The sequence below is a fragment of the Lichenostomus cassidix genome, chromosome 2 (assembly GCF_008360975.1).
Source record: "Lichenostomus cassidix isolate B80296 chromosome 2, HeHo_3.0, whole genome shotgun sequence".
Taxonomy (NCBI): domain Eukaryota; kingdom Metazoa; phylum Chordata; class Aves; order Passeriformes; family Meliphagidae; genus Lichenostomus; species Lichenostomus cassidix.
Window position 1 is genome coordinate 11,205,462 of NC_139482.1, and position 144,179 is coordinate 11,349,640.

Consider the following 144,179-nt stretch of genomic DNA (forward strand, 5'->3'; position numbering starts at 1 on the left):
CATACTCCAAAGTACATCCCACACTGGGACACAGGGGATGAGATAAGCCACATGGACCTTCTGCTTGGACCTGGATTGGACCTCACATGGACCTGGATGAACAAAGTTGAAGAGAACTGCACCATAACACTCATGAAAGCAATGGGAGGCCTGTGCCAGCCTTCCTAAAACCCCAAGGTTCTAAAGACAAAATACTCTGTGAGGCATTTGGTCTCAGCAGCAAATAGAGAAAATCAACATCAAAGAAACGCTGTCTTCCTGGAAGGGAAATGATCAGCTTAACATAATTGACTGTAAACATTAGACATTGAATATGCTCCCTCTATGCCTGATCCAAACAACCACCCTTCAATTTACTCACAATATGCCATTTATTTTGACATAATGATCCTAATGGTATTGCTCAGACGTATTATAAGAGGACTTTGGTCACTCGCAAAAGCAATCAAACAAATCAATTTTTCTTCATTAGAATTCTAAGGGGATTCAAGGAACTATAATGCAAGTAAAGGAAAAAAAAGGCAAGACACCTGGTATTTAATATGTTCGTAGCACTGGCTCAAACTCTTAAATTCTACATTCCACAGAAGTTTACAACATTATTAATTCTGTAAATAAAAGCAAAACCAATCCGGTTTGGGCTTTTTTCTCTGCTTGGTTCCACAGTTTAAATATGTTACTTAAATTCGCAGCTATGCCTGTCAAAGTATTTCCAAACTCTAGGTTCTCACAAAAGCAATATGTTTGTGTTTTCTTTTTTGCTTGACTTTTTTTTTCAGGAGGTAGGGAGGAGGTTGTGCTACAGAATGTGAGATCAGACGTTTTCTGGTGTTGCTCTGTGCAAAGGATGCATACAAATGCATTTTCCAAAGAATTAAATACATCTTTGCTAACTAATTAAATTTCACAGACAACAAGAAATGTTATTAATTCCCCTCACAGCAAGAAAACAGATCACATTGCATAAAGCACCCAGACTGGCTTCTCGCAAACGGAAATGGTTCTGCCAGTTATTACAGGCAATTTTTTAAAATTCTGTAAGTGAAACATCACATCTTTTTCATCATCCGTTATGATACTGGATCAATGTCATAAAAATATTTTGATGCAAGAATATGAAAATTATACCAATTAACTTCTATACTGAAACTAACAACAGGAGTGAAAAAACTCCAGACATTCTTATCTCCAATTTAAGAAGAAAGGAAGAAAAAGGTGGGAAGTAAGCTGAAAGTAGTGAAAGCAAGGAGAAGAAAAGGAAAATAGATGATAGGAAAACACATGAAAGGAAGAAAAGGAAGGCTGGAGTGGGTAGAAGAACAAGCAGGTGCTAGGAAATGAGGTATTTATTGACTGACCAGGGAGCAGCGTAAGTAAAAATAAATATGCCCTGTTGAAGAAACAATCGTTGCTGTTACACATGACTGTCCCGTCCCGCTGTAAAAGGCGAGCCGCGGAGGATTCTTTTTGATAGATTTCTCGGACGAAAACAAAGCCCAAGGGCGGCAGTACTATATCTGAAAACTGTTTATTGACAAAGAAGGGTAAGTGTTCCTACCGAAAGAAAAGGGAGCAGAGAAGGGAAAAGAAAGACTGAGAGAAAGAGAAAAGCGGTCAGATGGTTACCGCCCAACCCCGGGCGCCCATTCAGCGAGAGCTCAGCACGTGGAGCTGCGAGTCTGCGCGGCTGCGGGGGCGGCTGGGCGCCATTTCCGAGCAGCAGCAGCTGCGTGCGCCTGCCGCGGGCCAAGAGCAGGAGCAAGAACAGGCTGCCGTGTGGCTCCTGCCGTGGGTTAGGCGCCGTTTCCGAACAGCTGCAGCTGCGTGTGCCTGCCATCGGCCCAGAACAAGCTGCTGTGTGGCTCCTGCCGTGGGCTGGGCGCGATTTCCGAGCAGCACCAGCTGCGTATGCCGTCCATCGGGGAAGAACAGGCTGCCGTGTGGCTCCTACCATGGGTTAGGCGCGACTTCCGAGCAGCAGCACCTGCGTGTGCCTTCGTCGGCCAAGAACAGCAACGAGAACAGGCTGCCATGGGGCTCCTGCGGTGGGTTAGGCGCGATTTCCGAGCAGCAGCAGCTGCGTGTGCCGTCCGTCGGGGAAGAACAGGCTGCCGTGTGGCTCCTGCCATGCGTTAGGCGCCATTTCCGAGCAGCAGTAGCTGCGTGCGCCTGCCGTGGGTGAAGAACAGGAACAAGAACAGGCTGCCGTGTGGCTCCTGCCGTGGGTTAGGAGCCGTTTCCGAACAGCTGCAGCTGCGTGTGCTTGCCATCGGCCCAGAACAAGCTGCCGTGTGGCTCCTGCCGTGGGCTGGGCGCGATTTCCGAGCAGCAGTAGCTGCGTGTGCCTGCCGCGGGCGAAGAGCAGGAGCAAGAACAGGCTGCCGTGTAGCTCCTGCCGTGGGTTAGGCGCCGTTTCTGAACAGCTGCAGCTGCGTGTGCCGTCCATCGGCCCAGAACAAGCTGCCGTCTGGCTCCTGCCGTGGGCTGGGCGCGATTTCCGAGCAGCAGCAGCTGCGTATGCCGTCCATCGGGGAACAAGCTGCCGTGTGGCTCCTGCCATGCGTTAGGCGCCATTTCCGAGCAGCAGTAGCTGCGTGTGCCTGCCGCGGGCGAAGAGCAGGAGCAAGAACAGGCTGCCGTGTGCCTCCTGCGGTGGGTTAGGCGTGATTTCCGAGCAGCAGCACCTGCGTGTGCCGTCCATCGGCCAAGAACAGGAACAAGAACAGGTTGCCATGTGGCTCCTGCCGTGGGCTAGGCGCGATTTCCGAGCAGCAGCAGCTGCGTGTGCCTGCCGTCGGCCAAGAACAAGGTGCCGTGTGGCTCCTGCGGTGGGTTAGGCGCGATTTCCGAGCAGCAGCAACTGCGTGTGCCTTCGTCGGCCAAGAACAGGCTGCCATGGGGCTCCTGCCGTGGGTTGGGCGCGATTTCCGAGCAGCAGCAGCTGCGTGTGCCTTCGTCGGCCAAGAACAGGCTGCCATGGGGCTCCTGCGGTGGGTTGGGCGCGATTTCCGAGCAGCAGCAGCTGCGTGTGCCGTCCATCGGGGAAGAAGCTGCCGTGGCTGCGGCTCCGTCGGGCAAACAGCGCAGCACGAGGGTGTCGCGGCCACGGAGCTGCCTCGGGGAAGCGGCGAAGCAGAGAAGGACACGGGCAAACAGGACAGACATCCAAGGGAAGAAGCGGGACCGCCGGGAGAAAAAAGTGAGAGGTGGAGGGCCGGGCGAGCTGACCCTCCGGGCGATCCCCGGCTCCCTCCAAGAAACCCAAAGAAAATGGGGCCAGGGTTGTGTGGCAGTTCGCTGCTTTTGTGTGCTAGGGCTCCTCCATAGCCCGACTTCCCGGGCATTTTGTCCCGGGCATGCGGGGATCTGCCCCTCCAGCAGGGAGGGTCGCTGGCAGCCCGATGGGGGAAGCTTTCCCTGCCCCGATCGCTGCCAGGCGAAGCTTCCCCGGGACAGGGCTCCCAGCACGGCTACAGCCCCGAGAGCAGCTCCTCACCGCATGGGTGAGGCAGAGATAAAAATCAAATTGGTCCGTCTCAATGACACTCTGACAGAATAAAACACCCCCCCCCCAAAAAAAAAAATAAAAAATCAAAGGTAAAGGCTGCTGTTGAAATGCTAATTATTCGGGTGAAATACCTAACTTGATTGCATTCTCTAAGTACTTGTAATCTCTCTCAGAGCCTGCTGGCTGCGTTACTGCACACAAGTAACGATGATCCCACTTTCTGCTCTGGTACCAAAATTGCTTTTCTAGTCTCCTCCGTCCTGCAAGCACAACTTTGTGGATCTGCACTCCCCAGATAGTTAGTGGAAGAGACGAAGATGTGCTGTGCACTCTGGAACACATTCCATTTAGAGGAGCTGTGCTCTCCCTCCACCTCACTGCCCCCCAGATCAGTGTCTCCATTAAGCGTGGGCAATTTTGAATCCTCTTCCAGTCTGAAGACACCACATTGAACGACAAGAGCATTTAAAGGACCAGGGTCATGGCAGGTACCATAAAATCTGCAGTCAGGTATCATTCTGTCCATCTCAGCAATCTATCGCTAATGGCTGCCTGAGGTCTCCACAACCACCTAAGTTATTTTAAGCTTTGCCGGAGCTTCCATTTTCAGGCAAGGCACAAAACTGCAAAGAGAACACGCATTATCTCTGTAGCAAAGAGTGAAATCTATCCTCAAAGGTAAAACAATCCAGCGAGAAATATACATGAAATCCATTGCTTAACAGTACAAATAAAAGCAATATAAATTCTTAAACTTCGGCAAAAACATTTGGTAAGCAGGAAGTTGAGTATTTACAGCGCAATAGAGTTCACCTCTTTCATTCTCATGTATTACAAAACATAAAGACTGCAAATTATAAACCACAGGTTCAATCAGTTTGATTTTAGATAAACTAAAATTCTCCACTATCATGAGAACTCCTGAATATTTGGGGGAACTGCTGCACATACAAATACTTGGGAGGACTGCATTTTTAGTTCATTGTATCAATAACCATGCAACTACATTTATATTACCTTAACTACACTGCTATTCTAACTCTGTAAAATTCTAGTCTTTGCAGAAGGGAACAACCATTGCAAAGTTTGTAAAACATCAGAGCTTACATGTAGGAATGAAGTTACACTTCCCAATTGATTTAATTAGACCGGATCATTACCAATGGTACCATTTTTTGAAATATCATTAATAGCACATAATTTTAAACAGAAAAACATTCCTGTGTCTTTTTGGTTGTTTTTCTTCTACACATAAAAATGATCCCCAAAATCACAAAAAAGGGGAAGAGACTACTGCCTCCTTAAGCAGCCCTAAGTGGCACAAATCATATATATTCTTTATCTCTCCTAGTTCTTTCAGAATTTCCCCCTTGCAGTTATTTCCATCAATTCTGCTAAGGGAAGAAAGAGAGAAAGCTTCAGGCCAAATTATCCATTTGGCCCCAATCCACACAAGCACTTAGTCAATGTTTTCTGTATTCGTGCCTTTTCAGAAACAAGTGGAAAAACACTATTCTAACCAAACTCTGTCAAGGAATATGGTACAACTAACCTTCAGAGAACTCCTTAATATCATCCACTCTTCAACAGAAGTGACCTCCACATAAAATTCCACAGTGCAAACCCTTTATATACATATATGTATACATATAGCCTAACAATTACAGCACATGACTAGAAAGTGATGCTCAGTGAGATAAGTTTTGCCCTAGTACATTGCAGCCTTCCTCTGCAATCTCCCCATCAATCAGGATGTTTTTCTGGATGAGGACACTCCAAAACTCCTGCTGAAGCTATTCCAAGGATTCACTAATTCATAAGTACTGTACAAAGGATAATACTGCCTATAATCAATTAGCTGGGGCATTCATCTAAGAGAAAAGTGCTGCATCTTGGACAATATTCTGAGGTTATTGTTCATACTTTTACACTGAGCATGGAAGTAAAAAAAATATGAGAATTATCCCATAAAGAGAAAGAATTCTCTTTGATATGTCAAAAATCCTCTGCACTACTTAAGAGAAAGCTGCAGAAGTACTACATTCTGAGAATACATGAGTAGTCTATATCCTTTTAATACAGACTATGAACACGTATACATGGCCTTACCCATTTCCCAATGAGACATACACCTTTTCAAGCTCACAGTACAGCAAGTTGCACATTATCCTGTGGTGCCAAATGAGGGCTCACTGGGGAAGTTTTCTAGGTGAGAAATTCTCCCCCAAACCTGGAGAAATAGCTTAGTCAATTGTATGGTTCATTAATTGTATAATTAGCACAGTGTTTCCTTTTATTGAAGCATTAGGCAGCTTTTTTTCCTGTTTCTGAGGATTTTTTAAACCTGTGAGCAATTATGATACATGTATGACTAGCAAGGCTCAATTTTTCCAAAGACAGTATATCTTACATGACATATCTGTCACAGTAACACAAATGTTTTTTGGTCTGCAGTAATTTTGGGTAGTGTTTAGTTCAGTTGTGAATTTTCCTACCCAACAAAACACTAAGAATGCACTTTTCAATTAAGAAGTGGACTCCAGGTCACATCGAACCACAGAAAGATGAATTTTTAGGGGTTTAGAACTTGGTTGGGCTTCTTTTCAAGAAAGAAACTTTGAAAGTTAGGTAACCTAGAAATACATAGCATGTTGTCTGATGGTAGCACTAAGCAGTAAACTTAGGAGCTGGCACCAGAAGGAAAAAAAAAACAATGACACATAATCAACCTGCTGAGCACAAATTAAAGGTTTCACTATGTGTCATTAAAGAAATCACACATGAATTTACCAGAGAAGAAATAACTACTAAGCCTAAAGACCACACTGACATATTTTCCATATAACTACTTATAGAACATTTTCCATAAAACCCTGGAGGCTTCAAAACTACAAGCTGAACAATACCTTTTGGTTTTAAAGCTATGCAACAACATTCCGATTCAAAATGTTTTGGTGAGGAATTAATTTGCTACTGATTTATCATGTTCTACATTTAGATTCCGAGATAAAAACACATGGGAGGAAATAACTTCAACAAACATATGGTTCAATCATTGTCTTTTTTCTTTTAATTAAGAACAGTTACAATTAAGTAAACATAGCAATTAGATTTGTGCTTTTCACTTATAGAAGGCCAGATTCAAGTACCATTAAAAAGTCTTGTAGTTTTATTTCAGTGGGAATTTACTCAATATCTTAAATTTGTACCTAATCTTTCAACTGAAGAATCAGTTACAGCAAATTCAAAGCAATAGCCATTTGACATTCAAGAAAAGGTTGTAGCTCATGTTCAATACATGATTTTCCTTCATGATGAATATGGTGATATTTTATTCCTCAGAAAAAACAATAAAATATCCTCTATAGCTGACATGTAGGACCAAGAAATACTGTAGTATGGGAAGTAGAGGACTACTGTGAAGCAAAGCAGTCAGTTCTCTTGAAGAAATCACTGTCATCATATGCTCAGAAAAGATAGCTCAATTAGTTCCTCCTTTTCATGCTTATCTGTGCATTCCATGACTAGCCTGCATAATTTTAAAATGCCAGAATTTCTGTAAATCCTTACATCTCATATTTTGTTCTCCGCCTGTTTTTTAATACTACTATAAAGTTGAATATGCAGAATTTGTCTGTATGATTCATAAGACGTGAAAAAATGACAGCTGAGCAAAAGAGACTGCTCCCCCAGGCACCTCAGACAAACATGGAAGTGTGGCTCATATATCATAGATGCCACAGAATGCACACCCAGGAAAGGTGGAGATGTAAAAAACTGTTTCAGTTGGCTGGAAATCCATTCATTCAGTTCTGGTATTCATGCAGTAATATTCTCTTTGGGAATAACTTGTTCCTCCCTGTTGAACCTGATTTCAATGGAAAATGCTGTGCTAAATGCAGTACTGGATGCATCTGTGGTATTACAGCCAGGATATGAACTGTTGCATAGTTCAAAGGCAGCACGTGTAACCATGCTGGTGCAGTAAGCGGAGGTGGGCAGCAATCCAGAGTATGTTAAAGGGTCCATCAGGATTTTTTAGGTAGTGATAAGATTCCAACATGGGCAGATAGTCTTGGCCTATATGGCACAGGGAACAAAGAGGCGATGAGAGAAGGATGTACCAGAGCACCTGACATGATCAGTATCAGAGAACAATCAGACCCACCTGTCCTCTCCCTATTCCTTGTAAATTGATTCCATTTAGTAGTACAGTAACAGGACACTTACAGCACCTAATGTAGGTGCAAATGACCTGCTGAGGCTTTATTCAGGTATGCAGTTTCTGTTTATCAGTTTGCATATCTCAAAGAGCCTATTCTCTTAGTGTCAGTGTGATTTATACATGTGTACCTAGCTGCATTAACTATATCCCACAAGGCTGTTTTCCCCAACAATCTTTAACACTTAAGCCAGGCAGTCACTCCTTTTAAGATTATAGGCAATTGTATTGCTGGAAGATATTCAAGTATATCAAGACAGCCTCAGGAACAAACAGTTCCACATCCTTTCCTCTCCTCCCACCTCTACTTTAAAAACCTGATACAGCCAAAACACAATTCTTCCCCAACAGCTCTGCTGATGAACAAGGAGTAGCTGTAAGAAACAATTAAGACAGTGAAATCATTGGGAGATTCCTAGTTACACAAAGGTGAAAAAATACATCACTTACAAGTTTATGGTGCAATTGGAGAACAAAATACTTCAGAAAAATAGGAGCTCATTAGCACTGAGGTTATGTTTGGAAGCAAGAGAGACAAGTCTACTTCCAGACAAAGTGTGAATGCTTTAGCTACAGTGAATAGCCAATTTTTAAAAATGGCTGCACCAAACCAAACACAAGCAATAGCAATTTTCCTCAAAACCCTGCTGAGGTGACAATGGTCACTGGTCCATGATCTTAAAGTAGTCATCATAGTTTCTATTAACAAAAGATCTTCCTAATTTTACAGGTTTTGGATCAAGCCCCAGTCACTTGCAGACCTTAATTTAGCTTTTGCAGAGCTATTTTCCAAGAAACTAATGTGACTTCAACTCAAACCAGAGCCCTTTAAACACAGGGTGACCTTACGGACGTTTACATACTTCTATAACAGAAGTTCACCTTCATTACAATCTATGAGTCAGAGTTCTCTTCAGAAGAATATAGTAAATTCCCTGCAGAGTCATTAATTTTCATGGTATGCAATCTATTTGTCAATGGATCTTTTCTGTTGTCAAATCCCTCTCATTTTAGTCTCGGTGTAGATTTGCAAGTGTGAGCTGCCCACACGCTCAGTATAAATATCCATGTTCAGGTATGGCTTCATTTATCTGTGAGTAATTTTGACTGAACTACTCAAATGACTGTACTTCCACATGTGTCTGTGTGAGAGCTCACAGGATGAGCACGTGCATTTTTTACGATGTGAGTTGTCTGTGATGTGATTAAGATGTTGGATAAAACCAGCAATTAATACAGCAATTAAAATACAAGACTCGAGTCAGCATTTTGATGCAGTTCCTGACTCTCTCCCTGACTTGCTCTATTATTTTGTGCAAGTAACTTGGCCCGATTCTACAAATACTTTTACTTATGCAAAACATTGCAAACAACTGTATACAGGGTAATAAAGCTTTGTTTGCTTTAATTACCAAAACCTGGTGCTGAAACTGTGTCTGTGATTACACACACTGCCGTTTTAGAGAATTATTCTGCCAGCGTGGTGTTACAGTCCAGGGAGTTTAGCAGAACTTTTAAGTACTAGTACTTAGTATTAACCACTCCCCAAGTAAAAGCGTCAGTGCGTGACAGGAGAACAGAAAAGAAGGCAGAAAGACTGCAATTCCTACCTACAGCAGTTCCTCCCAACTGCTTTGCCTCTGTTGCTCTGCTCGATTCTAAGTCGTTAACACTCACAGAAGCAATTTCATTTCCTACTGGCGCCAGTACACGTATTATAACGCTGAGATGGCTCAGCAGGAAGGCACATCTGAGGAAGGATGAGAGGCAAGAAGAGAAAGAACACAGCTCGGGGCCCCTGGGTTTCCCTGCCTGCCCCGCGACACGGACCGTGCCAGACGCCGGCAGCAGCGACTCTCCGTCTGCTCCGCACTAGCCGCGCTCTCTCCGCTCCCTGCCGGAGCCTTCTAGGAGCAGCCGGCCGTGCGAGCGAGGCCGAGCCGCCCCGGAGGCACCGGGCTGCGAGGAACCGACACGCCGGAGGCGGATTCCTCCCTCGAGCCGCCGGCAGAGCCGTGCGGGTGCCCGAAAGCCGCGGGAGAGCCCCCGCTGAAGGGGCTGCCCAGGGGAGCTGCAGGCGCGACGGAGACACGCGGCGTTCCTCAGCCGCTACTGCGGGGAGAATGAGCCAGCTCTAGCCGACACAACTCCCTCCCCCGCGCCGCCGCCGTGCCAAGGCGCCAGCCATGTTCCCGCATCGCCCCCACCTCAGGCGCCAGGGGAAGCGGAGGGGGAAGGGGAAGGCGGGCAGGAAGGCGGCGCCGGGACTGGCACTGCCGCCCCCTCCCACCTGCCCGCGCCCCGCCGGCGCTCCCGCCCCGCCCCGCCCCGCGCTCGCGCCGCCAGCTCGGCCGCTCATTGGCCGCGCCGCCCGCCCGTCAGCGCCGCTCCCGTGGGCGGGGCCGGGCCGCGCTGACAGCGGCGCGGGGCGGGAGCGGCGGCGGGGCAGAGCGGGGGGCGGCGGGGCGAGAGGAGTCTAGCGGCTGCCGCTGTTCTCTCTCCGTTTTTTTTTTCCCCCCCGGGTTTTTTCACACGGTCGGCCCCTCCCCTCAGGTTTTCTGCAGAGCTTTATCTGTCGGTAGCCACACACCTGCACCGGGCTGCTCGAGCTCTTTTCCCGCAGAGGCCAGACGCGAGGTCCAGCGGAGCGGGGGCAGACCCTCGCGGCCAGGGGCTCCCTCAGCGACCGCGCTCCGCCTCGCCCGCCGGTGCCGCTCCCTCAGCGCCATGGATCACCAGCCCAAGTTCTTCGAGAACCTCTCGGGCGCCGGGAAGGCCATCGCGGTGCTGACCAGCGGCGGCGATGCCCAAGGTAGCGGCTCACGCCGTTCACTCCGGGAGCACGGGGAGGACGAGGGGGAGGAGTACACGGGGGAGCTGCGGGCACGGTGGGGATTGGGGCAGCAGCAGGAGAGGGCGAGGGCGGTGTGAGGGGGCCAGGAAGGAAGGGCCTGCCGGCTGGCGGAGCTCCCATGCGGGAGGCCGAGGGAGCAGCGTGGGCTGCCCCAGGGCTGGTGTCGGGAAGCCACGGTGTGGCACATGGAGAGCGTGGGGAGAGGGCTCTGGGAGCGGGACACGGGGGATTGCAGTGGTGCTCGGGTCCCTCTTTCCATGCTGGCCTTCCAGCCGGCTTTCCTACTAAGCGCATTTAAAAGATAAATAATTTTTGCACGGCCTGGGCGCCTGAGGTTCAAACATCCTCTCACCCCTTCCTCCCTCCTTTCCTCGCCACGTTTCCTCTGAGCCACCCTGGGCAAGGGAGAGGGCAGAAACGCTGCAGTAACTTTTACTACCAAGATGTCTCGTCCCCCCCGGAGATGGTGGGGAGAGGAGGGATGGCTGATGGAGCGGGGGAAGAGGAGGTCGTGCCGCCGTGCACGGCGGGTGGGAGGCTTGGCTGCGTTGCTGGGGCTCTGCCAGCCCTCGCCTCATCTGCTTTTCACTTCGTTTTGGCACCAGGAGCACGTTTATGTTCCTGCCCGTGGTTTAGAACGTTCAGATGGTGGTTTACTCTCCCCCCCCGTAGGAGTGTGTTAGAAACGTGTCTCACCTTCTTAAATCTCTTCAGTGTGGAGGAAGTCGTAGCTACTACAGGACAGGGCGAACAAAAGACCTACAGACACTCAGAGGGAAGGGGAAGAAAAGAGGTTTGATCACAACATACCTACTCTAGAATCCGCTTTTTTCTACACTTTAGTTTCCTCTTTGCTACCAGAAAATCATTGGTTCCTTCCCAACTTGGCATATTCTGTGATTCTATGGTAATAGTTCGAAGTTTCAGTTAATTAAGATTTGAAACACGCAATGTTCCCTGCAGTTTGAGAGGACTCTTGCTCTGCATTTGCCAGTAGAGTTGTTCAGTCATAATTGATTTTAGCACCTCCCCTTAATTTACGGTTATTTTATTTTATTTTCCTCGGGAGTGTCTCGAGAGTACTTTCACTTAAAGAAGAAGCGGCACTTTCTCGCGTTTGTGAAGAGAAAGGGGGGTGGGAGCCTCTCCTTCCCTTCTACGTGCCCTCGGTGGTTCAAGGACCAGGCTCTCCCCAGATTTTGCTCGGGGAGATGCCGGGACCAGCCTAGGCTCCCCTCTCCTCTCCCCCTGGCTTCCCGGCGCGTCCATGCGGTGGTAGCTTGCATGGACCAGTGTCTCGGCGCTCCCTCCCTCCCTCCCTCCGCCGGTGTGTACGTGATCCGCTGCGAGTCGCTGCAGATTCCGCCTCTTTGCGTCATCTGGGCTGGGAGAAGCATCCTCCCTCCCCCTGCCCGCAGGAATAACGGGGAGCCCCCGGGTTTACCTAGGATTATCCGAAACTCTAATCGGGATGAAAGGGATTTGTTACCATCGAGGAGGAAAGTGTTGCAGTTCTGGAGAAAAAACAAATCGATGCGTTTAAATGGCTTCCCTTTTGCCTCTCGGTGGGGCTACACTTGTTGAAGTTTTATCCACGGTTTGCTCTCAGTGGCATTAATTCCACCGCTAAATGGTTCTAGGAGGACCTGGGAATCAGAGCATCTCTGTCTTAATGGTCTGGCGGCCAAATCGCAGTTTTAATTTAAAAGTGTGGCAGGGCACTGCCTGAAGCAGCAGTAACGTGCTCAGCAAGAGGCTGAGCCCTGCAACTTGCTTCCGCGTGGCTGGAGATTATATAATGCAGCAGCAGATGCATCTCCTTTTATAAAGTATTAATCTGCACTTGCCACTGTGTGAATTAAGGCATTTAAAGGACTTGCAGAATCCACGGGTAACATCTAGACTTTGCATCTGGCAGATTGCCACAGAAGCATGGATGGTTCCAAAGTAACAACCTGTGAAAGTTGCTGTCTAAGGAGTGGGGTTGTCACAAAGACCAAAAAAATTAATCTGGATGCCCTCCAAGCTGTTTCATTGGCAGCACTGTTGTCCTGACTGAAGAACAAGGAAATAAAATCTCCAGCATTTTCAAACGTGGTCATTTCACGTGAATGACACAATTCAGTGTGTGACCATAACCCTTATTATCTTGGTAACAGCAGAGAGGTGTAAAATGTGCAACCTGAAGTCAGTTTGAAGGTTAGGAGTTAAACAAGGGTCAGAATGAGTCATGCCCTGTCAAGGTCATTTGCCCTCTGTAGGACAGAGTGGAAATGTGTGAGAGAAGTGAAGTCCTGAAGTACGTGCAGAAGGAAATACGCTGCTGTTACTGCTGTTGGAAAATAATCTGTTCAAGCAAAGTGTAGGTGAGGCAAAGCTGCTAACTCAGAAGTAGGCAAAAAAAGTTCTAGTATTAGGAAAAGAGTTCCGGTATTCTGTCTTATTTTGTTTTAGGTTTGTTAGACACTAAAAGTCTTCAGAGTATCTGCAATCCAAACTAAACTCACGAACAATTGAGTAGAAAAAACACCCATTAAACACAAAATCTTAATAGGTGCCAGGATTTAGATTGGACTGTAAATCTGAACACAGAATAAAATATATGTGAAACTATTTTAAAATGAAATTACTGCCTTTGCTGTTACTATAATTTTTAATAATTTAAAAGTAGCATTACGTAAATTACACAAGGCTTTCTATTTATAGGGCATGTTAAGTTTTCAGTTACTTCCCCACATTTGTGCTACTTCCTTGAAAGTCTTTTTTCTTCTTCTACATGTGGAATTTAAAAGACTATAGAATGTATGTATGTTATACTGGAACTGTTATGGTTTACTCACTATTCTTCTGTTCGGTGGATTTAAAGAATCTATCAGTGGTCTGTTTCACAGGAAAAAGGATTTGTATTTAATATTCGTAATATGTATGAGTACTAAACTTGACAGTCTATCACTTTAGCTAGCCAGCTGTTAAATTGTGAACTGAAAACCTAATTTCCATCATAATCACAAGTTACCTTGAGAGGCAAAATGAGTTCTTACAATCAATTCTCAATATTTATGGGTTGGTTCGGTTTCTGGAGCATTTCTACGTTGTATTGGTTGCAACTCAGACAGGTGGTTTAATAAATGGAGTTTAATAAGTCTCGTTTCTCCTTTCACTTTGTGTGACTCTCTGGCCATGGTCTGCTTCAGGTCATAAAGTACACTGGTGAAATTTTGTGTGGGTTGCCAGTGGCTGGCACAAGACAGTTCTGGCCACCGTAGGTCACTTAGGTTCACACAGCCTCCGAACAGTTTATTCCGGGGCCGTGGTAAGTACAGCTCTGCAGCAGGCAGAGTCATCGGAAAGCTACTGACAGAAGGTGATTGTGCACTCTTGGGGAAGGATGTGTTTGTGGCTGCTGAGTCGCTGCCCAGTCGACTGACTCAAGATCATTGTCTTTAAATATAACCATGTTGTTTTTGAGATAAACTCAGAGGTGTTGTGGAGGACAGCATAAATAAAGGATGTAATGATCTGGAATGTCACAGCCCATTCTGTTCAAGAAAGGTGCTACATGTCTCTGTGTTTGAAGCATTCCAGGCTTCTCAGCATTCCAAAGCATATTTAGTAGTGTAGATGTACAACTCTTGTCCTGGTGACATAAATTGGAAGTCTTGTCTTGTCTTCACTTGTTCAAACAAATGAAAAAGCTCAACTGCTTTAGTTAATACTGGGTTTAAAAACAGCCTAAAAACAACCCTATAGCCTTTTGGACTCCAGAGTTTCAGAATACCCACACCATGACAGTAGAAGCAAAGATCTACATGTTTCTGCCCCTGAAGCATTACAGGCTTCTGAGGAACATCATAAGACATATTAAATATGGTAGTGCAAATGTACTGATCTTGTTCTGGTGGCAGAATTTCCATCATAAGCCTCTGAACTAGTACAGAAAAATAAATAACTTTTTTTTTAAAGTCACAAACAAACAAATCAACCCACACTCTTCTTCTGTCATTCAAATTAGAGTTTATTTGTTAACACTAATGTAATTTAAACATAGTAACAAGGAATTTTTAACTTCTAGCCTCCCCAAAAGGCACCTTTTCCAGCTAAGAATAGTGCATGCAAATAGGCACGTATACAAAATACATATATATGTGTCCATAGATGTGATATTATAAATAATACCAGTATGTAAAATTAAGGAATACAGTTATTAATGTATGAGTGTAACTATTTCAATACATTTAATATTTTTGAGAAGCTGCTTCTATAATTAGTGGATTCAGTGACTGAAACTGGTCTCTTAAGATTTTTCCTTTAATTTTTAAGGAGGTGCGTTTCCCATCTAGATGGTACATTGTTGTATATATTTGTGTAATAGAATGTTCTGGTCTAATACACTGTTACTGTTCAGATAAATTGCGTAGTGTTTTCTAGAATAATTACTGTGATGATATGCAATAAAATCTGTAATATAATTAAAAGTAAATGGAACAAACCCAAATAGTTTTTTAATGATTTGTTCGGTTCTTGTTATTTGACTGCTTCTCTTTTGATGATTATAGGCTCTTACATGCTTACTGACATAACCATTTACATATTTGAATAAAATCTTTCTGTTTGGTAATGTTTAGACATTTTCCTTAGTGATTTTTGCTATATATTTTAAGTCTGAATCTCTGTTCAGGGTAGCACTGAAACATATGTGTTAAGTCATTAAGCCTGCATTAAAGCCAATGTTTATCTTTAAAATTGGTGGTACTTAAGTACTTCTTGATGCTTGTCCAAGATGCATAGTTTTGATTTTGCTTTGGAATGGTTTATATTACAGTAACATATTTAAAGGCGTGTGTAGCTGACTAAAGCAAGGCAAACTTGGCTTACACACAGAATCATGTCGAGCCTTCTCCGTTGGAGTGGTGCTTACATACCAGGACCAGGATGTAGGCACAAGAGAGGGATACTCTTGGAGGCAGGGAGTGCCTCTGAAATAATTTAAAGATTTCTGCAGTCCTGTTTGTAACCCTGTTATGAAAACCAACTGCTCCTTTTAAGGGCAATTGAATAGACAATATCAAGAAGGACAATAAATCAGCAATTTCTTAATTAATTTGGATGTTATGTAAAGCCCTGTAAGTTGTCGCATTTTGCTTAATCTTTCCTGAGTCGAAAAGAGCAAAATAAATCTTTCCCTCTTTCCAAGGCTTTAATGCAAAAGCAATTGGTAATTCAGGAAGATTTTAAATATTATATTATTTTTAAAAAATACTGGTTTTACTTCTGGCTTTCTTTTGAAGCTGCTATTCTAATCCTATATGTTTATCAAACTGCATTTATTCAGTACTAAATCCATGGTTAACGTGATAGATCTCATTTTGAGTACTAAGCACGTAATTACATTTCATAGTTATTATGGTAATTCACAAATACTGTTGTAAGACTCCAAATAAGGAAATTTTATTAGACAGTTCTACAGAGGCTTCATGAAATTTTATGTATTTTTTTCTTGAATTATGCAATTTAGACAGTGAAATTGTAGAAGTCTAAAGCTTCAATGTGTTAACTATATTTTATAGGTATCAAATTATAACATCCTTTAGTCTTCAGCCCTTCTGAAATGTAAGCCAGGAGCCTGCCAGTAGACAACCAAGTCCTTTTTCTGTATAAGGAGATAAAATGTACAGCACCAAATAACAATAAAATGTATGTTACATAAACTTAAAAAGCCACAGGGGTGGTACTGGGAAGATGCTTTCTCTCTGTCATCTGTGGGACCTTTTTCCCTTTCATGGAGCAGGCAGATTGTGAATTTTACCCATTTTTTATGCAAGAAACATGGAAGCTGGAAGGTATTCACTAAGAAATCATGTGACTGTATTAAGAATTTGTTACACATGTATATAAAACCCCTCCTCAAACAAGCTAAACCAAACAATGACAACCTCCTCCTCCAAAAAAAACCAAAACAGAACCAAAAAAACCCAAAGCTAAAACAGACTGTTCAAAACAGAACTGCCAAAAAACCTCCCTACCAAGCAACAACAACAAAAAGCCTCCCACACAACATGTGCTTTAATAGAAACAAGCTGTGGGCTTTGGTGAAAGGAGTACCTTGTGCTTGAGTCGTCCTGTTTGTGGAAAATGGCAGCACTGTGATGAACTGTCAGTTTGATAAATTAAAGGTCTTTGTCTCCCAAGGGTGTTAATTTTGTTACGAAAACTGTTTCACTGAGGAGATAACTTTACTCTGTGTAAGCTGATACTTAGCATGCTAACTTTCTTTTCAGTACAGGCTGTCAGATGAGATTGTCTGCTTTTCTTTGGCGTCATCCAGTTTTTTTCTAAAGCTGTGCTTTTAGCTGTCTTGGCATTTAAGAACTTTTTCTGGCTATGCCACAAGGCTGACTCTGGCTGAAAGAATTCTTGCTACACTTTCCTAATACAGAACTTATGTGAAAACACTCGTCATATTTATTTTAAGTGGCATGTACACAAACAACAAAAGCAGCTTTTTGATTTTGGCAAACTTAATTTTTTTGTTTCACATTGAGTAACTTCAGGGACTTTCTAATGTATTCAAAAGTAATAAATCTTTGAGAAAACCTCAGCCTCATTCTTTAGACAGATTGACTTTTACAGCTCAGTATTTTTTTTAATAGTGGTAGATACTGTAGGATTAGATCTTTGTGGCTTGCTGTGTTTATATATTCTAGTTACCAACTTTTTATATCTGCAGAGAGGTGAACACTTAACACCTATGTCGAGCAGCAGAGCTTACCTACTGCTTGGCAATTTTGATACTAAATACATCAGATTTGGAAAATTGGTGCCTAGTACTTTGGATTGTCATGCTTCTTGCATCCCTTTTCTACTGATATGCCAAGACTACCAATGTAGCTTAACTGATTCTCTCTTCATGCTTTGCATAATCTCTTATGTCTGTTTTAGTGGTAGGGAAGCAATTAGTCAATTACTTTTGGAAAATTCCTGAGTAATGGGTAAGGTAATGTGGTATCTGAAGGGATGGGTTATAACAGAAATTCATTTGACCTGTGTAGAGGGACCAGTGGAACTTCCACTGTTGCTCAGGGGGTTAATTGTTTGACCATGGGACTTAAATGGAAGATTTTACAGGAGTGTAATTTGTCAGATGTCTGTGAGCAGGGAATTCCAATTGGAGCTTGCATTTTTGGGACCAAAGTGGTGTTCCGACACTTGTCTGTCAAATGAGTCCGTGTAGCACTTTTTACATTAATTTACTGCTACTTACGTCTTTTTAAATGGACATCTGTCTAGGTCAACTTTGGCTCTGCTCCCCACAAAATACTGTATATACAGCTGTGTTATTTTGGAAGTCCCAGAAAAACTGTTCAAATATAATTTCTCATTTGATGAAGCTGAATTTTAACTTGCTGAATGTTTTGCATTTCAGACAGAAAACTAACCATTATTGCGAAATTAAATTTCTTTCTTGTTCAGTAGCTGTAACTTCTACAATGCAGTTTTGCAGTCAGCAGCAATTTAATCTCTGATTAACACACACACACTGGCATTCACATAATTATTGTAACAAAGAATAGTTTTGAACCCTTCATGCTCATGGTTTGCTTGCACTGTCATTAAGCAAATTTCTCTTTTAATGGATGCTGGTCATTGTCTTTCTTTAGGAATGAATTAATGTTCCCTTTATTTTCAACACACTGAATATTTTTAGTATAAAAAAAATACTGGATGACTATAACAATGTGATTTTGCTTTTTCTTCCCAGGTATGAATGCTGCTGTGCGCGCAGTAGTACGCATGGGAATCTATGTAAATGCCAAAGTCTATTTTATTTATGAGGTTAGTTTTTGTTTTATTCATTCTGTGTTTTGTCTGCTGACCAAACTTGAGTTTTTATAGAAACACAGTGGAGAGCAAATAGTATAAATTTAAAATGTTACAGGTGCCATTCCTTTTCATCGTGTCTTTTATTTGATACTTTTTATTTTTGTGGAAATCTACTTTTTACAAGTTATATTCTAAGAATATGTAATTTAAAAGGAGTTTCTTAAATATATGGAATTCTTTTTATGCCACCAGCAACTTGAAAGTAGAGAAAACCAGAGGTGGTTGTCACCTTGCAGTGAGCTACATATCTGTGCACTTGTTGGATGTTCAGCCCCATTTATTGTGCTTCATAAATATTTTCCTAAACTTTGTTAAAATACTGATTTTTAATCCTTTGAGTCCCCCCACTCCATTTTCCTATAGTGTGATAAAGATGTGTCCTCACTCTTATTTCACAGATTTCACAGCTTTGTTTTGATCAAGAGTACTGTGCCACTGGGGCCATCTTGTCTGGCTTATAGGTAAAAAGTTGTAACTGAAGAAACTCAGCCAACAAACAAAAAAAATCCACATCAAAAACCTGACCATCATTGGTCTGTCCAGATAGCAGAATTTTGTGGTAGCAGCTTGTAACTGTATGTTCAGAAAGATTGTAAATTTCTGTAACAATTATGTGATACAGAAAAAAATATGGGACAAGTTTAATGCCAATGCCAAAGTGATGCCACATGTATTTGTCTTCCTGGAAGACTGTTGGAGTCAGACTTCCTTATAAAGGATGCTTTGAGTTTTTATACAATTGCAGATTAAAGAATACAATAAATACATTGAGTAGGAAGTCATTCTGTTCCCACTGGAATTCCTGTACAGGTCGTTAGTAGTTTGAGGTTATTACAGATCTTAATAAAAAATTGATACGGGGGAAAAGCTTGGTAGGTAGTGTTCCTGGTAAAGTGTAACTTTATTGTTAACTGTTAAAATATTGAGTACTAGAATTCATAGAAGTGCTCAGAAAATGCTTTTTAGTTTTGTGCATTGCAAATACACAGTTTGTCTTTAAAAAGTAGCTATTTATCCTTTTTTCCTTGTCTGCTTGTTCCTATAGTTCATTTACTAATGAGATGCAAAGTATATTGAAATGCAAATAAGCAGAGGACTGTGCTCCAAAATTCTTTCCTACTACAGGGCTACAGCGAGTTGCTCTGAATACTTAGTGTGTGCTAATTACATGGCCAATCTCTGGAATTCCTTCAGTGTTCAGCTGTTTTGCAGGCTTGCTGAAATGGGTCAGATACTTCTGTGGAAGTAAGGAGGGGGTTTTGGCCATCTTTAAGACCAGAACTTGGATTTTAATTTATTTTTAAATTAAGTTTAAGTCAAGAATTGCCATCTTTTGTCACCTTTTAAAAATATTTGGTATCACAGAGCGATAAATTTTGAGAGAAATTGGAGTATTTGTTTTTTTCTGAGCTTAGCAAAATAGCACTATTTAAGACAGCATGTTCCTGTGTTAACTGGTAGAGCTGGCCAGTGTGAAGTCACAGGTATTTCTGAATGAAAAGTGATTTTAAAAAACAAATCTGTGTTGGGAATTTTGAGTTTCTCTTATGTATTGTCCTTCTGTCTTCAGTGTAACAGTAGGGTCTGGGAGGAAAATGCACATTTCACTGTAAGTATGGGCTCTGGAAAAGATACTTACTTCTAGATTAGTCTATTCAGTTCTGTGTTTCGTAAAGTCCCAAATGCAAAGCTTTGTTCTTCTCTGACTCGAGGTTATTGAAATATGAAGTCAGTTTTCTTTCACAATGCCTACAAGTACTTCAGAGAAGCAGGGTTGCAAACATTGAAATGAAATAGCTGTTTAATGTTACTCCTTTGAAATGGGTAACAGATGAAGACAAGTGTAGTGAAGGTAAAAATCTTCTTGTGAGACTTGACACTAATGTTCCCTGTTATAAACCTTTGCGTGATGTATGCAGAGGAGATTTATTTTTGGGTATACTTTAAGTTATTTAATGCTTTTAATGAGATGTTCCTTCTAAATTACAGTTTATTGAATGCAGACTTGAGTATGTTAAGCAAAGAGAATAGTCTATCTTTAGCCTACCTTTAGACATTTTAACACGTAGGTCAGAGTAAAGTGAGGCTTGTATTGAAGTTGCTCGGAAAAAGTGAAAGAAATCCTGAAGTGACAATATCCAAAAGAAGAAAATAGTTTTCTTATTTAGATTGAGAAATTGAGTTAAAGGTCTCAGCCTTTTCAAGCTTACTTGCTGTAGTCATCATACGCTCTATTTCTCCTGTGGCTATGTCTGTCATATGAACTTCTTTTGCACTGCAAAACCATCTGTCTTCTACAGCTGGCCAGAACTAGTTCCATATTCTAAGTAAAAAAGTAACTCTGTTTTCCTAGCTCAATTTTTCTTCATTTTGTGATGACAGATTACTAAGATAAATAAATAAAAAATGGTTATGAATTAGGTCTTAAGTAATTTTCTAGCCTTTTTAAAGTTGGTTTTACTAAAGTCCAAAGAAAGAATCAGTTATATACTGGAATTTATGGGCTATTTGGGCTTCAAGCCTCCAAAGGTAAAAAAAAATAAGCATGTGAAAATGAAAACTGGAAGATAATTTATATAAAACATATGATTAGTTATATATCTTTTTATGGTTTATATAAAACCTGTGAATTTATAAAACAAAATACCCCTTTTGTATCTTAATTCATTGATATTAGCACATTTCAAAATTCTGCTATTAATTGCAGATCTATACAGTTGGACTAGTTCCACAGTTTCATATTTTATAATATATTATTTTAGTCTGTAGTTACCTTTCTTAACTATCATCACATTATTCCTCAAATGTACTCCAGTCTGAATTAAAATTTTAGTACTCCTAGATTAATTTCACTCATGGTATGAAAATCTAGAAGCTGGAAGTATGCATGGAGTACCAAGCTGCTCTAGGTGGCTAGTTTAATTTTTTTTTTTTTCACTAATCAGAAACTATTAAAGTCAGGTTGATTTTTATCTTGTTTTTCCTTTTTAATTAAGAATGGGAAGAAAAAGCGATGCCTCTCATTTATGGCAGCTCATTTTAGAAACTTGAGGTCTTATATATTTATACAAATAACCTGCCCTTTTTCCAGGAGTGAAGCACATAGTTCCCAGTGGATGCGTGCTCTTGCTACTAAGCTATGGAGCTTTTAGATTCTTCATCTTGATTAAGAGTCTTTTTCTCAAGAGGCCAGCATTGGGAGTGCAATGGTACGGCAGTCATGGATTTCTGTGAGGAAAACTTCATGTCTTTTCTGTGGTGGTTCGTGCACTCAGTGACAATAGTATTTCATGTTGTTGAGCAATGGCTAAGAATTCTCAGTAAGTAAATTCACATAACTTTTACAGCCCCAAGTGTCTCGCATGTAAGACATCAGAAGACAGCTTGTTCTTTCTCAAAAGCTTTTGTCTTCAGGGTTTAGACTGAAAGCCACATTTGCTCCTGATACTCTCTCCTGGAGTTGCAGTGTCTGTGAATCTACCCTGTGAACACTAGACCCACAGAGATGTCCTCTTGTTCTTTGACTATTTAGATTTTAGGTAAATGAAGGGCTAAACATAAAATGGAGCTGATCTTCACAGACTGTGCTTGCTGTATTTTTGACAGCTTAATTTTTTCTATTCATGCCCCATAGTTTTACTATCTCAGTGCCCAAGGTGCTATATTTTTATAATCTAAGTAAGAATTTACTTTTTTTAAATGTAAATTGACAGATTCCCACCCTCATACTAAGGCCTGTATTCACATCTGCCAGTGATTTTCAGTAGCCATACAACTATAAAAGTGTTAAACCTTCAGAAATAGATTGTCAAGTTCTTATCAGTGTTTAAATAACTAAAACTATAAATGGAAATAATGATCATTATTAATATTTCAGTTGTAATTAGTAATTTTTTTTCCTTACAGCTTTTCTAGAAAGCTGTTTTAATTCTATAGCTTGTGGCTCTTAATGGTATGGCAAACAGTGTGGAAGTTCTATCTACATTATTAAAAGGTAGCTTACAGATGCTCAGCAAACAACTGAATTAGGAAAAGCTAACATAATAGTTCAAACAGATCATGATTCCAAAGATTCCCTGTCCTTACCTTGTGGTGGGAGGAATTGTTAATACATCCCCAGTTCTTACTTGTCTACGCAGATAGGGACTCCTGACCAAAATGCATGAATTCTTTCTACTTCAAAGAAGCATTATGCAGGAGTGGGTCATAGCTCATCCTTAGCCTAGCTATGAGGTGTTTCAGATCTTACAGACAACTTAAACTCCTATTTTATCTGGTTTTTTTCTGTGTTTCAGATTTGTTAATCTGCAAATTGGGAATTTTAATCCATTAGTCCTGTTTGTGTATATAGTTCCTCTATGTAATAGTTCTTTGGATGCACTTTTGTTTTTCCTCTCAAGTTAAAATGGAAGGTGAATGATTGGAGCACACATGAACTGGATATATTTTTGTCAGCTTGCAGTGCAGCTTAACCCGTAGTCAGTGTTACAAACTGAATTAAGATGCAACATTACACTACTCTTTCAGGATTTACTGCCAGTGGATTTCTGAGTTACTGGAGTTGTCAATAGAAATACTGATAGGAAAAGCTTTCACTCCATTACTGAATGATATAAAGAACGTAGAATTCTATGCTTCAAAAAAAAGCAAACCAGCAAAGCTGTGATGAATGAACTTAGAATTTTACTGGCCTTCATCAGGCTTAATTGTACGCACTGTAATGTTTTTTTCTGACAATTTTTGCACTTTATCTGGCAGAGGTTTCTTTTTTAAGTTGATAGGTAGGTTAAGCATTATTCCTTTCCCACCTTGCTCTAATTTTGAAGAAACTGTAAATAATGTCTTAGCTTCAAGTCATATGTGTATACATTAGCATACAAAAAGGGGCCTGTATGAGGGGCGTACAGGGAAACTGGGGATATACTTCACTAGGAACTGAAGTGATAGGATAAGGAGTAATGAGTTCAAACTGAAAGAGTGGAAATACAGATTAGCTATATGGAGGAAATTCTTTACTGTGGGAGTAGGTGAGTCACTGGAACAGGTTTCTCGGAGAAGATGTGGATGCTCCAACCCTGGCAGTGTTCCAGGCAAGGCTGGATGGGGCATTAAACAGCCTGATCTGGTGGGAGGTGTCCCTGCTGATGGCTGGGGAATTGGAAGTTGATAATCTTTAAGGTCCCTTTCAACCCAAGCCATTCTGTGTGTATACATTAGATAGATATATGTCAAAGTCATCTGGAGAGTGTGCAAAATACTGAAAAGGTCTGTTGGATGGTAGAAATTAGAGACATAGGTAGTTTTCCATCTGGATGTTTTTTGCTGTCACTTGTGCGCATTATATCTGTAAATTAATCAGTCAAGTCTCACTGAGCAGAAGCTTTCATGCTTTCCCCCTGGAATCTGTACTGGAATCCTAGAAAGCCTAATTGAGTAACTTGTACTTTTGCTGTGTTCAGGTTATCTTTATATTCTTATTTTCTCGTGCTGGTGAGGACTCAAAATTTGACATAAAAAGCCAGATAGATATTTTATGAATACTAAGCCACTTAAGGCTTAGTACATTTCCAAGTTACTGCCTACTGAGTAAATTCTGCAAATACTCTGAATCGTGCCAAAGTAAATCTCTACAGTTTATAATGTCAGTTTTGCTGCCTTCTGAACTCCATTCTTTTTCTAGTTCCTGACTTATTATTGAAAACCCTGAAACTAATATACAGTCTTGCCAAAACTGCATAGAGAAAAAATGTTAACTAATTGTTCCTTGGCACGGTGAATATGTACATGTAATCTAAAAATGGAGACATAAACGTTGTTATGGCTATTTTTCTTTAGTAGTTTTTTGTTTCTTTAACATGCTATGTTCTTCCCTATGGATTTAAATAAATATCAAAAAGTTGAATCATCATTCCAGTTTTATTCTGGTGTCTCTGTCAGGCTTTTCCAGACTTAGGACTTGACTCCATTTTCTTTTTTTTCCTTTTTTTTTCTTTTCTTTTTTTTTTTTTAATCAATGTTCACAACATCACGTAATGGAAAAGAAGCTGTAATTGCCATTCTCCTAGTATTTTTGTAGAGAGGTAATAAAGCCAGGCATAAAAAAAACCCTATAGCTGCTTACTGGATAGTTTTCCTTTCTTTCAGATAAGTGTAGTTCTTCTCATTTTACATCATGCAGTGGTTTTAGAGTTAGGGTATTAAGAATTTCCTAAATGCATCACTAAAAATTGTATTTTTTCCTATTAAATTACTTTTATTTATTGCGTGACTGCCTCAAAAAAAAAAAAAAAAGGAAAAAAGGTGGTGTCACCTAATTTCTTCTTTTATGGAAAGAATTTGGTTGTTGCTCTTTATCTTGTTTTGCTTATTACCAGCATTCAGGGGGAAAAATGTACAATGTGTTACAAAGAGATTTCAGAAGTTTGTGGCCTCCAAGTTGAGGTTGCGTTTTTTAGGAACGTATGTTATATATTTCATAATGCATTTCAAAGTTCTTTGTATTTTTTATTTTTTAAACAGAATATTTATTTTTAAAGGAGAAGCACATTACCATTCTAGTTCAATAGCTGTGTAATCTGTGTGAAACCTTATCTTGAAGTCGTTTTTGGAACTGATCCTTTAGGAAGAGGGGGTTTTGCTTTCCCCTCCCCTCCCCCCCCCCCAAAGAAGCAGTGATACGTGATTGAATGTTTTTTCATTTAAATTGATTTTATTCAGTGTGTTTAATTAAAGTTGTATTAAAGTGCACAAAGAGAGTATTACTGTAATGGAAATTCAATGCAGTTTTTAAAATCAGACTTATGAAATACTTTTCCTTTTTCAGGGTTACCAGGGAATGGTTGATGGAGGTGATAATATTGTAGAAGTTTCGTGGGAAAGTGTTTCAAGTATCCTGCAAGTGGTAAGTGCTAAGGGGTGGGAGTAGGACCCAAACCCTCTTTATTCAAACAGAAGAGCCAAACTTCTAGATCCAGGCAACCACTGTAATTATGTATTTGAATTCTGTGATGAATAAGTGACCAGTATCTACCACTTCCAGCAGAGCCTGATTTCCACAGTGTGGATGTCTAACACTTTCTGAAGACCTTGGTGTGGTCTTGAATTTGGTGCCCAGAAATAATCTTGAAAACCTTTGTTCTAGATTTGCAACATCACGTCATTAGCCTCCTGAAGCTGTATTGACAAGTCTATATTTAATAAAAAAGACATTGTAGGGCCAAAACATGAAACAGCTGTGTTTTGTAAGGCACATAATTTCTTACGAAACCCTGTAGGCTTTTTGTGTAAGTGGATTTAGAATTAGAGTAACAGATGTAATTACAGTGCAGTTCTGCAGAGCTCAGATACTGCCGGTGACTTTGTACATTTTTATTACAACATTCTGCAGTGTGGCCATTTGGATCTCCTCAGCTTTTGCTCAGCATGATGATGTTACCTCTTCCAGAGCAGGTGCTATGTTTGGCGAAGGGGCCTTACTGCTTGCCAGGCTTTCTGAAAACTACCTCCAGCTGAAGCATGGGTTTCTTTGGAGATTTTTGTAAAGTTAATGAACATGAAGCCGTTAGCAAAGACAATTTTTTTTTTTTTAAACAAACCAATGCCCTGGAGTACTGTGAGGTATTTCGTCCCGTGTTTGGTTGTTTCTCTTTTCTTTCTCCTCCATGTCTGTCTTGCAGAATCTGTAAATAGGATCATAGAATATATCAAGTTGATAGGGACCCATAAGGATCACTGAGTCCTAAAACTAAACAATATGACCAAGAGCATCATTCAGAGGGATCTTACGATTACAAAAAAATTGAGTTCTCTTGGCTAAGCCACCTAACAGCATAGGCAGGAGCAGGATGTAGGCGTCCTATACACGTGTGTAGCATACACAGTATAAGAAAAAACATCTTTCTGAGCTTTGTTGCTAGTAATTCAACAGACCAGCAGTGAACCTGAGCATATATCTTACAGAATGTGTTTAGTTGTTTTGATGAGAAGGGTTTTTCAGCCCCTTGTATATTTCTGTTTATTCGGAACAAGTAGCACATTGTTTCAAGTGCATAGTTTCTTTTCCACTTACAGCTATGTTTATTCAAAGTATGAAATAACTTAGTTTCAGATACGTTTTTTAGTCATGATTATTTTTAGAGCATCTCTGTGTGTACAGATCTTTTGTCTGGAGAAAGCTGAACTTCTATTCCACTTTTCTCTCCGCTAGCAGCTGTGCAACATAGATGGCAAACTGGCTCGAGAGCTGAAACATCTATTGATAGGGTAAATCGTGTCAGTACAGCCTCTGCAGGTTTGAAGTTCAAATTTAGATGAATGTGACAGATAAACTGCAAGTTAAAGTGAAGGGAATGTTTATGCAAAAGTGATGTAATCATCTCCAGATTTGTTTGCAGGAAAAAAACCAGGTTTTTCAGTCTTAATTGATACTGCTTTTAACTGTGACAATAAATAAGGCAAAAATTTAATTTCTTGAGTGGCTGAACAGCATTAACACAGAAGATGTGTAAATAATGTGTGTCCAGCAAGAGACCCAGCAAAATGCAATGACAGGGCAGTTCAGTTATTTTTAAATATGACCACCACAATTTTGGTAAGAAGCTTTTTAATTAATATTAATAAATGTAACAGATAATCAGTAAAACAGAAAATGTAGCATTCATCTGCTCTATAAGGAATTAAAGGTAGTTATTTCCATAGATCTGTGGAATGACAGTGAATGCTAGTTTTGAATTTCAGGGATATATTTTTTCTATTACTTGTTTATGTATTTCATGGTATTGGGAAAAATACCACACTGAGGCAAATTCATCTAAACACATAACTGCTTAGAATATCACTTTTATTCTCGTATTGTTACATAAAAGTAACAATTAATCTATTTATTATAATAATGCTAAAATAAATCCTGTGTAATTTAACATTTTCCTTCCAGAGTAGCTCTTTGTCAGTCAATTTTGAGTGGCTTTTTTTGTTTTTCTCCTGTGTGTATCTGCTCTTGAACATAAACTCCCACAGGTTTGATAATTTTTTATCGCTAACTTTACTCGCTGTAAAATTAAAAAATATAAAACCACACAGTAATACGCTGGATGATTTAGTCAAACTGCTCTTCCCTTTCCCAGGGAGGCACAGTGATCGGCAGCGCGCGCTGCAAGGCGTTCCGCACGCGGGAGGGCCGCCTGCAGGCTGCCTTCAACCTGGTGCAGAGAAAGATCACCAACCTGTGCGTGATCGGCGGCGACGGCAGCTTGACCGGCGCCAACCTCTTCAGGGAGGAGTGGAGCGGCCTGCTGGAAGAGCTGGCACGGAATGGTGAGTTTGCCTGAGACCCTCTGAACTCCCACTCCACTCTGCAGGGAAGTTACGGAGCCTCGCCATAGCTATGCAAACTGTATCCAGAGGCTGTTTCTGAGGTTCAAAAATCAATTGCATTCGTTCTAGGAAGTCATGTGGTTCTTCATAAAACAGTAGCTTCTGGTTTCCGAACATCCTCTCATGCATATCAAAAAGGTCCAAAAAAGGCCAAATAAGTTACTGGCAACAGTCTGTGTGGCATTTTTTTCCTCTATTATGAGTAATTTTCAGGATCTGAACTTCTTACCTTCTGCTTCAAAAGCCCTATGCCCTCATATCCCAACTGAGGTGGTAATTCCTCTCCTACAACAAGCTACACATTGGTATGTTATTAAATTATGATGCTTTCCTGCCTGTATGTCACTATTTGTTTGAGATCAGAACATTATGTGGCTGTCGATAAAAGTCCGGTCAGCCCAGTAGTTGTCTTTGACAACATCCATGAGAATGCATAGGGAAGAGTAAAAGAGTAAAATAATGTTGTGTTGATGTTATGTGCTACTCATAATACATAAATACTCCGATGGGTTCCATCCATTTCTGTCTTCAGGACTTCCTGAACCAGATGCTGTTAGCAGTCCTTAATGAATTTCTCTTCCATGAACGTATACAGTCTACTTGAAAACGTACAGTTTTGCTGAAAACATTGTGTAGCAAGGAGTTCTGCAGCTTCACTGAATAATGAAGATTGTGAAGAATCTTCTTCTATTTATTTTGATCATACTGGCTTCTAGATCATTTGATGTCCATAGTTTTTGTGTCAGAATAAATGGTGAATGATCAATCATGCTTCCTCTCTGCATGCCGCTTGAGATTTTACAGCTGTCTTATTTTCCCTTCATCATCTCTTTTTCTAGATGGAAGAGTCCTAGTTTGCTTAGTTGTTCCTTGTATGTAAGTTCTATATCTTTGATCATCTTTGTTGCCCTTCTCTGAACCTTTTCCAGTTCTACCCTGTTTTGAGGTGGGGAGGACCACAACTGCACCCAGTATTCAAGATGAGGGCAAACCATGGATCTACACAGTAGTATAATGATCTTTGTTTTGTTCTCTATTCTTTTCCTAATATTTTCTAATATTTTGATTTTTTTTTTTACTGCTATTGAGCATTGAAGCTGATTTATTAATGGAAACAGCATTATTATATTGTGCTGGAAATAAGTGTTATTTTGTTTGTGATATTAGGGTACATTTTTTCATGTGTCTTAGTTTACATTTATCTGCAATGAATTCCATCTGATACTTTACTGCTCACTGTGTCTTGCTAGTCTTCTTCATTTCTTCTCAGACACTCCATATGTTTAGATCCCAAATAATTCAGTTTGATCAGTAAACTTTGGCACTTTGCTGCTCATTCCCTTTTCTAGGTTATTGCTGAGTGTGTTGAACAGCACAGATCCATGTAGAGCTCCATTGGTTACTTCCTAAGATACAAGAATTTGCATTTACTATTGCCCTTGGTCTCATATTTTTTACCCTCTGTTTCACATTATTTACTCTATGAAAAACCTTCTGTCTTATACAGTGACTGCTTAGTTTCCTCAAAATCCTTTGGCAAAAGACTTTGTCAATGGCTTTTTAGAAATCTAAGTAAAATATGTCGAGTAGATAGCCCTTATTTATGTATTAAATCACATTTGGAACTCTAGAAAAGGTTTGTAATGCATGGTATACATTCATAGAAAACATTTTGATTCTTCTTCACAATGTTCTATTTATCTTCATGGACATTAGTTATATTTTTCATTATGGTTGTACTGTTTTTCTGTAATGTAGACATTAAATACACTGATACATAGTTCCTGAATCTCATATTAAAATCTTGGCATTATATTTACTACCATCCCATCCACAGATACTAAGGTAGTTTTAAGTGCTTAAGCAGCTAAGGTGATTCATCCTGGAGAGCCTTTAGAACTCTTGGATGATGCAGCATTTTCATTGATGTCTTGAGAGACACTGCTAAGACTTAGAATAGGAGCTTTTCTGTTCTGTTTGCTTATTAATCATGAAATCAGAGCCTTTCAGTGTTCCAAAAGACAAGTCTTCAAAAGGTGGATGCTGGTTTTTAATTGTTTACATATGCCCATAATCACATCCAGTTTGTATCCTTTTGTTTCTTCATTGCATGTTACACACTGAGACTACAATTTGAATGATACTGTTTTAAGTTGAAACCATCAATTTTAAGGTTGGTTACAAAACTTGGTAATTATTTGATGCTTTGAGATGGACTGAAAAGCTCTTATTTCCTTCCTTACTGTAAGGAGGTCTATGCAGGATTCTTTTGTTTGGATGTCTGATTGGCTTTTGTTTGTGGTTTTGACTAACCTTGTTACCTAAAATATCTAAACATTATTTAATGTTTGGATATGTTTAATTTATAGAAGTAGAGCACCCAAGCAATATGTCAAAAGTGTTTTTTTAAATAGTCTTACAGTTCTTTCTCTGAATACTTTGTTACAGGAAAGATCGATGCAGAGGCCGTTAAGAAATATGCTTACCTTAACATTGTGGGAATGGTTGGATCCATAGACAATGACTTCTGTGGCACTGATATGACCATAGGTACTGACTCAGCTCTGCACAGAATAATTGAAGTTGTGGATGCCATCATGACCACTGCTCAAAGGTAAACTGAGCATATTATAGACACTGATAACAAATACACGGATGTTTATGCTTTTATTTAGTTTATTTTAAATAGAGGTTAGGTAAGTGGAATTTGTAATATTTCTAGAGTGGAAGTAAAAGATTTTTTTGACTGCATCTTTCAAGTGTCTTGGTTTCTTTTTTTCTTAGTTACCACTTTTTCATCATTCCTGTCATGGCAGCACTTGAAGCCTGTGATTATAGAGACTGCATCAGCCTTGGGGCAGACTTGGTTTTTAATGTTTTTAGTTTTTCACAGACATAGTCTGTAAGAGAAGATCCAGGCACACCATGAAGAGTACAAAATAGCATCTGTTTTATATAAGCTTTATTTCAGTAAAAATTAAGCAGTTGAATGATTTTTTTTTTTTAATACAGCTGTATCATTACAGTTCGTAGCTATGGATTTGCATCATTTACATTTCCAGTAAAGGGTCACATCTTCTCTTGTAGCTGCCCATACATATTTTGGAGGAAAGTATTGAAAATGAATTATGCATTGGAAGATACTTAATTTTAAATATATTGTTAATTGTTACTGTAGTTTTGTTTTCCTAATGTTTTTCTAAGGAATTCTGTGTTCAGTAAGCATGGTAAACACAAGCTGTTTCCTGATATTTGGTTCAGTAATTTGTTTTCTTATTTTTACAGCCATCAGAGGACATTTGTTCTGGAGGTTATGGGGCGACACTGTGGGTATGTATTGTCTTCAGCATTTTGTGTCTCATACACATATAATTATGGAAGAAATCTGAACCATAAAATTCTAATCATTTTTTCTCTTTATTAGGTATCTAGCTCTGGTTAGTGCCTTAGCCTGTGGTGCAGATTGGGTATTTATTCCTGAATACCCACCAGAAGAAGGCTGGGAAGATACAATGTGTGTTAAGCTTTCAGAGGTAATGTATTAATGTGTTTGAGATTCCCCAATGTCTTTGCAGATGTTTAATTTAAAGCAGTGATTACAAAACGTGATCAAGACTTTAAGCAAGTCTTTGGTTTTGGTGTCTCATAAAGTTTTGTGTGGTCTTGAGTATTTGTTCTCCTGCACTCCACAATTCTTTTGAGGAATCGTATGACCCAGTCTGGGAGTTGCATAAAATTGTACCTATAAAAGCAATATGTATGCATTTCCTCAGTAATTTGATGTAAGACATGTTACTTCATCAATGAAAAGACATGTATGAAAATAAAAGATGTGAGAACACTTGACATATGAGTGATCAAATACAAGAAATGATTCCTCAAATCCTAGTGCTTAATATGGAGCAATTGATTATAAAATTATGCTGTAAATGCCTTTTGGGGTTTTTTTTAACTACGTGAATGTGCTTTTACTTTTGTTACAGAATCGTGCACGAAAGAAAAGGCTGAATATTATCATTGTAGCTGAAGGAGCTATTGATTGTCACAACAAACCTATAACATCAGAGAAAGTTAAGGATGTAAGTGTCAGCATCCCGATGATACGTGATTTCTGTTCATAAGACTGGGCTTATTGTTAACAGTAACATTTCTGTAGAGTAAATCTGTTCCTGTAAGGTGGCTTATCACACAGTTGTATTTTATGCTTATGCTTCATTATCTAAATTCCACAGTAAAATTAAAGGACAGTGTTTGCAGTGGCAATTAATTAAAACCTGTTCTCCTTGTACAACAACACAGCAGTTCAAAAGCATCTGCTTCATGAGTGCCTTAATTGATAGTTTGAAATCAACCCATATCAGTATTTGTAATCCTATTTTACTTTGTATGTCTTGTAAAATTTTAATACTGGTCTGTCTCACAGTTGACTAATACTGTGTGTTTTGGACAAAGTCTTGTCCAAATGGTTGCTTTGCTAAAAATTTCATTGGTGTAAGAAAACTTTTAAGCTGAAATGTTTCTGCTTTTTTTTTTAAAGGGGTTCTTAAAACAGATTGGGAAATAGTCATTGGTAGAAAGGAGCTATGATACTTTGGCTTTACCTGGGATTTATTTGTCCTCTGACTAGGAAGTTCTGTTTTCCATAGCTGTCAGTTTAGAGAAATGTTTAACTATTCAGAATTGCAATTACTTTAAATAACATTTAGCACCAAGTAGTGTGTGTACACAATGCTAATGTGTATATAAAGTAGTGATAATGATAAACCCTCTGTATTTTGATATTGTGTGCAGCTTGTGGTTCAGCGCCTTGGTTTTGACACCCGAGTAACCATCCTGGGTCATGTGCAAAGAGGTGGAACCCCTTCAGCTTTTGACAGAATTCTTGTAAGTATTCCCAAAATAATTGCTCATGGCACCACATAGTGCAACTGCATTTTGATTCCTTATTTGGGGGTGGGATGGTTCTTTACCTGATTAATTTGACAAATCAAACTGTAATCTCGCATTAACTGAATAGCTCAAAATCAGAGTAGTGAAGCATTTTGTGTAAAGGAATCTATATTAGGATTAAAATGTGAAGCTTAATCGTATGTTTACCCATATTTATGGGTATAAAGAGCCCACAGCATTTTCACCTTACCAAGGAGTAATTGATTTCAGCTTGATTTACAGAGAAATCAGGACCATTTCTGTGATTGGAAGCCTTGTGCTTTTAAGTGTTTGTTTGAACACTGAAAGATTCTCTATTTCCAGGCTAGTCGTATGGGTGTGGAAGCTGTGCTTGCCCTGTTAGAAGCTACTCCATCTACCCCTGCCTGTGTTGTGTCCCTGACTGGAAACCAGGCTGTCCGTCTGCCTCTGATGGAGTGTGTGCAGATGGTGAGGTTCTGGCAAAAAGCCAGTTTGTTACTTATTTACTGCAACAGACTACTATGTAAAATAATTGGCTGTTCTCATTAGGACATTGATGGAATATGTGCAGCACTTTTCCATGTTTGGGAATGAATAATGAAGTTCGTGTATGTTTTCTATGTGTTAACTATTTATTTGCAAACTATCAAGGAACAAGAAATACAAATATTTTTAATTTGTTTTAAAATTTTAAAATTTCATCTCCGATCTTCTGGTTTTATTGTTACAACAAATTCTTCAGATGCTTGCATCCATTTACATGTCATACAAAAGTCAGGTTTCTGCACTAAAACTGCTCTGTTTAAACTGGAAAAAGAAAATGCAGAATGAATAGCAGTGATTTCTTTGTCCCATGAAGGCTTTAGGTATTTGTTTCTATTTTATTCTCCTGTACTCTGTAATTTATCCTGTGAGAGGAGGGAGCTCGTAAATTGAGGAATTGTCAGTATTTCTTTTTTCACTGTGGAAATATATTAATATGTGAAATGTATTAAATAGTCAACTTACTGTGTTTTTAAAACCCACTGAGTAATCAACTCTTTTTTCAAGACTCAAGAAGTCCAGAAAGCCATGGATGAGGGACGATTTCTTGAGGCTGTGAGGCTTCGTGGAAGGTATGACCAATAGCTTATGTAACTTTATTTGCTACAGAAAAACTGAGTTGCTTTGCTGTTATGCTGGCTTGTGACATTTTATTTTAAATATCTTACTAACTGTATGGTTTTATGGGTTTGAGGATGAGAGGAGACAGAAGAGCTGCTTAAATAGAGCAATTGAAATTCTTACCTGAATAAAAATGTGCAAAACAAAGCAGACTGTAATTCACTGCTGTGTCAGACTAGTAACAGTTCCTAGGCTAACTGGTCACAAAGCAAAGAGCTTCTGTGCTCTATGAGCTGACTGGTGGCAACTATAAGTTTGTTTATTCAAGATTTTGATGCCAGTCCTATGAGCTTGCTTGTAAGTAGTTGGTAGTCTTCCAGCAGTAATGTTGGAGGAGGTATTCTTCACTCTTGTCAGGAGAGTGGTTTCTGTTTCAAGTCATTTGATAATAAAATGCTTTCTCCCCAGTCTAGAAAACTAGTTTGTTAGCTACATAGTTGTTTTATGACTCTTTATCTTAAAATAATGAATATTTTTCATTGTTCTCTCATTTCCAGTTTGTTCCCATGTTTTGCATTTGTAATAACACTGGTGTTAATATTTCATACCAGTTTTTTAAGGTTCCTGAAAAATTTGAATGTTCCTTTAAAATAACTGTGAGTTTAAAATTTTACTATTTTATTTGCTTATCTGACTTACTTATTTGTTTAGGAGCTTTGAAAACAACCTTAACACATACAAATTGCTGTCGCACAAAAGACCAGATGCCGAACTTCCAAAGGTAAGGGAGTTTGTTGAGTGTGCAATGCATGTCTGCTTTTGGGCTACATTAATAACTCCCTTCAAGCCTATATTATGGGGTAGTTTTATAAAATTAAATATTATAAAGATGCTTGCAGCAGACTAGTTTATTCTAATAATAAGTAACATTTTTTTTAAAGTAAAATACCATTGTAACTAAAAAATTCCTACGTAGACAGTTTCTTTCTGTTGTGGATGTATGTCTGGTCCCAATTGTTACAGTGTCTGGCCCTGGTTAGTTACTGTTTTGACTTCTGTTCCTCACCATGGAGAGAAGGAATCGTGGTGTTTCAGATCATGATTAAGACTGAAATCTTGAGATTACGGAAAATGCAATATTAAAAGAATTTTAACCCTTCCTTTTGGAGGGTAAAACCACTCCAAGAGCAAGGGCAAGTCCAGGAATTCATCAGAAGCAATATTGAGGACAGATGTATCACCTTTACCTGATACAGCAAGTCACTGTGCATAATACAGTAAGGTACATTTAGTTCTTTGTAGTTTTTAAGTTTTGTATGAGAGGAAATTTGGATTTATTAGGAGGTAGACACTAAATTTTGTGTGCAAACAAATTTTAGATGGGAATTTTTTTGTTTTTATTACAAGTTTACGTATTAGTTCTGTGTTTGATCATAGCTGGTAGGTATGTCATCTCACTTGTTAATTCCTCTTTTAATTGTGGGTTTTGAGCATTTACATACATACATAATGATGTTGCTGTTACATTTTTTAGAAATCTTTTTCCCAAATGAATATTTGAGAAATGGTTACTGGTAGCATCTCAATATTGTTAAAGAGCAAAATTGCATTGACACTACAGTAAGGACCTAAGATTGACCTTCAAGAGAACAAGGAATTCAGGATTTTTTAGGTGGATATTTAACATTTTCTTTGCCAGATCAGGTGTTCGGATGGTGGGGTTTTTTTAAACACCAATGTAAACCAGGACTGTTAGCACTGGTCTTTTGTATTTTTTTAAAACTACTTTTGTCATAACATCTGTGATAAATGGCATTAGAAGGAAATGTAGGCCATGTGTAATTATTAACTACTTGGATTTGACCACACTAACAGAATCTGTATGCCTTCAATAAAAGAGGTTGAATGGGAATTAAATTGTAGATGAAATTTGCATGTCACGAAATTGAGGAAGGAGCTAAGCTGATCCGATCAGGAGAGCCAGCTGAATGCTCTGCTTCGGCAGTGCCTTCTGCACACATTATATTTTGCTGCTTGTAATTCCATCACATTTTTCTGCAATCCTTTGATTGTATCAGAGCCAAAAAAAGGAAACAACATATATTCTAGTTTGTGTCTCTTTGTGGATTTTTTGGGGGGTCATTGTTGGTTTGGGGTTTTTTAGTTCGTTTTTGTTTGCTTGTTTTGTTTTTGGTCAGATGAGATTCCATAATCATTACTTAACAGCTGTTCACTTTTTTTTTTTTGTTTGTTTATGTTCTCATCTTTCAGAATACAGCTAAATAACTTCTTCCTCTTCTGCAGTACCAAATTGTTACAGTTGTGTCTTGTCAATAGCTGTAAACAGTTTAGGGTCATCTTGCTGACAATATGTATGAGCTCAGGCTGTCAATTTTTCTTGCTACTTTTTTGTCATCTAAATTGACTTTGCTAAATTCATCTAGAGTAGTTAAATTTTTCCAGAAGGTTCAGGCATGTAAAGTTTAAGTTCTTATATTTTGCTCTGAGTATTAATTTCAAAACTGTAAAAATTAAAATTAATGAATAGCAGTGTCATTTCTGTGTTTTGGTCATTCATTATATTTATATCTCTTGTAAATCAACTCTGATTGATGTCAGTGAAACTGTATTAATTTATACTACCTGACAGTCTCTTAATCACAGAGAGTAGCCTGTGATTCATCTGGAAATAAGAATTCCATTTCAAGGAGTGTGTCATACACAGATCGTCATTTCATGCATAGTGGTTAAGATATAATCAAAGGTGCTTACTGGCATTTTACACCCAGTTGCACTCTTGGTTTATATACCAAAATATTTATTATATCATGTTACAGGTTTTTTTTTTATTTTTCAGACTTTTCAGTTTGGGTAGATCAGCCACTTACTGGGATACTCATTAATCCTGGGGAGACATTGTATATGAGCAGTTATTTTGAGTCCTTAAGAAATGTTTTAGAAACTGCCATAATCTGAAAATTTGTGGTGTTGGGAAAGATGCTGAGTGCTCCTCACTGCTACTGTATTGTCAACTGCTTGAAAAAACTGGCCAATAGCTTAATTTTAACACTTGCGTGTTCTACCCTGCATTGTGCTGATAGTACATATATAAGTGCTGTGGTGCTATAATCAGTTCCTACTTTTTTTTTTTTTTTCCTTTTTTTTTTGCTATTGTTGCTGTGCTTGCAAAAAAAAAAAAAAATCACTGTTCAGTAACGTGAAGCTGGTTGAAATAGCACTGGCCAGGTTGGGTGCAGCTCTGAGCAACCCAGTCATTCTGTCATTCTTTTTTATGTTTCTTGAACTTGGGCTAGAATACAAAAACCTGAACAACTTAACTTGAAAACCAAATGGAAATATGGTAAAGTCTTATTTAAAAACAGACATTCTTTTTTAAAAAACTGCTTGTCTCTTTGTTATTCTGCAAGTGAGGAAATGTGTCTGCACCTTTTAGTTAACTTTACATTTTCATCATGTTTAGAGGCTCTGAAATTTTATTTCCTGCATTCCAGTGTTTAGCAACTGCATATGATGTACAAATTAACCACGGTGTAGAAATGAAAGTCCTTATTAATATTACCTTTATCTTACAGACTAATTTTAATGTGGCAGTTCTAAATGTTGGTGCCCCTGCAGCTGGAATGAATGCCGCAGTGAGGGCTGCAGTGAGAGTTGGCATTACTGAAGGTCACAAAATATTTGCTGTCATTGATGGTTTTGAAGGATTCGCTAGAGGGAAGGTCAGTATCACATGTGTGCATTACCAAGTGCTGTGTACCCCATCCCACACCACCAACCTTTGTTCATGTTCTTAGAAGGTATGCTCTGTCATAAGTGCTGAGAGAAACTCGTTTTGTAAGTTCTTTTATTTCATAAAGATATGCAAAACCTACGTTGTAATTGTATTTCACAACTGTTCAAGTCTCTAGAGTCATATATGCTGACTGTTACTAACTGCATGCTGCAGAGCTACAAAGCCAGTACAGATGAATCTTGCCTTTGAATTTTGGTCAACATACAGCATATTGTAGGTGTTCACAGTAGAACAGAATAATCTCTGATTCTGGACATTCAGTTGTTGCACCTGTATTCCTTTGCCATAAGGAACTTTGCAATAGCCCTTACTGAGGAAGGAAGCTTTTCTTTTCCTTAGAAAAGTTAGATTCTTCTATTCCCCTGTTTTTAAATGTTAAGCTTGGTTAGTATACTTAAGAGAAACTGAATGCAAGACTAACAATTTCTATGCCTGACTGGAGCCACAGATCTCAAAACTTACATGAAAGACCTAGGTTTAGATTTTTGTGCTTCGCATTCCGTAGGAGAGGTTGGGAAAACAGGATCGAATTACAAAGAGGCAGGGCTCATCTTGATGTGAAAGAAGAAAGAACAAATGCATTGGAAAGGAATCAGTAGTAACTGAATACAAATGGAGTTAAACTCATGATGCTGTTTTCTTTCTTTGCTGCCTTCAGTCTTAGTGCTGTCTGTGTCCAACAGCTTTTCACTAAATAGTACCTGGTGTTTGCTGCAACTTAAGTAATCAGCTAATCACTTAACAAAATCTCCTTTTTTACTTTTATTCAAAGATAAAGGAAATTAGCTGGGGAGATGTTGGAGGCTGGACTGGTCAAGGAGGATCAATTCTTGGTACAAAACGGTAACATCATTACTTTTGTCAATTGATGTGATGAATTGTAGTGATTTATATAACCACTGTATGATTCCATACTCTTTTCTTTCCACAATGTTTTTAAGTCCTCAGTTTTTGTACATAAGGGTTTTTTTTTTGTTTGTTTTTTGTTCAAATCCTTGTGTTCCAACTTGGGTGTCTTTATAGTACTGAAGCAGCTCTGAAGAGTAGGAGCTGGGCCCTCAACTTAAATTTCTTGGGGTCCTTGCACTTTAAAGGATTGCAAACCTGCAGTTTCTGTATACTTGACAAGATTCCTTATTGTTTATCTGGGAGAAATATTTGTATGGATAAATATGTAAAACATAAAGCATGGTGTTGCCTGCTCAGTTTATCGTTTCAGCTTAGTAATTAGTTCTTACTGCTTCAGAGTCTGTGAATTGTTTTGATTTTTCTTTTGGTTTAATGAATTTTAGTACTCTTCCTGCAAAATATTTGGAGAAGATCGCTGAACAGATGCGCACTAACAACATTAACGCCCTTATGGTTATTGGTGGATTTGAGGTACACTGAAATATCTAATTATGTCTAAGTAGAATAGAATTCCTAACAAAATTAATAGTCTGTTTTGATTTTTACCCAATCTTCATGTAAAGCATGTTTAGCTGTATCTTTATTTGATACACAACACAAATAGTGTTTAGCATCGTAAGTGTTGTCAGTCAGTGGTTCTCTGGAAAGCTGCCATTCAAGACAGTGACTAGAACTGCTAAACAATTGTGCTAAATAGATAAATGAGATGAGATAGCATTATAGTTTATTGTATTAAAATAGTAACTTCTGTAGTGCAAGTTTCAGTCTATACTGTATCAATACTTAGAACATACTTGCAGAAGTTCTTGACTCTTAATGTAAATTGCACTATGGTTCCTTATTTAAGCTGCTTCTGTCACGTAGTGCATTTCAAAATCTGTAATGGAGCTGGACAAGTATTTTATTTTTTTCTATATTTTATGTTTGCTTTGTGTTACAAAAATAATTAATTTTTTAAATTTTGATTCAGGAAAATATTTTGCCTACTTTTTGCAGAGAAGAATGTGCTCATTTGTCCAAGCTGTTAGCTGTGACCCTAATTCAGGAATACTAAGATTTTTAAATGAGGAGTAACAGTACCTGAAGATTGGGGAAGTCATTTGTTTTGTTGAAAAGCACTTTGTGGTGTCTAAACTATTCATTTTCAAGAGAACATAAGTTCTGTTTATTGTTTTCAAAAGTATGCCTGTTTCTAACCTTTCTTTTTTGTCTGTATTAGATTTTAGTGGTTCCTTAGTGCTCTGACTTGCTGAAGTGTGCTGTGGTAGAAATGGCTTCCCCTGTGGCCCTTCCCATTTTATCACTCGCAACTGTGCCCTTAATTTATTCATCCTAATTTTTCACCCAATGCCTGTGCCCAACAGGCTTACCTTGGACTTCTGGAATTGTCAGCTGCCCGGGAGAAATATGACGAATTCTGTGTTCCCATGGTTATGGTTCCTGCAACTGTATCCAATAATGTACCGGGTTCAGATTTCAGCATTGGTGCAGATACTGCTCTGAATACTATAACTGATGTAAGTCTTGCTCTGGTGTGTGCACATACTAACAAAGCAGTTTTGTTGAAAACCTACTCAATTGGCTACAACTGGATATTTTTGTAGACCAGAACTTCGGAAATGGGATCTGGGAAATTGTAGTTACTGAATATAGCCACATTCATTATACCAGTTTACAAAACAGAAAGTCTAGGATCCCAAATGCTTCCATTAAATTTCTACTGAAACTGCAATGACTTCTACATTTTTAAGCTGCAAGATAAGAAGGCATCTGTCTGTTGTATAAGGAAGAAAGAAACCTAAAGCTGAGGCGTGAGGATCATTTGCACTGTAGAGAGGAAAAAATCTGCAATTATTGTATGTAGAGTTACAGTATACCAGCTGCAAGAAACACAGAAGGAAAGTTGTTCTGTTGAGAAGGAGATCCTTAGTTATGTAATGTCTTTACTCCTCTAAGAAAATATGTAAGATCCATATTTCTCTAATAGTAGGAACTACATTTATTCTACTAATAGAAGATTCAATGAAAAGAGTTGAGTCATGTTAAGAAGTATTTTTTAAAAAATCGAATCCAGTAATACAACATAAACTAAAAACTGAATGTTAAATCTCTTAGGAGGAAAAAACTTTTCTACTTGGAGTGTGGTAGAGCACTGGAGAAAGCTGCCCAGGGAGGCTGTGGAGTCTTCTCTGGAGATAATCCAAACCTACCTGGATGTGTTCCTGTGTCACTTATTTAGCTGATCCTGCCTTGCCAGAGGGTTGGACAAGATGATCTCCAGAGGTCACTTCCAACCCCAGCCATTCCCAATTCTCTAATACTAACCTCAGTTGAACAGAAAGCATAGTCAGTTTGGCAAAAAGAGTTTCAAGCTGCTTTGGAAAATTAAATGACAGCTCTCTTATCACCTAAATGTATTTGAAAATTCTGATTATAATAGCTTTTTCATTTCAAGGATTCTTCAAATGCTACCAACTTCAAATGCACTACCATAATTTTTTTTTTTTAAACCACCATACCAATGTAATTTTATCATTAAAAGCAACTCTTCCGTTAGGAAATACCAGTTTCCTGAACAAGACTGTAAGCTAACTAAAGTTCATTGAATGTATTCTTTATAGACAACTTGGGTTATAAATGTTGATGTTGTTTCCAGTTCTGGTAAATAAAAATATCCCTCCAAAATGACTGATCACAAACTAAGGTGAGTAAAATGATTGTGATAACATCTACTTTCCTTCTTCTCTTAGCTTAATAAGCTTTGTTAACCAAACTGACTTCTTTTTATAGGTAATTTCACACAAAGGGGATATGTTGTAGTCAGTCAGTCTCTCCTTGTTGCTGTGGTTTGCTTTTTCTTATTTAGGTTTCTAGGTATCATTTGCCTTCATTAGATAAAATGTTTGTATTTCTGTATTTTCAGTGTGGTAGTTGAAAACTTTTCAAAAGCATATTTTTTTTGCTAATGGCTTTATTTTTGTTTTGCATTTTATTTTGCCTAGATTTTTCTCTGGAATAGATGTGAAAAGTAATGGCTTTGCAAGATTTAGATTGAGTTAGTGGAAAATTAAATTTGGGTTGTTTTTTTTTTTTCTGGGAAGGAGCAGGCTTTTGCATTGGGAAAACATTTCTGCTTGGTATCTTTTCAGTTTTCTGCTCTGATTGTTTGAACATGATTAACCAAAAACTTCCAGTCAAAAATGCATCCTTTCATTCTTGTGTCATGCTCAGATCAGGTTCAGTAGCAATTGTGTTCCCTGTTAAGTGTGACTGGATAAGTTCAATACATGTCATACAATTGACTGTGATAAGCAAAAGCAGGAGGTGGACATGCATATCCATTATTGTATCTAGTTTATATGTAGTTTTTTATTCCCTTCACCACTGTTAAGTCAATAAATGCATTGTAGTTTTCAGTGCTCTCAGAGCAGTAGAACCTCTTCTGAACACCACAATGTCATCACACTTAGTTTTTCTGTGTTACTGTTCTTACTTGTGTGATCTTGCCTGCCTCTAGTAAGGTAAGTATAATTGTGCTGGATAATGAGGGCTTGTTATTGTTTGGCATCATCAGACACTTGTCAGTTGTTTAAACTTGTCAAGGTGTGTCAATAGTACCCTGAAACATTTGCAGATAAAATGCATTAAAATTCTGCATTTAAAAAGGAAAGCAATAAAAAACTAGGCTTAACAGATACATAACTTCTGAATGAGAGATTAGCTGACAGTGTGCTCTTCACAAAGGCAGAGATAGAGGATTGTACATTTCTCATTATCTAATTTAGACTCTATAATAGATTATGGGACCCTTTTGAAATGTTCCATTTTTTCCACTTTTGTTTTAAAATATGGGCTTCAAATTTGATTTCTTTTTCAAATAGGTTTTTTAATTTATGATAAACTGAAATTTCATTTAAGTTTTCAGAATATTAGCAAAACTGCTAATGACAACATTAATACAGAATACCTGGTGAAAACTGCATGTTTCTACCTGAAGAAGATATGCTTGAGGCTTAATATGTAGGCATACAAAGTAAATATTTTAGGATTGCAGGATAAGAACACGATGTTCAAATTTTCTATGAAATGAAGCATCACTAAAATAACTGCCATAATGAAAATACCTATAGTCTCAAGTATGTTGCTAATTCAATGACATGATTAGGATATTATTTTGAATATCAGACCTCAGGAATGTGACAACCACGAAATGTTAGGTTTGGGTTTTGTTTTTTTTCTTTTTTAAACAGAACCGTGAAGGATAGAAATTTATTTTTAACTGCAAATTGGATTACTTTATAGTGATGAAAGAGACATTGGCAATACATCTTGCAGGTGGAACTGAAAAGTAGAAACCTTGGCTGTAATTAAGCAGAATAAATTAAATGTTACTCTTCCAGCAACCGAACATAAAAAGATTAAAAGAATGAAAATACGATTTGGAAAGAAAAACTATTGATAGGCTAGAAGGTGTTGGGAAGAGGGATAAGCCACAACAAAGTATGGAAAAAAGTTCATTTGATTTAGAAGATACAGAATTAAATGGTGAAATGAAAGGAAAAGGTATCAACTAGATGAGAAAAATGGAACCTGAAAAAAGGAGAAGCCAAAACTTACTGTTGGGTTTCTTTGACAGTCTTATCTTTTCCTTTCACCAAAGGAAAATGGGGTACAGACTGATGACTTAGTTTTGGGGGGGAGAAAAAAAGCAAACATCCCCTGAGGAGCAAGGAAAACTACAGTCAGATTGCCCTAAGACAGTCTCTACACATGTCCCATGCAAAACAGACTCCTGTAGCCTTCCAGTAGCGTATGTGGCTCCACATTACTCTGAACTAGGAAGCTGAAAATTAGCCCTGGCCACTAGGCAGCCTGTTAATTTTTCATCTCCTTTGGTCCTGATGTGGAGCAAAGGCAGTAACTCCATCCCCTTCAATGGCCATTTGTATTTAGATCAACTTAAAGTCAACAAACTGTAATCTTTGCTTGACTGCATGAATTTTTATAAAGCATCCTTGGTTATTGCAATAACCTTTTTAGTAACTCAAATCCAAGAAAAGGGTAGGAAATTATTAAACCGTTAACATAGTGCAGTATCCCTCTATCATTTTACTGTAGTAATTATTTTTTTAAAAATAGTATAGCAGTTATTAAAACCATTGATCACTTGTTTACCCTTTATAATTAAGTGACAATGTATTAAAAAACATTTTCATATTTTGCCACAGTGATACAAAGTTGTTGCATATAATCATCTAATGCTCGTGCTTGGTGAAGGTACAGTCATTGGATATGTTGGCTGAAATCACTTGCATCAAATAAAGTGGCAATATTTAATGCAAGTAAAACATATCTTAACTGCATCTTAACATACCATGAATGCAGACTAACCCAGTTATGTTAGTTACTGCTCTAAATCTCCCTTTGACTTGGTTTTCCAGAAGTCTTAATACAAAACCTTTTAGAGAAACTCATGTTTTGCAGATGTCCAGGAAGTTGTGTGATTTTACCAAACCACTGTTATTTTTTATATCTTTATTCCTTTAGTAGAAATACAAGTCCAAAGCAGCCTGACTGAGCTGAGTTGGGCCAGGCAATTACTGAAATTTCCTAAGTGAAGTCTCATCCACTCAAAAAAACCAAATCCCAAATAAACCGCCCATATTTGTGGCTATACTGCTTCTCAGCTCCTTGGATCTGAAAGTGCAATCTTTTAGGCTGTGTTTCAGCCTCAAAGTATAGCACTGAGCTGTTGTGTTTACAAAACTCATGAGAAGAGAGAGATTTTTAGAAAGTCAGTTTGCATTTGTCCACCTATGGCCATAAATATCCTGTCTTCTCACTGAACAGGATCTGCTTTATCTAGGACAAAAGCCCAGAGAGGAGAACTCTCACAGGTAGGGAATTTTTTTATCATAATTTTCTTCTAAGTTGTTCAAATCAGTCACTGTATAGATATTTCTGGAGATACCTCAGTAGGTATCTAATTTTGACCTGCAATAGTTTGCTTCTCTGAACCAATTTGAGAAATCAAGAAAATGAGACTTCTGTGAACATCAGTCCTTTCTGGGAGAAAGAGATGAAAAGGTAGTGTACTATGTAATCAGGCTTTCTGGTGGAGAGCCATTACATAGGCAGTTTGAAAAATTGCCACACTTGAGAGATGCTGATTAGTTTAGATTAGAAATAATTGGAATAATGTAACATATGTTTACTTAAAACAGCTGCAAAATCTTAACCTTTATTTTGGTATCTACTAGGAACACCTAATCCTTTTGACAGGATTATGTATTTTGTAGAGTTTGGAATCTTTCCAAGGACCTTATGACTGCTTTTCAAAGAACCCTTCCTGGACTTTTCTGGGCCGATATCCAGGCTGTGTGTGCAGAGGCAGATGTGTGATGTTGGTAGAAACTTTGAAGGCATGGGTGAACCTTTTTTTTCCTTTCTTTTGGTGGAAATGGATGTGTGCCTTGACTTTCTAGGATAACATAGTTTTTAAAAAAGCATCTTCCTTTAAGCATTTTCTTCAAGTTGCCAGGGGTTTACTAGTTAACTTTCTGAGCTCCTTAGCATGTGTCAGACTTTGTTCTTTCAGTCTTTTTTCGTGGTATGATTTCCAGTCTAGCTTTTGCCATCCATTCCTATGCAGCTGCTTCAGACCTGTCTGTTGGGCACACTTCACCTTCAGTCTGTACTAACTTGTACTAATCCCCTGCATTTCTTCAAAGAGCATTGTGCCAATGCAACCCCAGTGCACTGTTGCGGTATGTACAGGATATTTCCACCCCCAAATAATCTCACCAATTGTATTTACTTGGGCCAAAGGACAGCCACATTTACCATCACATGCCAGGAGTCATAGCAGAGCAGTCCAAAGACAAGGAATGTGTCACTCACACTTGTACCACTGCTTCAGGCCTTTGAAAGTTGTGTGCAGCTCTACGAGGCTCGTTCCAGCTTTGAGGAGTTTAAAGTTCCTATATGTGTGTTGCCTGCTACTATTAGCAACAATATGCCAGGCACAGACTTCAGCATTGGTGCTGACACTGCCTTGAATTCTATTGTGGAGGTAAGACTGCATCTCTTTTAAAAGTTAAGATGATAGAATGCATAAGAAGAGAATACCTAAAGACCTTGAAATATCTGGTTTTCCTAAATAACTCAGTTACTGTATGTTTTTTTAATGGTTAATAGTTCAGAGGCTTTCCGGGACTGATTAAAGATTAACCTCAGAAAAAGTATTTTGTTATATCCTTAATTTCTGGGTATTCTCTTTTGTTTTTCAAGACTGCTGCATTAGTGCTTAGGGTATTTGCTTTTACTGAGAATAAAATATTTTGCTTGCTTTGATTTAATTTTTATCTTACGTATTCCATAGGTAAAAGAAGAAAGCATGTGTTTTATAAATAAATGCCCCATTTATTGGATGAACTATTGACTGAGCTCAGTGCAGTAGAGCATTTTAAGTACATGATTAACACTAAACACATGAATAATCCCACAGACTCCTTTAGGCTTAACATATATTAAGTGCATATAAATGCATGTATAGTTTAAGTAGTTAAGTCTGTCACTGATGTTCGACTGAACAGTGCAGGGTCAGAGCAGTCAGTATTCCAATTTTAGTCTGCCATGTTTTTTCCCTGGTGTACTGCTGTTGCATGAACTCTTTCAGTTCTGTTTACTCTGCTGAAGATACAGCAAAGGAAACTAAACTGAGATTTAATTCAAACAAACGAGTAAAGCGTACAAGCTCAGAGTTTTATGAAAACTATCATTAGCAAGCCATATAACTAATTACAAAGTAATTAGCCAGGACAGTAAAGACTAGAGATCCAGGGGGTTGAGAAATGCAGGTTTGTTTTCCTGCTTTATACAGTGTTACTTCTAGAGAAAGTAAAAAAGCTCCAGTGGATAACTGGAAGAGCTGTGTCAGAAAACAGGGTGGCCTGGTCTTTGGGAGCTGCAGTGCAGCATTCCTGGGGTGAGATGTCCCGAGGTGTGGTGTGGGCACAATATGCAGCACATGTTCATGGGCAGGACAAGGGCACTTCTACCACTCCTTCAGCTGTTTCCCCCTTGGCCTGATGTTTATAGAAGTAGATAAGTCTGCTAATTGTGACTGATGCACCTTTAAAAGTGATAACATGAAAACACAGTGGGGTAACAGATGATCACATATAGTGCTGCTTCCTCTTATTTAATTGTTTTTGGTACTAATTTTAGTTACAGTTTGTATAGATTTCAGTAATGCTCTCAGTAAAAAAAGAAGTTGAATTTTTTGAGTTTTATTGTCTGTGTGATGTTTAGTTAATGCTAATACTAGAATACTGTTGATCTGGTGACATTTTGAATATTAGGATTTTCCTTTAAGCTGGATCAGTTCATATAAAAGCTCAGCTAGTAATGGAATTCCAAAAAGCATCCTCATGCCTTGTTTAAGATGTCTGAAACCTGCACCAGGTGTTTGAGGTTTGGCTTTTCCAACCTGCAGTGTATGAATTAATGATTCATTAGAATCCATCTGAGCCACTTTCATATTTGGGTATTTCTGTTACAATCATTCTGAGAAAGCAAGAATAGTAGACAGTTTCTACTCCATCTCTTGTACAGTCAAGGATAGGAAACCCTTCTAAGTAGACTCCAAGTGATTAGTCCTACAAGCAACTACTGATTTATATCCTTGCTTAGTACTTGGAGAGTCTCAAAAGGCAGAAAATTGCATTTTACTACCAGCAGCTGGAAGACTTTTTTTAGAAATCTTGGGGTTTACAAATATTTTAAATCTCTCAAAATGGTGGAAATCTTCACATGTGTATTTATTTATTGTCTAAAGACAAGATTTTCTTCACAACATAAGTTAAAACATATATATATACATATATGTATATAGTACCTGTCCAGTTTCAGGCACCCTTTTAAAAAATGAGTTAAAATTGGTTCAGTGCTACAGTATTCTGCCAAAATTTTCATGAAACAGTGTAATCTTGAAAAACAGATGAAAATCATCATAGGCTTTTGTGACATAGCTTGTTATGGAGATGCTTTTCTGCTTAGGATAACAGAGTATCCATAGTCTGAATAAATCCATGTGAATGCTGCACTTTTTTGTGTAAGCACATAACATGCACATAAATAAAATATGCATAAATTAAGTTACATGTATCTTTTGATAGCTTGACCTAAATACGTGCATACACTACTGATCTTAGTCTTTAAATGCATTAAACTGTATTGTGTTAGAAATTAAAGAGTTTTATATTGTTTTAAGTTTTCTCATGTATCAGTTAGTTATTTGTTCTGTGATCTGTTAAGCATGGTGTTAATGACCATATTGCTCACAATCTGAATTTCAGCCTGAAGTAGTAGTTTCAGTTAGCTGAATGAAGGTTCTGGTTTTAAAAACTGGGAAACAGAAATACCTCAAATATTACAGTACCTACAGTTACTCATTCAGAAAATCAGGCATGGGGATTTTTTAATGTAACCATAATTCAAGTTGCAAGATGACAAACTTCCCAGGTACTTTCATTTCCATTTTTACTAAGCAGAACTGGTGTTGGGACAGTAAATGAGTTTCACAAAATTCTTCCTCTCACAAAGTGTGGTCTATACTATTCACTTATTTGTTTGTAAGGCAAAGAAGAAAATAGGATCTCTTTATTTCTTGTACTTGCTTTCTGAAAAGAAGATGCATTAATCAACAACTTTAAAATAACTTCAAATGCTAGAAAAATCCATTCCAGGAATAGAGTTTATCAAATTGATTTTTGAGTATTACTAAAACCTAGGAGCAGATAGTAACCTAGTTCCTAGGTTTCTGCATTTTCCTGAGTTACTGTTTCCCTAAGATTCCTAGGTCTTGCCACACTGGAGATTGCCTCTGTCTTTGTTACTTTCCACGTCTCTTAGGCAGCTCTAATAAATATTGGTATTAATTGGTTTCATGTAAGCAACAGATCTCCTTGTAGAGAGCATTCCATATGCTGGTCAGAGTAAGGTGCAAGTGAAGATTGCAGTCTTCTTATAGTAAGTATGTGCTTATTAGTAAAAAACCAATATTGTTTTAAAATACGCACTGGTAGTGCTTGAAGGAATTATATTTATGTGGAAATCAGTATTGGAAAGTAATTGGGCAATACATGCTCAGGTCTTAAGAAGTTCAGTATACATGGGAATGTAGTGAATTTTAATATCAGTGCTAAGAAGTAGTAAACTTAAATAACAGAGTTAAAGAAATGTATTCATACCACAATCCATTAGAAAGCTTAATTATAACTTTGTGTCTGTGTTAGAAAACACAGATGCACAACTGCTAATGCCACTACAAATCAAAATGAATTCTTGTTTCGGTATTTGCAGGAAGCAAATAGATGTTAAGAATTGATAGTAGAAAAGAAATTATTTTTACTCTGGTATTCAGTATATGATTTATAAGAAATATTTTATTTGGTAATTATTACAGTTACATGGGTTATGCCATTTTTGAATTAAAGATTTATTTTTATAAATGCTTTATTTTTGTTATTAGTAAGTGACAGGAAGTTGCATGACATACACAAATGTGACCAATGAGGAGTTTTAGTGCATACTCAGCCTCTTGTGTCTCTGAGCAGACGTGTGACCGCATCAAGCAGTCGGCCAGCGGCACCAAGCGCCGCGTGTTCATCATCGAGACCATGGGCGGCTACTGTGGCTACCTGGCCAACATGGGGGCCCTGGCAGCAGGAGCTGATGCTGCTTACATCTTTGAAGAGCAGTTTGATATCAGAGAGCTCCAGGTATTCAACATGTTGTGCTCATTATTAAGTAGAGCCTGAAGTAGTTGTACGCGTAGATGATAATGTGTTCACTTGAGTAGATGGCTCGTGAAAGAAAAAAAAAAAACAGCTGAGGTTGGATCTAAAAGCTGCGCTTGTCATGCCAGTTCTTGTGCCATAATAGTATATAAAGGAACATAGAGCCATTTATTCTTAGCACCCAAGTTCAGTTCAGTGACAAAACTTATTGTATTAGCTATTAAACACTACTAGATTATTTCATTTTTAGTCTTCCGATTGAAATTTAAATTCAAATTAAATGAACAGACTTGGGTAGTTTTAAAATAAAGCCAAAACCAAGAGAAGAATATTTTTTCATTATGGTAGAATTGTGTTAGAAGGCTGTTCAGGACAGGAACTGACCGGTATGTCAGGTTATTAAATACAGACTCTGTTACCACAGCTATTCAGAGCATGTCTGAAGGTGTTACTAAAATAAAGCCCTCAGGCTTTAAGGATTACAGATTATGGTGTAGTACATACACAAGCTGATATGGAACTTGTCTACTGTCAGGATTTCTTTGTGTCTTCTGAGGTAGTTGCTGCTAGCTGCAGTCATGGACAAACACAAAGCTAAAAGGATTGAAATTTCCTGAAAAGCACAGAGATGTGAAATGAATCAGAATTTATTCCTGCTCAGCTGTTGGCAGGACTGGAAGTAATGGCAGGCTATGAAGTTCTGTGGAAATTGATGTATTTTTGTGTATATCAAGCTTGATGTTGTACCAGTGTAGCATATACAAACCACCTTTGAGTCGTTAATAAAGTCTGTTACTTGTGATGTAGAGAAGGATGCTAGTTTTAACCTGAGATGAATAGCCCTGCACAGTGTGTTATCCTGAATCTCCAAGAATCTCAATAATTTGACTTTGCACATAATGCCTTATTTGGAATGGAATATTAGACAAGTTCTCAGGAAATATAGGCTCATTAAAGTTGTTTCAGAGTTCTGTATGGCTCTTTAAAAATACTTTTGTTGTTCCTAGGCTAATGTGGAACACTTGACTGAAAAAATGAAAACCAGTATCCAGCGTGGTCTAGTGCTGAGGTAGGTAAAAGTAGTTGTGGTAGATGACATCACTGATACTGAGCATTCCCAGCCAGGTAGGCTGCTTGGCCACTTGGAATGACAGTCCAAGTCTATATTCCTTCATTATTCCTTTATCATGAGATTTTTAGTAAAGCTGTTGCTCCAAAGGCAATTCTGGGAGCTGTCTAGAAGTTCAACTTCAAAACTTACTTCTTTCTCTGTAAATATATATGCTCTGTAATCTAATACTTTATCCTATTTTCAGTCTAATTTCTCATCAGGTTTGTCTTTTATTCTAGACTCTTTCTTAGTAAAGGTAGTGTGTCACATACACTATGGCCTTTTCTATAAAAGTCCTAAAAATCATGAGCCTGTTACTTGGAAGTGAGTGTATGTGATCAAATGAAAATGTGCAAGCCAGAAAAGGGAAAACACTTATTCAATAGCTGTAAGGACATCCAGAGCTTTACAATGAATTTGCTAACTGTAAGTGGCCTTAATTATTACAGAAATGAGAACTGCAATGAGAACTACACAACTGATTTCATTTATCAGCTGTATTCTGAAGAAGGAAAAGGAGTGTTTGACTGCCGAAAAAATGTTTTGGGCCATATGCAGCAGGTAAATAAAACCCTGAAGTTACAGACAAGACTAACTTTGTGTGCACAAAGTACACTATTCAAGCATTTCAAATAAGTCTGACCCAAGATTAAGGAAAAAAGTGTGGATTTTTGTTTGTAGGCAACTCAAAAGGGTTTTTTTAGGATTAGATTTTACTGCAAACCCTTAAAAAAAACCAGGAGAAAATGCATTAGATTCTTTATGATTTTCATTTTTATTCTTCTCCTGTCTATATTAATGAGTAACTTCACTATTTGTCTTTAATTGTTGTAATACTTTCTTTATAATACATTATGGATGGGCAGATAAGTGTATCTGGCTCTTGAACCCTGGAAGGGCAGAGATTTCATGAGGAAAATCTGTGAAAATTCGGGTGTTTTGTGGAAGAGACAGAAGTGAGCTACTCCTTTGGCCTGTGTTGGCTGCATTGCTTTATCTCACTATTGCAGCTTGTTAGTGGGCAAAGGGAGTTCCTGATTTGGGTACACTCATCACTGAGGCTGAGGTGGAGGAAAGTGCACAGTCCCCTCCATTTATCTCAGTGAGAAGTAGTATTGGTTTTGAGAGAATTTTGTAGGTGCTGAACATAAATTTTAAACACCTTAGACTGATTTATGTGGTGGGGCTTTTGGATTGTTTTTTAGTGGGGGAAATGGAAATAAGAGGCCATTAGCAGAGGTAACTGATAAAACAGACACAAATAAGCTGACCCAGAATTTACATTTTCACACAGGGTGGAGCACCTTCGCCATTTGATAGAAATTTTGGGACGAAAATTTCAGCAAAAGCTATGCAGTGGATCTCCAAAAAATTGCAAGAAACCTACCGGAAAGGTGCAGAAATGTTTGCTGCAGTCTCTTGTTACTGTCTTTGATAGTCTATCAGGATGTAAGCCTGCTCTGCTTCTCATAGGATGTTTGTTAGTCAGCATACTTCTTTGAAGCCCTCTTGGTGTTTTTGTTATTCAGTAGTGCCTTGCTGTGCTTCCTGCTGTATAAGCATTTCTATTTGAGTGAGGTCAATAATTCAGATAGCTGTTTTATCATCCTCTTAAAAGAGCCAGTGTGATTGCAGGTTTTTATGCATGCAGGCATTGATGCTTGTATAGTTACATGTGTTCTTTCTTGTTTCATGCTGCCTTCATGGGAGACAGAAGCAGGTAATATGTCTTTGGGAATTTTTGTAAAGCACTGTTTCCTAAAATCTAATCTAAAATTGAATGCTAAAATTTAATCCATTTGTTGCTTAATTGCACTGTAATTTCATTGCTGTTCACCAAAGTTAAACTAAAAAGTGAAGATCTAACCTTATTAAAGCACTATTTAATAGAATCATAAAACATCAAATTAATCAGTAGCTGAAATTTAGGTACTGTAAGTTTTTGATTCAGTTTCATTACAGAAAAATGGTATTTGCCCATATACATGTGAGAATGATGCTGAATTCCTTCATTCTTTTTAGGAAAAGTATTTGCCAATACTGAGGACTCAGTTTGTTTGCTGGGATGGCGGAGGCGCAACCTTGTTTTCCAACCTGTGGCTGAGCTCAAGAATGAAACAGACTTTGTGTACGTATGCACTGCCTGTGTGCTGAACACCTCACCACTGCCTGCCTTCACCACTTCAGACAAACACTTCCCAACACCTTACTGCTTTTGCCTTGGGCCTGCTTTCACACACATCCACTTGGGTTGTCCCTTTGTGCTTTTACTTCATCATCCTCTTTACACACTTGGGAGTCTCTCTTGATGAGGTCTGAGACTCTGCTGTCCTGTTAAGTAACTCATGGGACTGCCTTTGCTCCAATGCCTAAAATTACTTCTGTTTCAGTTCAGTGGGACAGCATTTTTGTGCCAAATTTGGTATTATGCTTAACATCTTCGAGAAAGATCTGTTCATTCCTTTGGGATTCTGTCCTTGATTCTCCTCATTTTGTGTGTTTAAATCCCACCCTGAAGGTCTATGCCTGATCCCATTTATAAGGAAGGTGTTTGCCTTACCCCTTGTATTTCACCTCCCTGTTTTCCCCCCCAGACACAGGATTCCCAAGGAGCAGTGGTGGCTGAAGATGCGACCATTAATGAAGATCTTGGCCAAGTACAAGACCAGCTACGATGTGTCAGACTCAGGCCAGCTGGAACACGTGGCCAGGCCCCAAAAGGAAGCTGAACCCGGAACCATCTAAACACACCAGCTTTAGATTGTTGTCATAGATGCACATTGTGAGTAACAATGCTTTAGAATCGTTACAGCTTTGTTTTGTAACATTTAAATTATTGTTCCAGCACTTTATGTGAAATGAGATGTTCAGCTGTCACACAGATTCTGTCCTGTTTGTGTGTTACGTTTGAAACAAACCCTTGCATCTAATGGAAAAACACCAGTTACTGATACTGCCCTTTAACAAGCAAGTGCAACACCGTTCTATGCACTCTGTAAGTTACTCAACTACTGCACTTTGTTTCAGAGTACTTACACCCCAAAAATAAGTGTAGATGGCTAGTGTCGTGTTGAGTTTCAGGATGTGCTTAATGTTTCTAAAGTGAAATAAAGTACTGTTGCAAACACCACATGTGTGTTCACTTGCTTTTAAACAACTGGGGGAATAGCAGTTGAAGGATTCTCTACCCACACCAGTGAAGGAAAAAAGAAACTCCCCTTTGCTTTCCCTAACCTTGCAGGAAGTAGTCAGTCACACCAGAGCAAGTGTTTTTCATTGCTTCTTCAGGATTCCTTTCTTTTTGTACAGGAAGGATGAAACTAGTTCTTGAGGTTGGGAGGAGCAGCTTGAGCTGAAATTCAGAAGGGTATAGCCTGGTCTTTGCTTCATGTTTCTTTTTCTCAGAGCTTCTTCAAGATTAACACCTTCCCCCCCCCACTGATCAAAAAGGGTAATGAGGCTGATGAACAGCCAAAAATGTTCTTCTCATGCCATTTTATGTTAACTAGACCTTGACAATGTGGCAAATACTAAATTGAAGTTCATATAAAATAGACTCCCCTGATTGATTAGGGATTCACCCACTGCACTGCACGGCACACTTGTCTTGGTGGAATGTACTGTCACAGGCTCCTCAGGCTGGAGGTGGCTTATGCAAAGGAAGCTGCAATTACTACACCACAGAATGAAATCTGTCAGTATGAGAGACAGTTCTTTATATATCCAACAGCAGACATAATCTCAAACAAAACACCATTTAAAACTAGAGTTTTACATATACAAAAATATTTCATTTTTATAGTATTCATATGTGATTGGAGGTGTGAGGCTTCAGTAAAAGATTAAGGGCTGTCTGTGCCATGGCAGAGCATGTAATTCTTGCTCTCAAATACTGTATAGTTAGGAAAACTTTTCACATTGTTATTTTGAGAAGGGGAGCTTCTAACTGGTTTGGTGAACACTGTTAAACAGCAATGAATATTTCAGTTGGACCATAGCACTGCTAAAAGTTACTAAAAAAAACCCTAATGCTGTAGTCACACAGATTGGCTTGTGGATGTTCAGCAGCAAAGTCATCGTTTGACCCATGAGGGATCTTTGGTGATATCTGCATTTTCTGGGCCAAGTACAGCTTGACCACGAGTGCTCTTCCCAACTGCAAGGTACCTTGGGGAAAAAAAAAAAAAGGAAGAAAACCCATAAACAAGTGAGAAGCTGCTACATTCATTTATCCATAGCTCTGCTATACAAGTTAAGTATTTCCATCTCAGGAAGCGTCCTTTGCTATGTACAGCTGGTGCTTTTCCCGAGTCATCACAACAGTCTCTCCTTAACCCTGTACTTGGCCCAGTGGAATTCTCACATCTACAATGGAATTCAGAAGTCAGACAAAATCCTACAAGTGGAGTAGAACCAGCTTGTACAGTGAGTGTACTCAGGCTCCAGTTAGTTTCAGGACCTTTCAGAAGTAAATCAAACCCAATCTCCCACAAATTCACAATGTAGGAGGGAGTTATATCTGCTAAGCATGCAATAAGCAGGATATAGTTAACATACCCTTTTCTAAGTGACAAAAGGAACTAGTGGAAGTCATATGAAAGGCCAAGGGAAGAAATCCAGTAACTTAAATACGACAACTGAGCACAGTCTTACTTGTTTGATACATCAACCAGGTTATCATGGCTGACAGCAAAAAGTTGTTCTCTGTGCGATTGCTTCATTTTGTCTGAAATCCCATATAAGAAATGATCCATGCCTAGGGAAAAGGAAACAAAACCACACACTGCACTGGTGCACTGCAGTTTGTCAGAGCCATGTGCAGGAATGACTGCAAGCTACAACAGGAATGTGTGCTGGAAAGGAATGGAGACTACCATCAAACCACTGTTGTGAGAGTGTATCTAAATGAATCAAACATAAGTTAACACTGGGGTGAGGTAGTGACAGTTTCCTATTTAGGAAAAAATTCTATTTTGACAAGTGATTTAGTTTGTCAAAAATCTGAACATAATGGTGATCCAGGAAATGCAGACATAATTCATTCTGAAGAGTGTCAAGTACTTCCTAACCACTTTTTAAACAAACTGCATTTGACAAAGCTTCTATTTTTAGAATTGTCTTTTTGATTTCTAATCAGTTGTGATATACTTGCAATGTGAAGGTTTGACCACTTTTTTGTACTACACATAGAAATCTGAATACAAATGCTTTAATGCTTTTATTGGAATATTGCCTACAGCATTTTAATACTAAGTATTATGGTTCCTTGAACAACCAGGGAAATTCAAAATAAGCAAAGAAAAGCTTTTTGATGGGCAAATAACCATAGGGAAATGAAGGTGGCTGGGGGAACTTGGGTCAACTAGTCCAACCTCCTGCCCAAGGCAGGGCTGGTAAGGTTTTCACATCCATATGCAGAGCCCAGTGACTCAAAAGCATGAAGGGACAGGCATTCCTAGCACCAGTTCCCAGGCCTCTGGAGCAGTGCTCTCCAGTTCAGTGCTCTGTTAAGATCTGTGTTCAAATGCCAAAGAATGTTCGTCATCCTCACTGACACAAACAGCCAACATGCAGGCACTGCACTCGTGTGCACCTCACACTGATGGCTTTTTAACTGCCCAGACCAAAACCAGATCCTGTCAGGTAAAAGCTTGATTTGAAGTGTTCTTGTTTAAAAAGTCAGTGTTAATACAAGCACATTTTTAAAATAATGCTAATCTGAAACCTTGTAATTTGTGTATTGGAAGGCAATACATTCCAACTTGGCAAGTTTTGGACTGGAATTCAGCATGAGAACAAGGGAGGGAGGGGAAAGTGAGGAAAGCAAAGCTGCATGTCAGTAAACTGAAAAGATGTGAAGATACCACCCAGGCATCATGAGTGTGCAGATCTGCAAAGAAGATAACACCCTCCACCCCAGCAGACAGACTTCTGTCCTTTTTCTTCAGAGAACATATGCACAAGAGGCTAGTGACATTCACAGTCAATATGCTTGCTTGAGTCAGGAAAATAATCCCTCAGCTCTTTGAATCAGAGGACCACTATTTCTTTTTGTTTGTCTGCATTTAAGGCATTCCAAACCTAAAGTAATTTCCTCAATCTACCTCCACTGCATGAGGTGTTTCTGAAAGGGAGCAACAGGAATCAACTGATTCATTGAAACTGCCAGTATCTCTCATCTGCCAAATATAAGTTTTATCATCTGACAGTTTAGCAAGCTATTTTCTTCCCTTTAAACCTAAATTAAAAAGTAAATAAACACTGACAGCCCTGGGAGGATGATGAGAAGGTACCTTTATCCGAAGGAGCTATGGGTGCATCCACAGCAGCAAACACTGCTAGCTTAGCTTCATCAATATCTTGTTGTGTGAATTCTCCAGATTTGGCCCATTCAACTGCTTTTTCAAATGTTTTCAAAGTAGCTAACGAATTTGGGTCTCTTAGAAGAAAAAGAAAATGTAAAAATTAATTACTCCAGTCTTACAAAATGAAAACCTGAGATTGCTTCATTCATAATTTACTGTGTATCACACAAACATACATGGGAAAAAACAAATGATAAACTTCTTTTTTGTACAAAAAGAGGTTCTGGGGTTTGGTTTTGAGTTTCTTTTCCAAAAGGAAGGAGTGTGACAAACCAAGCAGATTTGGAATTCTAGATACACAGGTATTGAAGTTCAGCTGCCTAGTAGTTCCAAGAGTGTGCAGAGAAGTGGTGTAATAAAAGCAGGTCAGGTAAGCCTGCACAGTTCACAGTGGGCTCAGGAAGCACCACTGCCATTACTGCCCACACCAGGAATATTTATGATATGCCCTATCTTCTTTCAGTTGCTGTTCTTGCCACACCTGTTTTTACTCTCTGTAAAACAGGTGCCACAGGTTAGCTACTACTGGCAAGTTAAGGACTACTGCCAGGACAAGTCCTACCATGTTGAAGCTTCACAGAAAGGCCAGGCTGCTCAAACCTCAGTTAGGAATCCTGACCAAGCACTGTGCCAGGCTGCCTTTGGGCTAGGAAAACGATGGAAGCCAGGACTCCATCCACAAGACATTTCTAGTGGGGATTACAATTATAATACCTCCACTTCAAATTTCATGTGAAAGTGCCTTGGTAAGCCAAACACAAGGTAACTGTTCTGGACTGGCAAAGAAGAGAAAAAGAAGGAGAAAGCAGTTCTAGCTTATCACCAGCAATGCTTTCTGCTGAATCTCTGATGATTTGAACCAGTCACTAAAGGAAGCTGCATATTTTCAACCTCAGGACCTTAGGGAAAATCACCATCCTACTTCATGGTCTCAAATTTAGAGTAGTAGTAGATTTCCTTTTTTAGGGCCTCCTTAACCCAGAAATAAACAAGTGAAAGCCAGTTTTACATAAATCTGATACCGAGACAGTAAACACCAAAGTACAGAGATGCACCAGTGGTTGCTATCAGCAGAGATTCATTAAGCTTTCCCAAGGACACAAACAAAAAAGCAAGGGTGGGTTCATTATGCAATCTAACTTCATCACCACTGAATCACTTTACGTCATCCCTTCTATTTCACTTCTTCTTGCAAGACTGCTACAATGAAGTCAAAAATAAGACACAGCCAAATGCAGTCAGTGGTCCTCTCAGCCATCAAGAGGAAAGAACAAACCCGCTGTTACCTGTAGGAGTAGAATGTGAATATGCCATTGTGACTAAGTTTAGCACCTCCACCATAAGCCCCTCCTTTCTCTCTGATCTCTGTATGCAGGAATTTAGCTGTCATCAGCCGTGCAAGAATTCGAAGGCTGGAATGAGAAAAATAGAAGAAGCAAAGATGTGAACTGGAGAACAGTAATAGTCTCAACTGCCTCTAAAGCTCACCCAGATCCCCATTTGCAATTGCAAATGTAATTGCATTGCTTCTTGTAATCTACAACAGTTATGACAGCAATACTCAGTATTTAATAAAAGCTGAATAATGTCACATCACTGTAAGAGTGGCACTAAGCTTGGTTACCCGCAACAGGACTGTCAACTCAGGAGACACCCAAGTGGGCAGGGCTGTTTATGCCAGGGGAGGGGATAGCAGCCTCCCATTACTGAATTGCAGCATTTACAGACCTTCTCTGGGCCCAGCCATGCAACAGTTGCTTCGTAAAGATTCTGTGAAAAGTGCACTGCAAATCATTTACTACCAACACTCAATTTTCTGCAGTAAGCCCAACCCTTTCAATATTTTTTTTTTTTTTTGGGTGCTGTGCAGGGCACGGAGAAGCTCCCTGATGTTCTGCTTCCCACCTGGCATAGTCTGCAGCTGTGTAGGGAACTGTTCGAATGCATTCCCCAATATAGTTCACTGGGAAGGGAAGTACAAAATGGGTCTTCATCTGGCATGGCTTGAAAGTAGGATCCTAAGAGAAGAACACATTATTGTCAAAATTAGCAGAGGAGACAATTTATCTATCTGAGAACTCTCACATTTTTGAGAACTAGGAAATTCTGCCACACATACAGACACACAAATGCTTAAGGTGCCACTTATCCCACCCAGCAACCAGTGACATTTTCCTTGTGCCTCCATCAGCAATCCAGTACAAAGAATTGCCCTGGAAAACTAGAGGGACACCCTACATCAGCTACCCATCCTTGCACCCCTGCTTCTCAGTTCTGCAGACTTTGAATCACTTCCAAGGAGTTCGGATTTGGCCATGGATTTACACTGATTGAAACGTGTTGGTAATTCTCCACTTCTGTGTCACACATGTGGACATCACCACATCGTATCCCAGTCCATCCACTAAATTTTAGACATTGAAAACAGACTCAGAAACTGTAGCCCACAAAAAAGTAAACTATTTATGACAGCAGCTGTAGTATGAAGTTCTGCTCAAACATTCCCTCAATAAACTCAGTTCTACGTTACAACCCCATTTCAAAACCTCCAGTCCTCTTCATGTCTCTGGGCCTCTGAAGAGCTCACTCCCTTGCCTCTTTCACACATACATCTGCTTGGGTGCTCACTTAAGCACAAAGAGACCCTTACACACCTCCAGTAACTTCCGTGTTACCATTTCAGAACTCCTCACCCTTTCTTAAATTCAGAAACTCCATTCCCAGTCCCTCACACAACTCTGGTATGGTTGGGCCAAGCAGAGCAGTGTATTTACAGCACTGGTCAGAAGGTAAAACTTGGGCTGAGCTCTCCCTGCCCCTCTCTTCTAAAAGGAGTGCTCAGGGAACCCTTTTACCTCCTGTAGCCAAAAACAGATCTTCATTTTAAGCTAATTTTCACTAATTCTCTTCTGTCAGGTGTCATTCGCATTCAGAATCATTTAGGGAGGAGACCAAGGAAAGGAAGGGACTAACTGGAAGTGGTTAAGTCTGATGGTTGGTTGTGGAACTGAAGGGAATGAATTATGTTTCAGTGCTGTGCTTCTGTAACAGCTTGAGATGCACCATTACCATCAGTAACAGCCCTGTAATGCCAATATCCCCCACCAATAATGTACTTACATTAACTAATTTCCTTGTGATCTGCAATCCAGAAACCATTTCACTTCCCACAGGTCTCACTTCTGAAGATTTCTACAACAAAGCCAGTCCTCATATTAAAAGATGATTTACCAATTTAGACCAAGACTACTACAAATGCAACCCCTTCCACTCAAACCTGTTTAAGGCAATCATCAAAGCATGCCTTCACAAACATAAGCAAGAACTTGATTACTTTTTCGTATTTCCAAAACAAATGCCAAATTAATTTCCTTCCAAGAGTCATCTGGCACCTAGAGACACCAAGACCCAGATTAACTGAGGCCCATAAAGTTACAAACTATCATTTCACTCATGGGTAGGGAATTGGGAGCTTATTCCAGTCTCATCAGAAATTAAGACAGATCTGCATAGTGACAGAGCAGATCCTTTGTCAACTCCACTGAATCAAGCATATTTTGTGCCAAATGTCCTGAACAGCCTGATAACAAAACAAATTCCTATGCAACTGAGGAACTGCACATCATGCCCTATTTGCTTTTGGCCAACATTTCAAGTAAAGCTCAACTAAAGAAGACGTTACAGTTTCATGCAACAGGGAAAGGAAGAAATTCTTTTTCCATATCCCACGGCAAAGCAGTAACCCCAGAAAAAGGCTTAACAGCATTTCTATTGTCCACTGTATTGCAGTGAAGACACTGTGGCAAAGCACAGAGCAGCTGATCACAGAGGTGACTGGCAGATTTCTTCAGACATCTTTGTAAGGACACACTATCTGAGTTCACACTTCTCCTGATTGCACAGTTTGTGTCATGGTACTGACATGACCAAGTCAACTGTATTTGATGTCCTAATCACAAATGATAATTTCTTACCTCAATCACATGGGGACGAACAGGTTTTCTCTCTTTTTTACTTCTAGCTATGCCCTTTAGAAATTTCTCTACTTCTTTAGATGCTTCTGTTATCTGCTGAGGTGCTGCATTCACTGAACATCTGTCAAAAGTACATATCAAGTTTTTAAATATGGTTTTGTGTTTTCAGAGACTTTTGTAATTTGTACCACTCTGTCTTTCTAAACATTTTCTATTAATCATCAGAATGTTAGGTCACCGATCTCTGGTAATCATTGAGAGAGAAAGGCAAAATACTCAATTTAGCATCTGATGTGAAAAAAACAATTACAGTCCAATTGCACCTCCTTTGCTTGACCTAGAACACTTTCAGACCAAAAGTTGAGCAGTAGCTGTCAAACCACTTCTGTGCACAAGATAGGACTAGCTCAGTTTTGCAAATAAAAATGTCTCTGATGGAAAATAATGCCCTCTGTATCCTCTCTTTAAAGGCAGCCCTACCATGGTTTTGAACAGCACAAATATTTACATAATTTCATTTATCATTTCATGCTTCAAAAAAACCAAACCTTTGCAATGTCTGTCACTTCAAACAGACCCATTTATGGAACTAATGCATCTGGCATTAATGTGCTCTCTTTACTTTTTCCAATATATGCATAAAGCAGGTTTCAGAATGTCACTACTTTCCTTTTAGGAACAAAACAAAAATCCAAACCAAACTGTATTCAACTGTTACAACACAATAACAGTATTGGTCAAATGGGCACATTGAAGGGAAAAAAAAGGCAGAATTTTAACTGTCTCTGTAAAATCACACAGGTCACTTACAAACTTTGGGTACATTTATCTATGAAATTTGCTGTAAGTTTCTCACACTAATTGAAAACTGAACAGAGTGAGCTACCATAGCTAGCACCCTGTAAGCAAGGGGAATTTAAATTAATGTTTCTGTAGATTTTCCACAGACATCCCATTTCACAAAACCCCAGTATACCTTGAGATGCACTGAGAAAAGCACACTCACAGGCCATGGCCTCTCTTTAACCAAAATGCCTCTTTTCTTTGTAGCTGGAACTCACCTGATGTTGTCACTATTTAATAAACACTTCTTAATGCGTGGTAGTTTGCGTAGTACTGGTTTAATATCAGACATTTCTGCTATTCTCTTCATCAACTTCACCTGTGCAGAAAGGGGGGGCAGAAAGACCACAGAACAAATCAATGGAAAGAATTAGCAAAAACCAGCATGTAAACCACAGCCAAGGATTTGGGCTTTGCTGAAGGGCATTATTAACTTCTCACCTGATCCATCCCACTGAACATTTCCTGCAGCTCTCCAGAAGGTGTAAGGTTTTTGCTGGCTCTAATAGAGGCATATAAATGCCCACAATCTGGAATGCCATTTGACAGCTCCTGGGCAGTCTTCTTAACCAGCACTCTGAAATGTTCTTCCTCCTCGAATCTTGGGCTGAAAAAAAAATAGAAGCAGGTCTCATGCAAAAGGACACCACTGAAATTTATTATACTGAATCATTCATCATCCCAAGTTCAACAAAGTGCTTTTAAACTGTTGGTTGTCCATTTAATCCACTATACAGTCATGCTCTTGATGCAGTATGTAAGTTCAGGAAGACATTAGTGATAGAATTATGAAAATAAATCCCAAAGTATTATCTCTAAGGAGAGGAGAATGGTTAGGGGAAGAGTGAAAAAGAGAACCCCAGAACACATGCAAACCCACAAACAAACAAAACCCAATGTACTGTACTTGTTAAATATTTCACTCCATAAATGCATCATGTCTGGCAGATTTCTATCCAAGCACAGAGATGAAAAGAGCACACCCTGAAGAAAAAAATAAAAAACAAAACAAAAAAACCCTTCACACAAGACAACCAAAGCAAAGGCCCAAGAAATGCACAGTAACTTTTCCTGGAAGTGATGCAATGATGCCAACATAATGCTACACCTCACAAAATCACTCTGATGCAGGCTGTGCTACTGAAGTCAGAGCAGACATGAAATGTGACTGCTCTTCTCACAAAGCAAGCCTGGCTTGCTTCAGCTCCTCCTTCTCAACAGCAAGCAGGAGCTCAGAAAAAAAAAAAAATTGTATTTTTTCCCATAAAGTACAAATTCTGTTCTGGGGTGCACCTTTCTCCAAGGGAACCCCCTAACTTAACTCCAGGATCCATAGGGAAAATACCCCCCACAGCAAGTCTGACAAAATCTCAAGGAATATTCCAGAACTGTTATGCCCAACACTTAGATCTAATGATGCTGCAAACAGTGACGTAACACGTTAACAGCAAGCTCTATGTGTAACACTACACCATTCTGTCCTCTACCTTCTGCTTCCAACGTATTTTGGAGCACTCAAAATATGGTGACAGATGCTAGTGAAGCACTGCCTTAGACAACACCCACATCAAGCACTCCCCTTAACACAAAGCACTAAGTTACTGTAATTATCTGATGTAAATGTCTTACAAAACAGGCAGGAGTTCTTTCATACACCAAGTTTTCAGTGCACATTAGCTGACCCTCTCCCTGGAAGCCCTGACTGACCTTTAACTGTTTCTGCAACTGTAACATCTGCAAGGTTATGATTAATTTACCTGTTCATACACATCCAGGTGTGAATCATCTGGAATGATATGTGGGCTGACAGACATACCACCTGTTTTTAGCTCTATTTTCTGGGCTTGTTCCCTGTAATCAAGGGCTCCACATCCCATCCTGTAAAAACAAGAGAGATTTATTTCCCTTTTCAGTGTATCCCAAAACCAAAATCCATGTAGCATTTGTAAAGTAGTCTGTTTAGGACAACACTAATTTAGCAACTAAACAACCTGGAGCAGTATCAAGCAAACATAATATTTCATGCCTTATACAAGCTTCCCACCAAGCTTTTCAATTAAAGCATCCTGTTAATTTAAAATGCTGTATTACAAAGCATGTTTTACATGCAAGCTTGCTACCAACAGCCATATGAACGACATTAACAACATCACATGAGCTGTCCTCATCCATAAAAAGAACATGTTCCTTCCAGCCCAGGTCACTTATTCTGCTCTGTGCTCCTCTTTCCCCTGTGATGGGATCACTGTTTCTGTGACCACATGGCAAAACTGGACCAGAAGCCTATTCAAGTGAAAACCTTAATTCCTGCTAAGCTATTTTTCATTTATAGAAATTTTCCAATCTGTTGAGGGAATGTCTGTGTTGACACTGGGCAAAAAGACAATGCAGAGAGTGATGGAGAAGGGGAAAAAATGGCAATTCTGGGGAATAAAGAAGACAACTTTCTGCAGGAAAGTAACTTATCAGCATTTCCTTTTCACAGTAAGAACAGATGCTGGAATTATTAAAGGTAATATTAATATTTTGGCAAGCTGCATTACAGTCTGTTGCTTCAGCTTCTAGAAAGTAAACCTCTCACTTGGTAATGACGTTGCAGAAGAGTGGCACATATGGTTTGAGCTCCTCAGGAAGAGTGTTCAAGCTGGAAACTGCTCGGAAATAAACCACCCCATTGGTTGGCTGAGCACAGTACTGCACAGGAATTTCATCAGCTAGGGATAAAAAAAACAAAAGCAAAGAATAACCAGCAGCTTCCTACTATAAACACATAAAAGCAAAACAATTTCTTACAAGACCTTCCCATTAAGAATAATTTTCTGTTGGTGTTTCAGAGCCACTCGTTGCTTAAATTTTGCACATTATACTGAACACTGGGGAAAAGGGGTTTTATTGTTTCTGTCCATGGTAAGGTAATGGCCACCTGGATGATTTAAAAAGAGAATTCTTCTAACAGAGGTCATATTTTAGAGAAAGCATTCAAATAAAAGTAGTCATTTTTTTCTGAACAAGTCAAGAAGTTTTTCTCTCTCATTTTTGCTTTCATCACTTCAAAAGCAGAGGAAAGCAGCTTCTTGCACCATACACTTTTCCTAAGCTAGGCCATTAGAATATACACACTAGAATCTTCACAAATTCACAGGTCACTTTTTGCATCAAAATTATATAGTCTTGACACCTGCTGGTTATTTGTGAAGAAAAATGCCCGTTAAAAATATACAACAGAACAGCATTTATCTGCAAAATTTTGACAGAACTGTAACAAATTCAGATCTACCCTCTATCAATCCGTGGGGAAGCCACTAGCAAAGCAGGGAAAAACTTGCACTGAAATTATGAGGAATCACAGTAATTATTTTTTTTCCCATGGCTCCTCTATGTCATATTCCTTAAAAAATGGGTAGGGAGGGCCTGCAGTAAGGAAGGCTTGCTGCACCAGCTGCCAAGAGCTCTGCAACCTGGGTAAGCCTTTGGAAAGTGGGAAGATTGCTCAAGAGCACTGAACCCAGAGACTGCTCTGACTGCAGGGCGAGGTGGGAATATGCCTGCAGCAGGGAGTTGGCACCAGGAGCTCCTGCCAGTCCCGGGAAGCTGTTCCATGTTGTCCCTCAGAGGTGACAGCTCTGCAGATCCACTGCCCTGTCTGCCCAGAGGTGCAGGGCTGGAGCAAAAGGAGCAGAACCATGGACACAAAGCCAGTCCATGAGCTGGGCAAGGGGCCACAGCTGGGCCAGCAGCCAGGGAACAACCCAACAGTGCTGCTCTTTGGAACGTGAGACAGCAGTGACACCAACCTGTGAGAGCTGTCTCCAGCACGGTGAAGGGGATTTTGGGCTCAATGTCAGACACTTTTAAAGCTGGGAGACAAGAGGTATCCTGAGGTTTGCTTTGAAGAGCAATTAATTCCAAACCTATTAAGGAGACAATACCAGTTTGTCATTTTCAGTATGTCGTGAAAGTGCTGTCAAAAATCCAAAACCTACTGACATGATGTAGACCAGAAAAACACAAGAGACCAGTTTGGAAACTTCTATATGCAATTTTGCAGATATTTTACCAAAGCAAATTCTGCAGATTATCATGTAACAGCAGCAAAACAGAATACTCTTGTAAGATTTTCTTTCCAATCCCCTCTTTGCTATCTGTTTACAGTAACATATAATTGAATCTTTGGAGAAGTGACACCTGTCAATCTGTCCTGTCACTCAGTTCTGCAAGCATGGACCCAGACCTGGAAGATAAGAAGCTTCTTTCTAACCCAATCCCCTCCAGTTCTTACTCAAGTGCTCTGTCAGAACACTGATGCAGCTAAATTGTGATTATTTTCACACTTCAGCCTTTCAGATACTAGCTGGTCACCTCTGAATACTCTCCAATTTATCTTTGTAGGCAGAAAGCCTCCTCTGATTTCATATTCCCCTATCTCCTGTCACACACCAAAGCTTCAGAAGATTAACACCACATTTTTTGAGGATTTCTGTGACTAGACACTGCTTTAACAAAATTAGATGACTACCCACGGTTTCCAACTGTAAGTTATTCTCCAGAATGAGTTAAACACAGCATTACTTTTATAGTTGGCTTTTTAACCAGAAAATATAAGAAATATAATTAAAAACCGTAAGTTTTACAGGAGCATAGAGCAGACCTCATGCTCACAAATAAACAGCTCCAAGGTACTTCATGATATGCAAGTATGTGAAGGGAGGGTGCTAAGGAGATTGACCAGGTTCTGCTTGGTGGTGCTGAGCAACAGGACAGGAAGCAATGGGTAAAAACTGATGCACTGAAGGTTCAAAGTGAACATGAGAAGGAATTTCATTACTGTGTGGTGACAAGCACTGGACAGGCTGCCCAGAGAGGGTGTGGAATCTTCCTCACTGGAGATATTCAAAAACTATCTGGACACAATCCTGTGCCATGTGCTCTAGGACATCCCTGCCTGAGCAGGGAGGTTGGACCAAATGACCTCCTGCAGTCCCTTCCAACCTGACCCATTCTGGGATTCTGTGAATTCACCTTCCACTCAGTGCAAGTTAACACGGCAAAGAATAAGCAGATTGGTGTTTTAAAACAACTTCCTTTCTTCGGCCTTAATAAAGATATTGGTCATTCTATTTTTGAGTGTTAAAGCTAATGGAATATACCAACCATACACTGCAGTGTATAGCCCTGTAACACATGTACACAGATTTTCAACAAAAGAACCCCACCCCTTTCAGAGCAAATGCTGGAGAATGCCTAAGAATTGAAGATATTCTACAGAACACCAGCTAAGAAACTGTTACACAAATAAAAATGTGAGAAAGAAAGTTAACCTTTTTCAAAGATTTGTGTTTTTTCTTCTTCAGAAAGTGCATTGACCTTTTTTTCCAGCTTTTCTGCTTCCATTTTTGCTTGTTTATCGTGGTAGTCTTCCTCTGGACTCATTGACAGAGTCAATTTGTGCGGATTATTCTGCAGAAATATATCCCAAAGCAAAGCAAGATTTATTCAGAGGGCAACTTCCTTGCCTCAGATTATTGCTTCATGAGCAGCAGACATAAACAGCCTGTGCATCAACTGGCTTGCAGTTTATCAAAAGTATCACAACCACACAGGCTGAACTCTCAGTTTCATACAGAACAAGCTGATGCAAGGGTGGGGAAGAGGCAGCTCACCACAAGAACAAGCACCAACAGCCTTCTGTGAGAGCTTTCAGTCTAGCATCAGAATCCCTCAGCAGCACACAGTACTCATTAGTTTAATTAAATCAAGGTTAAACAACTGCACCTAGCACTACAGAGCAACATGCCCTAGGTTTTATCTGGAGAGTGTTCTAAGATGGGCAATTTTGTTAAATGCAGGAGGATTTGATTAAACACCTCTTTCAACCTGTCCAAGCTTGAGTGCACAGAGATACCATATGATGTAAAATGTGCATGCCTTATCCTGCTCAGAAATGATTTACACATCAGCCTTGCTGCCACAGAACTCCAAGCATTATGCAAGTGTCACAACTGCTGTTGAATTCTTCCTTGTTTATACCAGACTGTGGAATTCTGATATCAAAATTATTCAAGCAGCTGCCACTATTTTCCATAACAGGATAGGGAGGCCAGTCAAAAGACAGTGACCCCAAAACCTGCCAATTTCAACGTGGGAGTCAAACAGCAACATCTGTCACTGACAGACACTGCCAATAATTTGGGACTACGTAATCAGATTCTGTTTTATGAGTTTATCTCCCCCGTGCCTGTGTGGAAAGACTACAGAAACCGGACTACAGAGTTAAAGAGGGAAATGCAAAATTAACCAGCCACAGTAAAATGGACAGGATGAATGGCATTCTCTCCCTTGCTCCCTGCTTGCCTGCTTTAATAATTTCCCAGCAGTGCACAATCTTATGATATAAGAATATGCAACTGCTCTCAAAATTTCCTACTGAGTCATGCCTTTGCCTCAGCCCCCTCAACAGAACTGTACAGTAAAGGACATTCACAAAAACACTGCTCCTGTATTTCTTCCACGCTGAAGCCAAAACTTTGACAGCTCCCTACCACCTCCAGACACTAGCAATGCCTTTAGGAAAACTGATTTCAGTTGATGCCACTGTCTCTGGTTGCCTTTGGGTATATTAGAACCAACATTTACTCCAATTAGGGATATAGTTCCTTATAATTCATCTGCCTTTCAAAACAACTTAAACAAGTTGACCAGGGGAAAAAAAAAAAAACAAACCACCCACCAGAAAAAGCAAACAAACAAAACAAAGCCAACAAAGAAAACCCACAAAAAACCAAACCACTTTTGCATTGCTATCACCAGATTTTTTTTTTCCTGGTATTAACTAATTCAGGGCTTCAGAACTATTCAGTGTTTTAATTCTTTTACTGGTTATTTTTTATTTCTGCAAAAACTCCAGAACATATGGAGAGGAAAAGAACAGAAAGAGCAAAAAGTAACTGGCACTGATAGCAAAATTTAATGAACATGAGGAACACCAAGACAATCTTACTTATAACCAAACCCTTTTCAAGGAAAAGGAGATACACCTCACGGTGTCAATATTAAGGAACACATAGCTAGGTCCATAATTCCCTGTTCACATCTGAACTTCTCATCAGGAAACACCTGTGTGCCCTTCTAGAGCATCACAAATCACAGTTTGGTAAAACATTAGTATTTTATCAGTGTTCTATTTAGTGTGGTTCCAAAAGACCACCAACCACATTATTTTTTTCCATTTTGAAAGGTTTTCACTTAAACCATCTAAAATTACCATGTTTCATTAGAATGTGCCACTGTTCAATCTATATCTAGAAATAGGCAATATGGTGACAAAAAATAAGTCTTCAGTTTAACCTCAAATACAAAATTGTGATTTAAGAGTTAATACAAGATAACTTTCCATAAGTCTGCCTACCTTGAAGTATGTTTTAACTTTTTCCTGAAGAAATCTGGGATTTTCTTTAAGACACTGCCTGAACCAAGAGACTTTATCTGCAATCTTCAGAAGCTCCACTGGATCCCCATCTTGATTCCAGCACGAGGCTATGTACTGAATGGGAAAGAATTATTAGGTAAGCAGGACAATCCATTTGTGCTCCAAAACCAGCTTATCACTTATACTTGAACAGCAGACACAGAATTAGAAGTCCTAATGTAGTTGTAGGGTGAAAATATTGCTCTGATTAAGGTTCTATTCCACCATCACCTGTCCCCTGTTCTCTCCACTCTAGTTTCAACATACCAAACCACCATTTTTCTTATTATTACTCTTTGTTTTGCATAGGTGTGTGTATCTGGAAATATACTGTAATATTCTTTACTCCCTCACATTTAAAATTAATTTTTCAGCTCAAGAAAAAAGGAAAACAGAAACAGGTGGTAGAAACAAAGCAGTACATATATCCTACAGTCTTTTATCAGCCAGATGAAATGATTTATAGGAAGATGACTCAAACGTGTTAAGTATGTAAAACAGTTGGGACTTTGGAGAAAGAAAACACTAAATAACCAGAAATATCCCCAGAATATTTATTTTATTCTCTAATTTGAGACTATCAAGTTTGCTCAAGTTGCTGTTGAAAGTTTTCCAAAAACACAAGTGCAAGATACCAAAAGCTTCTCCGTTTCTACTCTGTGTGAATGGGGAAAAAACAAAACCAAAGCAAAGTATAAAAATCCCAAGACATACCAAAAAAAGCCTTTAAAACGCTTTATAAAGACACCAAATGCATCATAACTGTCAAATCCACCTTCTCCTTTTTTACCTCTTTAATTACAAGCACGTATCATAAGCCTTCAGCATATTTCAGCAATAACTATTTTTATCTATTCTGTGGAAATTCCCGGATATGATATAAAGCATAGTATTCTTTTAGAACACGCTTGAGTTAATTCTCTTGAAATAAAAGTAGTCACTCCATATTTGAGGCTCCTGTGGGGTCATGACAACAATTCAGTGCTGGTTCTTGGTAGGCAACCTAGAAGTTTAACCATGTATCTAAGAGCACTGTCCAAGCAGTTTTTGAACACTGACAGGTTTGGGGCCACGACCATTTCCTTGGTGTCACAACTGACTGGCAGCTCAGTTCCACACAGCCACTCTCTCCCTGTCCTCACAGCAGGATGCAGGGGATCAGACGGGAGAAAGTAAAGGAACTCATGTGTTGAAATAAATGCTGTTTAACAGGCAGAGCAAAAGCTGTGTGCAAGGAGAGCAAACCAAGGAATTCATTCAGTGCTTCTCACAGGCATGCAGATGTTCAGCCATCCCCAGGACAGCAGGGCTCCATCACATTTAATGGTGACTTGGAAAGGCAAACACTATCACTCCAAATGACCCCTCCTTTCTTCTTCCCTCAGCTCTTTACTGCTGAGCATGGTGTGGGACATCCCCTGGGTCATTTGGGGTCAGTTGTCTCCTGGTGTCCTCTCCCATCTCCTTGCCCATCACAGCCTCCTTGCTGGTGGGGTGGGGTGAGAAGCAGAGGCAGCCTCAACACTGAGCAGTAATGAAAACACCTCTGTGTCATCAGCACAGACCCAGAACACAGACCCCTTCCAGCCACTGGGAAGAGATTTAACTCTATCCCAGACACTCAGGAGAGCTTGTTCCAATGTTTGACTACCCTCTCATGGAGAGCTTTTTCCTAGTATCAGAACTGATGTCACCTATCTTGACTTTCACAGGACCTTTCACAGTCCCACACATCCTTCACCACTAGACTGGTGAGATACAGGTTTGATGGATGGACTATTGGATGGATAAGGGATTGGCTGGATGGTGACATGCAAGCAGTTGCATTCCAATGGCCAGCAGCCAAAGGGAGATCAGTTAACAGGTCCTGTCTGTCCCTCAGGGGTCTGTACTGGGTCCAATACTATTCAACACCTTTATTTATTACACAGCCAGTGGCACTGAGGGCACTCTCAGCAGGTTTGCACATGACATCAAGCTGAGAGGTGTGCTCCACACCCTGGAGGGAAGGGATGCCATCCAGAGGGACCTGGGCAGGCTTGAGGAGTGCACCCATGTGAACCTCATGAAGTTCAACAAGGTCCTGCACCAGGGCTGGGGAAATGACCAATAATCAGTAAAAGCTTAGTGATTTACAGTTTGAAAGCAGACCTGCAGAGAAGGGCTTGGGGACATTGGTAGACGAGAAACTGGAAATGAGACCACAGTGTGTGCTCCCAGCCCAGAGAGCCAGTTGTATCCCAGGATGTACCAAAAGAATCAGGGCCAGCAGGGTGAGGGAGGTGATTCTGCCCCTCTGCTGCACTCCCATTAGATCCCACCTGAGGTATTACATCCAGCTCTGGGGCCTGCAGTGTAGGACAGACATTGACCTGTAGGAGTAGATCCAGAGGAGGACTACAAAAATTATCAAAGGGCTGGAACTACTCTCCTACAAAGGCTGAGAGATTTGGGGTTGTTCAGCCTTGGAGAAGGAGGTGTCTTTGAAGAGACCTTATTGTGGCCTTTCAATACATGAAGAGGGCTTATATAAAGAGAGACTTTTTACCACATCCTGTACAGACAGGACAAGCAGCAATGGTTTTAAACTGAAAGAGGGTAGATTTAGGTTGGTCATAAAGAAATTCTTTTCTATCATGGTGGTGAGACAGTGGAACAGTTTGCTGACAGAAGCTGTGGGTGCCCCATCCCTGGAAGAGTTTGATGACTTGTCAAAAGTGCTTTGAGTAACTGGATCGAATGAATGATGGCCCTGCTTATGGCAGGGAGGTTGGAACTGGATGACCTTCAAAAGACCTTTCCAACCCTAACCATTCTATGATTCCATGATCACTTTAGCTATAATGAGGTCCCTTTCAGGCAGTCTTCAAAGTCAACTTCTAAAATTACTTCAGGGAAAAAACCTGAAACATAACCCTCCACTATGGGAGTATTAACACTAAATGCTGCAAGACTGGTCTTTAAATCAATAAATATTTAAGAGCTTTCTGCTTTAGAATGAAGGCACAGCAGTTGAATCAACTTCAAGACTTAAAAATAAAGTCATATGCATAAATATTTCATCAGACAGAATTACTCACAACATCTAAAGACAGGCCAGAAAGTACTGGCTACCAAAGTCAGGCATATTTTGCCAGATTTACCATGAAACATGACAGGCATTTAAATACCCACCATTTGCCTATTTGGCTGCATGACAATCTGACTTGAAAGTTTTTGTTTGTGCTCTCCCATTTACAAATCTGTTAATTCAGGGCTCTGCTTCTTTTCCTAACTGTATATATCTAGGAATGTAATCCCACTCATGCAAAAAATATACATCACCTGAGAGACAGAAAGCAAAAGAGCCACTAAGGAACTGAAGCTTCTGCAGAGCAGAAAGGAACAGAGGAGATTAGAGAATGAGTGGCTGCAGGAGACCCTGATTTCCACAGCAACTGCAAATACTGCACCTCACTCATTCCAAATATGACCTGCAAGACTTCAAGACACAATATTGTGCTGTAATGTGTTTTCCATAACAGTTTGGTACCAAAATTTAAGGGCAAGAGTTGCATTGGTGTACATTTTCCCTTCTGAATCTAGAAATTAAGTCACAGTAGTACAATACTAAACTCCATAGAAAATTCAGTCCTTCTATGTGGCTTTTAGAAAACACACAGGCATCTAGCCAAAACATACAGTTCCCAGAGCCAGTATGATATGCCCCTCACAAAAGTAACCAGTGCTACAGTAATCAAAGCTACTATTCAGGCAAAGACAACAGGCTCACTGCCTGATTAACTCATACAGGGAGAAGTCCAGACAGTCTGACCACTACTGAAAACAAAGATGTCATACACAATATGACAAAGGAAGAGCCCCTAAGTGAAAAGTTTTACATATCAAGAGCCTACAAAATGACCCCAGATTTTATAAAGACATAGGTAGCAGATTTTTTTATCCATTTTTAAAAAAAAACACACAGACTTACAGATGTCAGGGCAAGTCCAAAACTCGTAGACTGATGCTTCAACTGGATTTCAATTTTGTGAAGTAGAGCTTCAATCCTGTCTTCCTCAAATCCTTTCCTTTGGGAAGGGGTGATGAGAGAAGGAAATAATATCCATTAACATTGATCACTTTAAGTGAAGTTATGAGAATGAATTATTGTATCAATAAAGGAAGTATTACAACATAATGTCTTCCACACTGAATTACAATTGATATGAAATAATGTTATCACATTGTGTCATTTAGAGAAACTGAACTAATATCATTAAACTCCTGAAGGTTATGCTGATGAGAATAAGCTACAATAAAGGAAGTAGGAGATGTAAGTTTTAAGAATACGGAACAATATTACTTCTGCTTTGGTGCCTTTATTGTAATTTAACTAAATTTTTAATGCATGTTATTTTACACAAGTCTGTATTATTACATGCCTATATATCATTTAACCAAGAGTATTCTTAAAAATTCAGCATTACTTACGCAATAACTTCATCAACTGTTTTATCAATTATCTGTTTCACAGTATCAATGTCTCTTTCAGCAATACCCTGCAGACCCACACTGAAATAAGCTTCTCTAGTTGAGCCATTAAACCTAGAATAAAGCATAACCATCTCAGTGACAAGTACTAGATTGTAAGCATTAAAGCTGCCAACAAAGGCAGGAGAAAGGGAAAAACATACACACAAGATTTCCACATACACACACAAGATTTTAAAAGCTAGATAGAAAGCAAAATAATTACCAAAGAGGCAAGAAACAGAACTTAAAAGCATTTTTTTTTTCAATTTCAGTAGTAGTAGCCACTGTTAAGGAACCATACAGTGCATGGTATTAGAAAAAGAAAAACAGCTACAGAAGAAAAGCTGGTATTTTCTGTTCATCTTCCCATTCACTGATAATTTCTTTCAGGTAAAGTCTCCTGTTTAAAGGTGAAAATTTCAGCTGCATGTAACACCAAACACATCCATTCTACTTAAGGTGAGTGGAATGGTACTTCTAAAGCAGTATTTGTAAAGTAAATGGTTAAAGTGAAGTTTTCCACGTTTGCTGCAATTATTACCAACTGTATTAAAAAAAAATTACAACAGCAAGGATAATTTTGTCCAAGCTGTCAGGCAGGATCAACCATAGAGCTCATCTCTACAGAGATGATTTGGCACTTGCAGAAATACAGAGAACACCTAGCAGTTCAAACCAAAGCCAACAAAAAAGCCATAGTTTACATGCTCGTAAACAACCCCTATTTCACTTCTAAAAACCACAGAAGGAATTCAATGGCAGGCTCAGACATTGAATTCCACAATACTCATCTCTGGACTCAAACTTATTCTTGTAAATTGATTCATCAGAACAGTCACTAAGGCAAATTAAAGTCAGCTCACTGTACAGTTCAACCCCATATAAATCCAACCAACCTCGAAAAGGCCCAACTGACAAAAAATACAGCACAACCACTACTTCAGTGTCTGAAGATGGATTTCTACTGCCATACCCTGGAATATTAAGATGTCTACAGGGCACTGGCATGCATGACACAGGACTTGCAGGAAGCCAATTACTTCACATAAAGACAGGTCAAGCCAGGCAGAGCAAGACACTAAAAGCACAGGTGAGCATAATAAGGTTTCCCTCTCAAACACTTGAGAGATTCACTGGAGAAAAAGGCATGATTTTTGTCATTCTCAAGTCTAAAAATCAGTCAGATGAATCATGCCTGGAAAGCACTTCTTTCTTTGTGCTGAGAAAAAAAGGAAAAACACGATGAGCAGCTGAACCTGAGTTTGGTGCAGATAAAGCATCCACCCTGCAGTGCAAAGTGCACTCAGAACACGGGCTGAGAGCTGCAGTGTGAGCAGGTGTCAGCTGAAACACCCTTTGGAATGAGGTGATGGCAAGTTAGCAGCACCTAATTGCACAAAAGCTCAGTGAGAAACCTGCCTAATACTAAACCATAGATTTAAAGCAAAAAACACAACACAGAGAAGAGCTCGCAAACTCTTCTGAGTAGTACTTAAATGTCCAGAATGAAAAACCCAAGTAAATTAAGGCACTGAAGGTGTTCCATGTTTTATTTCCATTTATCCATTTTTATGGTTCATAAACTGTACACAAATTAACTTTGATTAAACTAACTTAGCTTCTATCCATGCACTCTGACAAGCCAAAAGTTACAATTTGAGAATGCATTACAGTTCACTTGGAGAAACCGTTAAGATTTTTTAATTTTCAAGTAAGATTATTCTGGTGTAAATTGCCTGTATGAGAGATGAGTTCTTTAAACTTAACAGTGCTCTTTAGCTTTTCTAATATTGCTTATAGTGATGAAATGTGAAATGTAACACTTACCCAACATCAGGAGAAAAATCCGTACCAACACCAGACTCAATTAAGGCTTTGTAAAAAGGAGAATTCGGCCCATCAACCAACAGTGAAGACAACAGGCTTAGGGTGAAGGTTTCAAAAGTGTCTGTAATACTGAAGAAAAATTATTAGTTCTTAAAAGCCATCAAGCTATGTATGTGACATCCAGCATCACTGAGTCCATTTCAGAAAAACTACTTCTAGAAAACAATGCAGAGGGAGCAAGGGAGAAATAACTGTCAGCTATGAACCCTGCATCAGATGTTAGGGAACTAGGAGGGCTCTGTATTTTTCATCTGTTATAACTACCAATAAAGCAAGTTAAATTGGGCTGCAAGGAGAGGTAAGTTAGTAGTAGGGTCATACAGAAAAGCTTGCACATGGCAGGGAATTGAAAGGAAGACAATGTTCTCAAATGTCTCACCGCCTGAGCAGTTCTGTAAAATAACATCTGATTTCATTGTGTCTATCTGCTAAAGCAAATTTTGTTTAGAAATTAAACTTTTATTTCCTAAAGCAGGATTTGACTGTTTTCTTATGGCATTAATTCCCTTAAAGATGACATTTATGAAGAGGGATTGGAGACAACAAACATGCCTGCCCCTTGCTTAAAGATCTAAATAAGTCTTTGGTTCAGAATTTCATTTCGATATACTTACTCTGTCAACAAGTAGCTGACACTGACAGTGGTCTGCTTGGAAGGATCAGCAGCAAAGGAGTCCAAACCACATGCTACCCTGTGTTCTCTCTATGAAGTGTAAGAAATGATACACACTCAATTCAGAGCAGAAGTTACAAACAAAAAATGACTGCTTGCATCTTCATTGCATCATCTTTACAATGATTTGAAATAATTTACAGATACTTGTGAGTAATTTCAAGACCCATAAGCAAATACACAAATACAGGAAATCCTGAAAAACCCGAGTGGTATCTCAATTTTTAAAAGAAGACAATATAGGAGAGGTTGAAGCAAGTCTGGCCATAAATAACATTCTGAGATGTTTTTCAAATAAATCTTTACACTTCTGGACAAGCCAGGGAGGAAAAGAACATGAAAATTATTTTTGACACCAATGTTTGGAAGATTAGATACCATTAGAAAGCATATTTCCTGACACTAAGTATCAGTTTTTCCATCATTAGCCATAAATGTTTTCCATTGATAGGTGATTCAATGCTTCAAATTACAAGGGACTTAAACTGGAAATAAAAACAAACTACTGCATGCAATCACTACATGACTGCAGTTTGTCTCCACTGTAACCAAAAATGAAAATGCTTCAGCTCATTTACACAATTCTAAACAAAAGAGTAATTCCAGCAGGTTCAGTTAAAGTATTCACCTATGGGTTTTTCTGTTTATTTGTTTCTTGGGTTTTTTGTTTGTTTGTTTTTTGGGTCGGGTTTTTTTGGTGGATTTTTTTTTACTTACAGGCTTCTCCCAGAGTTTCTGTTTTGGGATGTCAGTATTTGATTCAATTCTTTCAAATTTCACCAACGCTTCCTCATGTATTTGCTTCAGATGTTGCTCCAGTGGAAAATTACCATAAGTGAAAAATCTGCATTTCAAATAAAATATTTGGATTAAGCATCTGATTAAATATGAAATTTACAGTAGCAATCTATATTATACTCTGAATTTCATGCACTTTCCAGTAGTTCAGTCCCATCTGGAAAGGAACATAGTTTGGTGGGCCTTCAACCTAGGGGTCTTACAATCTGCAACATATATAAAACTCACAGATCTCCTAGTAAAAATTCATATTTTTGGACCACAAAACATCTTACTATTTTCTTTATGTCCAATTTTATTATGTTCACATTTGTTCAGTTGCAGGAATATACAATGCTCCATGAAAAAATACTAGTAGTTGAAGCCAGAATGGCATTGTTCTGAAGTTTCAAAGAAAAAAATCTTAGTCCTCACACATTAAGTGTGAAATACAATGATCCATGTCATATGTTTTGCATGCCTATAAAACATGTCTAGGTTCCATGGGTCACTCCACCAAACACATTCCCATACCTACAAGGCTCCCACTGGACCAAATATGGGCACAAGGTATGCCTCAGGTAAATCTCATCCCCTGATTTAAATCTCAACCCAGGTACAGTAGAATACTTGGGATGATGAGGAAAACAACAGATGGTAAAGTCAGTCATGACACAACCTGATGTTCCACAAGTGAATTAATGAAATAACAGATTTGCCACAAAATTAGTACAGGAGAAACAATTATTTCCCTCCATATAACTTTCAAATTGACTTTCAGCCTTAATACCTTATTTATACCAACCAAATCAGTACCTGGATCAACTGAATATCCATTATTTAGAATCCACTACAGTAATGTGTGATCCAGGAGCAAATGAAATCATTCATTTGTAACTTCTAACTTAACCTGTGTTGACTTCAAAGAGGACAGGAACCCTTACATTCATCTATGCTACCTGTATCTTAACTCCCTAACTTACTATCTTAACTCCTAATTTATTGCTAAATACTTAGTATGCTCCCTTTCCCACCAGCTCATATGAGTTCAGATCAATTAAAAATTCCCAAAACACATCTTCATAATCAAGCAAACAGATACACCTGAGAAAATTACACCTTTCTTCCCTGATCAAGTCACCCTTCACTGCTCTTCCTAGAATAAATTCCTTGCTTCAATGCTGTTCCAGCTGCTGTAGGGCACAGGTTATCTTTGTTGCAGGCCATGTGAATGGAAACACTGTGCTGCTGGCTTCCCCCTCACAAAAATACAAACAAAGCACTAACTCAATAACCTAAGAAGTCAGTCAACCATTTCAGATACCTGGAATTGCTTGGATGGTAATGTGTGGCATGGAACTGCTTAAGCTGCTCCCACGTAAGGTCAGGAATACATAATGGATCTCCACCAGATATTACACCGTAAGTGTGATCAGGAAGGATCTTATTTTGGAGGTGCTGTGCAAATATCCTCTCATTATCTGTCTTAAGAGCAAAACACCACATTTCAGTGAAATCAAAACACTTTTCAAAGAAACAGGGTGCACAATAATAAGACCTCAGAGCTCTAAATTACACAACCTCACATAAGCAAGTTCTGCAGTCCCACTTACTTTAACAAAATAAGCTATGTTTCCATGCAAATAAGAGAATATCTTACAATAAAATCCATTAACAAGATGCTTTTTTTATGCATAAAATTTTGACAGGTTAACTTAAAAAAAGTCTATGCAACACTGTTAAGTTTACTGAGGACCTAAACTTTCAAAAGGAGGAAGGGGAATCTGGTGCAATAATGCCATTGATAACCTACAGCTGAAGCTACTTCACCTAATTGTAAGAGCTTAAGATTGTAAGATGTTAAAGCAAACATTCACAAAACTTACAAATGCCCCTTTCATTTCATTAAAAACAACTCCTTTGAAGACTAGAGGTGTCTGAGGATCAGCTGGGTTCTCATGTTCTAACCTCCAACCTTCTTGCCTGAAAAATTAATAACAGGAAGTGCTGAGAGTTTGAATGTTTTGTTGATTTTTGCAAGCCTTTTTTTGTTTTTTTTATTTAAGGTTTGCACACATCTCAAGCAGTCTTACCAGAAATCTAGTTGACGTAAACATGGAAAGAAAGCTGCATCCAAGTACACCGACAGGAGGTTCTGAAAGTCCTTGGGATTTTGTGTTGAAAACGGATAGAGTGTGTAATCACTAGCTGCATACAAACAAACATAAAAACAATCAGAATTTTAGAAAGTCAATGATGCATTTTGCCCTCACTGATTTTTAATTTCTCATCCATATAAATAACTGGAAAAGAACAAACTTACTAAATCAAATGGTTTTTTTGCTGAGGAATACACAGCAGCTATTTTACCACAAAAATGTTGCTTTAGCCATATGTCCATACAAATAATGAAATGTATTGTTGTATACTATAAAGCTCTAGCTCTAACAGGACTTTGTAACTGACAAATGAACAAGATTTATTTTGTTGTTTTGCCTTGTTAGCTTTTTAATATCTCACTCACAACATTCACACCTAATAATAATGGCTCCCCAAAGCCAAATTTAGGGAAGCCATCAGATAGCTCTACCGCAATAAGACCTCATGCATTTTAACTGGTATCATTTCCTTTGGGCTTACCTGTGAATGCATTCATGAAAGTGGACAGTGACCTGTTTAACATTTTAAAGAAGGGATCTCTGCAGGGATACTTTTGGGAGCCACATAACACTGTGTGCTCCAGAATATGTGGGACCCCAGTGTTGTCCATGGGAGTGGTTCTGAATTGGATACTGCAAGAGAGAATGGAGAGGAATGCAGTCATTTGTGAGAAGCCCTTCCACTCCTACCTGCACCTGTGATTTATGGGAGCATCATCACTGGCTAACAGTAAACATGGCACACACCAGGATGCAGAGTTTGAGTTCTGCAGACTCCTGAGTGCTCAGCCAGCTTTTTCAGAGGGTGTACAGCCTCTGCACTTCTATTTCTGGAATTAGTCCGGAAGTTTTCAGTACATGAGTAAACACATTTATTTTTACCCAAAAGGCTCAAATTAAAAACTTCATGGAAGGTTATGGTTACATAATCTCTGTCTTTAAAGCTTTCGAGGCAGGAACTGCACCTGAATTAAATACTGACCCCATTTTGAGCAGCAGACTGAACAACAGACTTCACGACATCTGTTCCAACCCGAAAAATACAAAGAATCCCCAAAAAGAAGTCCTGTCCTCCCCTGTATTACAGAAAAATCCAGCCATGATGCTAGATCACAAAAACACAAGGTGATGTTAAGACTGAATGTGTAATACCTATATTAATGTTTTACCTGAATAGATTATTGGAGTCCTCCCGAGCCACATGTAAATACCTGGCTCCTGTACCATCATGACTAAGCTTCACTGCAGTCAGGAACAGCTCAGGAACAGCTGTCACCTGCATTGGAAGAAAACATCCGTATTGTAGTGTGACTTCAACTAGGTCAAATCATGCATGATATAGGAATGTTCAGTTTGTTGATCCTGTGTGTAATACCAGCTTCTACAGTATTAAATAAACTTTTGCTCCTGTGGTTTGAGTGGAAAAAAGAATTACACAAATAGAAAATAAAATTTAAATGAAATTTATAACCCAGTGAAAGTGTACTACAACCAAAGAAATATATTCTTATGGTACAGAAAAAAATTCAATCAGAAATACAAACAAAAAAACCAGGCATATATCTCAATGCCAGAGGCTAGGGTAGCAAAAGAAAAAGCAAGGACCCTGTTCCACCTCTAGCGCTGTCACTAGCAATCACTTCTTATAAAAAACCTTTACTCTCTGCTCCTGCTTTTCTCTTTTAAAAAATAAAAAAAATTCAACATATTTCCATGTCAGGTTTCCAACAAAGGTATTAAAAGCAGCTTAGGAGATAAAATATTACTTGAATGTGTTTAATAACACACATTCACCCAGTGAAGCTCAGTTATGTCAGGACTTTCAGAATGCCACACCGAGCAGTCACATCTGCAGACACACAAGCTCCTGCGGTGCATTACTTACTCTACAATTAGCTCCCAATAATAATATATATTAACAGCACCTGAAGTATTTGTTTGCACAGAAGTAGCTACAAGGAAGTCCCGTGCCATTGTTATGACTGGGCACCCAGAGCAATGTGCAGACCCCTGGCCTCACCCAGGAGCCTTCCAAGCACGGAAAGTTTATGTACACACAGAGGAAGGAAAGCGGCGGGCTGCGCTCACCTGCTTCACGGTGAAGCCGTGGATCTGCTCGCCCACCCGGTACTGCAGCGCTCGCTCGTTCGCGGCGACGCTCTTCCACCTCCACGACCTCCGACTCAAGGACCTGAAACGACACGATTCCCCTAAACAAACGCGCTCCCGCCGGCGCTGCCACAGCCGCGACCGACACCGGCCCGCACGGCCGGCAGCTCCAGCCACGGCTGCCCGGGGAGCAGGCCCTGTGCCCCGCGCAGGGCTCGGAGCTCCGCGTCCTCGGCCGAGCGCCAGAGGCCGGGGCCGGGCACGGCGGGGCGGCACGGCGGGGCGGCACCGCCGGGCTCCCCGCCCGCTCCCCGCTCGCTCACCGGCCTTGGCCCAGCAGCCGCCGGTAGCGGCCCCACATGGCTGCGGCTCGGCGGCGGGGCCAGGCGGGCCGGGCCGCTCAGCGGAGCTCAGCGGGACCAGCGCAGGCGCCGCCCCGCCCTCATTGGCGGCAGCTCCGCAGCTCCGCCCGCCCCGCCCCGAGCCGCCCTGAGCCGCCCTGAACCGGCCTGAGCCGCTCCGGCCGGGCGGAGACGCGCCGAGCTCGGCAGGGCTGTGGGGCAGCGCGGCAGCTGCGGGACCTGGTCGGCTCGCTTTAGGCCGTGTTTGTGAGGGGTGGCTTGGCCATTTCGGGGAGCGCTAGCCTTGGGCGGCAGGGGAATCGCTTGGAAATGTCTGTGCGGTGTTCAGGAAGTTCTCAGGAAAATCGAACGTCGCGAAAGGAGCGGCCTTTGAGCAGAGTTCGTTTGCTTTTCCAAATTAAAAAAACAAACACCAAAACAAAACACAATACACGAGATCAGTGCGTTCCCAGGGCTGCACCGCTCCTTGCCTGCTCCTTGCCAGGGCATCGATACGTTAGTGTAGAGACTTGGCGAGGAAAATGGGCAAGGACAGCAGCAGTGAGTGGGGAAGCAAAGCCACAGGCTGTGCCGGTGTGTGCACAGCTCTTGTGTGTGCACAGCCCGTGAGTGTACACAGCCGTTGAGTGTGCACAGCCCTTGAGTGTGCTGAGCCCTTGCAGCTTCCCAAAGCCTCTGCACAGCGACTGCACTGTCCAGATAAGCTTGGAAACATCCATGTCGTGGTAGGGGCCCTGCTGGGGCTTCACAGCATGTCGTCATATCCACCAGGAAAGTGCTTGCATGTGCCTGGGCTTTTATTCCTTCTATTTTGTAAATGAATAGGATTTTGAGATAGTAACTTGAAATGTGATTTCGTACTGCGTGTTCGTGAGGTGGCCAGAAGGACAGCACCTGAGAAGTGTGGCCACATTGCTAATCCCTTGTTACTGAATATGAGAGGCCAGTTATCTATTTAGGCACAAGAAGCCTGATGCCAAGTGAGAGTACATGGCATGTTAAACGTAGTAAAGGGCAGGTGCTCGGCATGTCTCATGCCACTTGTCCTCGAGTCTTTGGCTAGGATGCTAACAAAAAAACCCCAAAAAAACCCAAGCAAAACAAAACCCCAACAACAGAAAAAAAACCCCAAAACCAACCAACCAACCAACAAACAAAAAAACCAACAAAAAACAGAATGTAAAGTATCCGAGAAATTTTTGTCTCCACCGTCTCTGACCTTTTCCTCCTCTTGTCTGGCAGGCAGTTGCCTGCCTCCAGCTGCTGCTGTGGTCAGTCCCTGTAGGGATTTTATCACCCTCTTGTGACTCTGGATGCACTTTTGCCCTCCCGCCCCTGCTGCCAGCATGCTATCCTACAGCACATCCACCACCTCTCTGCTGGCTACATGGCTCCTGATTGCTCCAACACCCTTCATTTTCCCTGGTTGTCCATTTGTGTTTTCCATGTAATTTTCCCATTTCATTAATTTTAAAATTAAATAAAAAGCCAATAACTTGCCATAGTTAATGTCTGGAGGTGGTGCATTAACCCGGATAACCTGTCATCTATCTCAATTACTTATCTTTCTCATTCTTTTTTAAAGCTAGTGAAAAGATCTAGTAGCTCATGTAAAGCTTAGATCCTGGATACTGGTGGATGCAATCTCTTTGCTCCCTATTTTCATTATACCTGATTTCTTCCCTGCCTTCTATCATTTCACCTCCTCTGTTTGTCCTGTTTTTCAGTATTTGTTTCAGATTAGGTTCAAATCACACCCCTTTGGTAGGACCTGCTTCCAGTATACATTTCTTTTCAGTATATGTTTTAGCATATGTTTTAGAAATTATGTCTAACAACATGAAGAACTAGTCATAATAGGAACTTCAACATTTTTACAAATTAAAACCAAATTATGTAAACATATAATGAACAATGTTCTCAAAAGAATGAACATGTTTTAAAAAGTACTTCTGAGCCTTGTGTAGAACCACTTATATTGCATAGTTCAGTTTTCAAATATTTGTAAATGTTTACATATGCTTAGGGCTTATTATTAGTAACAACAAGGTTAACTTGCAGCAATTTTTGTATTCAAGGCTATACTGCTGTTTCTGTTGATTGTTCAGTTTCTTAGTTTTACTAACAGTTTCCTAATCTGACCATAAGCTACTGTCTCTCTTTACAGATTTCTTGTCATCAATATTTAGTTTGCTTCATGGCTTATAACATTCATCTTAATGGAACATCTCCCAACGGGAGCAACCCTATTTTGTTATGCATGTGAGATCCCATACAGACCTGCCAGGGCCAATAGCTGAGGGAAACATGCAAGCAGATGTTTTGGCAACCCCAGCCATCACCCCAGTAGTCTCTGACACCTTTTCACAGGCAAAGCTGAGCCACCAATTCTATCATCAGAATAGCTCAGCACTTAGAATGTTTCGCCTAACCAGAGACCAATCATTTCCGCCTGTCCCAACTGCTCAAAAGACCAAATGCCGGCACATCTTTCAGGAGTCAACCGAGGGGGCTAGGAAGTTTCCAGCTATGGCAATCAGATGTAATGCACATCCCTGAGTCTGGGCAAAAGTATGTCCATGTCTCCATTGACACCTTTTCTGGAGCAATATGTGCGTCTGCCCACTCAGAAGAAAAAGCCAAAGATTGAGTGCATCACTTTTTTCTACCCTTCTCAACCCTAGGAGTCCCCAAAGCAATTAAAACAGACAATGGGCTCTCCTACACCTCAGCCCATTTCAAAAATTTTCTAGACTAATGGGGAGTATCACACACCAAGGGTGTTCCACACTCTCCAACAGGCCAAGCAGTCATAGAACACATCGAACCATAAAATCAGTTTTAGAATGCCAACGGGGAGGAAATGAAATTAACACTCCACAAGTGCAGCTGTATAAAGCCCTTTATACCATCAATTTTCATAATAATTCCTTCTCCGATCCACTCCACCCAGTGTTTTGTCACTTTTCAAATAACGCGCGATCAAAATTAAAAGAACAACCACTAGTACTGATCCGCGACCCAGAAACACGACTGCTTCAAGGGCCCTTTCCACTTATCACCTGGGGGAGAGGCTATGCGTGCGTCTCCACCGCTTCTGGCCCCAAGTGGATACCCAGCAAGTGGGTGACGCCATGCTCCCCAAACAACCACAATAAACAAATCCATTTTGCGAGTAAATCTGTGAAACCAGAGTGGACCATACTGCTTTTCCTTGGCTGGAAAAGCAAAAAGGAAAAATTTAGCCAACAATCAGTTATTCCCCCCGAATCATACTTGTATCAGTTAACTGCTCTAGATTTCCTTACAACATCTCCCCTTGCACAGAGCAAATCTACCCTTTTCTTACACCACCTGTTCCAATAAATAGCTAGATGGAAAGCACCTAGAGACCGACATGGGGACTTTCAAGCCTTATTTGACTTAAATAATGTTTATGTCTTGTTACTCTGTTTTAGGATTTGTTACGTGAAAAATTTATGTTGAAAAACCCATCACTGATGAGCCCCCAGCCCAGAATCGCATCCCTTGTTTGGATCGCCATGATCTTCGCGGTGACCAGCTGCTGGCTGGTGCCGCAGCCAAAAATCAATGTTTGGATGACACTAGCGAAGACCCTGAAACAAGATGGCCTCTGCCTTGCTATGGATCGAGCAGAAGACCCGATGGCGACCTGTCTCATCGGGATTCCCCTGCAAAAGGGCGAGTTCCCTTTTGCAGGCACCTACAGTAGTTATGCCGACCCGGCGACCTCCTGGGATGAGTGTGTTTATAGACTCCCTTCGGGCACCAGTGAACCCCAAGAATTGGACTTATTGGGGTCCACTCAAGCCGCGTTTTGCATTAAATTTAATAGCCTTATTCATTATAGCCCAGAACCCAAAGAGGGGGCGCAAGAAGACGAGCATAGCATTGAGCTAGAGCCTTTGCCCTTCTTTCATATCCATGCTGAAAACAAAGGATTTGCCTCGTCTTCTTGGTGCAATTTTACAGCCCCAAGAGCGTCTATATCCTCATCCCACCCCAAGACATTGCCCAAAGGGATCTTCTCCATTTGTGGCAATAGAGCCTGGGCAGGAATCCTGGCTCGAATTCGGGGAGGGCCGTGCACCCTGGGGAAGCTCGTAACCTTTACGCTAGATAAAATGCAGCTTCTCAATTGGAAAAATTCGGCCCGATTGGCACGCCAAAAGAGAAATGTCATTAATCTAGACGAAAAATGCAATGACACCATTGTGACCTGGCCCAAGTCAAAAAGGATAGCTGCTTCCATTCTGGTCCCCTGGGTTGCCATTATAAAAGCATTGGGTGACATTAATAAATTAGAATGCTGGTTCAGAAGGCACGCCCAATTGACCTCTTCGGCCTTGAGCCAGCTCCTCAAAGACGAGGAGACAATTAAACACGCAACTTTGCAGAATCGAGCCGCCATCGACTTTCTTCTGCTCGCCCATGGTCATGGGTGTGATGATTTCGAAAGGATGTGTTGCTTTAATTTTTCCACCCGTGGGCAGAGTGTCACCACCAAAATCAAGGCGATCCAGACCCACCTGACCACCCTGAAGACAAACTGAAACATAGTGGGGAGAACTCTTTAAAAACTGGGGGCTCTCAGGGTGGGCCGTGTCAATTTTGAAATCAGTTGTTTGGATTCTGTTAAGTATTTTCCTGATTATCATGTCCCTAGCTTTTTTTAAATCATTATTTGTAAAATACTTTCTCTTTCTTTTAGTAAGGAAAAAAGGGGGAGATGTAGCGGTGGCCCTGGCCCAAGTAAACGTGGGCAGCCATCTGCCTGGCTCTGCAGCCCCAAGAGAAGAGTCTTGGGCATGAGATGACAGTTAAGCTAGGGCGACAAGAAAGTCATCTGCCTCGCAGCAGAGAACATCATTATGCATCAGGCAGTTGGCCCATAGGCCACACACACCTCCCCTCCCCTCATCCGTATATGGTTATAGTTCTGGAAAGTTCTCCTTTGTTTGCCTCAGTCAGTCTCTCCTCATAGGCTTTTCAAAATTTGTACCCTCCCTCTCTTGTATCCCATTCCTTAACCTGAATGTCAGTCCCCTCCCTGGTCCAGGGAGTTTGGCCAGGGTCAAACCAACACAGAGTAGTAGTACCTTATAGTAGTAGTACCTTTGTGAAGTATAGTCACGCGCACGCGCACACACACACACACACACATATAAATGTATAAATGTATATATGTATATACTTCTGCATCTTAAGAGTAATTCAGAAAAACTACTGACATGTAAAAAATATAACAGATATAAAATTATCTTTGTTCTCTTGTCTTGATAAATGACATTAAACAATTTTGATTACCATGACCAGGTTTTGCCTTCAGTTACTTAGCAACAAATTCTCTGTAACTGCAGTTGCATCAAATGGGCTTTTCCAATAGTGAGAATGAGATGATAATTTAATTCTCAGTGTTTGAGTGGAGAGATATGTTTACTTAGTGTTATTTTCCTTCAAAAGATTTTGTTTTCAATCACATGTTTATCTAAATTACAGATATTTGGTCTAAAAAGTCCTAAGCCTACACAAGCTGTTTCTTTCAAAAAAAATTCAGCATAATCTGTCCAGGAATGGAAATGCTACTTTGTGTTTAACTAAGAAGTTGCATACTTTATCCTCTGCGGCAGAGGTTGGTCCCTCCCACTTGACAAGTGCGTCTTATCTTCATAGACAATAAGGCCCAAAGTTTGTCAAGCTAAAATATCTGAAAAATACTTAGTAGATGCCTGTAACAGCAGGAAAACTATATTTCCTGTGGTGTCTCCTACCGAGCATGCTTGGATCACAACAGTTCTCCCTGCATAGCGTGTAGACTGTCTCCACCTTTCTTCTAGGTGGAGACAGTTCTTTTCTATAGTTTTCTTGTAGGCTCCCTTTAGGAATGTTAATTTCTATCTTTAAATGTATTCTTTTCAATAACAAAACATCAGCAAGCCAAGGATTTTGTATCACAGTTGCCAGAGAACATCCAGTGGGACACTGAAATCAGTATTTTACAAAGCCACGTGGAGAGGAACGTTCCCCCATACCTCAGCACACTATTCATTTACCCTGTCTATATTTTTTTCCCAGACAAGTTTGCAAAATGCAGACAGAAGCTAATGGTTGTATTCCTGATACCCTCTTTAAAAATCTCAAAATATTAATATTTTGATTGCTTCTACTGAAAAATAGTGTGACAGTGAGGAATTCAGGGACAGAAGAGTAGAGGGAAAATAAGGGTTGGGTCAAGGCAGACAGAAATTACATGGCCCTCTAATATTACGCATACACATAAGTAAGGTCACATAAAGTCACGTCAGTGACATTTGCGCAAAGCAGGATGTTACAAAGGAATATCACTAACTGAAGAATGTTGCTATAGAATATCACAAATGTGGAAGTGGAAAGTCACTCAACACCTCAGTTTCTCAGGAGAACTTTGTGCACAACGTGTGTGCTGCCTCCAAATTGCAAAATAACGCTATATTCAAACTCTGCATGAGTCACTTGTTAACAAGGGCAGCGGATGGAGCCATAGTCTATTTGGAAGGACCTTCTTTGGTTGATTCCTTATAATAACCAGAAGTATTTGGCTACGGGCTTGCCTATTGTTACCAGACTTTTCATTCATCCTTTTAGAAATGTTTTAGGAATGTCTCGAACTTTAACCGTGAGTAATGTTACTTGCTATAGAAGATAGCTGTGTTGTAGATTATCCTGAGTTACATCAAAGTCCATTTTTTTCAATAGAAAAAACCCAAAAGCCTTACTGCTGAGTAATTGCACTGTTGTTGTCACAGACGTGTTCATAATCCATAGTCCACAACACCAAGAAAAGGATAAAGTACATTCTTGGTACTTCAGAGCAATATAGATTTTATGAATTTTCTTTTGACCTTGGTTGGCTAACTTTAGTTGGATTATATTTAATTTCTCAACTTCTTTGTCGAACCACACTGAGACAAGCAAGAGCAGTGATTAAGGCTGTGTAGGTGTGGTCTCTCACAAAACTCTTAACAAGGTTCATCAGTCTTGCTCGTGTCACCCTGCTGACGGAGAGCCTTTATTGGGTCCTTAGCAATGCAGATACACAAATAGCACAGCTACAGGCCAAAGCAAACTCTTTGTGTGCAGGAATAATAAAGTCTGCATAAAGGACTTGAGGAGTTTTTGTTAAAAATTTCATTTTCAAAGGGAGCTCACTGCCCATATCTGCAAAACCACATTCTAGATCCTGTGGAGGTGCAATAATGGAAAGAACATGGAATGTTTACTTTGGTTTACTGTAAGTGAAACATATACTGAGAACAGGTGGGGTCTAGTCCTTGTCTGTTGCTGTCCAGAGTAGATGAAAAATTGCTGTATATCTATTTATGTTTCAACTGCCACAGTCTGGAAATAATTTTTTCATGTTATCTCTTACCTTTCATTTTGGGAGGAGGACTGAAGGGAGAGAAAAAGTATTTGACCCTCACATTTCTTGAAATTTTTTGCATACTTAAGTGTCAGTGTTACAGGACACCTCCATGATGTAAAACATCTTTTAACTGCAAAGCCAGAGAAGGTTGTGTAAATTAAGACACTTGGCCCTAGATCTCCTTGGGTCCCTGTGTTGCCTATGATATAACTGAGGAGAGAGGAATTTCAGTTTAAATTCCCTGAAATAGTGAGAGAGCTGTAATACAGCTTAATGGGGCAGTTTTTTTATAATATGGGACTGTGCTGCATCCCTTTATGTGTGAAAAAAGGGCCTTGAAGAAATCTGAAGTGCAAAGCCCTGGAATTAAGTTGATGGTCTGTGTAAGGTGATGGCAGCCTAACCCAGTAAAGGCTTATTCCAGTTGCCTTTTACAAAAGGTTTTTGAGCAAGTTATCTCCATCATTTTACCAGGCTTCATTTCAGGTTATTCACTTCAAAAGCCTGAGAGTGAATTAATGTTGGTATGATCTGAACCACCAGGGGATGGTATAGCCGGGATCTGTACTCCAATAGCCAGAGGGGCCATTCTTTACTGATCTTCAGCTTTCTTTATTATGTTTGAACACCTAGTGTACTCATCTGGGTGAATTCTGACATGCTGAAGAAGCAGTGACTGTAAAAATGCCATATTTGCATCTGCGACTACTTTAAGTATCAGAAGTTTGTTATGTGAAGAGACAGGTGCTTACATAAGTTGTGTACATTACATTGAACTAAAGCCATTCCCCATTATCTGTCCCCATATTGCAGTGTGCTCAAAGCCTCTCATCCGTGCTCTGATTTTTCATTTCCTGTGCTATCAGTGTAAAATCATAGAATTGTTAAGTTTGGAAAAGACCTTTAAGATTATCAAGTCCAGCCACTAACCTAACACTGCCAAGACCACCACTAAACCATGTCCCAAGCAGTGCGTCTACATGTCTTTTAAATTCCTCCAGGGTTGGTCACTCAACCACTTCTCAGTTCCAGTGATTGACAGCCCTTGAAGACATTTTTTCTAATATCCAATCTAAACTTCCCCTGGTGCAGCTTAAGGAGATTTCCTCTCATCTCTTTTTCCTGGTAGAAGAGGCTGATCCCCACCTCGCTGCACCCTCTTTTCAGGCAGTTGTAGAGAGTGATGAGGTCTCCCCTGAGCCTCCTTTCTCCAGGCTGAATCCCCCCAGCTGCTTTAGCTGCTCCTCACCAGACTTGTGCTCCAGACCCTTCCCCAGCTCTGTTGCACTTCTCTGGACAAACTCGACCACCTCAATGTCTTCCTTGTCAGGAGCAGCCCAAAACTGAACACAGGATTCGAGCTGCAGCCTCAGCAGTGTCAAGTACGGGGTAATGATAACTTCCTTAGTCTTGCTGCCAACACAAGTTGTGCTGGGTTTGACTGAGGTGGAATTAATTGCCTTCATAGTGGAAGATACGGGGTTGGATTTTGGGTTTTGGTGAACACAGGGTTGATAATTTAGTGATGTTTTTGGTATTGCTGAGCAGGGCTTACACAGAGCCAAGGCCTTTTCTGCATTTTGTACAGCCACACTGGTGAGGGGGCTGAGGGTGCCTGGGAGGCTGGAAGGAGACAGAGCTAGGACAGGTGACTCCAACTGACCAAAGAGATATTCCAGACCATATGGCATCATGCTCAGGATATAAAGTGGGGGAAGAAGGAGGAAAGGGGGAAATTCAGCGTGATAGTATTTGTCTGTACTAGTAGGGAGCTTTCGTGGCCCCCAGTAGGCCCTGCGGACCTTACCAAAGGCTTGGCTTCGGCCCGCCCTGCTCTCCTACTCCGCCTCTCCAGCCGGCTCAGTCGACCCCAGGTCGATCCGCCGTTGGTCCGTGATCAAGGGGTGAGCCCAAGAGCGGGAGGAGAGTGACCGGCCTCTAGCCCCCAAGAATAAAGAAAGTCCCAGAGAGCTGCAGGTTCCCAAAGCTCTGGTTTATTGGGGGAGGCAGCAGCGTGAGCGTCGGGTGACTTTTGAGGCACTTGGAGCTGTAAGGAACCCAGGACAAGGCACGAAGGTCTTGCCCTGAGCACTCATGAGACACCAAAGGCAAGCACACAAGGCAACAGGGGGTTTTAAACACACACATGAGGTTTCCAAGGGCGGGATAGCAGGGGCGGAGCCAACGGGCTCTGGTACAGAGTTGACAGGCAAGCGGGGAAGCAAATCAGATTCAACAGGGGAGGGGTTACAGAACAACCAATGGGGGAGCAGCAGTAACAGAAGGTTCTAGCAGGGGGTGGCAACAGGGGAGGGGAAAGGCGGGGTAGCAGCAGAACTTTTAACCAGTAAACTAACAGAAAACTTTCCGGGGGAGGAGTGTGGCGGCTCAGACCTCAGCCTCTGCAGAGTCCGAGGAAAGTGCGTCCTCCTCCTCACCGGGGGACTGGACGGCATTTACTGTTGGACTTTGGGACCTGGGATCAGCCTGCTCAGGCCGCCGCACCTCAACACCTCTCCCTTCTTTGTTAACTAAAGAGAAAAATTGTTGAACCAAAAACTGCTTAATAATGGCAAATGCAGCAGCAATTAAGGAGATCACAATTAAAATAATAAAACAGTCTTTAAGTAGGGTGGCTCCCCATTCAGGCAGCCCCAGTCCTTTTAGTAATTTAGTAATTGATGGGCCCATCCTCCACCTATCTTGAGAGTCTGATTGATTGACTTGTGGACTGCGTCTTTGGTTTCTTCGAACCAGCGGCTGGAGTGGAACTGGATGTTCTGGACGAGTGAGTTCATGTCTTGAAGCCGTTGGTGAATGCTTCGGCTCTTGGAGGATAAATTGAAACAGCACAGCCCTTCAAACTGGTGACACCCATGGCCATGGGCAAGGAGCAAGAAATCGATGGCCGCTGGATTCTGAAGGGTCGTGTGCCTGGTGATTTGTTCATCTCTTAGGAGGTCCACAAGTGCCTCTGAGGTTAACTTCGCTTGCTTCGATACCCAACACTCGAGGTTCCCGAGTTCTCCAAGGGCTTTGGCTGGAGCTACCCAAGGCAAGAACACCGAGACCACGATTCGTTTTCCCTTGTTCCAGTGATAAATGTTGGTGCTGCAATCGGGTTCCGAATTGGCAAATTTGGGGACGGAATTATTCGACCACACGGGAAGGTGGGTCATGTTGGGCGATGCAAGCGTCAGACAGCCGAATGTGCATGGCCCTCCCACAAGATGAGACGGGACCCCCGCCTAAGCTCGGTCCCCGCAGATTAAGAACATTCCCTCAGGGAGCCTAATTGGGTGAGCATAGTGCCAATCTGGAGACGAGGGCGCTTTGATGTGGGCAATTTTGATACACCAATTGTTAGCGATATAGTGAGGGTTGCCCTGTCTCAGCCCCTGATAAAGCTATTCATCTTGCTTGTATTTAGTTTGGAAGACAAACTGAACACACGCTATAGCTTTTAGAGATCCAATTAGCTGAAATTCGTGGGGCTCCTTGTCCATCTTCTCTTCATCTGCAACCCATTTCTGCCACAGCAGGAAGCGGTTTAGGATGGGAAGAGGGAGAGAAGACTTTTGGCGGTCCTTGATAAGTGCGTAATAACTTTGTTTTAGATTGTTTGCTGTTCTCAACAAGGAGATGAGGGAAGGGGGAAATGCATCTCCCTGGACTGGGGCCCCCACCAGGGCAGAAGACAGCGGGTCTTGGACTGCATCCGTGGAAAGACACATTTGCTCCTTGCTCATAGCTTTTGCCAGGGTCACCGAGACATTGGCATCGGGCTGTCTGACGACCCGCGCGAGGACTGGAATCGCGAGATGGAATAGGGGCGCGATACAGATGGCACTTGATGGATTTGCCATGTTTTCTGAATGTGAGATAAACAGAAAGCATTAAACTCATGTAGACTTTGTGGGGATAGGATCAGGAGGGAGTGAGGAGAGGTTATAGGGAAGAGGGGGAAGGATTGGGATGGCTGGCTCAGGGGTCCCGGAGGGCTCTGCAATCACTTTTAGTTGGAGTTCCAGCAAACTCTCGACCGGAGTTGAGGCGGCGAACCCGGTGGCGTGCGGGGCTTCTTCTTTCGCCTCCAGTGCGCGGAGGTAATGTCCTTTTTTGATGGTCTCGGTAACATGGTACCTGCCTTCAGGAAGGGTTTCACAAACTTCCTGGAACCCATCCTGGCCCTTCAGGGATGGAGATACAACAGTATCCCTGCCCCCAGATGATACGCGGGAAGAGTCCAACGATTTTTAGGGTGTCTGATTCCTTGATTAGGACAAGGGGACGCTCCTTCAGCTTGGCTCGCGTAGAGTTGGAAAAATGGCAAACCACTGGGGGGTCTGGCTCTTTTTCAGAGCAGTTGAGAAAACTCAGAGTAAAAAGAGCCCTGGCTAGCCGATTTGCCGGGGTCTCTGTTGCTGGTCGCGCCTTTTGCTGAAGAAGCACCCTCTTGAGGGACTGATGAGCCCTTTCCACCAGGGCCTGACCTGTATCTGAATGGGGGATTCCGGTGATATGGGAAATCCCCCACTGGAGGAAAACTTCCTCACTGGCCCCAAGATGTTACAGGGGCCATTGTCGGCCTTGATCCTGTGAGGAATTCCAAGGACAGCGAAGGCGTGCAGGAAATGTGAAATAGCATCCTTCGCTCATTCCCCTGAATGTGCGGTGGCAAAAATTGCTCCTGAAAAGGTGTCTACGCTCACGTGCACAAATTTTTGTCGGCCGAATTCGGGCACATGCGTCACATCTGTTTGCCAGAGCTCCCCACTATTAAGCCCTCTGGGGTGGATTCCAGACCCCATAGATGTTTTCTGGAGGGGTTGACAATGGGGACAGGCTGCCACGATGGCCTTGGCTTGGTCCACGGTTAATTCAAACATTTGCCTTAAGGCCGGGACATTCTGATGAAAAAGTGCATGGCTCAATGTGGCCTGCTGGAACCAATCAGACACATTGGCAACATGCACCGGCGCAGCGAGCGCGTCTGCCACCCTATTCCTTTCCGCGACAGGGCCAGGAAGGTCAGTGTGCGAACGGACATGCATTACATAAAAAGATTGGTCACGGTGGGAAATGGCTTGTTTGAGCCTCATGACCAAGGCATTAATTTGGGGGTTGGAGGAGCCAGACAGCCAACTGTCTTCTGCCCTTGAGATGATACCTGCAACATACGATGAATCGGTGACCAGATCGAAGAGTTCCAAAAAGTGCTCAAAGGCCCTGATGGCGGCTATGAGCTCAGCCACTTGGGGACACCCCTTAACAATTTCGACATCAGACTCCCACTCTTCAGTCGAGGGGTTTCTCCAAGCAATTACCGATTTTCCTGACTTGCCCGAGCTGTCAGTGAAAAAGGTCAGAGCTTTGAGGGGTTTTCTACTTTGAACCTGATCGAGAACAATTTTGAGGTTCGAGTTGAACAAGCGATGTTTTGGAAACCAGGTGACTACCTGGCCGGTATACACCTCAAGTGCAATCTGGATCTCCTCGCTTTTCTGGAGAATAAAGTCGAATTCTTTAACATCGAATGGAACGTGAATGCACGAAAAGTCATACCCCGCTAGGGTGGACAGGCGGGACCTCGCTCGTCTAATGAGCTGCGCCGCTTTGTCCTGTGGCATGACCAACACTCTGGGTGAGGTGATGGACAGGAAGACCCACTCAACGAGAAGGAGTGGATCTTTCCAGGCATCATCCCACTGGAAGATGAGGCCGTGCAGATGGGGCATTTTACCGAGGACAGCCAAACTGAATGACAATTTAGGATCGAATCTGTGAACGTGACATGTTTGCAGTGCAGTTTGTAGCTTGGGGATGGATTCCCGCGCTTCCGGGGTCAACGTCCTTGGGGAGGACAGGTCGCGATCTCCGCAGAGGAGTTCAAACAATGGTATCAAGTCTTCAGAGGAGACGCCGATCATGGGCCGGATCCAATTTATGGCACCACAGAGTTGGTGCATCTCCTGCAGGGTAGAAGGATTATCAATATTTTTGATCGGCAATGGTGTTATCGTTTGCTCCTCGATCTTTGCCCCAAGGTATCGCCACAGTGCTGTTACCTGGACTTTTGAGGGCTGGATTTCAAAGCCCTCACACTCCAAGGCCCCCACGACCATGGAGAGGGTTGGTCTTAAAATGTCGTCGGTGGGCGAGCAGACCAGTACATCGTCCATGTAATGGACGATGATTGACTCGCCTGCGAGGTCTCTCACTGGTGCAAAAATGCTGTCCACATACCACTGGCAAATGGTGGGGGAGTTTTTCATCCCTTGCGGGAGCACTCGCCAGTAGTAGCGGCTCATTGGGCGGTGCCGGTTGATAGAAAGCACAGAAAACGCAAACCTGGGCGCATCATCCGAGTGTAGGGGGATCTGGAAGAAGCAGTCCTTTATGTCCACCACTGCAATCTTCCAGTCCCGCAGAAGCATTGAGGGGGAGGGCAGTCGGGGTTGGAGGGACCCTATGTCCTCAATGACATCATTAATTTTGCGGAGGTCATGAAGGAGCCTCCACTTGCCACTTCCCGCCTTTTATATAACAAAGATGGGGGAGTTCCGTGGACTGGTTGAGGGAACTATGTTCCCCTTCTCCAGTTGCTTCTTCACGAGCTCTTCGAGTGCTCTTAATTTATGGAGTGGGAAGGGCCACTGGTCGACCCAGACGGGTTCATTGGTATTCCAATTGAGTGTCTGAGTCGGGCGCTCACAAGTGACCTCGATTAAAAATCCCGAGTTGGGGCCAATTCGACCCGGGCGCCCCACTGGGACGTGGCGTCTCTCCCCCATAGATTGAATCCCGAATGAATGATAAATGGTCGTACAGTGGCAATACGATGCTCAGGACCCTCAATTCGAACTAGGTCTTTGCTCCCTTCTGCGGGAGTGTATCCTCCAACACCACGGAGTGACCCCGCCACAGGCTCTTTGGCCCACGCCGACAGCCAACTCGTAGAAGAGATGACCGTGACTTCGGCACCAGTGTCTGACATTCTAGAGAGGGAGATGTTGTCTCCTCTCCGGGAGATCTCGCATGCGAGCATCGGCCGGCTCTTACCCGCCGCTTCAGACCAGGCAACAACAGGAGTTTCCGCGACGATGGCTTGAAGCGGGAAGACTTTGACCCTTGCCACGACCTGCATCCTTGCGAGAACAAGAGGTGGGTCGGCTACTTCCACTTGGATTGGAAAGTACCCATCTGCGTCCACTCTAACCAAGGAAGGGACGATGGAAACACCCCTGGGTCCATTCTCCGCGTCTGCAAGAGCCAGAATAAACATGTCAGGAAAGTCACATTTTGGATACAGAATAAAATGTCCAAATCCGGGAATGACGATGTCTTCTTCGACCCACGCAGAATGGAATGCTGTGGAGTCGAGGCCGGCCGGTAGCAGTGGGCAGCGCGAGGCCAGCATCTCACACTGCGCGCTTAGTTTCCCTGGCCAGCAGGGTGGGGAAGAGGAGGGGAGGCAGGTTCAGCAAGGGAAAGGTGGGAAGGACGCTGGGCGCGGGCCGGTGCAGGGGAACGGGAAAACCGGGCGATCTCTTCCAAGGGGGTGGGGCAGTCTGCTGCGTAGTGTCCCCGCTTGCCGTGCCTATTGCACGTGGCATAGGTGCAGCCGACAGCGAGTGCCTGGTTATCTGAGGTGTTGATAGCTTTTACGGCGGCTAGCCGCCGACAGGCACTCACCATCTGGACGATTGTAGGCCTTGGGTCATGGAGGAGGGCAAGGATGATTTCCTTGCAGATTTGATTTTTACAAGTGATAGCACTGTCTATGAGCAGCTGCTCTCTGATATTAGGGTCTGGCACCTGACGGTCGATTGCTTGTTTAAGCTTCTCTATGAAGCTTGCAAACGACTCATCAGGCCCTTGGAAAATCTCAAGGTCGGGGATGGTGGGGGCATCCACTGGAGGGATACCAAGCAGTTCCCGTTTGGCAGTTCCAGCGAGGGAGGCAAGGACATCTGTTGGGATGTCACGGGCTTGTTTTTGGGGTTTTATATAATCCCCTTCACCCACTAATAAATCGAATGGGGGACTGTTTGTCACTCCACTCCTAGCAAGGACTCCTTCTAGCCCCCTCACCTGTCTCTTCCACTCATCCTCCCATTCCTAGTACTCAGTGGGGGATAAGAGGCAGGACATGATGAGCTTGATATCTGCCGGGACTAGGGGCACGCCTGTTAATATGGCGTGCAAGATGGACCGGAAGTAATTTGAGTCATGTCCAGATTCTTTTTGTGTCTTGGCCAAGTCTTTGAGGACAGAACGATCAAAGGGCTCCCACCGTGGGTTGTTTCCCGCCCATGCAATTTGAACTGGAGCCGCGAAGTGTTTCTGGAGGACCTCCGGTTGGGGATCCAAGATGGACTACTTCCGGTCCGGACCGGGGGACCCATCCAAGGTGGCCTCCTTCCGGTGAGAGCCGGGTGGAGGACCAACAAAGATGGTGTCCTTCCAGCGGGTTCCAAAGTTGGAAGGTGGATCCAAGATGGCGTCCTTCCGGCGGGTGCTAGAAGGGGTGCCATGACAACCAGAAGGTCCCTCCTTTGGGGAGGGGACAGGAAGGGTTGGCACATAGGGAGGGGTCGCTGATGGAGGTTCCGGGGAGGAGTCAAGGAAAAAGTGTGGCTTGGGTGGGGAAGGGGAAGTAGGAGGGGTTGGAATAAAGGGATTGGGCGTGGGGGTGGAGGATCCAAAGGGAGGGGTGGGCCCGCACGGTGACTGATAGGCGGCCCAGGGGGAGGGATCACGGAGGTATTTCGGCAGGAAAGCTTATGAAGAAGCGGGAAACAGGGGGTATTGGGAAGGAGGAGCGGGGGGTTGAGGAGACCATGCGGTCAGTACCATTTTGGCGCTTCCTGTCGCCGTAACATGGCTCCTCAGGAAGGCAAAAGGACATGCTGCGGGGGTTGCGGGGAACTAACGGGGATGGCTGAACCGGGAGAAAAGGGTCAGGAGACACAGAACTGGGGGTGCCCGAGAGGGGCACGCGCTTTTCACCCTCCTGAGCCGGGGAAGAAGCAGCCGCAGGGGACCGGGCAGGAACCCTGAGCCTTTTGGCTGGCTGAGCCGCTGCGGCTACCTCCCGAAGGATTCAGGCTAGGGTTAGCAAGGGGACGGGGAGACGGGGAAGGGTCGACGGGGACTCCCGAGCTCCTTGCAGGACGCAATGCATGAAAAACTTGGCTGAGAATTCCGAAAAATTGGCCAACTCTTGGGTCCCACTGTGACTGTAAGGTGTTCATTCGAGTTCTGACTTTACGCCAGAACTCAAGGGAGTTGGCAGCGGAGGGGATGGTATCAGGGAATTCCACGAGTAAAAATTTAACAAAACTTCTGAGGAGCTGGGAGGAAAACGAAAAACGAGCTACGATAAGGGTATTTTTAAGGACAACATAAAAATCTTTCTGAGCTTTGGTCAGGTTAACGCCAATTTCTCCCTAAATGGTGAGTTACCTGAAACCAACTTTCACCCACCCGAACTAAAGGAAAAACTTAAGGGAAAAGGAGGTACACCAGGGGACCCCTTGCCCTGCCCCGCACCTGAAAATATAGTAGTCCGGGTTGTCTCTATCCGGGGCTCCCCTGAAGTTCCGCTGTCAGCATCACGGGTGGTCCTCCTGACGTCCGCGACCAGTGGGTGAAGCTCCAGTTGAGAGCAGGGAGCACCTCTCGGCTCAGAGTGCTACTACCTGCTGAAGCGACAAACCAACGAAGATCACTCCTCTCGTCCAAACGGCGAATGGAGGATTCGGAGGGACACGTTGGGCCCCACTTGTAGTAGTAGGGAGCTTTCGTGGCCCCCAGTAGGCCCTGCGGACATTACCAAAGCCTTGGCTTCGGCCCACCCTGCTCTCCTACTCCACCTCTCCGGCCGGCTCCGACAACCCCGGGTCGATCCACCGTTGGTCCGTGATCAAGGAGTGAGCCCAAGAGCGGGGAGAGAGTGACCAGCTTCTAGCCCCCGAGAATAAAGTCCCAGAGAGCCGCAGGTTCCCAAAGCTCTGGTTTATTGGGGGAGGCAGCAGCGTGAGCGTCGGGCAACCTGCAAGGCGCTTGGAGCTGTAAGGAACCCAGGACAAGGCATGAGGGTCTTGCCCTGAGCACTCACAAGGCACCAAAGGCGAGCACACAAGGCAACAGGGGGTTTTAAACACACACATGGGGTCTCCAGGTGCGGAACTGGCGCCCAATGTGGGGCGAAGCCACCCTGGAAAGCGTCCCCCTGCAGCCGCAACTGCGGCAGGGGAGTAGTCGCATTTGGGAAGCCATTTCCCCGACGAGAAGCTTGCATTCAGCGAGAAGACCGAAGGGGCGGCTGGTAGCCTCTCGAAAAAAGTCGCGCTTTTCAAGGAGGTCGGCCGAACGGCGGTAGACCATCCCGAGTGCTTTTTTTTTGATTCTCCGTGCTTGGTAAGCCCTCTGGAAAGCCCCTTGGTAGGGGAGCCGGTGAAGGCCTGGTCGGCTTGGTACGGGGGTCCCTTTTTTCTTTTGAGTTTGTTCTTTTTGCCTCGGGGTGGGTGGAGAGTTAGAGGTGGTGTCTTGTCGAGGTGAAGGAAGTCGCGCTCCATGAGAAATCTCGACAAGAAAAAACCCATTTCTAACAAGGGGAGACCTAAGTTTTGTGCCCCCATTTTGGGAGAAGTTTTTCTTATAAAATTAGACATATTTTATAAGGAATGGGGAATCAGCTGTTGTGTGGGAAGTTTTTGCACGCGAGAAATAAAGTAAACTAATCTGTGTTTTGTTTTATTTAGTTATCTGGCAGTGAAAAACCCTTGTTCTCTCCCTAATAAGCACCTTCCCCTGCATGTATCCCCCAACATGGTGCCGGCCATGTGTTGGTGGCACCCCCTCCTCCACCAGCTTGTGCTTCCCCTCTGTCCCTCAGGAGACAGCTGATTGTACGTTTTTCAGCCTCTCCTGTCCCTTTCCCGGGTTAGAACTGATCACTCTAACTCGAGATCCCTGCTAACCTCCTTTCCTGTGCCCCAAACCTCAGCCGAGCTGACTCCACGTGTTTTCCAATATGGCGCCAGCCGCATGGTCAGGCACGCCATGTTGTCTTCTTCCCCTTGAAATTTTCCCGGGCTTGCCGGAGCTCCACCCCCTGCATCCCTCGTGTTCCGTTGTAGCCCCTCCCCCCGCATCGGTGGGCGCTCCCTTCGGTTACAGATCCTTCCCTATCTGAGTGTTTCTCTTCAGTGCGGGCCCCTCCTCCCATCCTCTCAGGTATTCCCTCTCAGCCAGAAGCAGCTATGGCCTGGCTGAGAGCGGAGCCGCACCTCCAGTTGCCCGCAGCAGGCTCGGAGGAGCCGGTGGAGCTGCACCTCTAGCTCCCCGCGGCAGACACTGCCCCCGGAGCCTGGTGGAGCTGCGCCGGAGCAGTCCCTGAAGCTGTGCTGCCGTCTGGCCGTGCTGGAGCCTAGTGGAACTGTTCCAGACCCGGCAGAGCCACAGCAGGGAAGAGCTGTGTGTCACCCAGTAGAGCTGCGCTGCGTCCAAAGTCTTCTCCCTCTCCTAAGCTGAGAAAGACTTCGGTGACAACCCCATTGCTGCTGCAAACCCTGCCTTCATCTTAGCAGCCCCAGCAAAAAAAAAAACAGACTACAAACATAACTGCAGTCCGAAAATTCAACCTGTACTGAACTCCAACATCAAAATCAGCCAGCTGCATCATCGTTTTCCCCATACTCACAGCAAAACTAATTTTGTTATTGCTTTACATTATGTTGTTTTACCATTTTCCTGTTTAAAAATTTGCTATGAAAGTTTTTAGGAAAAGCCTTTCCCTCTTTAATTTAGTAAAAAATGGGGAAATGTGATAATGGCTGCAAGTTCCCCACACCCCTTTCTTAACGACTGTACTTGTCACCTATTGTCCTGCCTTCCCTACTCCACATAGTCCTAGCCACGCCCCCAGTTTTCCCTATTGGTTCCTGTACTCCTAACCCCATGTGGCCCTGGCCACTCCCTCGGGTTTTCCCTATTGGTTCCTGTACTCCTAACTCCGCCCCTGTACCTCCCCTGTACCCAGAGGTCACTGGGCCTGTGTGCTGTCCCTGCCCCTCTCTGTTTCCCTATAAAACCCCTTACCCTCTGCCATCTTGCTGTCTATGCTCCACGTGTGTCTATGCACCACATGTGGCTGTGCATGTGAGGCCTTCGCCCTCGAGGCATCTCTGCCTCGGGGAGGTTGTTGGCCTCTGCTACACCATGCGAATAAACATCTTCCATAGACACAACGCATAGACCCTCCTCGCCTCCTTTATCACCGCCGGTTGTGGAAGCAGACGAACCAAAGCTAGCCTTATAACTCCCCAGCCGGTGAGAGCGCAGTGTCCAGCCCTGGGACAGAGGGTTTAGAGCACTGAAGCGCTAAACCAGGCTAGATAAAGAAGCTCTAGGGTAAAGTGTGCTGTAACATCCTCCAAAACTGCAACACGGAACAGCAGGGGCAGAGCCAAAGGGCTCCGGTACAGAGTTGACGGGCAAGCGGGGAAGCAAATCAGATTCAACAGGGGAGGGGTTACAGAACAACCAATGGGGGAGCAGCACTAACAGAAGGTTCTAGCAGGGGGTGGCAACAGGGGAGGGGAAAGGCGGGGTAGCAGCAGAACTTTAAACCAGTAAACTAACAGAAAACTTTCCGGGGGAGGAGTGTGGTGGCTCAGACTTCAGCCTCTGCAGAGTCCCAGGAAAGCGCGTCCTCCTCCTCATCGGGGGACTGGACGGCATTTACTGTTGGACTTTGGGACCTGGGATCAGCCTGCTCAGGCTGCCACACCTCAACATCTCCCTCTTCTTTATTAACTAAAGAGAAAAATTGTTGAACCAAAAACTGCTTAATAATGGCAAATGCAGCAGCAGCAATTAAAGAGATCGCAATTAAAATAATAAAACAGTCTTTAAGTAGGGTGGCTCCCCATTCAGGCAGCCCCAGTCCTTTTAGTAATTTAGTAATTGATGGGCCCATCCTCCAGCTGTCTTGAGAATCTAATTGATTGACTTGTGGACTGCGTCTTTGGTTTCTTCGAACCAGCGGCTGGAGTGGAACTGGATGTTCTGGACGAGTGAGTTCATGTCTTGAAGCCGTTGGTGAATGCTTCGGCTCTTGGAGGATAAATTGAAACAGCACAGCCCTTCAAACTGGTGACACCCATGGCCATGGGCAAGGAGCAAGAAATCGATGGCCGCTGGATTCTGAAGGGTCGTGTGCCTGGTGATTTGTTCATCTCTTAGGAGGTCCACAAGTGCCTCTGAGGTTAACTTCGCTTGCTTCGATACCCAACACTCGAGGTTCCCGAGTTCTCCAAGGGCTTTGGCTGGAGCTACCCAAGGCAAGAACACCGAGACCACGATTCGTTTTCCCTTGTTCCAGTGATAAATGTTGGTGCTGCAATCGGGTTCCGAATTGGCAAATTTGGGGACGGAATTATTCGACCACACGGGAAGGTGGGTCATGTTGGGCGATGCAAGCGTCAGACAGCCGAATGTGCATGGCCCTCCCACAAGATGAGACGGGACCCCCGCCTAAGCTCGTTCCCCGCAGATTAAGAACATTCCCTCAGGGAGCCTAATTGGGTGAGCATAGTGCCAATCTGGAGACGAGGGCGCTTTGATGTGGGCAATTTTGATACACCAATTGTTAGCGATATAGTGAGGGTTGCCCTGTCTCAGCCCCTGATAAAGCTATTCATCTTGCTTGTATTTAGTTTGGAAGACAAACTGAACACACGCTATAGCTTTTAGAGATCCAATTAGCTGAAATTCGTGGGGCTCCTTGTCCATCTTCTCTTCATCTGCAACCCATTTCTGCCACAGCAGGAAGCGGTTTAGGATGGGAAGAGGGAGAGAAGACTTTTGGCGGTCCTTGATAAGTGCGTAATAACTTTGTTTTAGATTGTTTGCTGTTCTCAACAAGGAGATGAGGGAAGGGGGAAATGCATCTCCCTGGACTGGGGCCCCCACCAGGGCAGAAGACAGCGGGTCTTGGACTGCATCCGTGGAAAGACACATTTGCTCCTTGCTCATAGCTTTTGCCAGGGTCACCGAGACATTGGCATCGGGCTGTCTGACGACCCGCGCGAGGACTGGAATCGCGAGATGGAATAGGGGCGCGATACAGATGGCACTTGATGGATTTGCCATGTTTTCTGAATGTGAGATAAACAGAAAGCATTAAACTCATGTAGACTTTGTGGGGATAGGATCAGGAGGGAGTGAGGAGAGGTTATAGGGAAGAGGGGGAAGGATTGGGATGGCTGGCTCAGGGGTCCCGGAGGGCTCTGCAATCACTTTTAGTTGGAGTTCCAGCAAACTCTCGACCGGAGTTGAGGCGGCGAACCCGGTGGCGTGCGGGGCTTCTTCTTTCGCCTCCAGTGCGCGGAGGTAATGTCCTTTTTTGATGGTCTCGGTAACATGGTACCTGCCTTCAGGAAGGGTTTCACAAACTTCCTGGAACCCATCCTGGCCCTTCAGGGATGGAGATACAACAGTATCCCTGCCCCCAGATGATACGCGGGAAGAGTCCAACGATTTTTAGGGTGTCTGGTTCCTTGATTAGGACAAGGGGACGCTCCTTCAGCTTGGCTCGCGTAGAGTTGGAAAAATGGCAAACCACTGGGGGGTCTGGCTCTTTTTCAGAGCAGTTGAGAAAACTCAGAGTAAAAAGAGCCCTGGCTAGCCGATTTGCCGGGGTCTCTGTTGCTGGTCGCGCCTTTTGCTGAAGAAGCACCCTCTTGAGGGACTGATGAGCCCTTTCCACCAGGGCCTGACCTGTATCTGAATGGGGGATTCCGGTGATATGGGAAATCCCCCACTGGAGGAAAACTTCCTCACTGGCCCCAAGATGTTACAGGGGCCATTGTCGGCCTTGATCCTGTGAGGAATTCCAAGGACAGCGAAGGCGTGCAGGAAATGTGAAATAGCATCCTTCGCTCATTCCCCTGAATGTGCGGTGGCAAAAATTGCTCCTGAAAAGGTGTCTACGCTCACGTGCACAAATTTTTGTCGGCCGAATTCGGGCACATGCGTCACATCTGTTTGCCAGAGCTCCCCACTATTAAGCCCTCTGGGGTGGATTCCAGACCCCATAGATGTTTTCTGGAGGGGTTGACAATGGGGACAGGCTGCCACGATGGCCTTGGCTTGGTCCACGGTTAATTCAAACATTTGCCTTAAGGCCGGGACATTCTGATGAAAAAGTGCATGGCTCAATGTGGCCTGCTGGAACCAATCAGACACATTGGCAACATGCACCGGCGCAGCGAGCGCGTCTGCCACCCTATTCCTTTCCGCGACAGGGCCAGGAAGGTCAGTGTGCGAACGGACATGCATTACATAAAAAGATTGGTCACGGTGGGAAATGGCTTGTTTGAGCCTCATGACCAAGGCATTAATTTGGGGGTTGGAGGAGCCAGACAGCCAACTGTCTTCTGCCCTTGAGATGATACCTGCAACATACGATGAATCGGTGACCAGATCGAAGAGTTCCAAAAAGTGCTCAAAGGCCCTGATGGCGGCTATGAGCTCAGCCACTTGGGGACACCCCTTAACAATTTCGACATCAGACTCCCACTCTTCAGTCGAGGGGTTTCTCCAAGCAATTACCGATTTTCCTGACTTGCCCGAGCTGTCAGTGAAAAAGGTCAGAGCTTTGAGGGGTTTTCTACTTTGAACCTGATCGAGAACAATTTTGAGGTTCGAGTTGAACAAGCGATGTTTTGGAAACCAGGTGACTACCTGGCCGGTATACACCTCAAGTGCAATCTGGATCTCCTCGCTTTTCTGGAGAATAAAGTCGAATTCTTTAACATCGAATGGAACGTGAATGCACGAAAAGTCATACCCCGCTAGGGTGGACAGGCGGGACCTCGCTCGTCTAATGAGCTGCGCCGCTTTGTCCTGTGGCATGACCAACACTCTGGGTGAGGTGATGGACAGGAAGACCCACTCAACGAGAAGGAGTGGATCTTTCCAGGCATCATCCCACTGGAAGATGAGGCCGTGCAGATGGGGCATTTTACCGAGGACAGCCAAACTGAATGACAATTTAGGATCGAATCTGTGAACGTGACATGTTTGCAGTGCAGTTTGTAGCTTGGGGATGGATTCCCGCGCTTCCGGGGTCAACGTCCTTGGGGAGGACAGGTCGCGATCTCCGCAGAGGAGTTCAAACAATGGTATCAAGTCTTCAGAGGAGACGCCGATCATGGGCCGGATCCAATTTATGGCACCACAGAGTTGGTGCATCTCCTGCAGGGTAGAAGGATTATCAATATTTTTGATCGGCAATGGTGTTATCGTTTGCTCCTCGATCTTTGCCCCAAGGTATCGCCACAGTGCTGTTACCTGGACTTTTGAGGGCTGGATTTCAAAGCCCTCACACTCCAAGGCCCCCACGACCATGGAGAGGGTTGGTCTTAAAATGTCGTCGGTGGGCGAGCAGACCAGTACATCGTCCATGTAATGGACGATGATTGACTCGCCTGCGAGGTCTCTCACTGGTGCAAAAATGCTGTCCACATACCACTGGCAAATGGTGGGGGAGTTTTTCATCCCTTGCGGGAGCACTCGCCAGTAGTAGCGGCTCATTGGGCGGTGCCGGTTGATAGAAAGCACAGAAAACGCAAACCTGGGCGCATCATCCGAGTGTAGGGGGATCTGGAAGAAGCAGTCCTTTATGTCCACCACTGCAATCTTCCAGTCCCGCAGAAGCATTGAGGGGGAGGGCAGTCGGGGTTGGAGGGACCCTATGTCCTCAATGACATCATTAATTTTGCGGAGGTCATGAAGGAGCCTCCACTTGCCACTTCCCGCCTTTTATATAACAAAGATGGGGGAGTTCCGTGGACTGGTTGAGGGAACTATGTTCCCCTTCTCCAGTTGCTTCTTCACGAGCTCTTCGAGTGCTCTTAATTTATGGAGTGGGAAGGGCCACTGGTCGACCCAGACGGGTTCATTGGTATTCCAATTGAGTGTCTGAGTCGGGCGCTCACAAGTGACCTCGATTAAAAATCCCGAGTTGGGGCCAATTCGACCCGGGCGCCCCACTGGGACGTGGCGTCTCTCCCCCATAGATTGAATCCCGAATGAATGATAAATGGTCGTACAGTGGCAATACGATGCTCAGGACCCTCAATTCGAACTAGGTCTTTGCTCCCTTCTGCGGGAGTGTATCCTCCAACACCACGGAGTGACCCCGCCACAGGCTCTTTGGCCCACGCCGACAGCCAACTCGTAGAAGAGATGACCGTGACTTCGGCACCAGTGTCTGACATTCTAGAGAGGGAGACGTTGTCTCCTCTCCGGGAGATCTCGCATGCGAGCATCGGCCGGCTCTTACCCGCCGCTTCAGACCAGGCAACAACAGGAGTTTCCGCGACGATGGCTTGAAGCGGGAAGACTTTGACCCTTGCCACGACCTGCATCCTTGCGAGAACAAGAGGTGGGTCGGCTACTTCCACTTGGATTGGAAAGTACCCATCTGCGTCCACTCTAACCAAGGAAGGGACGATGGAAACACCCCTGGGTCCATTCTCCGCGTCTGCAAGAGCCAGAATAAACATGTCAGGAAAGTCACATTTTGGATACAGAATAAAATGTCCAAATCCGGGAATGACGATGTCTTCTTCGACCCACGCAGAATGGAATGCTGTGGAGTCGAGGCCGGCCGGTAGCAGTGGGCAGCGCGAGGCCAGCATCTCACACTGCGCGCTTAGTTTCCCTGGCCAGCAGGGTGGGGAAGAGGAGGGGAGGCAGGTTCAGCAAGGGAAAGGTGGGAAGGACACTGGGCGCGGGCCAGTGCAGGGGAACGGGAAAACCGGGCGATCTCTTCCAAGGGGGTGGGGCAGTCTGCTGCGTAGCGTCCCCGCTTGCCGTACCTATTGCACATGGCATAGGTGCGGCCAACAGCAAGTGCCTGGTTAGCTGAGGTGTTGATAGCTTTTACGGCGGCTAGCCGCCGACAGGCACTCACCATCTGGACGATTGTAGGCCTTGGGTCATGGAGGAGGGCAAGGATGATTTCCTTGCAGATTTGATTTTTACAAGTGATAGCACTGTCTATGAGCAGCTGCTCTCTGATATTAGGGTCTGGCACCTGACGGTCGATTGCTTGTTTAAGCTTCTCTACGAAGCTTGGAACCGACTCATCAGGCCCCTGGAAAATCTCAAGGTAGGGGATGGTGGGGGCATCCACCGGAGGGATACCAAGCAGTACCCGTTCGGCGGTTCCAGCGAGGGAGGCAAGGACATCTGTTGGGATGTCACGGGCTTGTTTTTGGGGTTTTATATAATCCCCTTCACTCACTAATAAATCGAAGAGGGGACTGTTTGTCACTCCACTCCTAGCAAGGACTCCCTCTAGCTCCCTCACCTGTCTCTTCCACTCATCCTCCTATTCCTGGTAGTCAATGGGGGATAAGAGGCAGGACATGATGAGCTTGATATCTGCTGGGACTAGGGGCACGCCCGTTAATGTGGCGTGCAAGATGGACCGGAAGTAACTTGAGTCACGTCCAGATTCTTTTTGTGTCTTGGCCAAATCTTTGAGGACAGAGCGATCAAAGGGCTCCCACCGTGGGTTGTTGCCCGCCCATGCAATTTGAACTGGAGCCATGAAGTGTTTCTGGAGGACCTCCCGTTGGGGATCCAAGATGGTCTCCTTCCGGTCCGGACCAGGGGACCCATCCAAGATGGCCTCCTTCCGGTGAGAGCCGGGTGGAGGACCAACAAAGATGGCGTCCTTCCAGCCAAAGTTGGAAGGCAGATCCAAGATGGCGTCCTTCCGGCGGGTGCTAGAAGGGGTGCCATGACAACCAGAAGGTGCCTCCTTTGGGGAGGGGACAGGAAGGGGTGGCACATAGGGAGGGGTCGCTGATGGAGGTTCTGGGGAGGAGTCAAGGAAAAAGTGTGACTTGGGTGGGGAAGAGGAAGTAGGAGGGGTTGGAATAAAGGGATTGGGCGTGGGGGTGGAGGGTCCAAAGGGAGGGGTGGGCCCGCACGGTGACTGATAGGTCGCCCAGGGGGAGGGATCAGGGAGGTATTTCGGCGGGAAAGCTTATGAAGAAGCGGGAAACGGGGCATTGGGAAGGAGGAGCGGGGGGTTGAGAAGACCATGCGCTCAGCGCCATTTGGCGCTTCCTGTCTCCGTAACATGGCTCCTCAGGAAGGCAAAAGGACACGTGGCGGGGGTTGCGGGGAACTAACGGGGATGGCTGAACCAGGAGAAAAGGGTTGGGAGACGCAGAACTGGGGGTGCTCGAGAGAGGCACGCACTTTTCACCCTCCTGAGCCGGGGAAGAAGCGGCCGCAGGGGACCGGGCAGGAACCCTAAGCCTTTTGGCTGGCTGAGCCGCTGCGGCTACCTCCCGAAGGATTCGGGCTAGGATTAGCAAGGGGACGGGGAGATGGGGAAGGGTCAACGGGGACTCCCGAGCTCCTTGCGGAACGCAATGCATGAAAAACTTGGCTGAGAATTCCGAAAAATTGGCCAACTCTTGGGTCCCACTGTAACTGTAAGGTGTTCATTCGAGTTCTGACTTTACGCCAGAACTCGAGGGAGTTGGCATCGGAGGGGATGGTATCAGGGAATTCCGCAAGTAAAAATTTAACAAAACTTTTAAGGAGCTGGGAGGAAAACGAAAAACGAGCTACGATAAGGGTATTTTTAAGGACAACATAAAAATCTCTCTGGGCTTTGGTCAGGTTAACGCCCATTTCTCCCTAAATGGTGAGTTAACTGAAACCAACTTTCACCCACCCGAACTAAAGGAAAAACTTAAAGGAAAAGGAGGTACACCGGGGGACCCCTTCCCCTGCCCCGCACCTGAAAATATAGTAGTCCGGGTGGTCTCTGTCGGGGGCTCCCCTGAAGCTCCGCTGTCAGCGTCACGGGTGATCCTCCTGACATCCGCGACCGGTGGGTGAAGCTCCAGTTGAGAGCAGGGAGCACCTCTCGGCTGAGAGTGCTACTACCTGCTGAAGCGACAAACCAACGAAGATCACTCCTCTCGTCCAAACAGCGAATGGAGGATTCAGAGGGACACGTTGGGCCCCACTTGTAGTAGTAGGGAGCTTTCGTGGCCCCCAGTAGGCCCTGCGGACCTTACCAAAGGCTTGGCTTCGGCTCACTCTGCTCTCCTACTCCGCCTCTCCGGCCGGCTCCGACAACCCCAGGTCGATCCACCGTTGGTCCGTGATCAAGGAGTGAGCCCACGAGCGGGGAGAGAGTGACCAGCTTCTAGCCCCCGAGAATAAAGTCCCAGAGAGCCGCAGGTTCCCAAAGCTCTGGTTTATTGGGGGAGGCAGCAGCGTGAGCATCGGGTGACTTTTGAGGCACTTGGAGCTGTAAGGAACCCAGGACAAGGCACGAGGGTCCTGCCCTGAGCACTCACGAGGCACCAAAGGCAAGCACACAAGGCAACAGGGGGGTTTTAAAAACACAACGGTAAGCCCCCAGGTGCGGAACTGGCGCCTCAATGTGGGGCGAAGCCACTCCCGGTGCTGCCTCTGCAGCCGCAACTGCGGCAGGGGAGTAGTCGCATTTGGGAAGCCATTTCGACGAGAAGCTTGCATTCAGCGAGAAGACCGAAGGGGCGGCTGGTAGCCTCTCGAAAAAAGTCGCGCTTTTCAAGGAGGTCGGCCGAACGGCGGTAGACCATCCCGAGTGCTTTTTTTTTGATTCTCCGTGCTTGGTAAGCCCTCTGGAAAGCCCCTTGGTAGGGGAGCCGGTGAAGGCCTGGTCGGCTTGGTACGGGGGTCCCTTTTTTCTTTTGAGTTTGTTCTTTTTGCCTCGGGGTGGGTGGAGAGTTAGAGGTGGTGTCTTGTCGAGGTGAAGGAAGTCGCGCTCCATGAGAAATCTCGACAAGAAAAAACCCATTTCTAACAAGGGGAGACCTAAGTTTTGTGCCCCCATTTTGGGAGAAGTTTTTCTTATAAAATTAGACATATTTTATAAGGAATGGGGAATCAGCTGTTGTGTGGGAAGTTTTTGCACGCGAGAAATAAAGTAAACTAATCTGTGTTTTGTTTTATTTAGTTATCTGGCAGTGAAAAACCCTTGTTCTCTCCCTAATAAGCACCTTCCCCTGCATGTATCCCCCAACATGGTGCCGGCCATGTGTTGGTGGCACCCCCTCCTCCACCAGCTTGTGCTTCCCCTCTGTCCCTCAGGAGACAGCTGATTGTACGTTTTTCAGCCTCTCCTGTCCCTTTCCCGGGTTAGAACTGATCACTCTAACTCGAGATCCCTGCTAACCTCCTTTCCTGTGCCCCAAACCTCAGCCGAGCTGACTCCACGTGTTTTCCAATATGGCGCCAGCCGCATGGTCAGGCACGCCATGTTGTCTTCTTCCCCTTGAAATTTTCCCGGGCGTGCCGGAGCTCCACCCCCTGCATCCCTCGTGTTCCGTTGTAGCCCCTCCCCCCGCATCGGTGGGCGCTCCCTTCGGTTACAGATCCTTCCCTATCTGAGTGTTTCTCTTCAGTGCGGGCCCCTCCTCCCATCCTCTCAGGTATTCCCTCTCAGCCAGAAGCAGCTATGGCCTGGCTGAGAGCGGAGCCGCACCTCCAGTTGCCCGCAGCAGGCTCGGAGGAGCCGGTGGAGCTGCACCTCTAGCTCCCCGCGGCAGACACTGCCCCCGGAGCCTGGTGGAGCTGCGCCGGAGCAGTCCCTGAAGCTGTGCTGCCGTCTGGCCGTGCTGGAGCCTAGTGGAACTGTTCCAGACCCGGCAGAGCCACAGCAGGGAAGAGCTGTGTGTCACCCAGTAGAGCTGCGCTGCGTCCAAAGTCTTCTCCCTCTCCTAAGCTGAGAAAGACTTCGGTGACAACCCCATTGCTGCTGCAAACCCTGCCTTCATCTTAGCAGCCCCAGCAAAAAAAAAAACAGACTACAAACATAACTGCAGTCCGAAAATTCAACCTGTACTGAACTCCAACATCAAAATCAGCCAGCTGCATCATCGTTTTCCCCATACTCACAGCAAAACTAATTTTGTTATTGCTTTACATTATGTTGTTTTACCATTTTCCTGTTTAAAAATTTGCTATGAAAGTTTTTAGGAAAAGCCTTTCCCTCTTTAATTTAGTAAAAAATGGGGAAATGTGATAATGGCTGCAAGTTCCCCACACCCCTTTCTTAACGACTGTACTTGTCACCTATTGTCCTGCCTTCCCTACTCCACATAGTCCTAGCCACGCCCCCAGTTTTCCCTATTGGTTCCTGTACCCTAACCCCACGTGGCCCTGGCCACTCCCTCAGGTTTCCCCTATTGGTTCCTGTACCCTAACTCCGCCCCTGTACCTCCCCTGTACCCAGAGGTCACTGGGCCTGTGTGCTGTCCCTGCCCCTCTCTGTTTCCCTATAAAACCCCTTACCCTCTGCCATCTTGCTGTCTATGCTCCACGTGTGTCTATGCACCACATGTGGCTGTGCATGTGAGGCCTTCGCCCTCGAGGCATCTCTGCCTCGGGGAGGTTGTTGGCCTCTGCTACACCATGCGAATAAACATCTTCCATAGACACAACGCATAGACCCTCCTCGCCTCCTTTATCACCGCCGGTTGTGGAAGCAGACGAACCAAAGCTAGCCTTATAACTCCCTAGCCGGTGAGAGCGCAGTGTCCAGCCCTGGGACAGAGGGTTTAGAGCACTGAAGCGCTAAACCAGGCTAGATAAAGAAGCTCTAGGGTAAAGTGTGCTGTAACATCCTCCAAAACTGCAACACGGAACAGCAGGGGCAGAGCCAAAGGGCTCCGGTACAGAGTTGACGGGCAAGCGGGGAAGCAAATCAGATTCAACAGGGGAGGGGTTACAGAACAACCAATGGGGGAGCAGCAGTAACAGAAGGTTCTAGCAGGGGGTGGCAACAGGGGAGGGGAAAGGCGGGGTAGCAGCAGAACTTTAAACCAGTAAACTAACAGAAAACTTTCCGGGGGAGGAGTGTGGTGGCTCAGACTTCAGCCTCTGCAGAGTCCCAGGAAAGCGCGTCCTCCTCCTCATCGGGGGACTGGACGGCATTTACTGTTGGACTTTGGGACCTGGGATCAGCCTGCTCAGGCTGCCACACCTCAACATCTCCCTCTTCTTTATTAACTAAAGAGAAAAATTGTTGAACCAAAAACTGCTTAATAATGGCAAATGCAGCAGCAGCAATTAAAGAGATCGCAATTAAAATAATAAAACAGTCTTTAAGTAGGGTGGCTCCCCATTCAGGCAGCCCCAGTCCTTTTAGTAATTTAGTAATTGATGGGCCCATCCTCCAGCTGTCTTGAGAATCTAATTGATTGACTTGTGGACTGCGTCTTTGGTTTCTTCGAACCAGCGGCTGGAGTGGAACTGGATGTTCTGGACGAGTGAGTTCATGTCTTGAAGCCGTTGGTGAATGCTTCGGCTCTTGGAGGATAAATTGAAACAGCACAGCCCTTCAAACTGGTGACACCCATGGCCATGGGCAAGGAGCAAGAAATCGATGGCCGCTGGATTCTGAAGGGTCGTGTGCCTGGTGATTTGTTCATCTCTTAGGAGGTCCACAAGTGCCTCTGAGGTTAACTTCGCTTGCTTCGATACCCAACACTCGAGGTTCCCGAGTTCTCCAAGGGCTTTGGCTGGAGCTACCCAAGGCAAGAACACCGAGACCACGATTCGTTTTCCCTTGTTCCAGTGATAAATGTTGGTGCTGCAATCGGGTTCCGAATTGGCAAATTTGGGGACGGAATTATTCGACCACACGGGAAGGTGGGTCATGTTGGGCGATGCAAGCGTCAGACAGCCGAATGTGCATGGCCCTCCCACAAGATGAGACGGGACCCCCGCCTAAGCTCGTTCCCCGCAGATTAAGAACATTCCCTCAGGGAGCCTAATTGGGTGAGCATAGTGCCAATCTGGAGACGAGGGCGCTTTGATGTGGGCAATTTTGATACACCAATTGTTAGCGATATAGTGAGGGTTGCCCTGTCTCAGCCCCTGATAAAGCTATTCATCTTGCTTGTATTTAGTTTGGAAGACAAACTGAACACACGCTATAGCTTTTAGAGATCCAATTAGCTGAAATTCGTGGGGCTCCTTGTCCATCTTCTCTTCATCTGCAACCCATTTCTGCCACAGCAGGAAGCAGTTTAGGATGGGAAGAGGGAGAGAAGACTTTTGGCGGTCCTTGATAAGTGCGTAATAACTTTGTTTTAGATTGTTTGCTGTTCTCAACAAGGAGATGAGGGAAGGGGGAAATGCATCTCCCTGGACTGGGGCCCCCACCAGGGCAGAAGACAGCGGGTCTTGGACTGCATCCGTGGAAAGACACATTTGCTCCTTGCTCATAGCTTTTGCCAGGGTCACCGAGACATTGGCATCGGGCTGTCTGACGACCCGCGCGAGGACTGGAATCGCGAGATGGAATAGGGGCGCGATACAGATGGCACTTGATGGATTTGCCATGTTTTCTGAATGTGAGATAAACAGAAAGCATTAAACTCATGTAGACTTTGTGGGGATAGGATCAGGAGGGAGTGAGGAGAGGTTATAGGGAAGAGGGGGAAGGATTGGGATGGCTGGCTCAGGGGTCCCGGAGGGCTCTGCAATCACTTTTAGTTGGAGTTCCAGCAAACTCTCGACCGGAGTTGAGGCGGCGAACCCGGTGGCGTGCGGGGCTTCTTCTTTCGCCTCCAGTGCGCGGAGGTAATGTCCTTTTTTGATGGTCTCGGTAACATGGTACCTGCCTTCAGGAAGGGTTTCACAAACTTCCTGGAACCCATCCTGGCCCTTCAGGGATGGAGATACAACAGTATCCCTGCCCCCAGATGATACGCGGGAAGAGTCCAACGATTTTTAGGGTGTCTGGTTCCTTGATTAGGACAAGGGGACGCTCCTTCAGCTTGGCTCGCGTAGAGTTGGAAAAATGGCAAACCACTGGGGGGTCTGGCTCTTTTTCAGAGCAGTTGAGAAAACTCAGAGTAAAAAGAGCCCTGGCTAGCCGATTTGCCGGGGTCTCTGTTGCTGGTCGCGCCTTTTGCTGAAGAAGCACCCTCTTGAGGGACTGATGAGCCCTTTCCACCAGGGCCTGACCTGTATCTGAATGGGGGATTCCGGTGATATGGGAAATCCCCCACTGGAGGAAAACTTCCTCACTGGCCCCAAGATGTTACAGGGGCCATTGTCGGCCTTGATCCTGTGAGGAATTCCAAGGACAGCGAAGGCGTGCAGGAAATGTGAAATAGCATCCTTCGCTCATTCCCCTGAATGTGCGGTGGCAAAAATTGCTCCTGAAAAGGTGTCTACGCTCACGTGCACAAATTTTTGTCGGCCGAATTCGGGCACATGCGTCACATCTGTTTGCCAGAGCTCCCCACTATTAAGCCCTCTGGGGTGGATTCCAGACCCCATAGATGTTTTCTGGAGGGGTTGACAATGGGGACAGGCTGCCACGATGGCCTTGGCTTGGTCCACGGTTAATTCAAACATTTGCCTTAAGGCCGGGACATTCTGATGAAAAAGTGCATGGCTCAATGTGGCCTGCTGGAACCAATCAGACACATTGGCAACATGCACCGGCGCAGCGAGCGCGTCTGCCACCCTATTCCTTTCCGCGACAGGGCCAGGAAGGTCAGTGTGCGAACGGACATGCATTACATAAAAAGATTGGTCACGGTGGGAAATGGCTTGTTTGAGCCTCATGACCAAGGCATTAATTTGGGGGTTGGAGGAGCCAGACAGCCAACTGTCTTCTGCCCTTGAGATGATACCTGCAACATACGATGAATCGGTGACCAGATCGAAGAGTTCCAAAAAGTGCTCAAAGGCCCTGATGGCGGCTATGAGCTCAGCCACTTGGGGACACCCCTTAACAATTTCGACATCAGACTCCCACTCTTCAGTCGAGGGGTTTCTCCAAGCAATTACCGATTTTCCTGACTTGCCCGAGCTGTCAGTGAAAAAGGTCAGAGCTTTGAGGGGTTTTCTACTTTGAACCTGATCGAGAACAATTTTGAGGTTCGAGTTGAACAAGCGATGTTTTGGAAACCAGGTGACTACCTGGCCGGTATACACCTCAAGTGCAATCTGGATCTCCTCGCTTTTCTGGAGAATAAAGTCGAATTCTTTAACATCGAATGGAACGTGAATGCACGAAAAGTCATACCCCGCTAGGGTGGACAGGCGGGACCTCGCTCGTCTAATGAGCTGCGCCGCTTTGTCCTGTGGCATGACCAACACTCTGGGTGAGGTGATGGACAGGAAGACCCACTCAACGAGAAGGAGTGGATCTTTCCAGGCATCATCCCACTGGAAGATGAGGCCGTGCAGATGGGGCATTTTACCGAGGACAGCCAAACTGAATGACAATTTAGGATCGAATCTGTGAACGTGACATGTTTGCAGTGCAGTTTGTAGCTTGGGGATGGATTCCCGCGCTTCCGGGGTCAACGTCCTTGGGGAGGACAGGTCGCGATCTCCGCAGAGGAGTTCAAACAATGGTATCAAGTCTTCAGAGGAGACGCCGATCATGGGCCGGATCCAATTTATGGCACCACAGAGTTGGTGCATCTCCTGCAGGGTAGAAGGATTATCAATATTTTTGATCGGCAATGGTGTTATCGTTTGCTCCTCGATCTTTGCCCCAAGGTATCGCCACAGTGCTGTTACCTGGACTTTTGAGGGCTGGATTTCAAAGCCCTCACACTCCAAGGCCCCCACGACCATGGAGAGGGTTGGTCTTAAAATGTCGTCGGTGGGCGAGCAGACCAGTACATCGTCCATGTAATGGACGATGATTGACTCGCCTGCGAGGTCTCTCACTGGTGCAAAAATGCTGTCCACATACCACTGGCAAATGGTGGGGGAGTTTTTCATCCCTTGCGGGAGCACTCGCCAGTAGTAGCGGCTCATTGGGCGGTGCCGGTTGATAGAAAGCACAGAAAACGCAAACCTGGGCGCATCATCCGAGTGTAGGGGGATCTGGAAGAAGCAGTCCTTTATGTCCACCACTGCAATCTTCCAGTCCCGCAGAAGCATTGAGGGGGAGGGCAGTCGGGGTTGGAGGGACCCTATGTCCTCAGTGACATCATTAATTTTGCGGAGGTCATGAAGGAGCCTCCACTTGCCACTTCCCGCCTTTTATATAACAAAGATGGGGGAGTTCCGTGGACTGGTTGAGGGAACTATGTTCCCCTTCTCCAGTTGCTTCTTCACGAGCTCTTCGAGTGCTCTTAATTTATGGAGTGGGAAGGGCCACTGGTCGACCCAGACGGGTTCATTGGTATTCCAATTGAGTGTCTGAGTCGGGCGCTCACAAGTGACCTCGATTAAAAATCCCGAGTTGGGGCCAATTCGACCCGGGCGCCCCACTGGGACGTGGCGTCTCTCCCCCATAGATTGAATCCCGAATGAATGATAAATGGTCGTACAGTGGCAATACGATGCTCAGGACCCTCAATTCGAACTAGGTCTTTGCTCCCTTCTGCGGGAGTGTATCCTCCAACACCACGGAGTGACCCCGCCACAGGCTCTTTGGCCCACGCCGACAGCCAACTCGTAGAAGAGATGACCGTGACTTCGGCACCAGTGTCTGACATTCTAGAGAGGGAGATGTTGTCTCCTCTCCGGGAGATCTCGCATGCGAGCATCGGCCGGCTCTTACCCGCCGCTTCAGACCAGGCAACAACAGGAGTTTCCGCGACGATGGCTTGAAGCGGGAAGACTTTGACCCTTGCCACGACCTGCTTCCTGGCGAGAACAAGAGGTGGGTCGGCTACTTCCACTTGGATTGGAAAGTACCCATCTGCGTTCACTCTAACCAAGGAAGGGATGATGGAAACACCCCTGGGTCCATTCTCCGCGTCTTTAAGAGCCAGAATAAACATGTCAGGAAAGTCACATTTCGGATACAGAATAAAATGTCCAAATCCAGGAATGACGATGTCTTCTTCGACCCACGCAGAATGGAATGCTGTGGAGTCGAGGCCGGCCGGTAGCAGTGGGCAGCGCGAGGCCAGCATCTCACACTGCGCGCTTAGTTTCCCTGGCCAGCAGGGTGGGGAAGAGGAGGGGAGGCAGGTTCAGCAAGGGAAAGGTGGGAAGGACGCCTGGCGCGGGCCAGTGCAGGGAAATGGGAAAACCGGGTGATCTCTTCCAAGGGGGTGGGGCAGTCTGCTGCGTAGCGTCCCCGCTTGCCGTACCTATTGCACATGGCATAGGTGCGGCCGACAGCGAGTGCCTGGTTATCTGAGGTGTTGATAGCTTTTACGGTGGCTAGCCGCCGACAGGCACTCACCATCTGGGTGATTGTAGGCCTTGGGTTATGGGGGAGGGCAAGGATGATTTCCTTGCAGATTTGATTGGCGCGAGTGATAGCGCTGTCTACGAGCAGCTGCTCTCTGATGTTAGGGTCTGGCACCTGACGGTCGATTGCTTGTTTAAGCTTCTCCACGAAGCTTGCAAACGACTCACTAGGCCCTTGGAAAATCTCAAGGTCGGGGATGGTGGGGGCATCCACCGGAGGGATACCAAGCAGTACCCGTTCGGCGGTTCCAGCGAGGGAGGCAAGGACATCTGTTGGGATGTCACGGGCTTGTTTTTGGGGTTTTATATAATCCCCTTCACTCACTAATAAATTGAAGGGGGGACTGTTTGTCACTCCGCTCCTAGCAAGGACTTCCTCTAGCCCCCTCACCTGTCTCTTCCACTCATCCTCCCATTCCTAGTACTCAATGGGGGATAAGAAGCAGGACATGATGAGCTTGATACCTGCTGGGACTAGGGGCACGCCCGTTAATGTGGCGTGCAAGACGGACCGGAAGTAATTTGAGTCATGTTCAAATTCTTTTTGTGTCTTGGCCAAGTCTTTGAGGACAGAGCGATCACAGGGCTCCCACCGTGGGTTGTTTCCCGCCCATGCAATTTGAACTGGAGCCATGAAGTGTTTCTGGAGGACCTCCCGTTGGGGATCCAAGATGGTCTCCTTCCGGTCCGGACCAGGGGACCCATCCAAGATGGCCTCCTTCCGGTGAGAGCCGGGTGGAGGACCAACAAAGATGGCGTCTCGGAAGGTGGATCCAAGAAGGCGTCCTTCCGGCGGCCGCTGGAAGGGGTGCCATAACAACCAGAAGGTCCCTCCTCCGGGGAGGGGACAGGAAGGGGTGGCACATAGGGAGGGGTCACTGATGGAGGTTCCGGGGAGGAGTCAAGGAAAAAGTGTGGCTTGGGTGGGAAAGGGGAAGTAGGAGGGGTTGGAATAAAGGGGTTGGGTGCGGGGGCAGAGGGTCCAAAGGGAGGGGTGGGCCCGCACCGTGACTGATACGTGGCCCAGGGGGAGGGATCAGGGAGGTATTTCGGCGGGAAAGCTGATGAAGAAGCAGGAAACAGGGGATATTGGGAAGGAGGAGTGGGAGTTGAGAAGACCATGTGGTTAGCGCCATTTTGGCACTTCCCGTCACAGTAACATGGCTCCTTGGGAAGGCAAAAGGACACGCGGCGGGGGTCGCGGGGAACTAATGGGTATGGCTGAACCGGGAGAAAAGGGTTGGGACACGCAGAACTGGGGGTGCTCGAGAGAGGCACGCGCTTTTCACCCTCCTGAGCCGGGGAAGAAGCAGCCGCAGGGGCGCTGGGGACCGGGCAGCAACCCCGAGCCTTTTGGCTGGCTGAGCCGCTGCGGCTACCTCCCGAAGGATTTGGGCTAGGATTAGCAAGGGGACGGGGAGATGGGGAAGGGTCGACGGGGACTCCCGAGCTCCTCGCGGGACGCAATGCATGAAAAACTTGGCTGAGAATTCCGAAAAATTGGCCAACTCTTGGGTCCCGCTGTGACTGTAAGGTGTTCATTCGAGTTCTGACTTTACGCCAGAACTCGAGGGAGTTGGCATCGGAGGGGATGGTATCAGGGAATTCCACGAGTAAAAATTTAACAAAACTTTTAAGGAGCTGGGAGGAAAACGAAAAACGAGCTACGATAAGGGTATTTTTAAGGACAACATAAAAATCTCTCTGGGCTTTGGTCAGGTTAACGCCCATTTCTCCCTAAATGGTGAGTTAACTGAAACCAACTTTCACCCACCCGAACTAAAGGAAAAACTAAGGAAAAAGGAGGTATGCCAGGGGACCCCTTGCCCTGCCCCGCACCTGAAAATATAGTAGTCTGGGTGGTCTCTGTCGGGGGCTCCCCTGAAGCTCCGTTGTCAGCGTCACGGGTGATCCTCCTGACGTCCGCGACCGGTGGGCGAAGCTCCAGTTGAGAGCAGGGAGCACGTCTCAGCTGAGAGTGCTACTACCTCCTGAAGCGACAAACCAACGAAGATCATTCCTCTCGTCCAAATGGCGAATGGAGGATTCGGAGGGACACGTTGGGCCCCACTTGTAGTAGTAGGGAGCTTTCGTGGCCCCCAGTAGGCCCTGCAGACCTTACCAATGGCTTGGCTTCGGCCCACCCTGCTCTCCTACTCCACCTCTCCGGCCGGCTCCGACAACCCCGGGTCGATCCACCGTTGGTCCGTGATCAAGGAGTGAGCCCAAGAGCGGGGAGAGAGTGACCAGCTTCTAGCCCCCGAGAATAAAGTCCCAGAGAGCCGCAGGTTCCCAAAGCTCTGGTTTATTGGGGGAGGCAGCAGCGTGAGCATCGGGTGACTTTCGAGGCACTTGGAGCTGTAAGGAACCCAGGCCAAGGCACGAGGTTCCTGCCCTGAGCACTCACGAGGCACCAAAGGCAAGCACACAAGGCAACAGGGGGTTTTAAAAACACAACGGGTTTCCAGGGGCAGAACAGCAGGGGCAGAGCCAACGGGCTCCGGTACAGAGAAGACGGGCAAGCGGGGAAGCAAATCAGCTTCAACTGGGGAGGGGTTACAGAACAACCAATGCGGGAGCAGCAGTAACAGATGGTTCTAGCAGGGCGTGGCAACTTGGGAGGGGAAAGGCGGGGTAGCAGAACTTTAAACCAGTAAACTAACAGAAAACTTCTGGGGGAGGAGTGTGGCAGCTCAGACCTTGGCCTCTGCAGAGTCCCAGGAAAGCGCGTCCTCCTCCTCATCGGGGGACTGGACGGCATTTACTGTTGGGACCCGGGATCAGCTTGCTCAGGCCGCCGCACCTCAACATTTGTCTTCTCAAGTCGCCATTCCGTGTGATTTGCCCTGCTCTCCTGGAGATGGCTGAACACCTGCCTGCCCATGGGAAGCACAAAATTAATTCCTTGTTTGTTTTTTTCCTTTGTTGTTGCTTTGCCTGTTAAATTGTCTTTATCTGAATCCACAAGTTTTCCAGCTTTTACCGTTTTGATTTGCTCCCCCATCCCACTGGTGGGGCAGTGAGTGAGCGGCTTTGTGGGAGTTGGTTGTTGGCTGGGGTAAAACCACAACACAAACCATGATGCCATTGGCCTTCTTGACTACCTGAGCACCATGCAGGCCACCTGGACAATCATATGGTGTAACTGATTTGGAGGGATGCTCAGGCAGATTGCTCAGCAAACTGGACACATAATGGATAGGCTCTTCACACATTTCCCTCATCTGAGCACTCAGCTTTTGTGTTGCTCATCTGTCTCTTTTAACAAAAATGGAATCTAATATCCCTGGACTTCTGCTCTCATCAGGTTCCATTGCAATTTGTTGGCAGAGGAGAGGGGAACTCAGTGACAGGCAGGAAAAGCATGAGCTGCAAGTCTAATTTTCTTAGCAAAACCAAGATGTACAAACGATATCCAGTTAAAGCTGAAGTTAAATCAAAACATTCTCCAGTTCACTGACTCTTTCTGAGAAAAGCAAGGCATGTTATAGTCTAAGTAGTATTTGGGTTTAGATTTTGTACTGTGTCTTAAACAGCTGTTTAAAATGAAGCACAAAATGCAACTTGACTTACACTTTATTATTGCAAACAAATGCTAAGCAGAAACCATCTGTATGCTCTACTCTTAATGTCTATGTAGTGCTGCAGTTGGCCAACTCTTATAAACACATTCTAGACACGAGACACAGTTTCAAGTCTTGTTAAATGTCTTTTTCGTGTCATCATTTTGTACCATTGAAATTTAACTTTAAAATGTGGGTCATTGTTCCCAAGATTTGGAGTCAAAACACTTCAGAAATGTTGAAGATTGTGCATAATTTTTTTTTTAGTTTGCTGAAAACCCTTGTTTTCAGTTAATCTTCAAGTCTCGTGGGTCAAGCAATTTCTGCTAACTTACATATGCTGTAGTCAGTCACACTGAAATAAATAGCATGTCATGAAGCACAGACCAGTGCAATATTGTCCAATGGCTTTTGTTCATGTTGCTTTCTCCATATCTATAGTTAATAATGGCAGCTGGCTGGAAGGAGAGGTGCACAGGTACTGCCACCACCAGAAAAGCATCCTTCTGACAGACAGCTGCAGCTTCTGCAATCCTTGTGTTTCAGACAAGGTACAGGCATTCCTGTAAATCTCCTGGGAGCTACACCTAAGTAAGGCTGCAGAACTGAGGCAGGGTTTTTATCACGCACGTTTCACTTTTACTTACATTTTTAGGACATGTAAGTCGCTCTCCTTTAAATAATCCATAAAGTCTTCAAACAGGCAATGTGACCTAATCTGCTGAATGATCTCATGCTTTGTCAGATGTAAAATATTATCCAAAGTGAATGAAATGAGATGATTTGAAGTTTTGAAAAGATGTCTCTGGAATGTATGAACATATTTGTTTCATCTTCCACATGTAACCTAAATAAAGAGCCCATTATGATGTACTCCACATAGTATACAGTTCATTATGTTCAGCAACGTCTCTCCCTTCGTGTATTAAAGCAAAGTATTCTCTTTCATCTCTGTTCCTGATAAAGACCTGCCACCTTTTACTGCTTAATAATTGAAGGCAGCCTACTACAGAAGCTTAGTGTTGGATGACTGCCTGCACCAATAATATGAAAATTGAGTTAGTATTTTTGATGGCTTTAGTAGTTATTAGAACTGAAGACTGTATGTCATTACTCCAGGAATCTTTTAACTTTGCCACTGACTTACCAAAAAAACCCCTGACCTTGCTAAGGTTAATGGTGACTTCTGCATCACTATAACCTCTATCTCAGTCATCAAGTCGCTCAGTTTCACAGTTTCTCAAAGGAATTATGAGTTAAGATTGCTATTCTTATCTATTTTAATTACATTAGTTGATCAATAGGACTCAGGAACAATATTAATTTCTTTGTCAGAATCATTTAACGCCTATGTGTTGACATACCTACGTGAAACTTCTGGAGTTCCAGGAAAGGTGGCACACTTTTTACAGATATGCAAATTTATTTGTATGTATTTGAAATTCAAATATGTGTTGCTCTTAATCTTTCATTATGACTTTCAAAACAAGGCAATTTTCTGAAATATTTATTTTGCATAAATGGATTTCCTAAACAAATGGATCTAGTTTGAACACAGACTTCTAAGTCACCTCTGTGGCAATTTTATACATTTTGACAAATTTGGGGGTTTTTTGGTTAATTTTCTTGGCAACATGAAAACTAAGTCAGTAGTGAATCTTTCAGAAGAGCAGCAAATTCTCTAAAGCTTGCTTTTTGCTCATTTTGACCAAAATCACAGTGAAACCGCTGTTAAAAGAACTTGGGATGTTAGCTTTGAGGCTGCAGCCTCCTACTTTGTTAAAACAAACAAACAAGCAGCATTTCAGCATGGATTGCACCCATATGTATGTGGAATGTACATGTCACTCAGCTTTTTATCTGTTTGGAATGTCATCTCCCATGTCTTTCACAAACAAATTGAGATTGAAGAGGATATGAGAAAATGCTGATCAAATCAAGGACCACTCTAAAAATAGGGTCAGCAGAGCAAGGTTTCAGTCATGGGCTTGTTCTTTCATTTTATCAGGAGAAACTGTGTGGAGGTTCGCTGGTCCGAACCTGCCGGCCCGGAGCCCAGGGCCCCAGTGGTCAATATAGCACAGCTCCCTGAAGGGGATGCTGCCTTGGCCTGGGACTCCGAGGAGGAAGTATAACCTTCCACACTTCCTCCCCCTGAAAGTTTTCCTTTTGTTTACTGGTTAAAAGTTTGGTTACCCCGCCACTGTTACCGCCCCAGTTGCCACCCCCATCCAGAATGTTCTGTTTCCCTTGCTCCATCATTGGTTGGATTGTAAGCCTTCCCCGGTTTTGTATGATTTGCTACCCCGCTTGCCTGTCAGCGCTGTACCCGAGCCGATTGGCTCCGCCCCTGCTGTTCCTCCCCTGGAAACCCTGTTTCCCCCTACAAAAGCCCCTGTCGCCATTGCTCTTGGCCGTTTGTGCCTCGTGGGCGCCGAGAGCCGGACCTCACATGTACAGACTGCCAGAGAGTTTTCAGGGTGCCTGCTTCTTGCTGCCCCTTTTAATAAAGCATCTCCGGAACTCTCACCTCTGTGGCTCTTTGTCTCTGGGGGACTGGAAGCCTTCTCAACTCCCCACCACCGAGCCTGACCCTTTGCCACAGGGCGGCTTGCTCCACCTATTCCCGCACGGGGAATCAGGCGGTGCCCCCGGGGCCCGACTGGTGCTAGCTCTGAGGGACAGAGCCGGAGCAGAGTGGGCTGAAGGCTTAGCCAAGCTCCAGCAACAAAACTGGACTGAACTGTGACTAATATGGAGTATGTAGTCAAACAGAAAAATTCCAGCATGAAGTTGTGAGGCTATGACAAAAGGGAATTAAAAAGAAATTGGAAGACTCTAATTAAAAAAATGTATACCTAGTAATATTGACTCCTTGGAGCCTCCAGATCTTACTGTCAATGAATACATATAGTCTTTTTCACTTTACCCATTCTATATACTTCACATTTCTGTACTTGGCAAATCTGAAAAAAAAGGCACTCTGTTTCTGGAGTGTCTATAGTTTTTTTAATTTGCCCTGTAAGATTAATATTCAATAAAAACATTAAGGCCAGGCAGTGTGTGTCAAAAGACTATGTCTCTAGTGTGACAACTGAGCACAAAAGTGAACATGATAATAACTTTGACTTATTCAGCTCTTAAACATAACTTAGGGTGCAATTGCATTCAGATGAGGCAATGTCTACCCTTGGCATACAGAAGTGCTGCTATGGGCCAAAGCTTTTGCTCTCTTGCAGTTTGTGTGCCATTATTATGATAAGCTTTTCTATTGTGTTTAAATCAAGCACATGCAGTTTGCCATTCAAAACAGAACCAACAGAGCTTTCAATAAATGGAATAATGTACATCCTGAATGTCAGATACAACATCAACCACTAGAAAAATCACCATACATGCAAAAATCATACATGCTTCTGTCCTGCTTACAGATACTCTTCTTTCAGTAATTTATCTATTGTTAATAGAGCTCACCAAGCTTACATTTTGCTTTCAGATAACTGTGTTTAGCTAAAATGAACTATTTAACTGTGTGCTATATAGTGTATCAAACACCCATGTATATGTCATATGTGTGCAAACGAAATAAATTAGCAAACATGCCAAGAATACATCCAGCTTGAGCTTATAGATTAAATATTCTGCTTTCCTAATGTTGGCCCCAAACCTTCTTCTGGTACATCAACAGTTTTCAGAGGAAGGTTTGATGTAATTAAATCACAAGAAGGGCTGCATTTATTTGCAAAACTGAACAGTTACAGTTTCTGATCCTTCTTAACACATTGTTCAAAAATAGAAGATATTAAGTCCAGCTAGGAATTCAAATACATTTTCATTTTCAAGAATAACAATTTTGCACAAATAGGCTTTGAAGTAATATCTCATGGGTAAGCTTGTTTTGAGAGAAGATTAATTGGAGAATTACATAATGTTGTTAGTAAGCAATTAAAATTCAACAGAGCCTTAAAATTTACACCTTAGGGAACACTGGTCAAATTTACACATCTTTCAAAAATAAAAGTACAAACTGCTTCCGAAGTGCCATTACATGTCATGCATATTTAAGAGTTTTCTACTAAATGATCCATTTAGCATTGCTTAAACAATCTTGGGAATACTCTTTCAGTTTTGTGACTTTGAAACTATCAAAAAATTACTTGTCCTCCACAACCAAACAGATTTCGTTGTACCCAGTCCATTCCTTGGATGACAATTTTGCTTTCTTCACACATATTAATGGCTCATTTCTTTAGGAACCAATATTAACAGGGGAGAATTTTAGGCTGATATGATAATAGGTATTGGATTAGTGAAAAGTTAAAAAACTCCCCTATATTCCACACCTTTGGAGACTGTGGAGGAGGTAGAAGGAAAACCAATAGAATGAAAGACAAAGCTGGTGGATAGTTATGCCCCACATGGGGAAATAAAAGGTGGCAGAGAACAGGGAGGGGCAGGAAAGCTAAACTGAGGCTGTGCCATGGGAATGGGTGATAACATCAGTGTTAGGTGAGATTGAGGGTCGTGGCAGAGTTAATGCTCAAGCAGTGGTGTTGGAAACTGACACTGGCTCTGATTTGTTCCAGGAAAGTCACAAACTGCAAGTTTGTAGCTCCAGAAACTCCTGAATTGTCTTACAGATAGCTTTAGTGTTTAGACAGATAGCAGTTTTTTGCTGTGACAGTTTCATGGTTTGACCTCAGAAGGCAACTAAGCCCCACAGAGCTGTTTACACATCTTCCCCCTGAGGGACGGAGGACAGAGCTGGAAGGGTAAAAGCAAGGAAACTCATGGGTTAAGATAAAGACAGTTGAATAGAGGAAGCAATAGCTGCATGTGCCAGCAAAGCAAAACAAGGAATTCATTCCCTGCTTCTCATGGGCAGGCAGATGTTCAGCTACCCCCAGGAAAGCAGAGCTCCATCTTGTGAGACAGTGACTTGGGATGACAAATTCCGTCTCTCTGAACATCCCTTCACTGCCTTCCTCCCCCAGCTTTTTACACTGAGCTCTGTGTCACACAGTGTGGGACATACTTTGGGTCAGCCGGGGTCAGCTGTCCCCTCCAGCTGTCCCCTTTTCCTGCATCCCCAGCCTCCTCACCGGTGGGGCAGTGTGAGAAGCAGAAAAAGCTTTGACTATAAGCACTGCTCAGCACTAGGCAAAACATCAGTGTGTTATCAACAGTTTCCAGCTCAAATTCAAAGCACAGCCACACACCAGCTATCGGGGAGAAAATTAACTCTGCCCCAGCCAAAACCAGCACAGACATCTGGGACCACACATGGCCCTGTCCTGTAGGCATCCCTGCTGCCTAGGAATTTCCATGACCTGTGCCTTTTCACACACGAGCTGCAGTGAAGGATTTGTGAGCCCAAGAGAGCTAGGGCTGGCTGTTGGCCACCCGGCTTCTGGAGGATGAGGGCTCCCTCTCATATCTTAAAACATCCTGGACACAGGATTAAGTCCTGTTTTGCAGTATTGCTTCCACCCCGGTCTTACTTAAAGCTGATGCAATCACCCTTTTTTATGGCAAAGCCTTGGCTTAACCTCCACTTTCTTGTCGGTCACCCTGCTGGTTTTAGCTTCCCTCCTTTTGCTGCTCCAATTGCATTATCGATTGGGTTGCCTCCAGGAGGAGCTTTCGGTTGACACAGTTGGCAGCGAGACAAGTCGAGCACTTAGAGCTCATTAGGTGGGTGGGATTAGATTCTAAAGCTAAAATCTGACACTGCAGCGAAGTGATAAAACTGCTCTGACGCTATTCACAACCTCTGAAAACTGAAGGGACTTACTGCATGTGCAGTTTATGATTTGCTGGTTTAAATTATTTCGGTTGAGATGTGGATTTCCACTGAAATTATTAAAATATCATAATATGTGATCTAGGCTGGGTTTTCATTGTTTATCTTCTAGAAAACTGGCTATACCATGACTGAGCTTTGCAGTGTGATCATTTTAACTTGAAATTGAAACCTAAATCTAGGTTTGCAAATGGAGCAAAAAAGAAGTGTTTATAGTGTCATAAAAGTGGTGCCATCAGTGAAAAATCAAACTGAAGGTATTTCATAATAGGAGCAAAACCAGATAGTCTTTTTTTCTAAACCAAGAAGAGCAATATCTCCTTTTTCACAGCATAGTGAAGATAAGACCATGTTTGTGTGATACAAGACAACATCATGTTCCAGATCCCTCTGCCAGCTTCAAGTTGTTTGATATGGCTGAAGGGCAGAGCACATTCCCATGCAGAGATACTTGTCTGACTTACAGAAACAGTGGGATTCTCATTCCATGGCTTTAAAAACATCTTCTTAAGACAAGGTGCAGTGAGACACTGATATATTTGCAATGCTTTTAGTTTTGTGACTGGCCTGTCCAGTACTCCACTGCTTGGTGCAGACTTACCTGGACTTAATGAGTACTTGAGAAAAACGGAGCTATGACTATAGCATACAAAGACCATGAGGAGATGAAACATCCTATGTGCACATTTGGCTTTAAACAGCACATAGGATATAAAATCACAATGCTGATTGTCTTGAGAGTTACCAGGAATATCAGTTTATGCTGTATTAGCTATTATCAGTACTAAATAACACTGTGGAAAAATAGTGTGTTATCAAAGACAGTATTCATTAATTAACATTTAGTAAACAATCTTATATTTTCTGTGTGCTTGGTTTTGTATACCAGTTAAAGTCTCTTAACTTAGCTTTGTGAAATAAAATGCTAAGATTGTTATCTAGTGAGTATTTCTCTAAAGGAGACAGGACCTATGAGAAATGCCCCACTTGGCAGTCTGGGCAAGAGTAATCCAGAAGCAAGATAACTGAATTATGAAGAAACAAACAAAAATTATGAAGAGTCAAAGCCAAGACTGCAGAGGCTCTGTAAAACTTCCTGGCTGTTACAGCTCTAAAGGGAACCACAAACAAGAAAAGAGTGGAGGCCTCTCATCTTCAGATGTAAGAAAACAAAGTTGGGGCACTCACTGATGGGTGAATACTGCCCTGTGCAAAACATAATTCTTTAATTAAAACTCTTCCTGTCTGCCAAGGGAGAGGACACCCTGTTGTTTTGCTGGCAGCTAACTTTAACAAATAGACTGTAGGATTCTTTATATACAATATTTTCTTAAAGAACCGGAAGATTGTGGTTGAAAGGAATGAATGTTTCTGCCCTTTGCACCCTTGGACAGAAGGAAACACTAATTGTCCATGAGGAAACAGCCAGCTCGGTTTTCCCATGGCCACTCAAGCTGTTGCACATCTGCACAGAATTAGAAGTTATAATTTCCAGCTAAACATGTACACGTATGTAAACTATGTATTTATGAATTGTGGTTGTGTTTAAAGGCCGTGATTAAAGATCAAAATCTTCTTGCCTAAAGGACTTCACATGAAAATGAAAGGACAGTTTTTGTCCCCAGACTGGCTGAGAGAAATCCAGTTGAAATATTTCCCCATTATGAGCTATGATTAAGCCTTGAAAAAAAATGCAATGAAAACATTCTCCATCATTTTCAATTGCAGTTTTCCAATTAAATCAGAGCCTAACCTATTTGACAATTAGGATGCAATGATGTCTGTCGCTAGTAGTAAATAAATATCAGTTTGACTTTGGTATGACAAAAGCTTTTAATTTTTAAGGGTTGATGCATGCACGTGTTTGGAACGTGGCTGATATCAAATATGTCCAACTGGAATGTACATCCCACTCACTGATGGAATCTAGTGTGGTGTGTTTTCTGTGGGCGAAGTTCAATAGAAAGGAAATGGAAAAGAGGCCAATATTGTAAGGGATTTTGAGCTGCACAGAAAATACTCCATATGTTAGCAACTGAAATCACCAGGCAGAGTGCTGAATGACACAGGGTGGCAGCACAGATCAACAATACTGCCTTCTGCCCATAGAAAGCATAATAAATCCCCGTGTCCTTGCAGAAATTTGTGATTTTTATTGGGGCTATTTTGTTCATGCCTTATTGTGACTGTAGGATGGTTTTCCTTAAAGATTGTTCACCTCAAGTTGGATTGGAGTCAAGGTAATTGCTCTGGCTTGGTCTAGTGCTAAATGAAGTCATTACTGGGTAAGGAAACAAGCTCCTAGGATGGGTAAAGTTAGACATTCCACGTGAAATCCTGAGACTGCTGAAATCAAAGGAGTGGGTTTTATGGACATGAACAGGACCTGCATTTCAATGCTAGACTAGGATTTTCAGCAGACCAAAGGAAAGGACAGTAAGGTTCAGGCATTTAAGTAATTTCAGTCATTTAGGTTTGAGGACAGTGTTGCAGAGGAGGGATCTAACTTGTTTGAAAATTCCAATCCCAAATCCACATTCAGCCACTTGCCTCACTGAGCTGGTTCCTAGGAGTTTTGTGTGTTTGTGCTCCCTGTTGTCAGAATGCAAATATGTGGAGGAAGTGTGTGATGTTACCTTTAGGCAGCACTGTTCCTGGAATTTCTGTACCTTAAAGGGGTTCTCTTTGAAAATTTAATATATTGTTTTAATCTCCATGTATTCCTGTTGTGTAATGATACCCAAAAAGTAATATTAACCTATAACTTCCATCAGAAGTAAACTTAAGAGCTATTTCTCCATATCTAGTATGCAGAAATTTGGGTTAATTTTTGTACTCATGTCAGCTGTCTTGTCCATCTGGGTTTCCAGCCCACAAAGACATATGCAGCTTCTTAACTTTAAGCATACTAGTTTTTCCATTGTAATCACTTGAAATTACTCCCATGTTTTAAGTGCCTGTTAGCAGAATCAAGGACCTTAAGTAATACAGTGAGGTAGTGCTCATTCTCTAAATTCTGTGACTCAGTGGGAAGCAATAAATGAATAATGCCCTTGCATTTTCCAGTCGCAAGGTCAGCGTTTAATTTAATCCATTGTATTTATTTTCTCAGGAACAAAAGTCTCAGTTATTAGTAATTCCGAAAAAGAAAAAAAAAAAGGGTTTTCTTCCGTTTGCTTAGTCATTTATTCTTCTTTAATATGCTTTCAGCTCTTGTCCATCCTGGAAAACGCTGTAGTAACTGGAGATACAATGAAATTATGACATCTCAGGAGAAAAGAGACTGAAATCTGAACAAATGAGAGAAGAAAGGATTTTTAGGCACTGTTCATAACTCCTTTCATTCATTTTGAATGATTCTACTGAGCAGCTCTGTCTACTAAACATTATATGAGAAAATAGGTCGTACTTTTTTGTATAGATAACACTGAAAATAGGTGCTTTTCTTCTCATTTGATTTCTTGTCTTTTGAATTAAAAACCAAAACACTTCACCCGTCCTTTAAATGCTGCAGTGAAGATAAAGGTCAAGTGCTTTATCTTCATATAAAGATGATTACAATAATCTCCTTACGCATTCCCTTCAAAAAGCTGACTTTTCAGTGCCCTCCATATCTTTCTTGCAGTCCTTCTTTGCTTCTGGACATCCTTGTTTCATTCCCATTTACTGGGTATGAATATAAGAACACTGCTTTAGTCCAAATGACTGCACATTACACCCACTATCATTAGATACAAGGAAGATAATAAATGAAAAAGAAGTTAGCTATAAGCGGGAAGAATTCTGCAACGAGTTGAGGCAATCTGTGTCAATGTCAAGAGGAGGAAGGACATTTTCACAGCATATATTATGCAGCTCTAAACACTTCCTTGAATATACATTCTGAGCACATAGTCCCTATGATAGAGGTTGTAAGGGGATTTTTAACTTTTATTCCTCAGGGCTTCATCCTGCAATGTGGTGTTGAAAGGCTGCAACTCCTTCTGAAATCATGAAAGTGGTGGTAAAACATTAGCTGATTTAAATTCTTGTAGATCCATTGAAGTCTTCCCCCTTGTTGGAGTAACAGTTTACCCCAGCAAAAATCCTAGTTCTTAGAAGAAAGAATTTAACAGTTCCAGAAGTTGTTCATTTGTTACAGGATCAGATCAGCAGGCATCAACAGCACCATGAAACATATTCCCAAGGGACAGCTGGGATTTCAGACATCATGGGTATCTGTCCGAATTCTGGTGCTAAGAAAGTGGCATAATTCAAAGAGGCAGAAAAAGCTGAGCAGTAACTACTTTGTTACTAATATTAAGGAGGCATCTAATATTTGAAGGTCTAATCCTGTCATATTCCAACATACTCAGATTAGAAAGTAAATGAATTTTTAAAATAGCCAAAATGGCTAGGGATAATTTCAACCAAATTGTCCTCAGTATTTTTTAAAGAATCATTAAGATAATAAAGATCATTAAAAAATCGCCCAAAATAGCCCCAACTATATTATCTCACCTCCAAGTAAAAGTACCCAAGATGATTCCATCAGCACATGAGAGCACTGAGAATTTCTATGGAGATGTGAGGTGTAATGGATAATCTGACAAATGTAACTATTATGGTTTGAGCACATCACCAAAATAGCTCCCTGCCTTCTGGAAAGTAACAGTACGTTTTAGAATAGCTCAGACTCAATTCATATTGATCCACATAAAGAATAATGACCAACCACGCTGTTTCAGTAGAATTAATCCAATCTCTTTCCCTACTTCTCTTGTTGAAGCCTCAAGAGAGAATTATTGATTTCTTATACTGTTATGCTCATTCACTTACTATGTGGCAATGACCTACTTTCTGTTTAACACAGTAAACGCAGAACTCTGACTGCACGAACATACAGAATTAGGTTTATGCATATAGAGTTGTGATTGTCAGAGATAAAATCTGACATCCAATAAGTCTTTGATCTTGAAAGGAAATGGTGCTTATTTGCATCTAAGTGCTTGCAAGCAATTGCAGGTAATCCAAATGGAGAATCAAAGCCAGAGAAGCTTTTTGTGAGTAATTCACATTTTAAAATTCTAGGCAAAACACAGCTTGGATTTGATTTGCTCAGAGAAGCATGGACACTAAATTTGTTGAAGTTTATAAAAGCAGCTTCTTTCCAAGTCTCTGTGACCTTGCCTTTGGCCATTGCAAAAGAAATGCTAATTAATGGAGCATAAAGTGATATGTAAGTCTCTTACTTGAGAAGGATGCAACCTGGAGGGGACATTGATATTGATTATTATAAAAAGAAAATAGCATGTTTTCTCAAATGCTACCATCTTGCCCAAGTGCAGGAGAGAATGGGAAGCCAGGTAATGAATAACAGAAGGGTTTGGCTCAAAGGCTTGTGAAGTGCACGTCAGCATACCTCAGGATTGTGGGCAATAAGCAGTGTGAGTGACACATGGCTTTATGGCAGGACTGCCTTGGTACTGGGCAAAGCTCTAATAATCCTGCATGTTTTGTGCCAAGAAGAAAATTGATTTGCTTGAAATGTGGGAAATTGGATGATCCCACTGTCAGTGAGTGATGTCCTTCATGTGAGGGCAGGAAAAGGCTCCAAAAATCAAAAAAATAACTAGGAGATTAAAAATTAGGGTTGAGTAGAGGAAAACTTCCAATGCAGAAATTCTCTGCAAATGAAATTTTCATTGGTGATTTTTGTTTTGTTGGTGTTTTGGCAGGTGTTTTTTATGTTTTTTTTACAGAAAGGCCGTTTTAAAATTAAACACAGCATTTTGCTCAGAAGTACTGGGCAAGACTTTGTGACATGGATAAGACTTACTTTCAGTTTTCATCTCGCTCAGATTCCTCAAAATGAACACAGGCTGTGGTACAAACAAGTTTTGATTGAATTCATATTGCAAGGCAGATTTTCATAGTTTTCCTTTCAGTCAGCATTCCTCCAGTGTCTCTGTAAGATTCCTGGTGAAGCTGGGTGTTGCTCAATATAGATAAAGTTATCAGGCAAGCTCCAAGTGAGTAATTAGGACTTATCTACATGAGAACCTTTAGCCAAAGACAGAGTTTAGCTCCTCGACCTAGTGTGCATGTCCTATTTTTCCACTGTTTTAAGCTTGTGAATCATGGCTACATGAATATATATATTAAAAATGTATGTGTCAGAAGTTTCTTCATTTTCTACTGCATTCGTTTGAGAAAAGTAACATTTTCATCTACACAAAAATACAGGAATTATGAAAAATTTTTTAAAAACCTGCTTTGGTTTTTTATATAGTCTAGTAATAAAATATCAACAAAAATTTACATTTTTGCAATTTCTGGAATATTTTAAAAATAAATTTTATTTCTTTTAAAATTATCTGGTTTTTGTGTTTAGCAAAAATGAAGCTTTCTGTTGAAAATGAAAAAACTCCATAATAAATGAAAAGCAATACTGCCACAAGACATTTTCAGTGACAGATCCGTAGACTTACTTTTAATGTGCATATATGACAACTTATTTTTAGAAGTTCAGAGCTATGCCTCTGTAGCTGCTACTTGCCCTGTGTTACTTGACAACCAAGTATTTTACAGTTCATCAAAGAACAGAATCACTAGCCATTTTTCACATGCCACGTTTCAAATACAAGTTTATCTGGTTTTTTTGTGACTTTCTGGGGGCAAAAGTGCTCATATCACTTTTTTTCACAGTTCAGAAGCAGCATGGCTTTTCACCTTCTCATACTTCAAAATACCTCACCAACTACTCATGCTGTAAAAGTTAATCAGGTGCTAGTATAACATTCCTCTTTCTGACAAGGCATGTATGTGTGTGTATATATACATATGTACATATAATTATAGTTTACATCCTTTGTTTCAGTGCATTGCATCATCTGAACTTGCATGGTAAATGAGAATTATTGTCTCTGTGTTTTCTAGTGGTATTAATGTTCAAAGTCACAGTGAAGTGTCCTTCATATAAAGAAGTTTAATCCTAGAGTAATTAGGTTCTTCTTTCATCTTCTCTCACAAGACGGAAAAGGGGGGAAAAAAAATCCAAACCACTAAAAACATGCAGTCAATGAATAAGTCTTTCCATGATGACTGTCAGCAAACAGATAGACCGCAAACTTTCTGAAACAGTCAGAAGAAATCCTTTCATGTGGTCTGGATCTCCGAAACCCTGTTTGCAAATGTCGTGTGTGAAATGAATAACGTTGGAAGGGAGTCTGCAGCTTCCTTCACAGGGCTTTCTAAGGTTGATTGGAAACAATCAGCTGGAAAGACCTGCGTACACAGCGAAATGACACAAGTGGCCCTTACTAAGATATGTAATTTTCCTCTTATTATGCTAATTAAAGAAAATTGCCTTCAATAGTACAAAATGATATATCTATATTGGTTCAATTTAACTAATGTTCCATGGCTGCATAGGCAGTCCATGAAAGCAAATAAAAAGATGTTCAGCTAGAATTTATGGAGAGTGTTCAAGCAACTTTTCAAAAGGAGGGCTGAGCTTTACTGTTTCCACACTACAGATCCTGCTTTATGCTCTATGAGGGATTCTCTACATTCCTTTTCTGATTTTATAATACAACAATTGCTGACTCTCCTGATAAATCTGATTCAATGAAGACAGTAGTACAAAGTGAAAAATGTTGTCTCCTTTGACAAAAAGAAAACCCTTTTTTTTTGGTCAGATTTATGTAATTTCACTTCCGAGAACAAGAACAAATAAAAATCTCTTTTAGGTTTGTCCCAAGCTACTGAAGATTCAATGGACATCTTTTAAATTAACATTAATAAAACTTCAGTCTAAGCTGCCTTAACTCTGATTTAAAGTGAGTAAAACAAGTTATGCAGCAACTATATTATGCAATGTGGAAGATATAATAGCTGTTGTCAGAACCATAGTTCTGTGTTCCCTGATTGATTTCCAAACTGTCATTATATCTTTGGGATACACTTTCATGTAATTTCCATTTGTTTTAGGAGACTAGAAAGCAGAGCAAAATGTATGGTTATTATAATGTTCTAATTTATTTAGAGAAAAAAATCATTCTTTAAATAAAATGTAACTTGATTGACTGCAAAAATCACAGTTTATGTCCCAGCAGCAACCATGAGAAATCAATGTTTTCTGAATGCTACTGTAAAACACTATCCTTTTTCCTCTAAATGTGGGGGTCATGAACTTATATAGAAAGGGGTGCAGCACTTTAAGTTTACCTTAGCTCTGTGATGACTTGGTAACTATTGGGGTGTAATTTGACTTTCTGTGGGTGTGTTAAGTATGGGTGTTAGGTTTGGCAACCATAAAGTTTATGCCATTTGTGGGAGGATCCATTTCTTTACAACATGTTAGTGTTTTCCTAGCACTGTGCCCAGGAACCTTAAAACACACCCACCAGCAGCAAATGATCTACAGCAATAAAGTAATGACACTGCCACTGCTAACAGTCCCAGAGAAAGTGCCAAGAAAATTAAAGTTGGGCTTTAATCTGGGAGTTTAAACCCCTGTGGGAAGTGGAAGGACTCCCAGGAATTCCAGTTTGGGAGCACAACCTGTCACCTGCAGCAACAGGAGGACCTTGCACACTCTTCAACTCTTGGAAAAAGATTCAATTTTGAAACCTCTTAAATCGTAACTTGTTCTGCTTAGACTGCGAAGAAGTCACCCAGTTAGTGCCGGTTACAAAGAGGTTTTCTGTTCAAAGAATGAGGTACAAGATGTCAATGAATTTCATAATCAGCCCCTGAGAGGTTACACTTTGATTAGATTTTAATTGGTAATCAAAGTTGAAAGATTCTGCCCAGTTGCTGGTTTCTGAAATTGTTAAAACTCCCACCTCTGGTCAAAACTCACCATCTTAAGCTCATATTTTAAGTTAAATGAATATTTGGAAACCTCATTCAAAGCAAAGTGACAGCAGGATGAATGAATGAATGAATTTTGTAGCATTGGCAGAAAAAAAAAGGAAATGCAGAAAGTAAAATATTTCAGCTTTGCTGGCAAGAGATTCATAAAGGAATACCAGTAGTTTGGCTTTTAAATAATACATGTAAACTGTACATTGGGTTCCAGTCAGATCACCTAGTTTTTCAAGTAACAAAGGTTTTCTTAAGGTCTCCTGTTTCTCAGAAGTAGCTGGAATTCACATTTTGTTTTCTGTTTGTGCTTTCATTGAAGTTTTATCTCTCTGCATCTTTTGTGCATTATTTTTTTATTTGTGTTTTGTTGGGCTTTGGATTTTTTTGTTTGGTTTGGGTTTTTTGTGACTGTACTATCTAAGCACCTCAAAAAATTTGTTTTTAACACTTAGAGCACTCCTATTACGATTTTTTGGAATAATTTTGCAAATACATTATCAAAATACAAAATGGAAATCTGTTAGAAAAAACGTTACAGTCATGAGATATAGCAGAGTAGTGCTATTTATCCATAATCTGGCCAGTTGATTCTACTCCTCATATTGTAAATTTCACCAAAAATCAAACTGCTCTGTTGAGAGAAAAAAAAATTAAGTATATCGAAACTACAAGCAAGGCATCAAAGATTTGCAAGAGGTCATTTTTTGCTGACAGGTGTAAATGATCTCAGAGTTACTTTTAGCTAAAATTTTGCAAACTTACAGATGTTTCCCTTGGAAGACACCTAATCTCTTACAAAATCTATTTTTAAGGTTTCTGATGTTACCTTTCTTGAACTTCATTTGGTGTAAAAACTGGTTCTAATAATACCACGAAGACAAAGAGATATCAAGAGAGACAAACCTGAGGTCTTTAGTGAGATGATAGAAATTTATTATTCACAGCTGCATACACACGATTTTGAGTTCTAACAGCCAGCAATTAGTTTAAACAGTAATACCACCAGGGGAAGCATAACTTAGTTAAAATTTACATTTAAATGAGATCATTTGGAGAAATCAAATGCAGAACAATCTGTTATTTTTATATAACATTTCATAGTAGATTTTCTTAGCAAGGTATTCCTCACAATATAGTTTTATTACTTGCTGGTTGGAAATTACTGTGATTCATTTTTACGTGTAGCAGAAAAAAAAGTCTCACTTACCATTTGTTCATTAACAACCTGATGCAGAAAATTATCTCTGTTCAGAAAAGCATATTAACCACGTTTGACTTAACTTCAGCTTGGCCCTGCTGAAAGCTAAGCACGTACTTAAGTGTTTTTCTGAACGTGAATTGAAATTCCAAATGCATTTGCTTGCTCTCTTCAATCATCTTAACTTACAGTGATAGAAAGTGTTTCTGTTATGAAGCTTTTTGAATTTGTCAGCTATTTTGAATGCTTGCAACCAGTTAAAATACAATGATGCACCATCCTTCACTAAGACTTTGTGGGGACTTTTATGCCAGATGGGAATCTCTTGGGATTTAATTGTGAATTTTGAAATTAGAACAAAATGAAAATTGGATCGTCCATCTTCTGGGAAGCCCCTTCATTTAAGGTTTTTTTTTTTTTTACTCTGAATTTTTGGCCATTATTGTAGTTAAAATTTCCCACAGAATAAAAAGTTTCTAAATGCAGTTTATTGACATTCCCAAGTGAAAATAAGTCCATTCAGTTTTATTTTGGTGGTGAGAATTAAACTGCCTCTTCTAATGAAGGGAGAGTATTTATAGGGTTTCAGGAATATTTTTTTTCCAATTTCCCTCCATAGCTGGACTTTCTGTCTGGATTTGTAACAAAGAATATATCATTTTAAAGGACTCTGGAGAGTAACTGTCTTTCCCCTGTTACAAAACAAAATTTCCAGCTATTGGCTTAAATTGGATCCATGCAAGGAGCAGGCGAAAGCTTTTGGGGCTTAGCACTCTGGAAAAATACCTCGAAAAGAGATTGGCAGAGCAGGACCCTTAACCCTGAGCTCCCTGGGGAGCACTGCCATCCAGCCTGGGGAAATACTCAGGATTCTGTGCTGGGAATTGATTCCTGGAGTGGCTGTGTAATCCTTTGCCTGAGCTGGCAGCTAGCAGGCCAGCAGGCAACATGCAAAGGCACCTGCAGGAATGTGGCTTGAGGGGTTTATCAACAAAAATATTGTCAGCCAGGACTGCATCTCCTGCTGGAAGTGCTGCAGGAGTGTGCCTGTATCCATGAGCCACTTCTCTGCTAAGTAAACTGAGTATGACAGAGCAGACCAGAGCCTGTAATGGATGACTTCATTATCCATTCAGCACCTAGAATGAGTAAATGTTTCCTAGAGGACACACAGTAAGATGGGTTCGTGACAGAAAGCATTTATATAAAGACTTGATGGAACAGCTAATAATGAAAAACAGTTACATACACAGAATAAGAAGGTCCAGGGCACAAAGGTAGCTGAATTGAATTTATATTAATAGTGAAGAGCTCTCTGATCTATTAATTATGGAAGAATCTACTCTTTCATTTCTTATTTTTATCACTATTATTTCTTATTTTTCTCCCTTTTTTTTTCCGCTGACTTACTGCAGCAGTTTTTTAAACATCAGTGGTGTGGCATTTTCTGACTAAAAGCTAAACTGGGCTCTTGAGCTTTCCTCTCACCACTAGACAATACTAATAAAACCTCTCTTGAAAAGCATGAGGTAAACCTATTTTGAGATGGGTAGTTGGATGGGGATCAATAAGGCCTGTGCCAGCAAAAAAAGTTTAAAAACATAAAAGCGAATGGTCAAGGCCAAAAATGATGTAACTTAATGAAAACTTGGCCATCCTCAAACCCGAAACCCAGACTCATCACTCATTCCTGATCACTGCTGCAAGCTCCAGTGTAATAAAACAGAGTTTTAAACAGTCTCGTTTTGACATGTTTATGCATTTGTGATGCACTCTTGTCTCTGTCTGAAAACGACCCTCTGGCAATGTCAGCAGACAGGGAGACCAGGCTGGGATAGGCTTGGAGGCACTCATTTCTAATGGTCAGTTGTCTGCCTGGTCAAGAGGGAGCAGGGCACTGGAGGCAGCCAGCTCCACTACCCCTCGTGCCTTGTGCTGGCCTCGTGCCTTGGTCTTCTGTGTACCCAGCTGCCACTTACAGAAAACACTAAAATTCATGGTTAAAAATGTCCCTCTGAGGAATTTTAATAGCTGACAGCAAAGCTCTAAGTAGTATCACTTATTCAATTGAGAAGCTTCTTTTAATTATCAAGTCAGTTTTCATTGCAACCTCTGAAATGTGTGGTTTCAGTGTTTGTTTTCTTTCGTTTGGACAGGTCCTTGTGTAAAACCACAGCTTTTCTCTCTTCACTGTAGGCAGAGTGACAGCTTGTCAGCTTTTATTACAACAGTTGCCAGCAGTTTCAGTTCAGAGTTAGCGGAAATCTGAATTGGAATAACTTCTCAGGCTTTAGCATTTCTTTTGTGCAGCATGGATATGTTATGCAACCAGGCGGTCAGGCTGGGTGGAGTTGGGTGTGATAAATATTTGGCTACCTGACTTGATCAGCTGATACCCTCTGGGCAAACTCCTAAGTGTGAAAATGCTGCAGGGTGGATGATTCATTCTGGTTTGGGGCAGCAACCTCCTGCTTTTACTGGGCTTTGGCTCAGACCCCGAGTTTCCAGCAGACTTTCAGATATCCCTTCTGCTGAGCATCTGGAGAAGGGAGTGGGTGACTTAAATTAGAATTAACTCCTTGCTATGAGGAACTTTTGCTGCAGGTTGTTCTCGTGAAAGAAAAAAATTATCTGCAATGGCTACACCAGTAATGGCTCTTTAGAGTCAAGCCTTCCTTATTTCATATGTGCAAGGAAAGGCTTCCTGCTGTTCTGTTGCTGCTGGCAAGCCCCTTGTCAGTGGATCCAAACAGGACTTGAATTTGCCATCCCCAAATCCTCAAACAAGGACACATCTGCCTATCTTTAACTTCTTCTGTCCTGAAATATATCGACAGAAAGTGGCTTTGAGAGTAAAGTGGTCTTTGTGGAAACATATGCTGTTTCCTTGCACACAAACCTGCCTTCCTTGTGCAAGCAGAAAGAGTTGGCCTTATAAGGACTGTAGGTAAGGTAAATATACGCTAGACATGTAATTTCAAGAATTCAAACCCATAAAAGATGATGTGCACAAGGTACATTTGAAACATTGCACTTGATTTCAATAGAATGACGATTGTTTTCTGCAAGGAATATATCAGTCTGCCCACTTCCAGAACTGGACTTGAGTTTTCCAGTATTTAAAAAATAAAAATGAAATTACAGAAGGACTCACTCTTAGGGTATATCTCATTTTGAAGAACTTTCAAAAATAAAAGTATCCTGTTGTAAATATTTATAAACCAAAATGAAACAAACTGTCTTCAGTTGTGTGAGAATGAAAATTGTGCAGTTGCTTGACTCTTGAAAATTGCCAATATTTTGCTTTCTGTTCTGTAATGGAAAGAAAAAAATTCAGTTCTCATTTGGAAATCTTCAGAATTCACATAGTATTGACTTCTTATTTTCCTTTCAACATTTTCACTACTTAGATATTCTATAGTCATGGAGTCAAATTCGGTACGTATTACATTAAACCAGCTGAAACCAGGAAAATCTCTGTCAAGTAGTTGCCCATGCAGTACAGAAAGGTATAAGTTTTCCACTGTGCTTTGCTTGCAGTTTTAAGGGATTGGTCCTATCTCCACTGCCATTGGGCATGATAAGATTTTGTTTGTCTTTTTGGAATCAAAGATACTGTACTGCAGATGCTGGGTAGACACTGCTGACTAATCCAACTGTGCTGACTGTGGTGCAGGTGAACAGAGCAGGAGAGAAAAGATTTTTCCTTCTCTGGGAAAGCATGCCCTGACTGCAGCAGATTCCAGAATATTGATGCCCAGGTCAAGGGGGGAATGCCCAATGACCCACAAGTGAGGAGGGACAGCATAAGCCATTGATCTGCCCTTTGATTTAGACAGGATGGTGAATAAATGCAAATATGGTCTTCACTAGTCTTCTTTAAGGAAGCTTTCCTGCTGCTGAACTCTCACAGGGCTGTGTGGAAGAACCAGAATCGATGCCAGGCTGTGTACTCAGGGTGGTTCCCAAGCTCATTTCTGCTTCAGCAAATACAAACTTGGTGCCCAGACTGACACGGAGTGTGCTGCTGAATGGTGATGGGAACTGAGATTAAATCACAGCAGATTATGTTCCTCACTCCTGGTTTTGCTTCTATCTGTTTGAAGTGCAAAATAAACTGGACATGTTCATAAAAAGTTTCAGCAAATGGTTGTTATATCTTGGCTCTCATTTTCTGTGTGTGTTGATCAAATAGAGACAGATGGAGGCTGGTGGTGATTTAAGACACTAATGTGGCCAAGGATTGTGCTCTAAACCATATTATAATCCATGTTTCATATGGAAGCTGAAATTCTAGACTGCATAACACTTCTACTGTTCAAATTCGGTGCACTCACTGTCATTTATAACATAAAAGGACAACTGCAGAGTAAGAAAATAAATAAATATATGGGGTTGCTTGTAGGAAAGCAGAATATTTATCTATTTGAGCTCAAAAAGGTGTCTCAGGCTGTGATTTAAGAGGGTAATGATTGCAATAAATCAAATGAAGCAGGGGCCTAGATTAAAGATGAGAAAGCTAACATGGCCAAGATAAATGCATTTGAGTAAAGTTACTTATTTGTGATGATTGCAAGACTGAGTTCAGCAGCTGGTGTAAGACCCATCCTTAATTTTCCTGCTAACAGAACAGGTTTATAGGCACAGTGTTTCTTGCTCTACAACACCATGAATATTGTGTTTTAACTAGAATTCTGTCATATTAATGTCTGCTCTATTAAAACAGTCTGGCAAATAAATTTCAATGTCTGCAACGTGCTGAGGTGTATCATGGACTAGCAATCTTTGAACCCACTATTCTAACTCAGCCATTTCACTGACCCGTGGCCATAGGACTCATAACACCTCGAGGTAAGTCAAACCTATTGTATGGACATGTGTGCATTTAAATATTTAGATCTCTGTATTTGAATAAGTGGGTTTGTATATTTATCAGTATTTTTATATATAATAACAACAAGATTAATTTTCCCTGTTGAAGCCATTGTCTGCAACAAAATACTTTGTTACTAATATTTTCTGTCCTTGGTATCATTTGAGACATTAAAAAACCCAAAAAACCAACCCACAAACACAAATGTTTATAATTTTATTATTTTGTATGCTTCAGCCATTTTATCTGATTTAAGTATTTTAAAATTATTTCATTTTTAATCTTCATTTATACAATGAATAGAGCAGTGGAGAAACTCATAACAGAAATTGAAAGCACTAGGATAAAAAAGATGAATAAGGGAATGTGATAAAAAAATGCAAAATAATAAAAAGTATAGAAGAAGTAGATCAGGAGCATCTGTTCTCCCTGTCTCATAACACAAGAATATGGGGGCTTTTATGAAATTAAAAGGTGGTAAATTCAAAACAGATAAAAAGACATATATTGTTGCACAGAGCCTGTAAATATTAAAACTTCTTGCAAAGAATGCTGTTAAGGCTGAAGACTTAGGAAGATTAAAAGGTAGCTGGATGTTTATACAGTTGCCAGGAATATCCCCATCTACAGTAGTGAATAATAATGTAAATTCTGAAAGATTTAATAAGCTTCATGTGACAGGTTTGTTGCAATCTTTATCTGTCATAGCTCTGGATTCTGGCAGGCATTATGTTTCTAGTGTTATGTGATCTCCTAGTTTTGGTGATTCCCTGGGAAAGGTTGGCTGATGTTCCTACAAGAAGAAATGCTCTTTTCTTATAATACTGATATTCAAGGAGTTTCCTTGTAGTCCTTAGAGGCTCTTACTATAAAAATGTAAAGTTTTGTGCAGAAATATACAAAGAACTCATTGTCTGAGGCAACAGGCAGAAACAGGGTCTGCAATCTACCCTGAGGAGCTGGGTGGGTGATGAACCAGGGCAGATACTTCACTCATCCCTCTTTCCAGGGAGGTGATTGCAGCTGAGAAAACCTGACTCATGGTCATGAGTCTTGTGGTGCAGCTGAGATCATGGGGACTTGTGGGCTGCAGAATAGATTTACTTAGGCATTTTTGAGGGAGAAAGAGTGAAATGTACAGTGTAAGTTGGGGTAAGACATAGAAACATTCTGAAACATTCAGATCATGAATCATGTGTTTTCAAGGATATGACCCAATTGAAAAAAATCCAACCTCTGTGGATTAAAATTTAAAAAAAATATTCAAGGCACACGGTTTACAGATTTATAAAATTGTAAACACTTAAAAGTGGGAGGAAATGGGGGTTTGGATTTACAAAGAACTACAGAGGGATCACTCAGATCCTGTTCACTTTAATTAACAGGTAATTTTTTTCACTCTCTCAAGAGCACTAAAACTTAGATGACATTTTAAATGGACAGTCTATACTATTCCAGCCCTGGCAGTGTTCCCTTTATCCCTGGGCACTTGACTGACTGCAGTGCTTCAGCCACTCATGCTTGGCTCACGTGCAGCAAGCACTTTGGATGGGATTCATCTGAGTACATGTAAGCATCTACCTTGGACATGAACAGTCTGGATACTGACAAGTAGAGGACATAAGGCATAACTCCTCAGAGTCTGTTCCTGTACTTGTTGGCCTTTTTGACAGACAGCTTTGGCAAGTGCTCACTGTCTTCTAATTCTCCACTAGGAACAAGCACCATTCCCAAACCAGTCATTCATAACTTTTGCTTAGAGCAATGAAAAAGAGGTCACTTTCTTGCCTTATTACTCTTTAATTTAAGAATTTTCTTTAAGCTTTTGAATGAGATACAGAGACCTTCAGGAGCTCAGGAATTACTTCTAGGTATGCCTCTTCTTCACATTTTTGTCTCTCTCTTTGTCTCTTCATCTTTACTAAACACTGAACTGCAAGCTTCCATTCTGAAATGTTTCTCCTGTCTCCTCTCTCCAATCTCCTTTCTTTTTTCTTCTTCCCCTTCCCCTTCCCCTTCCCCTTCCCCTTCCCTGCCCAACTGTGCTTTATAATGGCTTACAGCTTGCTTTGTTCCAGTGAATTCCTAAGTAGTTCACATCACCACTTGTTCATCTTAGCCAAGTCTTCAGACTTGAAATATTGGCACATCCTGGTCTTTAAGCACTGTCTTGTCCCAAAGTGTTTATGATAAACAGATGATAATTAAGATTCAGATGATAATTAAGGTTTAATGACCATTCATTATAATCCATGTGCCAGATGCAAATTTACTTCCAGTGGAGTGAAGTCGATATAGAGTGAAAGGAAGCAGTGATGGTAAACAAGCATCACATTTATCATGGCATAATGAAAAATTCCCAGTATCAAGTTGTACATAGTGAGGTTCTTCAAACACACAGTTGGTCAGGGTTCACATTATAGGTATGGTTTAGTTGTAATTTATTACTCCTTTGTTTACCCTGCAAGCCAATGAATTCAGGTCTGACATTACACATAGTAAAATTATTATAATCTCAAACCTTTAATCACTTCTCTGTGTTCATTTTTCTCAACTTTTCTTGATTTT

General features: G+C 42.4%; 3 protein-coding genes across 5 annotated transcripts; 2 read left to right on the forward strand and 1 right to left on the reverse strand.

Moving 5' to 3' along the window:
- Positions 1-1,575: 1,575 nt before the first annotated feature.
- LOC146440808 (uncharacterized) lies at positions 1,576-5,900 on the forward strand. Its single transcript, XM_085050331.1, has 2 exons — positions 1,576-2,131; positions 3,048-5,900. The coding sequence occupies exons 1-2, from the start codon at positions 1,619-1,621 to the stop codon at positions 3,201-3,203; spliced, it is 669 nt and encodes a 222-aa protein (XP_084906457.1). The 5' UTR covers positions 1,576-1,618; the 3' UTR covers positions 3,204-5,900.
- A 4,260-nt stretch (positions 5,901-10,160) lies between these two features.
- PFKP (phosphofructokinase, platelet) lies at positions 10,161-53,618 on the forward strand. Of its 3 annotated transcripts, XM_085050333.1 has the most exons (23): positions 10,161-10,542; positions 18,344-18,417; positions 25,289-25,366; positions 27,588-27,777; positions 30,286-30,451; positions 31,123-31,167; positions 31,262-31,370; positions 31,821-31,916; positions 32,629-32,721; positions 33,091-33,216; positions 33,799-33,863; positions 34,564-34,633; positions 37,446-37,592; positions 38,439-38,509; positions 38,959-39,046; positions 39,940-40,092; positions 45,495-45,647; positions 49,195-49,359; positions 50,385-50,446; positions 50,938-51,049; positions 51,783-51,882; positions 52,511-52,616; positions 53,083-53,618. In XM_085050333.1, the coding sequence occupies exons 1-23, from the start codon at positions 10,458-10,460 to the stop codon at positions 53,231-53,233; spliced, it is 2,505 nt and encodes an 834-aa protein (XP_084906459.1). In that variant the 5' UTR covers positions 10,161-10,457; the 3' UTR covers positions 53,234-53,618. The 3 variants fall into 3 exon arrangements, with proteins under 3 accessions (XP_084906459.1, XP_084906461.1, XP_084906460.1); XM_085050335.1 differs by lacking the exon at positions 39,940-40,092; XM_085050334.1 differs by lacking the exon at positions 45,495-45,647 and having other exon boundaries at positions 10,162-10,542.
- A 563-nt stretch (positions 53,619-54,181) lies between these two features.
- PITRM1 (pitrilysin metallopeptidase 1) lies at positions 54,182-81,702 on the reverse strand. Its single transcript, XM_085050332.1, has 27 exons — positions 81,579-81,702; positions 81,235-81,337; positions 80,316-80,422; positions 79,628-79,779; positions 79,081-79,195; positions 78,874-78,970; positions 78,312-78,472; positions 76,928-77,054; positions 76,152-76,240; positions 75,478-75,606; positions 73,609-73,722; positions 73,109-73,205; positions 69,076-69,210; positions 66,989-67,127; positions 65,465-65,581; positions 64,252-64,384; positions 63,428-63,548; positions 62,578-62,654; positions 62,112-62,277; positions 61,889-61,989; positions 60,828-60,948; positions 59,974-60,045; positions 58,759-58,871; positions 58,140-58,265; positions 56,782-56,927; positions 55,142-55,244; positions 54,182-54,655 (listed from the first exon to the last, which is right to left on the reverse strand). The coding sequence occupies exons 1-27, from the start codon at positions 81,614-81,616 to the stop codon at positions 54,562-54,564; spliced, it is 3,093 nt and encodes a 1,030-aa protein (XP_084906458.1). The 5' UTR covers positions 81,617-81,702; the 3' UTR covers positions 54,182-54,561.
- Between the last annotated feature and the right edge of the window lie 62,477 nt (positions 81,703-144,179).

Bases quoted from the DNA above. Each gene is read 5' to 3' on its own strand.
- PFKP (XM_085050333.1), top strand. From the start codon at position 10,458: ATGGATCACCAGCCCAAGTTCTTCGAGAACCTCTCGGGCGCCGGGAAG. The intron at 30,452-31,122 runs GTAAACTGAGCA...TTATTTTTACAG, and splicing joins ATCATGACCACTGCTCAAAG to CCATCAGAGGACATTTGTTC. The intron at 45,648-49,194 runs GTAAGACTGCAT...GTCTCTGAGCAG, and splicing joins CCTTGAATTCTATTGTGGAG to ACGTGTGACCGCATCAAGCA.
- PITRM1 (XM_085050332.1), bottom strand. From the start codon at position 81,616: ATGTGGGGCCGCTACCGGCGGCTGCTGGGCCAAGGCCG. The intron at 63,549-64,251 runs GTGAGAGGTTTA...TTGTTTTTACAG, and splicing joins TTCTGCAACGTCATTACCAA to GATGGGATGTGGAGCCCTTG. The intron at 55,245-56,781 runs GTACCTTCTCAT...CCTTTTCCCTAG, and splicing joins CATAGCTCCTTCGGATAAAG to GCATGGATCATTTCTTATAT.
- LOC146440808 (XM_085050331.1), top strand. From the start codon at position 1,619: ATGGTTACCGCCCAACCCCGGGCGCCCATTCAGCGAGAGCTCAGCACG. The intron at 2,132-3,047 runs GTTAGGCGCCAT...CCATCGGGGAAG, and splicing joins CCGTGTGGCTCCTGCCATGC to AAGCTGCCGTGGCTGCGGCT.